The sequence below is a fragment of the Mastacembelus armatus genome, chromosome 17, assembly GCF_900324485.2.
Source record: "Mastacembelus armatus chromosome 17, fMasArm1.2, whole genome shotgun sequence".
Taxonomy (NCBI): Eukaryota; Metazoa; Chordata; class Actinopteri; order Synbranchiformes; family Mastacembelidae; genus Mastacembelus; species Mastacembelus armatus.
Window position 1 is genome coordinate 1614797 of NC_046649.1, and position 144179 is coordinate 1758975.

At 42.0% G+C, this 144179-nt stretch overlaps 2 protein-coding genes across 9 annotated transcripts; one reads left to right on the forward strand and one right to left on the reverse strand.

Annotated features, from left to right (window-relative positions):
• Positions 1-13936: 13936 nt before the first annotated feature.
• On the reverse strand, positions 13937-80488 carry LOC113133794 (junctophilin-1-like). 7 transcript variants are annotated; one of them, XR_003296016.2, is made up of 8 exons: positions 79864-80488; positions 50255-51014; positions 48400-48518; positions 47422-47697; positions 34212-34642; positions 30980-31076; positions 30783-30834; positions 13937-18922 (listed from the first exon to the last, which is right to left on the reverse strand). XR_003296016.2 is itself a non-coding variant. In XM_026312691.2 (7 exons), the coding sequence occupies exons 1-6, from the start codon at positions 80240-80242 to the stop codon at positions 30996-30998; spliced, it is 2046 nt and encodes a 681-aa protein (XP_026168476.1). In that variant the 5' UTR covers positions 80243-80488; the 3' UTR covers positions 13937-18922; positions 30980-30995. The 7 variants fall into 7 exon arrangements, 6 of the variants coding, with proteins under 6 accessions (XP_026168476.1, XP_026168479.1, XP_026168481.1 ...); XM_026312691.2 differs by lacking the exon at positions 30783-30834; XM_026312692.2 differs by lacking the exons at positions 13937-18922; positions 30783-30834 and adding an exon at positions 24433-24691.
• A 4914-nt stretch (positions 80489-85402) lies between these two features.
• LOC113133800 (uncharacterized) lies at positions 85403-98216 on the forward strand. Of its 2 annotated transcripts, none has more exons than XR_003296017.1 (4): positions 85403-85660; positions 86323-86366; positions 97397-97493; positions 97731-98216. XR_003296017.1 is itself a non-coding variant. In XM_026312705.1 (4 exons), the coding sequence occupies exons 1-4, from the start codon at positions 85563-85565 to the stop codon at positions 98124-98126; spliced, it is 714 nt and encodes a 237-aa protein (XP_026168490.1). In that variant the 5' UTR covers positions 85403-85562; the 3' UTR covers positions 98127-98216. The 2 variants fall into 2 exon arrangements, 1 of the variants encoding a protein (XP_026168490.1); XM_026312705.1 differs by having other exon boundaries at positions 97318-97493.
• Positions 98217-144179: the final 45963 nt, after the last annotated feature.

Sequence of the window (144179 nt, forward strand, 5' to 3'; positions counted from 1 at the left end):
CCTGCCATAAATTGATTTAGAATTGCTCCCCTTCAGGCAAGATCTGAAACCTATATGATCTACAAACTGGTCTTTATATCCTATTCTTATACATTTGTGCATTGATTGCTAAACATGTAATATATGTGACCAGCAGCACTTCCTGGACCAGTCACATCGTCACACAGCCACAGGACAAACCAGATGGATGAAGTCACAGAAAGACAGCCACTGACTTCGGTGCGGGTAGACCAAATGGTGGGGGTTCGAATCCCGACCAGGGCATCACCAGTGTCCTTACTAGCTACTAGCCTACCTCATCACAAATGAGCGATACAAATACTGGAGTCATACCGGCTCGGACGTCGCCCGGGTCAACAAGGTCCGCGTCAGGTGCTAGGGGACCAGGGCAACTTGATGAGAAATTGTCTTTCATCATACAAGCGTACAACTTCTTCTTCTTCTTCTTTTCCTTTCGGCTGCTCCCTTCAGGGGTCGCCACAGCGAATCATCTGCCTCCACTTAACCCTATCTCTGTATCCTCCTCACCCACACCAACTATCCTCATGTCCTCCTTCACCACATCCAAGAACCTCCTCTTTGGTCTTCCTCTAAGCCTCCTTCCTGGCAGCTCTAACCTCAGCATCCTTTTAGCAGTGTATTCACTGTCCCTCCTCTGAACATGTCCAAACCATCTCAATCTGGCTTCCCTGGCTTTTTCTCCAAAACATCTAACATGAGCTGTCCCTCTGATGTACTCATTCCTGATCCTATCCATGCTCGTCACTCCCAAAGAGAACCTCAACATCTTCAGCTCTGCTACCTCCAGCTTTGCCTCCTGTCTTTTTCTCAGTGCCACTGTCTCTAAACCATACAACATTGCTGGTCTCACCACTGTCTTGTACACCTTTCCTTTCATTCTTAATGACACTCTTTTGTCACACATCATGCCTGACACTTTCCTCCACCCATTCCAACCTGCTTGCATACGTCTCTTCACTTCTTTTCCACACTCTCCGTCGCTCTGGACTGTTGACCCTAGGTACTTAAAATCTTCCACCTTCTTCACCTCTACTCCCTGTAACCTCACTGTTCTACTTGTGTCCCTCTCATTTACACACGTACTCTGTTTTACTGCGGCTAACCTTCATTCCTCTCCTTTCCAGAGCAAACCTCCACCTCTCTAGATTTTCCTCCAACTGCTCCCTGCTCTCAATACAGATGACAATGTCATCATGGTCCACGGAGATTCCTGTCTAACCTCATCTGTCAGCCTATCCATCACCACAGCAAACAAGAAGGGACTCAAAGCCGATCCTTGGTGCAGTCCCACCTCCACCTTGAACTCCTCTGTCACCCCTACAACACACTTCACCACTGTCTTACAGCTCTCATACATGTCTTGCACCACTCAAACATACTTCTCTGCTACTCCAGACTTCCTCATACAAAACCACAGCTCCTCTCTTGGCACCCTGTCATACGCTATTTCCAAATCTACACAGACACAAGCATCTCCTTCTGGCCTTCTCTGTACTTCTCCATCAGCATTCTCAAAGCAAATATTGCATCTGTGGTACTCTTTCTTGGCATGAAACTATACTGCTGCTCACAAATGCTCACTTCTGACCTCAGCCTAGCCTCCACTACTCTTTCCCATAACTTCATTGTGTGACTCATCAGCTTTATTCCTCTGTAGTTTCCACAACTCTGCACGTCTCCCTTGTTCTTAAAGATGGGCACCAGTACACTTCTCCTCCATTCCTCAGGCATCCTTTCTCTCTTGTTAAGTAGCCCAGTAAAAACTCTACTGCCACCTCTCCTAAACACGTCCATACTTCCACAGGTATGTCATCAGGACCAACTGCCTTTCCACTCTTTATCCTCTTCAACGCCTTCCTCACTTCATCCTTACTGATCTTTGCTACTTTCTGCTTCACAACAGTCACCTCTTCTACTCTGTGCCCTCTAACATTTTCCTCATTCATCAACTCTTCAAAGTATTCCTTCCATCTTTCCATCACACTTGTGGCACCTGTCAACACATTTCCATCCCTGTCTTTGATTACCCTAACCTGCTGCACATCCTTCCCAGCTCTGTCTCTCTGCCTCACTGCCTCACCAACCTGTACAAATCCACCTCTTCCTCCTTAGTGTCCAACCTATCATACGCCCTTTGTTTGGCCTTTGCCACCTCTACCTTCACCTTACGCTGCATCTCCCTGTCTGTTCTCTTCTGTCCTCAGTGTCCCACTTCGTCTCAGCTAACCTTTTCCTCTTAACACACTCCAGAACTTCCTTATTCTCCTTATCTGCTTTCCTCTTTCCAGATGACACACCAAGTACCCTCCTACCTGTTTCCCTGATCACTTTAGCTGTAGCTGTCCAGTCATCTGGAAGAACCTCCTGACCTCCCAGAGCCTGTTTCAGCTCCTCCCTGAAAGCCACACAACACTCTTCCTTTTTCAACTTCCACCACTTGGTCCTCAAATCTGCACTTGTCCTCTCCATCTTCCTCACCACCAGAGTCATCCTACACACCACCATCCTATGCTGTCTGGCTACACTCTCCCCAGCCACTACTTTGCAGTCACTGATCTCTTTCAGGTTGAAACGTCTGCACAAGATGTAATCAACTCTTATATGTCACCTTTTGCCCCTCCCTTTTCTGGAAAAGTGTGTTCACTACAGCCATTTCCATCCTTTTTGCGAAGTCTCCCATCTGTCCTTCTGCATTCCTGTCCTGCATATCAAACTTACCCATCACTTCCTCGTCACCTCTGTTTTCCTAACCAACATGTCCATTGAAGTCTGTCCCAATCACCACTTCCTCACCACTAGGGATACCCTGAATCATCTCATTCATCTCCCTCTAGAATTTCTCCTTCTCTTCTAACTCACATCCTACCTGTGGGGCATAACCACTGACAACATTCAACATCATACCTTCAACTTCCAGCTTCAGACTCATCAGCCTATCTGACACTCTCTTCACCTCCAGAACATTCCTAGCAAAATCCTCCTTCAGTATAACTCCTACTCCATTCCTCTTTCCATCCACACCATGATAAAATAGCTTGAACACTGCTCCTAATCTATAGGCCTTGCTATCTTTCCACCTGGTCTCCTGAACACACAAGATATCCACCTTTCTTATCTCTATCATATCAGCCAACTCTCTAGTTTCCCTGACAAAGTCCCTACATTCAAAGTCCCTACTCTAAGTCCTACACTCCTGCCCTTCCTCTTCTCTCTTTGCCTACGAACACGCCTTCCTCCTCTCCTTCTTTGACCAACAGTAGTCCAATTTCCACTGACACCCTGTAGGTCAACAGCACCAGTGGCGATCGTTGTTTACCCGGGCGCGGCCGATTCGGTATGGAAGTCGTATTTGTGATTCGCATGTTTGATTTGGCTTAGATTTTATGTTGGATGCCCTTCCTGACACAACCCTCTGCATTTACCCGGACTTGGGACCGGCACATGAAGACACTGGATTGTGCCCCCTTGTGGTTTCAGTTGTCCTCTTGTGGTTGCATTGGAAAGTTTAAACAATGACGATTTTGGGAATCCACTGTAAAAAGCAGATCAAGATAGCGTCAATGCTCTACACCACACTCTAAAGTGTGTCCTCTATTTTGTTAAGAATTAACCTAACACCCTCTCAACAGTATAAAATAACAAGACAAACCAGTAGCCAGATCTTCTTTCAAACTAAGAATGCACTTAATGCTGATTTCTTCTGCTTCTTGCTTTCTAATTTTTTTTCCATTAATGTTTCTCTTGCTACTGCATAGTTTTGAGACTGACATAAAACAGGGTCTACTGACTCATTCGGTTATCAGCTTCAAAGCTTCAAAGGTGAGTACACCTCGGTTCCTTAGTCATTCCAGATGGAGCTTGCTGTGGCCGTTTGTCACTGTAGTTAAGGATTACTGTGATTGTGTTGTAGCTACTGCTGCTGTGGCTGTCAGGAAGTCTAGTCCAATGGTTTGCCTCCATCCCCTTTCTGGTTCCTTAGTCAACAAATCCTTGTTGTTGTAGTGGACCTAAAGCCGCAGAATATGTTCACATTCCAGATTGAGGTAGGAGTGATATCCAGTTTATGGCTGTTAAAGTCTAAAACACTAAGTGACCTACTAAGGTAACCAAAAGGGGATGGTACAGGCCCTCGCCAACTGCACTATCAAAACTCCATTTGATAAGAGCAGACCACTGAGAGAACCCTCTTGCCAAAGAACCCCCCACCTTGCTCTACAACCTGCCATAAATTGATTTAGAATTGCTCCCCTTCAGGCAAGATCTGAAACCTATATGATCTACAAACTGGTCTTTATATCCTATTCTTATACATTTGTGCATTGATTGCTAAACATGTAATATATGTGACCAGCAGCACTTCCTGGACCAGTCACATCGTCACACAGCCACAGGACAAACCAGATGGATGAAGTCACAGAAAGACAGCCACTGACTTCGGTGCGGGTAGACCAAATGGTGGGGGTTCGAATCCCGACCAGGGCATCACCAGTGTCCTTACTAGCTACTAGCCTACCTCATCACAAATGAGCGATACAAATACTGGAGTCATACCGGCTCGGACGTCGCCCGGGTCAACAAGGTCCGCGTCAGGTGCTAGGGGACCAGGGCAACTTGATGAGAAATTGTCTTTCATCATACAAGCGTACAACTTCTTCTTCTTCTTCTTTTCCTTTCGGCTGCTCCCTTCAGGGGTCGCCACAGCGAATCATCTGCCTCCACTTAACCCTATCTCTGTATCCTCCTCACCCACACCAACTATCCTCATGTCCTCCTTCACCACATCCAAGAACCTCCTCTTTGGTCTTCCTCTAAGCCTCCTTCCTGGCAGCTCTAACCTCAGCATCCTTTTAGCAGTGTATTCACTGTCCCTCCTCTGAACATGTCCAAACCATCTCAATCTGGCTTCCCTGGCTTTTTCTCCAAAACATCTAACATGAGCTGTCCCTCTGATGTACTCATTCCTGATCCTATCCATGCTCGTCACTCCCAAAGAGAACCTCAACATCTTCAGCTCTGCTACCTCCAGCTTTGCCTCCTGTCTTTTTCTCAGTGCCACTGTCTCTAAACCATACAACATTGCTGGTCTCACCACTGTCTTGTACACCTTTCCTTTCATTCTTAATGACACTCTTTTGTCACACATCATGCCTGACACTTTCCTCCACCCATTCCAACCTGCTTGCATACGTCTCTTCACTTCTTTTCCACACTCTCCGTCGCTCTGGACTGTTGACCCTAGGTACTTAAAATCTTCCACCTTCTTCACCTCTACTCCCTGTAACCTCACTGTTCTACTTGTGTCCCTCTCATTTACACACGTACTCTGTTTTACTGCGGCTAACCTTCATTCCTCTCCTTTCCAGAGCAAACCTCCACCTCTCTAGATTTTCCTCCAACTGCTCCCTGCTCTCAATACAGATGACAATGTCATCATGGTCCACGGAGATTCCTGTCTAACCTCATCTGTCAGCCTATCCATCACCACAGCAAACAAGAAGGGACTCAAAGCCGATCCTTGGTGCAGTCCCACCTCCACCTTGAACTCCTCTGTCACCCCTACAACACACTTCACCACTGTCTTACAGCTCTCATACATGTCTTGCACCACTCAAACATACTTCTCTGCTACTCCAGACTTCCTCATACAAAACCACAGCTCCTCTCTTGGCACCCTGTCATACGCTATTTCCAAATCTACACAGACACAAGCATCTCCTTCTGGCCTTCTCTGTACTTCTCCATCAGCATTCTCAAAGCAAATATTGCATCTGTGGTACTCTTTCTTGGCATGAAACTATACTGCTGCTCACAAATGCTCACTTCTGACCTCAGCCTAGCCTCCACTACTCTTTCCCATAACTTCATTGTGTGACTCATCAGCTTTATTCCTCTGTAGTTTCCACAACTCTGCACGTCTCCCTTGTTCTTAAAGATGGGCACCAGTACACTTCTCCTCCATTCCTCAGGCATCCTTTCTCTCTTGTTAAGTAGCCCAGTAAAAACTCTACTGCCACCTCTCCTAAACACGTCCATACTTCCACAGGTATGTCATCAGGACCAACTGCCTTTCCACTCTTTATCCTCTTCAACGCCTTCCTCACTTCATCCTTACTGATCTTTGCTACTTTCTGCTTCACAACAGTCACCTCTTCTACTCTGTGCCCTCTAACATTTTCCTCATTCATCAACTCTTCAAAGTATTCCTTCCATCTTTCCATCACACTTGTGGCACCTGTCAACACATTTCCATCCCTGTCTTTGATTACCCTAACCTGCTGCACATCCTTCCCAGCTCTGTCTCTCTGCCTCACTGCCTCACCAACCTGTACAAATCCACCTCTTCCTCCTTAGTGTCCAACCTATCATACGCCCTTTGTTTGGCCTTTGCCACCTCTACCTTCACCTTACGCTGCATCTCCCTGTCTGTTCTCTTCTGTCCTCAGTGTCCCACTTCGTCTCAGCTAACCTTTTCCTCTTAACACACTCCAGAACTTCCTTATTCTCCTTATCTGCTTTCCTCTTTCCAGATGACACACCAAGTACCCTCCTACCTGTTTCCCTGATCACTTTAGCTGTAGCTGTCCAGTCATCTGGAAGAACCTCCTGACCTCCCAGAGCCTGTTTCAGCTCCTCCCTGAAAGCCACACAACACTCTTCCTTTTTCAACTTCCACCACTTGGTCCTCAAATCTGCACTTGTCCTCTCCATCTTCCTCACCACCAGAGTCATCCTACACACCACCATCCTATGCTGTCTGGCTACACTCTCCCCAGCCACTACTTTGCAGTCACTGATCTCTTTCAGGTTGAAACGTCTGCACAAGATGTAATCAACTCTTATATGTCACCTTTTGCCCCTCCCTTTTCTGGAAAAGTGTGTTCACTACAGCCATTTCCATCCTTTTTGCGAAGTCTCCCATCTGTCCTTCTGCATTCCTGTCCTGCATATCAAACTTACCCATCACTTCCTCGTCACCTCTGTTTTCCTAACCAACATGTCCATTGAAGTCTGTCCCAATCACCACTTCCTCACCACTAGGGATACCCTGAATCATCTCATTCATCTCCCTCTAGAATTTCTCCTTCTCTTCTAACTCACATCCTACCTGTGGGGCATAACCACTGACAACATTCAACATCATACCTTCAACTTCCAGCTTCAGACTCATCAGCCTATCTGACACTCTCTTCACCTCCAGAACATTCCTAGCAAAATCCTCCTTCAGTATAACTCCTACTCCATTCCTCTTTCCATCCACACCATGATAAAATAGCTTGAACACTGCTCCTAATCTATAGGCCTTGCTATCTTTCCACCTGGTCTCCTGAACACACAAGATATCCACCTTTCTTATCTCTATCATATCAGCCAACTCTCTAGTTTCCCTGACAAAGTCCCTACATTCAAAGTCCCTACTCTAAGTCCTACACTCCTGCCCTTCCTCTTCTCTCTTTGCCTACGAACACGCCTTCCTCCTCTCCTTCTTTGACCAACAGTAGTCCAATTTCCACTGACACCCTGTAGGTCAACAGCACCAGTGGCGATCGTTGTTTACCCGGGCGCGGCCGATTCGGTATGGAAGTCGTATTTGTGATTCGCATGTTTGATTTGGCTTAGATTTTATGTTGGATGCCCTTCCTGACACAACCCTCTGCATTTACCCGGACTTGGGACCGGCACATGAAGACACTGGATTGTGCCCCCTTGTGGTTTCAGTTGTCCTCTTGTGGTTGCATTGGAAAGTTTAAACAATGACGATTTTGGGAATCCACTGTAAAAAGCAGATCAAGATAGCGTCAATGCTCTACACCACACTCTAAAGTGTGTCCTCTATTTTGTTAAGAATTAACCTAACACCCTCTCAACAGTATAAAATAACAAGACAAACCAGTAGCCAGATCTTCTTTCAAACTAAGAATGCACTTAATGCTGATTTCTTCTGCTTCTTGCTTTCTAATTTTTTTTCCATTAATGTTTCTCTTGCTACTGCATAGTTTTGAGACTGACATAAAACAGGGTCTACTGACTCATTCGGTTATCAGCTTCAAAGCTTCAAAGGTGAGTACACCTCGGTTCCTTAGTCATTCCAGATGGAGCTTGCTGTGGCCGTTTGTCACTGTAGTTAAGGATTACTGTGATTGTGTTGTAGCTACTGCTGCTGTGGCTGTCAGGAAGTCTAGTCCAATGGTTTGCCTCCATCCCCTTTCTGGTTCCTTAGTCAACAAATCCTTGTTGTTGTAGTGGACCTAAAGCCGCAGAATATGTTCACATTCCAGATTGAGGTAGGAGTGATATCCAGTTTATGGCTGTTAAAGTCTAAAACACTAAGTGACCTACTAAGGTAACCAAAAGGGGATGGTACAGGCCCTCGCCAACTGCACTATCAAAACTCCATTTGATAAGAGCAGACCACTGAGAGAACCCTCTTGCCAAAGAACCCCCCACCTTGCTCTACAACCTGCCATAAATTGATTTAGAATTGCTCCCCTTCAGGCAAGATCTGAAACCTATATGATCTACAAACTGGTCTTTATATCCTATTCTTATACATTTGTGCATTGATTGCTAAACATGTAATATATGTGACCAGCAGCACTTCCTGGACCAGTCACATCGTCACACAGCCACAGGACAAACCAGATGGATGAAGTCACAGAAAGACAGCCACTGACTTCGGTGCGGGTAGACCAAATGGTGGGGGTTCGAATCCCGACCAGGGCATCACCAGTGTCCTTACTAGCTACTAGCCTACCTCATCACAAATGAGCGATACAAATACTGGAGTCATACCGGCTCGGACGTCGCCCGGGTCAACAAGGTCCGCGTCAGGTGCTAGGGGACCAGGGCAACTTGATGAGAAATGGGCTACTGGAACAAGACACTCGTGGACGAGGGCTGATAACAGAGAACTGTTGGAATGCTACTATATGGGGAGCAAACCCCAGCGATAGGGGCTACATGAAGAAGATGTGGGACCTATGGAAACTCCGAAACCCACCATCCACACTAGGGCCAAAGCATCTAGTAGCTCAATGTTCCAACATCCGCAAACGGCAGCTGCTATCAAAACTAGAGATTGAAGAAATACAACTCAAATGCTACGGCAAGGGGGAGCCAGGACACCAGGTCAGGGGGGAAACAACACCACCCCCACCTGAGATTGGGTATCAAGCCCCAACGACAAGCCCCGACACGCCCAACACAAGAGCAGCTGACCTGAGAGTGAAGATCGTAGGCAAGATGGACACCTGGAACCTCCGCAGCCGGTTCCCAAGACTAAGTGAAGTACTCTCTGAAAGTCTACTAGGAGATGTGAATGCAGCATTACGAACAATCCCCACTGTGACCATCACCGAGAACAACAAGCTGATATACACCACGGCAGTAACACGAGAGCAGACCCACCAAGGCTGGAGACTGAACAATACTGGAAAAACATATGGGAGAGGGAGGCATCACATAACACCAATGCCCAGTGGCTGGCAGACCTGAGATCAGACCACAGCAACCTCCCTAAACAGGAACCAGTAACCATTGCAATGGCAGATATCCGAGAAAGGGTTTCAAACATGAAGAACTGGACAGCACCGGGACCTGACATGATCCACACCTACTGGCTAAAGAAGCTAATTGCCCTCCATGAGCGCTTGGCAGCTCAAATGAACCAGCTGCTAATGGATGGGACTCACCCAGAGTGGCTAACTGAAGGCAGGACAGTCCTGATCCTGAAGGACCCCCAAAAGGGAGCAGTCCCATCCAACTACCGTCCGATAACCTTCCTCTGTACAACATGGAAGCTCCTGTCGGGCATCATAGCGGCTAAGATGGGTAGGCACATGGCTCAATACATGAGCGGGGCCCAGAAAGGAATGGGTAAAGACACCAGGGGAGCAAAACATCAAATACTGGTGGATAAAGCGGTTGCTCGAGACTGTAAGACCAGGCAGACCAACCTGTGCACCGCCTGGATTGACTACAAGAAAGCCTACGACTCAATGCCTCACACATGGATCCTGGAATGCCTGGAGCTGTACAACATCAATACGACCCTAAGAACCTTCATAAGGAACTCAATGGGACTGTGGAAAACAACCCTAGTAGCCAACCTCAAGCCGATAGCACAAGTCTCCATCAAGTGCGGCATCTACCAAGGAGATGCTCTCTCCCCGCTGCTGTTCTGCATAGGCCTGAAACCCCTCAGCCAGATCATCACTAAGACTGGCTTCTGATACCGACTGCGAAATGGGGCAACCATCAGCCATCTCCTGTACATGGATGACATCAAGCTGTATGCCAGGACCGAGCGAGACATCAACTCACTGATCCACACCACCAGGATATACAGCAACGACATTGGAATGCCATTTGGACTGGACAAGTGTGGTCGAATGATAACAAAGAGAGGGAAGGTTGTCAGGACTGAAGGAGTTGAACTCCCAGAAGGCAGCATAGCAGATGTTGAGGGGAGCTACAAGTACCTTGGAATCCCACAGGCAAATGGGAACCAAGAAGAAGCCGCAAGGAAAGCAGCCACAGCCAAATACCTACAGAGAGTAAGGCAAGTCCTAAGAAGTCAGCTAAATGGGAAGAACAAGGTCCAAGCCATCAACACCTACGCTCTGCCGGTCATCAGATACCCCGCTGGCATAATAAGCTGGCCAAAAGAGGACATAGAAGCCACTGATGTCAAGACAAGGAAGCTCTGAGCAGCATCCTGAGACTGTACGCTAAGAGGAAGGAAGGAGGCCGGGGACTGGTGAGCATCAGAGCCACCATCCAAGATGAAACAGCCAAGATCCATGAGTACATCAGGAAGATGGCACCAAGCGATGGAATACTTCGTGAATATCTCAGGCAACAGAAGCCCGATGCAGAGGAAGAAAAGCAAGAACCATCATGGCAGGACAAACCCCTGCACGGCATGTACCACCGACAGATACAAGAAGTGGCTGATATCGAAAAGTCCTACCGGTGGCTGGAAAAAACTGGACTGAAAGACAGCACAGAGGCACTGATCGTAGCGGCACAAGAACAGGCCCTGAGCACACGATCGATAGAGGCCGGGGTCTACCACACCAGGCAGGACCCCAGGTGCAGGCTGTGCAAAGATGCTCCTGAGACAATCCAGCACATAACAGCAGGTTGTAAGATGCTAGCAGGCAGAGCGTACATGGAACGCTATAACCAAGTGGCCGGCATAGTGTACAGGAACATCTGTGCTGCATATGGGTTGGAGATCCCAAAGTCAAAATGGGACACACCTCCAAAGGTGAGGGAGAATGACCGAGCTAAGATCCTGTGGGACTTCCAGATACAGACTGACAAACAGGTGATGGCTAACCAACCGGACATAGTAGTGGTGGACAAACAACAGAAGAAAGCCGTAGTGGTAGATGTAGCGATCCCAAGTGACAACAACATCAGAAAGAAGGAACATTAGAAGCTGGAGAAATACCAAGGGCTTAAAGAAGAGCTAGAAAAGATGTGGAAGGTGAAGGCAACAGTGCTCCCCGTGGTAATCGGCACCCTCGGGGCTGTGACCCCCAAAACTGGGAGAGTGGCTCCAACAGATCCCAGGAACAACATCAGAGATCTCTGTCCAGAAGAGCGCAGTGCTAGGAACAGCTAAGATACTGCGAAGAACCCTCAAACTCCCAGGCCTCTGGTAGAGGACCCGAGATTGAGGAAGACACACACACACCACCCATAGGGGTGAGACGGGAATTTTTTTATATATGTATATATATATATATCTGTCGCCAGAGCCTCTCCAGAGCCAGAGCCTCTCCAGCTGCCAGAGCCAGAGCCTCTTCAGCCGCCAGAGCCTCTTCAGCCACCAGAGTCAGAGCCTCTCCAGCCACCAGAACCAGAGCCTCTCCAGCCGCCAGCGCCAGCGCCAGAGCCTCTCCAGCCGCCAGCGCCAGCGCCAGAGCCTCTCCAGCCGCAGCAGCAACTAGAACTTCCCAAGCCGCAGCAGCAACCAGAGCTTCCCGAGCCACAGCAGCAACCAGAGCTTCCCGAGCTGCAGCAGCAGACGCCGCCGCTGGAGCTTCCCGAGCTGCCTCTCCAGCCGCCAGCGCCAGAACTAGAACCAGAGTCAGAGCCGCCTTGCCTCCCTCAACAGCAGCCGTTGCAGCAGTCGGAGTCCTCGGGACCAGGGTCTCCGGGGTCGTCCGGGTCACAGCCGCAGCTCCTAACTCTCAGTGTCCTGAACCACAGCGGCCGCCGCCAGAGTTTCTGCTGCGCCGGCCACCAGAGAACCCTGGCCCGCCAGATTGGCTGGCGCCGTCGCAACTACCACAGTCCCCAGGGCCGCCACCACCACAACGACAGCCATCAGAGTTTTCTAGGCCGCCTTCCCGAGTCTTCCGAGTGGACCCAGCTACCGCCGGATCCTCCTGAGCCGCAGCAGCCGGACCTTCCCGAGGTTCCCGTGCGGACCCAGCCTCCCGGGCTACCACGGTCCCCAGAGCCGCGACAGCAGCCGCTACCACATTCCCCAGAGCCGCCGCCGCCACCGCAGCAGCAGCCGCTACCACATTCCCCAGAGCCGCCGCCGCAGCAGCCGCTACCACGTTCCCCAGAGCCGCTGCAGCAGCAGCAGCCGCTACCACGTTCCCCAGAGCCTCTGCCGCTGCAGCAGCAGCAGCCACTACATGTTCCCCAGAGCCGCCGCCGCAGCAGCAGCATCCCTGGTCTCCACCCTGCTTCAGAGGTTGTCCGCCCAAGCAGATCCGGACCTTGGATCGCCACGACGCCAGGGTCGGCCCTTGGGGGCGGGCCATGGAGAGGGGGTTCAGCCCTCAGGAGTGCGCCGTGGAGAAGGGGGGTACTGTCACGGTTCGGTCAGGCTCCCTCCTCAGACAATTACTCCAATCCGCTTCACCTGAGTCCTCACCGCGATCACCTGCTCCTTGTCCGATCTCGTAAACATGACGTGGACCTTACTCTTGTAAGCTAAATCTAAGTTACCATCTTCCTAGTTCTGTTTCCTACGTTTTCCTTTTGTACCTGTCCATGCATTTCTGTAAATAAACGCTGGGGTCACTTCACTTATCTCTGAGTCAGACTGCCTATGTTACAGTAGAAAGCAAGACCTGCATAGAATCTGGCCAAGAGAGCGTTGAATGACAGCGCAATGGCCATAAGAGCCAGTTCAGCCTCTTCCAGAAATTGTCACTAGACGGTGGAGTCCATTAGCTGAATGGATAATGGAGTCAGGTAAGCTATCGTTTAAATACAGGAATAACAGAGCACATTTTCAGACAATGCATTGCAATCTCAATTTCCATATTGCCATTATACAGAGCCCAGTGATGTTTTTCAGGTTATGAAAAAATCTCAGACAAATCAGATGCCAATCAATGAATGTTGCCAAAAATATGTATGGTTATAACAGTGGACCCAAAAACAAATTGGGTAACTTGGCTTAGTAATAAAGCCTACACTCCAAAGAAAGTATCAGATACTTGCATACTTCATTCTTTCAGAATGAAGGAAAAATATCATGAAATAATTTCAGGAAGAAGGAAACGAAACCGCCTTCTTCATCTGAATGAAGTCATGTCCTTTTTAAAAACTTCTATGTTGTGCCACTGTCTCCAGGCAGGCCAACAGTTCTTGGACAGCTCGTCTATTTTTGTCACAAGAGAGGTGAGCCAAGTTTTACACTTTAAAGTTAGAGCATCTCTAGTGGAATAGGATCCCACACGCTGTACGCCAAATCAACTTAAGCAATATGGAATACCCCTTTTTTCCTCCCTGTCATTGCCTTATCAGACTGTAATACTGTGATCTGTCTCACACGTGTCAAATGGAATGATATGTTTAATAGATTTTACCACAGTGATAGTGATTATATGTCATGATGCTTGTGGAAAGCAAGGGCAGAGGGCAAAGAATACACAAAAACAAGAAATGTAAACCCACTTTTATTTCCATAGAAGGACAGCCAAAAAAATAAACAAACACTGCCTTAAAATCCATACACAATGTACATTGATGGAAAGGAAACCAAATTATTGTCCTACTGGGTCAAAGCAATGATGGCAGATTAATTAGTAGAACGACACAGTACAATTGTTTGAGTATATTTTATACACAAACATTTAAGACAAACAAAGCTAACTCCACACTAACTGGTCTCATTACATGAATTTTAAATTCATGTACCAATCATAATTCAACCCATGGAAACATTCCAGACTCTCGTCTCCTTTTCCCTGTTAACTTCAAAAACATTTAATCAAAGAAATATTAACAAGTTCTATTCAAATCATTTCTTTCTGTTTCCTACTCAAATGACCTTTCTGTAACGACCTTGACTTGCATATATCTGAACTGCACCCACACTCCAGAAAAGGAACTGAAAGTTCATAATTACAGCTTACTGATGAGGAACATGTTCTGTGGCCACCATAGGCACAGGGCATGCTGCATATGATGACCTACACTGATGAAGGCCTGATGAGGTGAAAATAGCACTGCATGACAAATAAACACTAGTGTGAGCATATTGTTTCAATGAAAAACGTAAGTACTGTATCTAAATTTGAATGTTACTGCTAAAGGTTGGTAAGCACTTTATTTTCCATAGCAAGCAAAGACCCATTATACTTTATTTTTAATTTGTATTTAGCAAATTGAGTGATACCAAAATCAGATGCCAATTTGCTTTGAAAAATAGGGTTTGTAAAACACTGTCGACTTCTATAATGTAATCCTGTGTTGGTCTGTGTAAAATAATGTCTTTTCAACTCATATTTTAAATAATCAAAACTTAATACTGCTGCGCTGCTGCATTCTCTGCTTTAGCAGAGTTGTGTGCACACAACTAGACACTGGAGTGTGGATTACAGTGAGCCATTCAACACTTCATCATTGCTGTCCATTCTTTCAATTAAGTGGTAACAAATTCAAGTAAAAAGATTCTTGCACATAACCGATCTAGTTAACACAGCCTCTGTTTATAAAGTCTGTTGCTTTCATGTACCATGACTCTTACACAATTGCTGACATTAGCTTTAGCAAGTCTTGAAAGTGAAAAGTTGACATTGTACATGAACAGCATGATTTTTTCTGCAGTGGCAGTAAACAAAACAAAGCAGCCTGTAGTAAATTCAGAGCTTATTTAGGGCTGACAGTCAGTGGACTGACAATGAAAATATTTTTCTGTGTTAGAAGAATGAGCTACTTCCCTGCAGGCAGTAAACAGTACTACAAAATTTCCAGAAGTGTGCCAGTCATAGTGCTGTGGTGGGATCCTACAAACAATTGGAAATAGTCTTCCAATTATCTATTTTCGTAAATATGCATTGAAAGCCTTAAACCTTAATGAAAGAAATTTGCTAACTTTTACTTAACGTATTCTCATTTTCCAACAAATTTAAATATAAATATATATAAATTATATATAAATATATAAATAAAATATTTGATCCAAATATATATATATATTTGACATGGCATTATGCATGTTAGCAGTGGTTTATTTTAACAGGCTTTAATTTGAACCTAGCAATCACACACCAGCAACTTTCAATACATTAAAAACATTTTAAATATGTTCCTTGCAACATATATTATTGATTTTAATAAAAATGTTGTCCATAAAACCGCAACTCTTGACAAGCAGAGTTGTCAACCAGAAAGAAAATTAGTTTCTCTCTGCTTCCACAGGTCTAAGTGGGTTAGTCAGAAAATAGCATGGTCTCTGCACAGAGAGCACACTCAAACAACCAACAGTACTATTTAATCATATTTTATGGCTTACAATATTTAAATGAAAATTTTCTTGGTTTGGAACACAAGGCAGTAGCATTCCTGGTCTGAATTAGAATTACACTTTTGAAAATAATACCCAACCAATCAGAAGCCCAGTCTTTTCACCTGCCTGGCCAAATCAGAACAGAATACCACATACAACAGTAGAAAATGATCAACATCCAACTCATGCACAAATGAATCTATCTTGATCAATCAAAATGTAAATAATCAACTGCCTTATTAAGCTTAAAAAAAAATCCTAAATATATTAACCACAAAAATAATTTCAAATAAACTTAAGTAAAAAAAAAACACAATGGTATATTTGACTATACACTGTATGTAATTTAACTAAAGAGAGGTTTAGGTTAAAAGGTACATCATGTCACAGTACCGCTTAATTTTGCATGACCATAATTTCCTAATTATTTCCTGAAAGGTTTCCTGGAAAGAAATACAATTTCACGAAAAATTATTTCCACATGTAGAAACTTGTTGGCTTGTTATAATATTCAGAATATTGATCAACAAGCAATGAAAAATGAACACAGAATAGGTGTCATGCTGTCACGCCAAGCAACTATTAATATCTCTGACAAAATTGTTAATAATACATGGCATAGCAGACAGATCTACTATTAGTAGTCACATTAGTATTGTTCTGGTTAACATAAATAAATAACTAGAAATTGATAAATATTCAAAATCACAGCTCTTTGTTTTCTAGCATATAAATTGTAAAATCAAAATGCCCAAGCTCACAATTAAAATGAATTCTTCCAAGAACCTTTTGAGTAGGATTCCTTGGATGGGGTGTTTTACTAAAATCATAGGACAAGGCAGTAGTTCTGATTTTTAACACTGTACTTCTCTACCATAAAATCTGCTGAAAGCTGTATGTTGCATGAAAACACTGGTGAAGTCATCAAATCATAATCAGTAAATAATTACTGAAAAATGTACAATGCAATGGTCAGATTAATAACAAAACATAAAAATACAGACCACAAACTAAAGTGGTGAAATGAAACTTTTTAACATAACATAACATAATAGGCCTTAAACTAAAATGGTTCACGTCAGTCTGTCAGTAAAAGTCGCTGTCACTATTTCCGCTTTATGTCAGTAACACTGAATATTCATTTTACTATTGGAGTAGTAGTGAACTCACTGGTATTTCAGGTAATGTCAGCTACTGTGTAGAAAGAGAAGATATCAGTTATGGATTAACCCCAAGTTTTAGCTTTAACATGTCGCCTCCTGTTTTTGTCCCAGCTTTAAGCAATACCGCATTTCCTGCTTACTGCATAACAGCTTGTATTTTTTCATGCATAACTGCAAACCTACTCTGAACAAGAGCCATGCCTGTAATTGTCTGACATTGGTGTTTAGGAAACATAAAACAAATAATATAATGATATAATACAATGATACTCATGTTTTTGTTTCTTGATACAGGTAAATTATTATATCACAAACTCTCTCACACAGGGTACATGATACTGAATTAATCTTCGTATTAGTAATGAGGACTGTGGGGACATAAATATAAATATAGAAACATAAATTCATACAGTAGTTCATAGTACTAAGTATCACAGTATAAAGATACAAACAGTGAACAAAAAAGATTCATTCATTAAAAAGAGGAATCTAGTTCCACAATGGCAAATCTGACACCTACTCTTACAAAACAGACTGCAAGCAGGAAATATATTCCTGAATATCATTTGCAAAATTTAAATGAAGCTTAACTATGACATTGTAGTTACGTTTCCAAATGTAACTTTATCCACCTTTTTTGGAAAAAAAACCCCTCTGATTGTCTAATGTGCACCTGATGTGGTATAGAAAACAGCAGGTGGTGAGACCCACAAAATCAGATAAAAACAGATATGTACAGATCCATAGACAGACTGTGATAGAAATAGAGCCACTCTCCCAGGACCCAGCAGAGGGAGAATCAGCTAAGCGCTTCGCATTCCTGCCCTGGCCCCTCTCACCCACCACCACGTCACTCTGTAAAATGGTAAGGCAGCTGTTGGCTTCCATCAGCTTAAAGTGCATATCCAAACATATCCAGCCTACCACCCGCCCACCCACACAAACACACGCAGCTGAAGCAAATACACATGTGAAATACAAGCCTGGTTTCCATCCAAAAAGGTTTCTGTGGACTTTAATGTAACAGAAGCAGCAAAATTCAACAATAATTGCTCTGCCACTTTAAAAACATCTTCATGCTTACTTGAAGCAGAACATATTCTTAATCAACACATTATGCAACCCATGGAAGTAGAAGAGCATTGCTTGACTAAGTAATCGAGGCTTGGTGTGACTGGCCTGGTGTATAGTTCCACTCAAGTGCACTACAGTTCAAACATGGCTATCATAGATATGTTAGGTGACATATCTAATTGCCACAATCTGCAAATGTGGTGTAAATCCCACCCCTCCACAGTGTAATCTGGTGATATGTGGTGGCAGTGAAATTTAATGTAAGCAACATTAGTGAAACTGAAGGGCAATAATTACTTTTCCAGTACTCATCAATATTTAGTGCTCTCTATTCTTGTGGTGGACCATTTAGGAAACAAATTCTTTCAACTCAGCTGGGCAAGGCACAAACATTTTATTGTAGCATTTCACAACTGTCAGATTTGCTGAACATTTGGATGATGAGCACAGACATCATAGGCATTTATAGGCAGTATAGATGGCAGGCCTCACAGTCACTCATATTACTCATATTACATACTCTACTTCACATTCCTGCGAAGCCTTCTGTTATTTCTAAACCTGATAGAGAATTCATATTTGGGACTCATTTCCACATGCTCGTTTCAGTTTTCACCTCACTCTGAATGGAGTCACAAATCATCGCCAGTTCAATCAGGCTGGAGTTGGGCACCAAAGACAGCCATTCATTCCATCCAGATAGAGGGTTGTGTGGGGGGGTTGTTGTAGTTGTGGAGATTTCATCTTTCTCTCTCTATGCTTTTCATCCAAGCCCTCCATGTGTTTGCTTCTTCTTGTTTATTTTTGCCCGTGTCTGCCATTCTGACAGGCACCATTTTTTCATAAGGCTTGTTGGCTGTTGGAGAGTTAGCAGCTCAGGAGACTAGTTTGGTGTCCACTGCAGGATAAAAGAATACAGAATTATTTTGAATGATATTCAGGGCAGCTATACTGCAAGTATGCATATGTATTAACTTTTGAAACCAGAAACACAATCCTGTACATATAGAACGTGGAATTAAAAACTATAGTTATATTGAAGTGGTAAGAGGGTATAATACCTGAAAAATTATGAAATTACCACATAAAATACATTATGTGGAATAGAAATATTACTATAAATTCTATTTTAAGTGGCTTTATTATTTATATCAGTTGCAGTGAGAACCAGGCCTTTGTTTAGTTTTGGTTAAAGACAGTCAGTTAGTTAGTCGTTGACTGCTAAACCCCAAAACAGCACTTGTCCAATCATACATTAGCTACCATAACTACAGCAAACCTGTCAAATTTTAGATTTCTCTGCATGCCAAAGTGATGTGAGTGGGGCTAAAGTCAGAGCAATATTTAACATTTAAAATGCTTAGAGGGTGGTATCTTTTTCTGTCTTTTCCTATACTAAAAATACAAGAGTAAAAATGTAAGGAATGGATTTAACAAATATAGGAGTGTGTTAATCTGCTCAAAAAGGATCTGAAAGCACTGGCTAAATCACTTATTATTTACAGCACTACCAAAACATTATAGCAATGGCTGCAAGCTACTGTACCAACCCTTGTCAACATTACCTGAGAGTAACACATCAGTCAGCGGTGACCTAAAAACCGTTTCTCTTGTTACATTAAAAGCAAAACATAGTGTTTGAAAAGTATTGATAATAATAATAATGATAATAATACATCAAACTTGTATAGCGCTTTCCAGGACACTCAAAGACGCTTAACAATGAAATCAGATACGTATAAAAGGAATATTAAAGGCTATGGGAATGCCAGTTTGAACAGTTCAGTTTTAAGCTGTGATTTGAAAGTCAGGAAGTCGGAATTTCTGATGTGTTATGGAAAAGAATTACAGAGGGTTGGGGCAGCGGTGGCAAATGCAATGAGGGTCAGGAGGTTGGAGTCAGAATTGAAAAATCCTTCTCACATACAAATCCCTTCATGATCAAGCTCCTTCATACCTTAAAGACCTCATAGTACCATATTATCCCAATAGACCACTTCGCTCTCAGAGTGCAGGTCTACTTGTGGTTCCCAGAGTTTCCAAAAGCAGAATGGGAGGCAGAGCCTTTAGCTATCAAGCTCCTCTCCTGTGGAACCAGCTCCCAGCCTGGGTTCAGGACGCAGACACTTTGTACTTTTAAGGCTAGACTTAAAACCTTACTCTTTGACAAAGCGTATAGTTAGGGCTGGCTTCAGGCAACCCTGAACCATCCCTTAGTTATGCTGCTATAGGCCTAGACTGCCCGAGGACCATCGGTGCACTGAGCTCCCCTACCCTAACCCCCCCCCCCCCCCCCCCCCCCCCCGCCCCACACACACACACACACACCTTCCTTTCCCTTCCTCCCCTCTCTTCCTCTCCTCCCACCTCACATGTATATTCCACCATTGAATGTCACTAACCTTGTGCTCTCACCCTCTCTCTCTCTGTTCTCTCTCTCTGTACCTTCTGCAGGTGTCCCTGGTCCTGGAGCTGTATATTGCTGATGTGCACTTACTGGCCCCACCAACCTGCAGTGTCTAATTTGTTGTTTATTGTTGCTGTTCTTTTCTCTCTCCTCTATCCACTCACCCCAACCGGTCGAGGCAGATGGCCGCCCAAACTGAGCCCGGTTCTGCTGGAGGTTTTTTCTTCCGTTAAAGGGAGTTTTTCCTCTTCACTGTCGCCAAGTGCTTGCTCATAAGGGAATTGTTGGGTTTTTAGTTTTAGTTTTTGTAAAGTGCCTTGAGATGATTTGTATTGTGATTTGGAACTATACAAATAAAATTGAATTGAACTGAATTGAATTAGAAGAATGAGGGGGTATGGCTGGACAGGCTGGAGCATTTGCAGCATTGTCAAACCTGTTGATGGACTTGAGTTGATTGTGGCTCTGTCCACATCACCCACTGGTGCCTGGTTGTTCTTTATAGAATTAGAGAGTCTTATGGTCGTGGGCACAAAAGACTTCCTGAATCTCTTGGGCTTAGCTTTAGGAGGAATTAGTCTGACTGAATGAACTTCCCATTCGCCACAGTTCCTCAAAAAGTGGGTGGGCGGGATTATCCAGTATGGAATTGATTTTGTCCACCATCCTCCACTCTGCCACAGCCTCCAAACTGTCCAGTTCCAGTCCAACAACAGATTTTTTCCTTCCTGATCAACTTATTTAGTCTGCTGGCCTCACTAGCCTTGATGCCACCTCCCCAGCACACAACTGCAAAGAACACTGCACTCGCCACTACAGACTGATAGAATATCTTCAGTAGCTTGTAGCACACACCAAAAGAAGAGTCCTTTCTTGAAGAGTGCATCTATATTGTTTGACCAGTCCAGTTTGTTGTTAATGTAGACTCCAAGATATTTGTAGGAGTTCACAATCTCTACTTCCTCTCCAAGGATGGAGACAATGACTGGGGTCTTCCTGCTCCTCCTAAAGTCCACCACCAGTTCTCTGGTTTTCTTGATATTGAGCTTTAGGCAATTGTTGTTACACCAATCAACAAAGCTTTTTATCAAGTGTCTGTACTCCTTATTGTTATCATTATTGATGCATCCAACGACTGAGGGGTCATCAGAGAACTTCTGGAGGTGGCATTTTTCCTGAGTGGTAGCGGAAGTCTGAGGTGTAGAGTGTAAACAGGAATGATGCCAGTACACGTCCTTGGAGTGCACCAGTGCTGCTCATCACCACATCAGATACGCAGCCATCTAAGTGTTACACTTGACCGCCCAGTGAGGTAGTCTGTGAGCCACTCCACCATGTCTGCGGGAACTTCCATATCCTGTGTCTTTGCACTGAGCAGAGGGTGCTGAATAGTGAAAGCACTTGAAAAGTCAAAGAACATGATTCTTAGTGTTGCCCTGCCTCTCCAGATGTGAGTATGCTCTGTGCATGAAGAAGATGATGGCATCCTCCACTCTGACGTGTTCCTTTTATGCAAACTACAGGAGGTCCAGAAAGTCAGACACTTGAGACCTCAGTTACTGCATGACCAGTCTCTCAAACACTTTCATGACATGTAATGTTAGCGCTACTGCTCTGAAGTCACTAAAACACAGCCTCCTTTTGATAACGGGACAATACAGGAAGTTTTCCATAACTTAGGAAACTTTTTGAGCCTCAGACAGAGGTTGAAGAAGTGCTGAAAAACCTCTGCAAGCTGTCCAGCACACACCTTAAAATAGTCTGGGGCTGTGCAGACTGTTTCCGGGTAAGTGAATCACTTCCTATTGAAAGCGTGTCATGTTGTGTGTTGTATAGTTCGTCTACAGATTAGCAACAGACAAGCCTTAGTCTAACACACCTAAAAACTAACTAAATTTTCTAAACAATTCATTAACTGCTACATTCCGGTACTAGTCAAGTACCTTTCTATTTTGACCGGTATTTATTGTTATTCCCAGACTTAGCACTCGTTAGCCTACCAGTCATCTTAGCTAGCTAGTAACATGGCTTCTCCCTCTCTCTCTCTCTCCTGCTCGGTGGGCCACATGTTTAGTTATTACTCTGCCTCCTTTAGTGATAATGATACCTGTAATAAGTGTAAGGTTCTGGTAGCTTTGGAGGCGAGGATCAATGATTTGGAAGCGCAGCTCCGCACCTTTGAACAAAAGCCAGCTAGCCTAGCCCCATTAGCAGGCGTGGAGCCACCGAGTTCAGGCTCAGGGTCTGTTTGCGGTCCAAGGGCAGCTCCAGAGCAGCCTGGAAATTAGCCTGGGTGACGGTCCAACGGAAATATACTCCTAAGCAGAAGCCCATGGCTCATCACCTTCCTGTTCACGTTTCTAATAGATTTTCTCCGCTGAGCCACACACCCTCTGAGAATCCGACTCTGATAACTGGAGATTCCATAGTCAGAAACGTGAAGCTACAGACACCAGCAACCATAGTCAAATGTATTCCTGGGGCCAGAGCGGGCAACATCGAGTCAAATTTGAAGCTGCTGGCTAAGGCTAATCATAAATATGGAAAAATTGTTATTCACATCGGCAGCAATGACACCCAATTACAGCAATCAGAGGTCACTAAAATTAATGTTGAGTCGGTGTGTAACTTTGCCAAATTAATGTCGGACTCCGTAGTTTTCTCTGGACCCCTACCCAATCTGACCAGCGATGACGTATAGCCGCATGTCGTCGTTCCATCGCTGACTGTCTAGCTGGTCCAGGAAACGATGTGGGCTTCACAGAAAATTGGGCCACTTTATGGGGAAAACCCAGTCTGGTAGCGAGAGACGGCATCCATCCCACTTTGAATGGTGCGGCTCTCATCTCTAGAGGTCTGGCCGAGTTTATTAGCCAACCTAAAGCCTGACAATCCAGAGTGGGGACTGGGACGCAAAGACTCAGCCTAAAACGCCTCTCTGCAGTTTCCTTAGAGCTGTCGCCCCTCTCAAACGACATAAAGATTGTGTCTGCCCCTCGAACATATAAATCAAATAAATCAGATGTTAATGGAAGAGGAGTTATTCATAAAAACCTAATAAAAATTATTAAGACCATTCCTCTTATTGAACAGAAAAACAGAACAGTCAGATGTGGATTATTAAATATCAGGTCTCTTTCATCTAAATCTCTGTTAGTAAATGATTTGATAACTGATCACCAAATTGACTTACTCTGTCTTACTGAAACCTGGCTACAGCAGGATGAATATGTCAGTCTGAATGAATCAACCCCCCTCAGTCGTAAAAATTGTCATGTTCCTCGAAGCACAGGTCGAGGTGGAGGAGTAGCTGCAACCTTCCACACAAACTTATTAAACTTTCATCCTCAGAACAGTTATAACTCATTTGAGAGCCTCACTCTTGGTCTCTCACATCCAAACTGGAAAACACAAAAAACAGTTCTACTTGTCATTGTGTACCGTCCACCTGTCCCTTACTCAGAGTTTTTAACTGAATTTCCAGACTTCCTGTCTAATTTAGTGCTTAGTTCAGATAAAGTCATTATAGTGGGAGATTTTAACATTCATGTAGATGTTGAAAATAATAGTCTCAGCACTGCATTTAATTCTATATTACACTCAATTGTTTTCACTCAAAATGTTAACAAGCCCACCCACTGCTTCAATCACAGCCTTGATCTTGTTCTGACGTATGGCATCGAAATTGAACATTTAGTAGTTTCTCCCCAAAATCCTATTTTGTCAGATCATTCTTTAATAACTTTTGAATTTAAGATGCTGGATTATGCAGCATTTCGAAGAAAATTCCACTATGGCAGATGTTTATCTGACAATGCTGTTAATAAATTTAAGAAAATGATTCCATCTTTATTTCCATCTATGCCATGTGTATTCTTACCTTAAAGCAGGCATCACGAAGGCTGGAAAGGAAGTGGTGTTCCAAAAATTAGAGGAATTTTTTCCAGCCTGGAAAAACAGTCTATTAACATATAAAAAAGCTCTCCTTATTTTCTGTGGCAAAGGTTCTGTGGCAAAGGCTGGGCCTGTGTATTGTGTTGTTGAGGAGTCAGATGGTGAGGGCAGGGGAGGAGGTATTGGAGGTGAGGTATACTTCAATGTTGTATGGCTGCTGATAGAGGAGATGGCGATAGTGACATTGGCATCGGTGGGCAAAGGGGAGGCAGCATTGGCAGAGATGTTGGGTGGAGGGATTTGTGTGAAGAGACCCCAAGGCATCAGCTGAGGTGCTGGAGGGAGGAGGGATGGTGTGTGAGGACACTGGGTCAGAATAAGAAGGAGAGGTGGTGTCAAATCTATGGAAGAATAGTAGGTTAAGGTCATTAGCAAACTTTGAGTCTCCTTCCACAGTAGTGTGTGACTTCTTATAGCCAGTCATTATTTTCATGCCATTCCACACCTCTTTGATATTATTCTGTCTCAACTTATGCTCTACTCTGTCTCTATAGAGCTGCTTTGCCTCCCTCAGCTTCCTCTTGAGTTCCTTCTGCACAGCTTGGAGTTCCTCCTTGTCTCTTGCCATGAACGCCCTCTTCTTCTTGTTGAGGAGATCTTTAATGTCCTTATTTATCCATGGCTTATTATTGGGGAAACAACAAACTTTTTTGGATGGAACAACATTGTCCTCACAGAAGTGGATGTAATCTGTGATGCAATGAAAAATGCCTACAATGTCCTCACCATGAGCATCCATGAAAAGGTCCCAGTTTGTAACCCTGAAGCACTCCTCAATGGCTTCCTCAGCATCCTTTGATCAAACCTTCACATACCTCTTGGTAGCAGACTGCTGTCTTACTATGGACTTGTATGTTGGTACTAGCTATAGATATAGATAGTTGTGGTCTGATCCACCAAGCAGAGGGAGGGCTGAAGGGCTGTATGCCTCATTCACATTGGCATAAAGGAGATCAAGAATCTTATTTTAATGTGTTGCACAATCCACATACTGTTTGAAGTTGGTCAGAGTTCCTGAAATAGAGACATCGTTAAAATCCCCATTAATTACTATAAGGGCACTGGGGTGTTTGTTTTTGGAGACCAGGAACAACTGTGTGGATGATATCACATACACGCTGTGCTGCAACTGATGGAGGAATGCAAACAGTTATAACAATGGCGTGTGAAAACTCACGGGGTAGGTAGTATGGTCTCCGTCCAACCACCAACAGCTCAATGTCTGGAGTGCAGATGATATTTCAGTTTTTCTTTTTTAATAAATTTGCAAAAATTCCTACATTTCTGGTTTTTTCTGTCAAGATGGGGTGCTGAGTGTATATTAATGAGAAATAAAATGAACTTTTTTGATTTTGGCAAATGGCTGCAATGATACAAAGAGTGAAAAATTTAAAGGGGTCCGAATACTTTCCGTACCCACTGTACCTGGCTTCACAGCTGTACGAGCGGACAGATACCCGAAATGTGACTGTGAAAGAGAGGGTCTGATGTCCGGACATTGAACTGGTCTCAGTTGGTTTCTATCCATACTATGTGCCAAGGGAGTTTACATACATAGTCGCCATTGTTGTTTACATTCCACCGAAGGTGGCGCCTGCAACGGCGTGTGACGTCATACATGATGCTGTTGCTAGGATACAGACCCAGCACCCTGATGCATTTATTGCAATTACAGGGGATTTCAGTCATGTTTCTCTGTCTTCTGACTTTGTACAGTATTTGGACACGTGGAGAAAGTACATTAGATCTGTTCTATGCTAACATCAAAGAAGCCTACAGGGCTGTACCTCTTCCACCACTGGGTAGATCTGATCACAACATGGTCTGTCTTCAGCCCACATATAGACCATGTGTGCAGAAGCTTCCTGTTACCACCAGGTCTTACAGGAAATTGTCACTAGAGGCAAGGGATTCACTGAGAGAATGTTTTGAGTGCACAACCTGGGATGCACTGATGGAGGAGCAGGAACTGGACAGTGACTTGGACAGGAGAGTCAACATCATCACTAACTACATTAATTTCTGTAGAGACACTGTACTCCCAATTAGTACAGTACGGGTGCTATCCTAACAATAAACCATGGATCACCAATGACATTAAAGACCTCCTGAACCAGAAAAATTGGGCTTTCCAGGACAGGGATAAGGAGAAGCTGAAGAGTATACAACAGGAGCTCAAAAAGACACTGAGGCAAGCTAAGGTGGAGTACAAGAAAGAGTTGGAAAAACAGCTGGAGAACGATAATACCAGTGGGGTGTGAAGAGGGGTAAGGACCATCACTGGCTACAAACTGAACAAATCTCAGTCTTTAGATGGTGATGTGGAGAGAGCCAATACCTTCAACCAGTATCACATCAGGTTTGACAATGTGGCTACTTCAACCTACATCTCAAGAGCTCCTCCCTCCACCACCACCCCAGCGGTTGCTCCCTCCACCTCTGACCTCGTTTTGACGCATCTTTTCATGATAAGGCCGAAACAAACTGAAATTACTCCGTCAATTCTGATCGTACAGATAAAATAAATATATCATTCAAATCTGTAAAGGGTCTACTTTTAGTTGTATACCATCATGATAAAAACAAAACGTTGGGCTTTTTTAAAATAAAGAAAGCCGACAGGGTGCGCTCTCGGCCTTTTCTGTCTCTGCCATTTCTCTTCACAGACGCGTAAATAAAACAACCAGAATCTCAGCGAATACTTGCCTCATAAAAAGAAGAATTATATGGCTAGAAAGCTTGAAATGTTTTCTTTTAAATGAAACAATTCAAGTCGAAAACAAATCATCACTTTTTATTTTATCTGTATGAACGTAAGGAGAAGTTCGTGTCTGTGTCCTTGTACTCTGTTCACTGTTCACATGTAAATAATCTCAGGTGAACCAGGTAAATATGTGCACACCCCCGAGAAATGACATAAAACGTCAAACTTCATCATAGAATTTACTCGCGTTTGGATGATGGTGCGTCACGGACGTGAAGAAGCGCTTCTTATATTCCACACAGAGACAAATAGTTTAGTTTGTCCTCAGAGTAAAAACAAATGAGGATCGTTTGGCTCCTCATTGTTTTGTATTGTGCTGCACTAATCTCCTCCCATCTACATTGACTGAAAGGCTCATTATGAGCGTCTTTGTCTGGTCGTTCAGTGCGTCTTTTGTGTTCTCAGGTAAATCACATGACTATTCATCCTCAAACACACCCTCTCGCATATGGCCTTTCTGGACAAAAAGTGTCTTAGAAAATTTAAATCAGTGTATTGTTTACTGTGAATGTGTGAACAAGATGACCTTCACAGCACTCTGAAGTAAACACTTCAGCCTACAACATGCAGGTCTCCAAAGTCTTGTGAACCAATGTTCTGTTTGTGTTTTATGGTCTTATTTCAGTGAGTAAAAAATTGTAGTTTTTCACTAACCACGCATAAACACTTTTTTCTCAAAAACACAATAATGTATAAACTTGCTGCTCACATATTATTGTAGCCAATTTTGTGCTGATTACAGTGTTATCAGACTTTAGACATTAATATGTTTAAAAAACACTGAAAAAAGCACAAATGTCAGGACATGTCAAAATTTGTCCAGGCCCCCAAAACCCCGTCAGACCCCAGAGGGTTAAAATCTGAACAGCTGCTTATGTCTCTAACAACGGAAGAGGTTGGAGCTGAGCTCAGGAGACTTCGGCCAGGGAAGGCAGCTGGACCAGATGGAGTATGTCCAAGGCTTCTGAATTACTGTGCAGGACAACTAGCTGTTCCTCTTCAGAGGCTCTTTAATATGAGTCTTTGGCTAGAAAAAGTCCCAGTGCTGTGGAAGACTTCTTGTCTAATACCGGTGCCCAAAACAGGATGGCCGGTGGAGCTAAATGAGTATAGACTGGTGGCTTTGACATCCCATCCCCTGAAGACCTTGGAGTGGCTCCTTGTATGTCGCATGAAGCTGCAGGTTGAGGAGGATCTTGATGCCTTTCAGTTTGCCTGTCAGAAACACATGAGAGTGGAAGATGCGATGCTTTACATGCTGCACCGGGCATATACCTATCTGGATGTGCCTGTTCATATGTGAGGCTTATGTTCTTTGACTTCTGCAGTGCTTTCAATACTATACAGCCTCCCATACTGAGAGACAAGCTTCTATGTATGGGGGTGGCCCCCTCCTTGACGTCATGGGTTATGGACTATTTGACATCCAGACCTTGGTATGTCAGGCTGGGGAGATGTGTTTCTGGGAAACTGGTATGCAGCACTGGGGCTCCACAGGGGACTGTTCTTGCTCCTTTTCTGTTCACGGTCTATACATTGGACTTTAGGTATAACTGAGAGTCTTGCCACCTTTCAGAAGTATTCTGATGATACGGCTGTTGTGGCATGTGTGCGTGGTGGACGGGAGGGGGAGTACAGGGACCCAGTGGAGGCCTTCACTGACTGGAGCAAAAAGAACTATCTTCTCCTGAACACCACCAAGACTAAGGAACTGGTGGTGGATTTTAGGAGATCAAAAGCACCATGCCAGTCAGTCTGCATTGATGGACAGGAGATAGAGACTGTACAGACCTTCAAGTACCTGGGGGTGGTGCTGGACAAAAAAATGGAGTGGTCTGCCAATGCGGATGCAGTGTACAGAAAAGGGCAGAGCTGCCTCTTCTTCTTGAGACGGCTCAGTTCCGATAACATCTGCAGTGACATGCTGTGCATGTTCTACCACACTGTCATGGCAAGTACACTGTTCTATGCTGCTGTCTGTTGGGGGAGTGGAATTACGAACAGAGACTGTTGGCACCTGGACAAACTGTTGGAAAAGGCCAGTTCTGTGCTAGGCAGGGGGCTGGACCCTGTCAGAACTGTGGTGGAGCAGCAGATGTGGAAGAAGCTGCTTTCTATATTGAACAATAATAAACACCCCATCTACGATATACTGACTAAACAGAGTAGCAGCTTCAGTGGGAGGCTTATCTCTCTGTGCTGCAGAACTGAGAGGTTGAGGAGATCCTTTATCCCCACAGCCATTAGACTTTTTAATAGTAATTATTGTGTTATTTATGCTATTTATGTTATATGTTATTGACTGAGTGCCTTTATCTGTTAATTATATTTTATAGTGAAGTTTCTTTGTTAAAGTAAATATAAGAGCTGCAGGACAATCTGAATTTCCCTATGGGGGATCAATAAAGTATCTATCTATCTATCTATCTATCTATCTATCTATCTATCTATCTATCCATCCATCCACCCCCCTTCCATCCATCCATCCATCTATCTTTGTCTTGTCACTTGCCTCAGCATCTGTCCGCACATACGAGAGTGAAGTCATACAGATCCACACAGGAGTATTTAATCTTTTGATTCAACCAGATCTCAGTAAAACACATCAGACTACACGCACGATATACTCTCTAAGTCTCTAAGTCTTAACCAGTGCATCCAGCACTGTAGCACTATATTGTTCACTATAGAGCTGACATTCCCCATGATGATGGATGGTAGGGAACATTGGTATCTCCATCTCCAGCCTTTAATTTAGCACCAGCTTGGCATTAACAGAGAGACCTCTTCAGCTCAGCTGGAATAGGGTGATAAATGGATTTGCTCCATTGTAGTAAAAGGAGGTCATGTCTTGTATAGATTCGTCTCCCCACAGTAATATCCATAACTTATTAAGGAAAATAGAACAGTAGTTGTCAAAAAATATATCACAAAAGACTGAAAATTTCAAGAGCTACAAAACTTTACTGCCATCCGCTATATATGTATCTGCTAGCTATATCTAGGTGGCTAGTAGCTACATAGTAGTAGTACTTCAGCTCAGAGTCCAGTGTGAGAGTTGCTGCAACATAAGGTCTCATAAATCTGCTAACACAAAATATGTGGCAGTCTCAAAACCCTGTTAATTCTCAGGGTTTGTACTTGATCCTGCTTGTCATGTGACTGCTGTTGTGTACTTGCTCTAGGGGCCTGCCAAAACCATTGTAACATTATCAAGTTGGTTAAAAGCTAACTTCATACAGCCCAATTCTGTGGGCTAAAAAACAGGATAAAGACAGATTTATTTGCAGTTTGTTTAAAAAAATAAAAAGATTGTCACTGAAGAAAACAGAGGACACTGTAATTCTTTAATTCTTTTTCAGTGCCAATGTTTTTCTTTTCAGCACCCATGTTTTATTTTTCAGTTACAATTTTGTTTTCAGTGCCAAGTGTAAGTATTTTTCGGTGCCGAATTTGGCTCCCTACAGAGGAGAGTCACATATTCACCTTAAGATGAATGGCCTAGCCTGTGTCTCTGTGTGGTCTCAACATGGTATAAATTAATACCAACTCTGGGAATATTTACAAAGCTCCTGGCATGCATGCATTTAGCATAGTTGTATTTCCATAGTAGGTAGAAGTCTAGAACCAGACCTGTAGCCTCCATTTATGAGACAATAGTAGTCCGAGTACCATGGCAATGGCTCTGAATGAATGAACATTAGAACACATTTCAAATACAATTGATTTTGATGTGTTTTAAATAATCCATACAGCACTGTAATTTAAAAAATGCAGCCAGAACAGTTTCAGCAGATGTCTTTTAGAACTAAGTTCATATAAATTCTTACCTGAGTTGAGATTTGGTCAGGTGAGGAAATGCACAAAAATGATTGCTAGACCTACATTCAACAGCATCACTAGAACCACCAGAATAGAGTTAGGGCCCTGTCGAAAAACAAGAAAAATCTTATAGTCATATTATGTATTCTGAATGAAGTCATATTACAATACTTACATGAAGAGTAAAGTTGCTAAAAAAAAGTGTATAGGCACTTCTCAAGCTTCTATAAAACAATCAGAAAAGGCAGGTAGAGGTGACTAGGAAACAACAGCTAATAAATATGAGGTATTGAAAACTGAAAGCTTAGGAAATCTGCCACCATACATCTGTTCTTTTGTGAAATAAGTTATATTAGTGGACTTTCTGGTTTTTAGAACATATACAATTGTTCGCAGATGTTCGCTGGGCAAATTACATATGTTATTCATTTTTTTAAATGGAAAGAAGCAAATATGGCTTCTGCAGTAAAAGGACATTAAAATGAGACTTCCTTTAAATATTATTGCACTGTTACTTTTTATATCTCAAACTTTACATACTTAAAACAGTAATTGTGGCATGTGCAAAAATGTGGACACCCTTCTAGTTGTAAAAAAACCCAGAGCCTCAAGAAAGCCTTCAGATCACACTAGACATCTGCTAGGCAAAAGGACCAAGTTAAACCTCTGTGTGAGAGCACGGAAGCTGCAGAAAGGTGTAGATGACACAGGAGTGATGATGCTCTGTGCAGGACTGAAGCCCAAACAGGGTCTACAGTCTTTAGGAGGAAACGCTACCTGTGACCTCATCACACGATACCTGCAAAGCAACATCTGGATAAACCTGAGTACTGAAAACAAATGAAGTTCAGAAAAACAAATTGAAGATTTTTGAAATGATCCTCACAAATTCCCTGATGTGGACATCACTGAAAATCTGTGGGAAAAATTGAACATGCTCTGTAGAAGAGAGCTTGAAATATCTCCCAACTTGAAGTAATCTACAGGAGGAAGGGCTGTCAGGAACAGAAAGACTCTTAGCTACTACAAAAATGTTTGAGAGTGGGCTCTGGCAGATATCACTCTCACAAACATTACTAAGTACTGACATAGACAAGTGTCCAAACCTTTAGACATGCTCCAATTACTTAAATAAACTTTCAATTTTTTCCAATTTTTTTCAGTTTATGTTATTAAAAAAGTCTGATGTTTGCTATACATGTAATCCACTTGCATTTTATCATATACAACTAGGCAGCAACAAAGTTAAGCAACACCTCTGGTGTAGTGGTGTAACATTAACATTTGCTTGTTCACCTACACACTGTGCTCACTGTTGGTCAGCCTGTGTGTCACAGTTATCACACTGGAACAGAGCTCTATTTCTAACTGTTTTAATAAAATGATACACGACAATTTTAACTTAGCCAAACAAGCTCTGATTTGTCTGCATCTTCTGAGATGTATACAGTGATGTCATTATGTGGCTCCATGGTGGCTCTCTAGGCTGTGATAAACCAAACTGGTTTGTAGAAGGTTTGCAAGTTTATCCAGCTTTGAACTGGCTCTAGCACCAGCTACAAAACAGAGTATCATAGCCTCTCCTTCACATTTAAAGAAGAAGCTAGCATTAACATTACCAGGATTGCAAGTTTATGAACTCATTTGCTGTTAATTAGGCCCGAGCAAGGACCGAGGTCCCAGCGCAGGGACTATTATAATCGCTCAATGGGCAAGGGATGAAGAAGCGTTTACAGCCTTATTTGACCCCCTGAACGTGTGTGAAAACTCACCAAAATTTGCACCCCCCTCACAATCGCGTGAAAATTTGATATTTTATGGGTTTCATAAACGACCTCAAAAGAATGGCTCTGCGGCGCCCCCGACAGAGGTCGAGATACATTGGGCCTATGGGAGGTCATGTGACACTTTTTTCATCGTACAGTCGCAAAACCTGGCACACATCTTCTTCATGTCAGGCCAGGCAAAAAAGCTTATTGTGTCCCGGTCGTGTGACCGACAGGAAGTCCACCAGCTGGGGGTTTATCTCGAGGTCATTGAGTTCGTTGATTTTGCTCACCTCGTATTCTTTCGAACTCCTCCTTGGGCTTTTGACCGATCGAGCTCATTTTTGGCCAGCGTCACCTAGACCCATGGGGCTGCAAAAGTTATCCAAATTCTTTGAATAAGTATTACGGTTTTCCTTTGGCGGGCGCGGCAATTTGGCCTAGGCTTTTGGCTCGCCGCCGTTTCTTCAACTTGTAATAACTCTCACACGCATTGTCGGATTGGAATCGGACCAATTGATAAATTGTAGTCCCTGCCGCCCTGGACCCATCTGATTAAACTAAATCCAAATAGGCCATATAGCGCCCCCTGTATAACGATTTGAAAATTGCCATTCAAACCAAAGCATTTACTTTGTCAAAATTGTACCAGATTTGGCACACACATCCTTTAGGGCGTCCTGATCATAAAAGCCGATCGGACCCATGCCCTAATTTGCATGTGGTTGCCTTGGCGATGACCGGATCTTGCCATTCGTTTCCTATGGGAATTTTGCAAAATGTCCAGCTTTTGTCAGAACGGTACCAGATTTGGCACAGACCTCCGTGGGGGTCCAGTGAAGGACGTGGTCTACTTGGGGGGGTGTGGGGGGGGCGGATAGCGCCCCCTATGTACTTGCACTTACTTTGTCAGAACTGTATTAAATTTGGCACAGACCTCCGTGGCGGTCCACTGAATGACATGGTCTATTTGGGGGGGGTGTGGGGGGGTGCGGATGGCGCCCCCTATGTACTTGCATGTACTTTGCCGGAACTGTACCGAATTTGGCACAGACCTCTGTGGGGGTCCGCTGAATGACGTGGTCTACTTGGGGAGGTGCGGTCTCCTCGGGGGAGGGGTTTTGGGGGGTCCGCCGGTTTTTGGGGGACGGTCGATTTGGAGGGCGGGGGCGCTTGGGTAGGCGTTTCGTTCGGGGAGGCCGTTCGCTGGGGGAGGCAGTTCGTTCGTGGACGCGGTTCGCTCGCGGCGAGGGCTGATCATCGCCGCTTGCGGCTATATTTTTTATTCTTTTTAAAATCTATATTTTACTGTTTTTTTTATTGTAATTCTTGTCTATATATTTTTGACTTGTCTTTTACTTCTGTAAAGCACTTTAAATTACTCTGTGTATGAATTGTGCTATACAAATAAACTTGCCTTGCCTTGCAAGTTAGAGTTAAACTTAAACATGTATGAAGCGTTAATCTAACTCACCGACTCCTCCTCTACCATTTCAGGAGCTATTTCCACACTAGCTTTCTTCGTTTCTGCAAGGCTCTTTGGTTTGATTGTTTCTTGTCTTTTTGGCTTTGGGGGCTCCAATGCTTTGGTGCTCTCTTTCTGTGGAACTGGTGAAGGGTTAGGGGTTGATGGTGATTTTAGTGCTGGTGTCCATATTTGTTTGGCTTGTGGTGGCATCCGTGCAAGGCTTGATGGGTGAAGATCATCGTCTACACCAACTGGCTCATCAGGTGGTAGAATTTTGACATCTGCCTTGACATAGTAACCATGGTACTGGGAGTGAATCTGCCCATTGCTGGGGTAACGGGTGATTGATGTGGTAGCAGCAGGTTTGCCTGCTGTAGGAGTCTCCTGTTGCCTCATGTCCTGTTTGAGAGAAAGTTTTGATGCTACCTTTGTTATACCTGCCAAGTGGATGAAAGCAAAAGAGAACACAGTTAGCCAATGTATGTATATTGAATGTTAATAATATAATGCTATATTTTAAAATAATATTATAATCTATAATTCATATTATTCATTCATGTTAATGAACCTTCCATGCACAAAAAAGTTAATCATAGATTAACTTTCTACAGGATTCTACGCTAGGACCAATAGTTTTCATTTTCTACATTGAAGGCAGCCAACTACTGTATATTCATCTGTGAAACCAGACAAAATAAAGGCCTGGAAGGTGTATAATTTCTTCTCCTATTGTTGTTATTGTATTTAGTCCTAAAATTGTCAGAAATATCCTGTCTAACCATATAGTTACTCTAGATGGCAAAATGTAATCTCCAGGCCTATACCTGCATTAAGACTAATCTCTTGTGCAGTATTGCCAAAATTAGAAACAATGAATGAATTTGAATGCATTTTTTACTTCTAGACAAGATTATTGTAATTCCATATTAACAATTAACACAATGTCCCAGTAACTCAAAAAAAAAAATCCTTCAGTTAATCCAAAAAAAACACCTGGAGTTTTGACATGAACATGCATTTGGGAGAAAATACAGCAAACAACTGTACAACTGACAACATTGCTAATAAATTTAAGAAAATTATTCCATCTTTATTTACTTCTATGCCATGTGCCAAGACAGTGGAAGGCAGCTGCCTCAATCCTGCTCCCTATCAAGTTGATTATCTTGTTGACAGTGGTGTAGCCTCACTGTGTGAAACACTTGATACTGTGGCCCTACTGAAAAAGGAGTTAGTGAATCAAAGGAGACTAGCTCCTAGCTCACACATCTGCATCTTAAAGCAGGCATCCCCAGTGGTGGACAAAGTTCTCAACTTCATTACTAGAGTCAAAGTATAGATCCTCCTGGTCAAATATAAGAAGAAGAAGAAGAAGAAGAGTTCTTCATTAATCCCCAAGGGGAAATTCAATTGTTACAGCAGTTGTTTTTTTTTTGTTTTTTTTTTTTGGGGTGTGTGTGTGTGTGTGGTGTGTTTGTGTATTGTTTATATTATAGAGTCTTATGGCTGTGGACAGAAAAGACTTCCTGAATCTCTGAAGCTGAATGAACTTCCCACTCGCCACAGTTCCTCATGAAGTGGGTGGGAGGGATTGTCCAGTATGGGATTGATTTTGTCCACTATCCTCCACTCTGCCACAGCCTCCAAACTGTCCAGTTCCAGACCAACAACAGATTTTGCCTTCCTGATCAACTTGTTTAGTCTGCTGGCCTCACCAGCCTTGATACCACCTCCCCAGCACACAACTGCAAAGAACAGTGCACTCGCTACTACAGACTGATAGAACATCTTCAGTAGCTTGTTGCATAAACAAAAGGAACAGAGTCTCTTGAGGAATAACAGTCTGCTCTGTCCTTTCTTGAAGAGTGCATCTGTATTGTTTGACCAGTCCAGTTTGATGTTAATGTGGACTCCAAGATATTAGTAGGAGTCCACAATCTCTACTTCCTCTCCAAGGATGGAGACAGGGACTGGGGTCTTCTTGCTCCTCCTAAAGTCCACCACCAGTTCTCTGGTTTTCTTGATATTGAGCTTTAGACAGTTGTTGTTACACCAATCAACAAAGCTTTTTATCAAGTGTCTGTACTCCTCATAGTTATCATTATTGATGCATCCAATGATTGAGGAGTCATCAGAGAACTTCTGGAGGTGACATGTTCCTGAGTTGTAGCGGAAGTCTGAGGTGTAGAGTGTAAACAGGAATGGTGCCAGTACACTTGGGGTGCACCGGTGCTGTGGTGATGAGCAGCACCACATCAGATACACAGCCATCTAAGTGAACAAACTGTAACCGCCCAGTGAGGTAGTCTGTGATCCACTCCACCATGTCTGCGGGAACTTCCATATCCTGTGCATACTACTGTTGATATGCAAAATGAAGGGGGTCCAGAAATTCAGACACTTGAGACCAGGTGTTTCAGGACCAGTCTCTCAAACACTTTAATGACATGTGATGTTAGCGCTACTGGTCTGAAGTCACGAAGGGTACTGGGATGGCCTCTTTTTGGTAGTGGGACAATACAGGAAGTTTACCATAACTTAGGCACCTTTTTGAGCCTCAGAGTTGTTGCTGAAAAACCTCTGCAAGCTGTCCAGCACACACCTTAAGTACTTTGGGGTTGATCTCATCTGGTCCTTTTGCTTTGTTGGTCTTTGGTTTGTATAGTTCCATCCTCACTTTTTCTGTGGCAAAGGCTGGGCCTGTGTATTGTGTTGATGAGGAGTCAGATGATGAGGGCAGGGGAGGAGGTATTGGAGGTGAGATATACTTCAGTGTTATATGGGTGCTGATAGAGGAGATGGCATCAGTGGGCAAAGGGGAGGCAGCACTGGCAGAGATGTTGGGTGGAGGGATGTGAAGGGGCCCCAAAGCATCAGCTAAGGTGGTGGAGGGAGGAGAGATGGTGTGTGAGGACGAGGGGTCAGTAAGAAGCAGAGGAGGTGTCAAATCTATTGAAGAACAGGTTAAGGTCATTAGCAAACTTTGAGTCTCCTTCCACAGCAGTGTGTGACTTCTTATAGCCAGTCATTATTTTCATGCCATTCCACACCTCTTTGATATTATTCTGTCTCAACTTATGCTCTACTCTGTATCTATAGAGCTGCTTTGCCTCCCTCAACTTCCTCTTGAGTTCCTTCTGCACAGCTCGGAGTTCCTCCTTGTATTTTGCCATGAACGCCCTCTTCTTCTTGTTGAGGAGACCTTTAATGTCCTTATTTATCCATGGCTTATTATTGGGGAAACAAACTTTTTTGGATGGAACAACATTGTCCTCACAGAAGTGGATGTAGTCTGTGATGCAGTGATAGATGCCTTCGATGTCCTCATCATGAGCATCCATGAAAAGGTCCCAGTTTTTAACCCTGAAGCACTCCTCTATGGAGTCCTTTGACCAAACCTTCACATACCTCTTGGTAGCAGACTGCTATCTTACTATGGGCTTGTATGTTGGTACTAGATATATTAAGTTGTGGTCTGATCTACCAAGCGGAGGAAAGGCTGAAGAGCTGTATGTCTCGTTCACTTTGGCATAAAGGAGATCAAGAATTATTTTCTCGTGTTGCACAGTCCACATACTGTTTGAAGTTGGTCAGAGTTCCCGAAATAGTGACATGGTAAAATTCCCCATTAACTACTATGAGGGCGTTGGGGTGTTTTGTCTTTAGACAAGTGACAACTGTGGATGATGTCAAATGCACTCTGTGCTGCAACTGATGGAGGAATGTAAACCGTCGCAACAATGGTGTGTGAAAACTCACAGGGCAGGTAGTATGGCCTCAGTCCCACCACCAACAGCTCAATGTCTGGAGTGCAAATGCAGTCCATCACTGTTACATGTCCAGGGTTGCACCATTTGGAGTTAACAAAAACAGCGAGAAAACCTTCTCTTTTCTTGCCGCTCTGTTTCCCTCTGTCCACTCACACTAGTGAGAAGTAATCCAGTACTGAACTAAGTCTAATCCATCCATCCGTTTACTTCCGTTTATCCGCGGCTGCGGGGGCAGTAGTTTAAGCAGGGATGCCCAGACTTCCTTCTCCCTTCCTACTCCTCCAGCACTTCTGGCGTTCCAGTGTGCCCTGGGTCTTCCCTAGGGCCTACTCCTGGTGGGATATGCCCGAAACACCTCCCCATGGAGGCGTCCAGGAGACATCCTAAATAGATGCCCGAGCCACCTCAGCTGGCTCCTCTTGATTCTTGATGTGAAGGAGCAGCAGCTCTACTCCGAGTTCCTCCTGGGTGACTGAGCTCCTCACCCTATCTCTAAGGGAGTGCCCAGTGACCCTGCAGAGAAAGCTCATTTTTAATTGTATCTGAGATCTTGTCCTTTTAGTCATGACCCAAAGCTCATGACCATAGGTGAGAGTAGGAACATAGATTGACTGGTAAATTGAGAGCTTCGCCTTTCAGCTCAGCTCCTTCTTTACCACAACAGACCAGTACATCGACCGCATTGCTGCTGCTGATGCACCAATCCATCAGTCATTCTCATATTCCATCCTTCCCTCACTTGTGAACAAGATCTCAAGATACTTAAACTCCTCCACTTGAGGCAGGATCTCTCCCCTGACTCCTTAGGAAGATAACTAGGTCTAAGTCAAGTCTAAAAGTAGCAATGGAAATTTGTAAATGACTAAATAGCGAAATACCACCAGGATGCGCCTCTATACAGTATTTAATACAGTAAATAAACAAAAACACCAGTTTTATTTTACATCACTTTTCAGCAGAATTCACTAGGATTTAACTTAACACTATGTAACTTTTGCTCATGCCCCCCCCCCCCCAGTGGAGAAGCACAATTGTCTGTTTCAAGTGCCATTACAATACACTATAGCATTATATACTCAGTAATGTTGCTACTAATGTTAGCTGTTAGCTTATTTCAGCTGCTACTAAAGCAGCAAAAAGTCATTTAGAAGTTAATGTTAACAGATCCTTCTTCTTTCTGAATAAACAATGGCAGAGAGCACAGACACATTTGTGGTTTAGGAGCACTAGAACTTGTACGCGAATTTATGTCCATGGTGAGCAACACGCTCAGTCAGTGGAGTGCAACTTGAGCGCTTCTCCTTTGGTTAATCGGCAGACCGCGGTATGTAAATGATATGTAAATCATGGTCTCATAGCCCCTCCTTTAAAGCCCCCTGCCCTCCACGCCTAAATGGTGTTAAGAAAGTGGGAACTGTAAAAAGAATTGTCATTGAAAAAAAACAGGAAGTATCAAAAGATTATCACTGACAAACAGTGACAATCAATTAAAAATTATCACTGCAAAAAGATATAAAAATAAAATAATATATTTTTAATGCCCATTTTCAAAAAAGATGTTTTCCAATGCTTCTTTTTTCAATGCCAAATGCCAAAACTTTATTTTCAAAGCGAATGCTTCTATTTTCAATGCCAAACTTTATTTACAATGCCAAAACTTTGACAAGGCATCAAACTGGCTCCATAAAACTATCTTATCTGAGAGTGGTTTAAGCAGTACAGCAACATCAGCAGGACAAACCTTCTTTTAGTTCTTGGCAGGTTGCAACCAGCATGCATACCGCCACCTGCTGTACCGGAGTGTTTATCTTTAGGGTGTGTAGTGGGACAAATCACACACAAACAATGAACATGATCAATTACGGTTTTAAGACAATTTCTGCGCAAAAGTAACGAGTAACAGCACTTTTGTTTTTGCCCCCATTTTTCATGAGCTGAACTCAAAACTCAAATATTGTTCACAAATCTGTCTAAATCTGTGTTTACACGTGCTCTGCAGTTGGTTGTACTGCAAAATTCTCTGAAATGCCTTTGGAGACGGCTTATGGTAGAGAAATAAACACTCAATTCATGGGAAACAGCTCTGGTGGACATCCTGCAGTCAGCATGCCAATTGCACGCTCCCTCAAAACTTGCAACATTTGTGGCATTATGCTGCGTGATAAAACTGCACAATTTACAGTGCCCTTTTATTGTGGCCAGCCTAAGGCACACCTGAGCAATAATCATGCTTGTCTAATCAGTGAGATGGATGGATTATCTCGGCAAACTAGAAGTGCTTACTAACACAGATTTAGACAGATTTGTGAACAATATTTGAGAGAAATAGGCCTATTGTGTAGATAGAAATAGTCTTTGAGTTCTTTTGAGTTCAGCTCATGAAAGATGGGGGCAAAAACAAAAGTGTTGCGTTTATAATTTTGGTCAGTGTATATAAGACCTCATAGTATCATATTTTGTGCAGGTCTAGATAGATAGGGTAAGTGAATGCACTTCCTATTACAAGCGTGTTGTATAGTTCGTTTACAGATTAGCAACAGACTAGCTTTAGTCTAACACACCTAAAAACTAACTAAAATTTCTAAACAATTCATTAACCGCTACACATTCCGGTACTAGTCAAGTACTTTTCTGTTTTGACCGGTATTTATTGTTATTCCCAGACTTAGCACTCGTTAGCCTACCAGTCATCTTAGCTAGCTAGTAACATGGCTTCTCTCTCTCTCTCTCTCTCCTGCTCGGTGGGCCACATGTTTAGTTATTCGTCTGCCTCCTTTAGTGATAATGATACCTGTAATAAGTGTAAGGTTCTGGTAGCTTTGGAGGCGAGGATCACGGATTTGGAAGCGAGGCTCCGCACCTTTGAACCAAAGCCAGCTAGCCCAGCCCCGTTAGCAGGTGTGGAGCGACCGAGCTCAGGCTCAGGGTCTGTTTGCGGTCCGAGGGCAGCTCCAGAGCAGCCCGGAGAATTAGCCTGGGTGAATTAACGACACACCCGCTGAGAAACCGACTCTGATAATTGGCGATTCCATAGTCAGAAACGTGAAGCTAGAGACACCAGCAACCATGTCAAATGTATTCCTGGGGCCAGAGCGGGCGACATCGAGTCAAACTTGAAGCTGCTGGCTAAGGCTAATCATAAATATGGAAAAATTGTTATTCACGTTGGCAGGTATGACACCCGATTACGGCAATCGGGTGTCGTTGAACGGCACTAAAATTAATGTTGAGTCGGTGTGTAACTTTGCCAAATTAATGTCGGACTCCGTAGTTTTCTCTGGACCCCTCCCCAATCTGACCAGCGATGACATGCTTAACCGCATGTCGTCGTTCCGTCGCTGGCTGTCTAGCTGGTCCAGCAAACGATGTGGGCTTCATAGACAATTGGGCCACTTTCTGGGGAAAACCCGGTCCGCACTAACGAACATGGGACGGCATCCATCCCACTATAAATGGTGCAGCTCTCATCTCTAGAAATCTGGCTGAGTTTATTAGCCAACCTAAAGTTTGACAATCCCAAGCACGAGTGGGGATGCACAGACTCAGTCTAAAACGCCTCTCTGCAGTTTCCTTAGAGCCATCACCCCCCTCAAACCACACAGAGATTATGTCTGCCCCTCGAACATATAAATCAAATAAATCAGAAGTTAACAGAAGAGGAGTTATTCATAAAAACCTAATAAAAATTAAGACTACTCATCTTATTGAACAGAAAAACAGAACAGTCAGATGTGGTTTATTAAATATTAGGTCTCTTTCATCTAAATCTCTGTTAGTAAATGATTTGATAACTGATCACCAAATTGACCTACTTTATCTTACTGAAACCTGGTTACAGCAGGATGAATATGTCAGTCTGAATGAATCAATAATCAGTAATATAAAAATTGTCATGTTCCTCAAAGCACAGGTCGAGGTGAAGGAATAGTTGCAATCTTCCACTCAAACTTATTATTAAACTTTCATTCTCAGAACAATTATAACTCATTTGAGAGCCTCACTCTTAGTCTCTCACATCCAAACTGGAAAACACAAAAACCAGTTCTACTTGTCATTGTGTACCGTCCACCTGTTCCTTACTCAGAGTTTTTAACTGAATTTCCAGACTTCCTGTCTGATTTAGTGCTTAGTTCAGATAAAGTCATTATAGTGGGAGATTTTAACATTCATGTAGATGTTGAAAAAACAGTCTCAGCACTGCTTTTAATTCAATATTAGATTCAATTGGTTTCACTCAAAATGTTAATAAACCCACCCACTGTTTCAATCACACCCTTGATCTTGTTCTGACCTATGGCATCGAAATTGAACATTTAATAGTTTCTCCCCAAAATCCTATTTTGTCAGATCATTCTTTAATAATTTTTGAGTTTAAGATGATGGATCATGCAGCATTTGGAAGAAAATTCCACTACAGCAGATGTTTATCTGACAACGCTGTTAATAAATGTAAGAAAATGATTCCATCTTTATTTCCATCTATGCCATGTGCCAACACAGTGGAGGGCTGCTACCTCAATCCCACTCCCTACCAAATTGATCATGTTGTTGACAGTTCTATGGCATCACTGCGTGAAATGCTTGATGCTGTGGCCCCTCTGAAAAAGAAGTCAGTGAATCACAGGAGATTAGCTCCATGGTACAATTTACATATTCGTACCTTAAAGCAGGGCATCACGAAGGCTGCAAAGGAAGTGACTTTCCACACATTTAGAAAAAATTAAAAAAAAATAAAAAAATAAAAACTTAGAGGAAATTTTTCTAGCCTGGAAAAACAGTCAACTAACATATAAAAAAGCTCTCTGTACAGCCCGAACTGCATACTATTCATCACTAATAGAGGAAATAAGAAAAATCCCAGGTTTCTTTTCAGCACTGTAGCCAGGCTGACAAAAAGTCGCAGCTCTGTTGAGTCCAGTGTTCCCTTAGCTCTCAGCAGTGATGACTTTGAGTTTCTTTGCAAATAAAATCACAACTATTAGAGATAAAATTCATCAGATGCTTCCTATACCTGCCATAAATGAATCTTCTACTACACTACAGCTCATAAATCATATGTAAGACCTCAGTTATGTTTAGATTGCTTCTCTCCCATAGATCTCTCTGAATTCACATCAGTACTTCATCTAAATCATTAACGTTTCTTAGACCCCATCCCGACTAGACTGCTTAAAGACACCCTGCCATTAATAAACTCATCTTTATTAGACTTGGTAAATTTATCTCTAGTATCAGGCTACGTACCACGGGCCTTTAAGACTGCAGTAATCAAACCCTTACTCAAAAAGCCTAGTCTTGATCCAGGAGTCTTGGATCATTGTAGACCAATATCCAACCTACCATTTATTTCTAAAATCCTTGAAAAAGCTGTTGTTAAGCAGCTATCAGACCACTTACTCATAAATGAACTATTTGAAGATTTTCAATCAGAATGTAGAGTACGGGCAGCATGGTGGCTGAGTGGTTAGCACTGTTGCCTCACAGCAAGAAGGTCGTGGGTTCGCATCCCGGCCTTTCTGTGTGGAGTTTGCATGTTCTCCCTGTGCTTGCGTGGGTTTACTCCGGGTACTCCGGTTTCCTCAGTCCAAAAACGTGCATGTTAGGTTGATTGGACTCTAAATTGCCCGTAGGAGTGAGTGTGAGTGTGTGAGGTTGTCTGTCTTTGTGTGTCTATATGTGGCCCTGTGATGGACTGGTGACCTGTCCAGGGTGTACCCCTGCCTTCCACCCGAGAGAGAGCTGGGATAGGCTCCAGCAGATCCCCATGACCCTGAGCCAGGAAAAGCGGGTATAGAAGATGGATGGATTTAGAGCACATCATAGTATAGAAACAGCACTGTTAAAAGTCACCAATGATCTTCTCTTAGCCTCAGATAATGGACTTGTTTCTATACTTGCCCTGCTAGACCTTAGTGCTGCATCCCACACTATTGACCACAGCATCTTATGGATGCCCGAGCCACCTCCAGAGACTGGAGCATGTGACTGTTATCAGAGGAACAGCACTAAAATGGTTCCGATCCTATTTAGGTTCCCAGCCCTCCCTACCCGTGGTTGGGAAGAACCTGGATAAGCCCACATTAAAGCAGACACAGGAACAGACAGATTCAGGAGGCAGACCTTGGAGGTAAAACTGAAATCAGGGATCATTCTCAAGGGCAACTCCTGAGGCAGGTTTGAAGCTGAGTCCGTTCTAAAGGTAAGCCTCAGAGGTGGAGAGCTGGGGCCGTTATGGAGGGCGTTCACAAAGATTGGCAAGATTCTGCAGTTGTTCTGGATTAGGACACTCACGGATGAAGAGAAAACTGAGGTCATTCTGGAGGATGACCCTGACAACAAACAGGAACCTGAAGCCATTCAGGAGCATGACCTCGGAGATAGGCTAGAAGCTGGGACCATGCAAGAAGGTGTCCCTAAATTGACGAGGAACATGGGGCCATTCAGGAGGGTGGCTTCGAAGGTGAACAGGAAGCAGTGGATGTTCTAGGGCAGTCTCAAAAATGGACAGGAAGCTGTGGTCATTCTGGAGGGTGGCCTGGAGACAGACTAGAAGCTGTGGTCATTCTGCCACAACAAGATTTGGTATTGCTGGTGCTTTTCATTGGTCCACCAACATTGGCTGGAGGAATCCAAGGTGGCACTGGTGGCTCAAGCTATCGAACCACTTACTGGTATAGGAATAGAATACAAGCTGGTTTTTGCTGGCACAGGGACAGGAAGTTTGGAGGTGTGGAGACTCCAGCCCTCGACCCACTGGCAGGGGTAGGAGCAGTGTCAACAGTTCTGGCTGCTGACCCACTGACTGGAACAGCAACAGAGTCCGAAGTACTGTTTGCCAAACGTCATCATGTCTGAAGGACATGGCCTGGCCTGGAAAACCAGTAACTTTCTACTTTTAAATTCAGAAATTATTGTATTTGGGCCTAAAAACCTCAGAAATAGCTTAATCTATCAACATAGCTACTTTAGATGGCATAGCCCTGGCCTCCAGCACTACTGTGAAAAACATTGGAGTTATTTTTGACCATGATTTGTCCTTTAATTCACATATAAAACATATCTCTAGAACTGTTTTTGTCCACTTGCGCAATATTGCCAAAATTAGGAACATCCTGTCCCAAAATGAAGTTTTTCCTCTTCACTGTGGCCAAGTGCTTGCTCATAAAGGATTTGTTGGTTTCTGTGTAAACTGCCTTGAGATGATTGTATTCTGATTTTGCCCTATACATATATATAAACTTACTTAAACTGAATTGAATTGAATTGAACGGAAATGTTGATGGTTCCAGCCATCAACACACAGGAACAGACAGGAACTGTAACAGGAATGGTTTGGGCAGGGACAGCCAAACCATGGGCAAGAACCACAACTAGAGTGGTCTCTGTGGGGACAGATGAACCACGAACAGGAACCAGAACCAGGTGTGGTCTTGACAAGGACAGTGAAAGCACAAACAGTTCAAAGCAGAGGCACGGCAGAGGAAGACCCAGAGACTGATGAAGCAAGTTGTAGAGCTGGCTATGAAACTGGCAGTGGAGGTGGCAGACAAGCAGGTTGTGGTCCTGGAACTGGCAGAGTCTGGAGGTAAAAATGGGACTGAAGCTCAGCCTGCAGCTGCGACTGAGACTGAAACTGAGACTTAAGCTGACTGGAAAAAAGGAGCTAAAGTAAGTTGGGTGTCTGGGACTATAGCCAGCACAGGAGTGGACTGTGGCAGTGGAGCTAGCTGTGGAGTTAGCTAAGGGGTTAGCTGAGGAACAGGCCAGGGAACTGACAAAATGTTAAGACAAAAGGCTGTTTACTGTTAAAAGCAGAGCTCACTAAATAAAAAAACTGTCTAGCATAAGCAATAGGATCTTATTATCCCAATACACCACTTCACTCTCAGAGTGCAGGTCTACTTGTGGTTCCCAGAGTTTCCAAAAGCAGAATGGGAGGCAGAACCTTTAGCTATCAAGGTCCTCTCCTGTGGAACCAGTTCCCAGCCTGGGTTCAGGAGGCAGACACTCTCTGTACTTTTAAGGCTAGACTTAAAAACTTCCTTTTTGACAAAACATATAGTTAGGGCTGGCTTCAGGTAACCCTGAACAGTCCCTTAGTTATGAGCTCCCCTACCCTAACCCTCCCCTCCCCTCCCTTCCCATCCCCTCTCCTCCCTCCTCACATGTATATTCCACCATTGAATGTCACTAACCTTGTGCTCTCACCCTCTCTCTCTCTGTTCTCTCTCTCTGTACCTTCTGCAGGTGTCCCTGGTCCTGGAGCTGTATATTGCTGATGTGCAGTTACTGGCCCCACCAACCTGCAGTGTCTATTTGTTGTTTAATTGTTGCTGTTCTCTCCTCTATCCACTCACCCCAACCGGTCGAGGCAGATGGCTGCCCAAACTGAGCCTAGTTCTTCTGGAGGTTTTTTCTTCCGTTAAAGGAAGTTTTTCCTCTCCACTGTCACCAAGTGCTTGCTCATAAGGGATTTGTTGGGGTTTTTTTGTTTTTTATAAAGTGCCTTGAGATGATTGTATTGTGATTTTGTGCTATACTTATATATAAACTTAAATGAACTAAATTTAATTGAATTGAATGGTTCTGTGGGTTTTTTGTTTTTGTTTTTGTAAAGTGCCTTGAGATGATTTGTATTGTGAGTTGGCGCTATACAAATAAGTTGAATTGAATTGAATCTAAATGTTTTAAAACCAAATGCATGATGCAGGGAATTCGCAGTGCCCTGTCCATATCTATAAGTAAATTTCACTGTATATAATTTAATGTGAATGCATCCTCTAAGCATAAACAACACATTTTTAAAAACAGTTCATCACTGCTGATATAAGGGCAATAGGTCTGTAGTTACGGTTCTCGGCTAGATGACTTATCTTTGATATTGGAATAATCTTTTTTTTTTTTTTTTAATAGAGGGGTGATTTTTGAAAGATGGGGCACCAGGCCAAGGCAACTTCATTGGCACATGGTTTTTAATGTAAGGATAAATACGCTGTCATACACGTATAATACATGTCTTAGACATTTGCACATGCTACACTGCTAACACTGTAACCAGGGATGTCCCAATCAAGGTTTTCCACAACAGTCCCATTCCAAGTTATTTAACATTGACTATTTCCTGATACTCGATCTGATATGTGCATTTTCCTATATAATATTGCACAGTGCACACCAGTGTATTTGCTTCACAACTGAATAGCTCTGCATTGCATTGCAATGTTTCATTGCTCCAAGCTGCAAACTACATCAACAGAAAAAAAATAGCAGCCATATGTTTTATTTAATTACATTTATACTAGTAGAGTGTGATTGTTAGCAAACTGACAATTAACTGATAATGACTATTCGGTAGTTTTCTACTACATATAAATCACATATAAATAAATCGACATATAAATCATTTTTACATTATGCATGTGTCATGAGAGAAACATGTTGGTTACCTGCAGTCAAAGACTCAGCTTTTGGGGTTTTGTTTTGTTTCCCAGCAGGCTTTGCAGAAGGGATGGTGGTAGTAGTTTTACTGTTGAAAAACATTTTTTTAAGAGCAATGGGTGAAGGAGAGGGGCTTGAACCTGGGCTCTGGGATGGAGACTGATTGGGTGTTGTCCCTTTCCGGTAGAAATGAGGGCTCCCAGATGGAGATTTCTCCTTTTTCTCCTCTGGAACCTCCTTCACCTCTACTGGTTCATTATACTTCTGCCGTATGTAGTCGGGGCCTAGAAAAACAAGTAGAAAAACAAAAGTTTATACAGTATCAAAGAGGTAAATAATCCAGCATTAAATGATGGTTTATTTTTGAGAATGATCCAATTCAGCGATGACACATTTTTCAAATCAGTTTGGTTAACGTGAAGGATTATTCAGAACTATATCCTTATTATATTTATGACTATATCCTACTCATGTTTCTTGACCTGTTGGATTTTTTCATATCCTTGAAATTTGCAGCAAAACTCTGAAAAAAAGGCATTTTTTGTAATACACCTAAATTGTCCTTGAAGAACTGCTTATACATTGACTAAGCACAGGACAGTAATCATGGTATTATTCTGTGTATTGACTTTTCAAGTTGAAAATAGAGGAAGGAGGAAAGGATAGTGTAGAAGAAAGAAACGGCAAAACATACAAAAAAACTAAAAACTCACACTGCGTCTCTACAGGTTACACTTACACAACCCTAGTTGTGTCCTTATTTAAATGTAACCCTGCTTCTTTATTGTCCTCGGTGGGGTACCTTTGGCTTGCAGTCTTGTTACATCAGTTGTAAAAATCAACAATGAAAAACAAAAACAATAAAATGGTGAATTACAGACAAGATGAAAAAGAAAAGAAAAAGAAAAAAAGAAAATAAAACAACAACAAAAAACAAACAAACTTAAACAGTCTCACAAACAATGCTCTGTATGTTGTTACAGTACCTGGCTGATGGAAGCCTGGGGAGAGCTCTCTGGCCACAGCTCTGGCAATATCTGAGTCCTGAGTGGCTGATTGAGCAGCCTGGTCTGCAGCCTCTGCTTTGGCCCGAGCATGGGCCGTCCTGCAAAAATACACAAATATAGCTACCTAGTGGCTAGGCATCCAGCAAGTAACGTTACATACACACCATGGCAGGTGCCATTTTCATACATGCTGTTAATTTGGAAGTGTCTTTCACAAAAGTCCCAAATTAAATGAGATTATTACAGGGCACTACAGGGCTGCAGTATTTGCAAACTTACAGAGGCCTGTGTTTCATCTATGGCATAAAGCTACAGTATATACAGAACATATCAGTAGGTAGGTAGGCAACTGAAACAGTATTTTACCAAGTTTCCTAGTTTGTAGATCCAACATAAAGTTTAAAACCAAAACAACATATGTTCTACTAAACTGTTCAAAGGCTTACAAACAAGATTACCCACTTTCAGTGTTATTGGTTGTGATAGCTCAATTTACTAAATCAATCTAGAGTCACAACAGAGACAGGGAGCAACAAAGGTCAGCTGGGTCATACTGTTTAGACTCTTCTCCACACTGACTAAGGAAAATACCAGATAAAAGCACTAGTGACTGACTGACTGTGTATGGTTGTGTGTGTGTGTGTGTGCCTTACATTACTTACATTGTGGAAACTGAAACCTGCTTACATGTTCACATTGTGGGGACTCAGCCCTCCTTTTATGGTAATGACTAGGGTTGAGGTTAGGCAAGTAGTGGTTATGGTTAAGGTTAAGGCAAGTCTCCATGAAATTAATTTAAGTCAATGTAAAGTCCCCACAAGGAAGGAAAACACACCCACACACACACGTGTGTATATGTGTGTGTGTATTCAGAAGTAGTGCTTGCCTAAATAAGGCTGGGAAGGAGGATGCTTATGAACAGCTGATAGAAATACCTCCTCACACTGCCCCCGTAGCCCCATCCACACACAAATGTATACACACAGAAACACAAACACACACACACACACACACACACACGAAAGACATTTTTCTTGTTGTTCAGACTCCCGCACACAAACTTGCACAAACAGATACACAAACTGGCAATTTAGCAAAGAATGTGCCTACTTGTTCTCGCTCTCTCCAACCCACTCACCTACACTCTTGACCTCTCTCTGTTTTCTCACTTCATTCCCACTCTCTTTCTCCTTCTCTCCCTCATCAACGTTTGGCCAGAAGATGGGAAAAGTGATGCAGCCTGAAACCTTTCCACTGTTCCTGGGCTCTAACCAACATTAATCAGCTATGGCTGCAGTGGAGCCTTCAAAGAGTACATCTCGCATTTCCTAGATTCTACCACCAGAACCCACAGCTTTGGATTAGACTTTTTGAGCTTGTGCACCTGTTTTGAAGGATGTACATGTGTACCTCTGTGTTCTAACTTCGTTCTTTGTGCTCTGTGTCTCTGGCGTTCATGACCAGTGTGATGGTGGTTCTTCAGTAAAACAGAAATTCATAAAAGAAAGTTTGTATACATCATATGGACCAAGCTTTGGCCAAAATGAAAAGAAGAAAGACCAAGTAAGTCCCACTTCAGATCACTTAAAGGTAAATTCAGGTTTATACAAATACATGTAGTTTTGGTCATCATTTCCACCACTTATAAATACATTGAACTGACCAAGTTAGTTGCTGCAACACTAATTATCAAAATGTAACCATTTCCAGTTTAAGTCCAGGTGGGAACCTTTTCACTCTAATATAGCAAGTAGATGGCTCAAATTACTTAGTTAAATGAACAAAAAAGGGGCGACGAACATCTTACACATACAATATCTTAAGGACAGTTTACCTGGAGATGGCAATCTCCACTTTAGTTCTGGCAATGGCTGCTGCCCTCACTGCGCCCTCGATGGCTCGATCCACCTTCTGCTTGGTCTTGGTGTTCTTCAGTGGAATCAGCTGCTTCCTGATTCCCCGGGCCAGCACATTGTTCTTGTACTTCCCTTCTTCTTTGGTGCCATCAGGAAAGATGGTGCAGCCATAGCCATGACGTTTATTGTTCAACCACTCGCCTTCATACTTCATGCCATTGGAGCGTTCAGAAATACCAAAGCCGCTGCGCTTGTCATTCTTCCACTCGCCCATATAGGACTCAGTGGTGGTGGCATCCACATTGTCCTCCAAAGGCAGGTAGTCCTCACTTGGTTCTCCATCTCCAAAGCTAATGGTTGAGTTTGCGTCACTGGAACTTATGCGGCTCATGGTGGTGTCACTGTGTGCAGAGCTGCGCTTACTGGAAATTGAGGAGCGTGAATCTGATTTCCGCAGTCGCTGAAGACTGCCAAAAAAGGAGCCACGTCGGAAAAGACCCTTCTTTTTCTCTGATCCTTCTCCATCGGATTGAAAGTTGAGCACAAAGCCACCACGTGTACCAGCAGGGCTATCAGAAAGGCTGTCACGCAGAACTGTTCCATTACTCTGCTCACTGCGGAGGGACGCCAGTGAGGTTCGTAGAGGTGAGCGGATGACAGAGGCCATCCCATATGGGACACTCTGGCGTACACCATATCCATGACGCATACCACCGGTCCACTGACCCTGATATGTACCTACAGTAAGAACAGAGAGATCTACAATAAGCAAATTGTAAAATACAAAGAGAAGAACATGTAGATGAAAATGAATAATCTAATAACAGAATCACTAATACATTACAGGTGTTACAGAAGTCATTGAGCACAAGCAATACAGCAATGCATGGTTTTGTGTTCCTGGATAGATGACAGGCAAACTTTATCAGAAGAATTTCCCCAAAACCATTAAAATACCATTAAAATAAAATAAAGTTTAAGAAGAAGAAGAAGAAGTACTTTATTAATCCCCAAGGGGAAATTCAGTTGTTACAGCAGTTATTAAAGCAGTCCATTATTTAAATTATATTGATTAATAGTAATTCATAAAGTAATTAATAAAGTAATAAAGTAATTAACTATTTATTTGGGGGGGGTTGTGTGTGTGCGTACATGCGTGCGTGTGTGTGTGTGTGTGTGTGTTATTGTTTATATTGAGGAATTATAGTCTTATGGCCGTGGACACAAAAGACTTCCTGAATCTTTCAGTCTTTGCTTTAGGGGGAATTAGTCTGTGGCTGAATTAACTTCCCATTTGCCACAATTCCTCATGAAGTGGGTGGTCAGGATTGTCCAATATGGAGTTTATTTTGTCCACCATCCTCCTCTCTGCCACAGCCTCCAGACTGTCCAGTTCCAGTCCAACAACAGATTTTGCCTTCCTGATCAACTTATTTAGTCTGTTGGCCTCACCAGCCTTGATGCCACCTCCCCAGCACACAACTGCAAAGAACAGTGCACTCACTACTACAGACTGATAGAACATCTTCAGTAGCTTGTTGCACACACCAAAAGAAGAGTCCTTTCTTGAAGAGTGCATCTATATTGTTTGACCAGTCCAGTTTGTTGTTAATGTAGACTCTAAGATATTTGTAGGAGTTCACAATCTCTACTTCCTCTCCAAGGATGGAGACAATGACTGGGGTCTTCCTGCTCCTCCTAAAGTCCACCACCAGTTCTCTGGTTTTCTTGATATTGAGCTTTAGGCAATTGTTGTTACACCAATCAACAAAGCTTTTTATCAAGTGTCTGTATTCCTCATCGTTATTATTGTCGATGCATCCAATGATTGAAGAGTCATCAGAGAACTTTTGGAGGTGACAGGTTCCTGAGTTGTAGCGGAAGTCTGAGGTGTAGAGTGTAAACAGGAATGGTGCTAGTACAGTTCCTTGAGGTGCACCGGTGCTGCTCATCACCACATCAGATATGCAGCCATCTAAGCGAACAAACTGTGGCCGCCCAGTGAGGTAGTCTTTGATCCACTCCACCATATCTGCGGGAACTTCTATATCCTGCATCTTTGCACTTAGCAGGTGGGGCTGAATAGTGTTGAAAGCACTTGAAAAGTCAAAAAACATGACTCTCACAGTGTTGCCCTGCCTCTCCAGATGGGAGTATGCTCTGTGCATTAAGAAGATGATGGCATCTTCCACTCCGATGTGTTCTTGATATGCAAACTGCAGGGGGTCCAGAAATTCAGACACTTGGGACCTCAGGTGTTGCAGGAACAGTCTCTCAAACACTTTCATGACATGTGATGTTAGCGCTACTGGTCTGAAGTCACTAAGGGTACTGGGATGGGTTCTTTTTGGTAATGGGACAATACAGGAGGTTTTCCATAACTTAGGCACCTAGGTTGCCTAAGTTATGGAAGCTGATGATTAGGATAGGGTTTTGACTATTTGACTATACATTTTGGCTATACTTTTACTACAGCAGTCTAAATGAATCAACCCCCCTCAGTCATAAATCACTCCTCTGATCTTGCCATCTTTACGCAGCCCTGTGTACAGCTCATCATCAAGAAGCAAAACCTTGTCCAAATACGTTTGCCTAAGTATTGTTTAGCTGACAAACAGGATGTGGTCTGCTGTATAAGACTTATATCCTGTGCTTATCTGAATCATTAAAATAAAAATGACTCTAATGTAACTGCTGCTGCAACAATTTGTTAATTACTCAATGAACATAATATCAATCAGAAAAGATTTTAATGAGACAGGATGAAAAAGAGTTTACCTGGATGTAACTCTAGTTCTATAAATGTCTGTTACATATGCAGTATGTTTGTGGACATATAAATAAAGCATGATAAGGCCTAAAAAATGTGTACATCTCTCTGGTGCTGTGCTGGTGAACACAGCAAAACCTGTGCATACCTACATCAGGATAGCTGTTAACCACTTCTGTTAAGTGTGGATCCAGCTGTGTTAAAAAATTACGCACTTTACAGTGGGAAAGCACTTCGGAGGACTCACGACAAATTTATGAAGCCCAATTGAGCTTCATAGACAATTGGGCCACTTTCTGGGGAAAACCCGTTCTGATAGCGAGGGATGGCATCCATCACACTTTGAATGGTGCAGCTCTCATCTCTAGAAATCTGAGTTTATTAGCCAACCTACAGCCTGACAATCCAGAGTGGGGACCGGGACGCAGAGACTCAGTCTAAAATGTCTTTCTGCAGGTTCCTTAGAGCCGTCACCCCCCTCAAACCACATAGAGATTGTGTCTGCCCCTCGAACATATAAATCAAATAAATCAGACTTTAACAGAAGAGGAGTTATTCATAAAAAACTAATAAAAATTAAGACCACTGCTCTTATTGAACAGAAAAACAGAACAGTCATATGTGGATTATTAAATATCAGGTCTCTTTCATCTAAATCTCTGTTAGTAAATGATTTGATAACTGATCACCAAATTGACTTACTCTGTCTTACTGAAACCTGGCTACAGCAGTCTAAATGAATCAACCCCCCCAGTCATAAAAATTGTCATTTTCCTTGAAGCACAGGTCAAGGTGGAGTAGCTGCAATCTTCCACTCAAACTTATTATTAAACTTTCATCCTCAGAACAGTTATAACTCATTTGAGAGCCTCACTCTTAGTCTCTCGCATCCAAACTGGAAAACACAAAAACCAGTTCTACTTGTCATTGTGTACCGTCCACCTGTCCCTTACTCAGAGTTTTTAACTGAATTCCCTGACTTTCTGTCTGATTTAGTGCTTAGATCAGATAAAGTCATTATAGTGGGAGATTTTAACATTCATGTAGATGTTGAAAATAATAGCCTCAGCATTGCATTTAATTCTATATTAGATTCAATTGGTTTCATTCAAAATGTTAATAAACCCACCCACTGTTTCAATCACACCCTTGATCTTGTTCTGACCTATGGCATCGAAATTGAACATATAATAGTTTTTCCCCAAAATCCTATTTTGTCAGATCATTCTTTAATAACTTTTGAATTTAAAATGATGGATCATGCAGCATTTGGAAGAAAATTCCACTACAGCAGATGTCTATCCGACAACGCTGTTAATAAATTTAAGAAAATTATCCCATCTTTATTTACATCTATGCCAAGTATAAACATAGTAGAGGGCAGCTGCTTCAATCCCACTCCCTACCAAATTTATCATACTGTTGGCAGTGCTGTAGCCTCGCTGCATGAAACGCTTGATACTGTGGCCCCTCTGAAAAAGAAGTTAGGGAATCAGAAGAGATTAGCCCCATGATATAATTTACATATTCATACCTTAAAGCAGGCATTACGAAGGCTGGAAAGGAAGTGGTGTTCCACATATTTAGAGAAAATTTTTTCTAGCCTGGAAAAACAGTTTATTAACATATAAAAAAGCTCTCTGTAAAGCCAGAACTGCATACTATCCATCAGAGGAAAATAAGAACAATCCCAGGATTCTTTTCAGCACTGTACCCAGGCTGACAAAAAGTCACAGCTCTGTTGAGCCCAGTGTTCCCTTAGCTCTCAGCAGTGATGAATTTATGAGTGTCTTTACAAATAAAATCACAACTATTAGAGATAAAATTCAGCAGATGCTTCCTATACCTGCAATAAATAAATCTTCTACTACAGTAGTTCTTGAATCATCTGCAAGACCTCAGTTATGTTTAGATTGCTTCTCTCCCATAGATCTCTCTGAATTTACATCAGTGGTTGCGTCATCTAAATCATCAACGTATCTCTTAAGACCCCATTCCGACTAGATTGCTTAAAGACACCCTGCCATTAATAAACTCATCTTTATTAGACTATAAATTTATCTCTAGTATCAGTCGATGTACCGTGGGCCTTTAAGACTGCAGTAATCAAACCTTTACTCAAAAAGCTTAGTCTTGATCCAGGAGTCTTGGCTAATTATAGACCAATATCCAACCTACCATTTATTTCTAAAATCCTAGAAAAAGCAGTTGCTAAGCAGCTATCAGACCACTTACACAGAAATGAACTATTTGAAGATTTTCAATCAGGATTTAGAGCACATCATAGTACAGAAACAGCATTGTTAAAAGTCACCAACGATCTTCTCTTAGCATCAGATAATGGACTTATTTCTATACTTGTCCTCCTAGACCTTAGTGCTTAGTATTTATCGGACAGATTCCAGTTCGTTCATGTCCATGATGAACCTTGCACATGCACAAAAGTTAGTTATGGAGTTCCACAAGGCTCTGTGCTAGGACCGATTCTGTTCACCCTATACATGCTTCCTTTAGGATATGTCATTAGGAAGCACTCCATTAATTACCACTGCTATACAGATGACACGCAGTTGTATCTATCTATGAAACCTGTTAACACAAACCAGTTAACCAGACTTCAAGTGTGTCTAACTGACAAAGGCCTGGATGACCAGTAACTTTCTATTTTTAAATTCAGAGAAAACAGAAGTTATTGCATTTGGGCCTAAAAACCTCAGAAATAACCTTTCTAAAATTATAGCTACTTTAGATGGCATAGCCCTGGCCTCCAGCACTACTGTGAAAAACCTTGGAGTTATTTTTGACCAGGACAGGTCCATTAACTCATTCATAAAACAAATCTCTAGAACTGCCTTCTTTCACCTGCGCAACATTTCCAAAATTAGGAACATCCTGTCTCAAAATGATGCAGAAAAACTAGTCCATGCATTTGTTACCTCAAGGCTAGATTACTGTAACTCATTACTATCTGGATGTCCCAGTATCTTCATAAAAAGCCTCCAGTTAATCCAGAATGCTGCAGCCAGAGTTCTGACAGGAACTAGCAAGAGAGATCATATTTCTCCTATATTAACTTCTCTTCATTGGCTCCCTGTAAAATACAGAATAGAATTTAAAATCCTTCTTCTCACATACAAATCTCTTCATACCATAAAGACCTCATTGTACCATATTATCCCAATAGAGCACTTCGCTCTCAGAGTGCAAGTCTACTTGTGGTTCCCAGAGTTTCCAAAAGCAGAATGGGAGGCAGAGCCTTTAGCTATCAAGTTCCTGTCCTGTGGAACCAGCTCCCAGTCTGGGTTCAGGACGAAGACACTCTCTGTACTTTTAAGGCTAGTGTCATGATCCGCACTTTTTTGACTTCCTGTTCCTTTTAGTTTGAAAGGATCATGCAGGAACTGGTTTTGGTGGATTTTGTTTCACTTTACTTTGACCTGATTAGTTTGATTTGTGTCACCTGTCCCTTGTTTGGTTTTTCTGTTTATATACCTGTGTTCATCCCCAGTTTCCTTGCCAGGTTGTCTGTCTTGATCTGTTACGATTCTGTTAAGACCAGTTTAGCTCTGCTGAGAAAACCACATCCTGTGTTTTGATGTCTTGAGTTGTTTTTCTGCCATAAGTCTGTTTTGTTTTCAGTTCCTGGATTTTTGGACTACCTTTTCCCCGGTTTAAGTTAAGTTGTTCTGGTTTTCTTTGAGTGTTTGTCACTGTCTTGCATGTTTGTCTAGTTCCTCTTGTGTTCAGGTTTTTGTCTTGCTGCCCTGTTCTTGTAACTCATTTGTTCATGTCTTGTCACTCGGGAGTTTTGTTTGTTCTTGTTTCTGAGTAAGTCTGGTGAGTCCCAGTGTGTGTGACCCAGACCCCCATGCCTTAATCCCTTTATTTCTCATGTTCTTCTAAAGTCTGGTGTGTTCCTGTGGTGTCTGAATCCCCTGTCTTGTCCCTGAGCCTTGCAGGCCAGTGTGACCCCCAGTGTGTGTGAGTTCCAGGTCCCAGGCCTTGTCCCCTCTGTCTTATGTGATCACGCTTTCAGCTTTCTTGTTTCTGTTTTGATACCTCGTTCCCAGTTTTCCTATGTTCTTGATTCTGATTTCAAGTTCTGTTTTAAATAAAGCCTGATTTCTTTTGAACCTGGAGTACCAGAGTGGGCGTTATTATTGGTCCAAAGTAATTATAACCCTGATACGTGACAGCTAGACTTAAAACCTTCCTCTTTGACAAAGCGTATAGTTACGGCTGGCTTCAGGTAACCGTGAACCATCCCTTAGTTATGCTGTTATAGGCCTAGACTGCCCGAGGACCATCAGTGCACCGAGCTCCCCTACCCCTGCCCTCCCTTCCCTTTCCTTCTCTTCTTCTCCTCCCCCCTCACATGTGTATATATACCATTGAATGTCACTAACCTTGTGCTCTCACCCTCTATCTCTCTGTTCTCTCTCTCTGTACCTTCTGCAGGTGTCCCTGCACCTGGAGCTGTATATTGCTGATGTGCAGTTACTGGCCCCACCAACCTGCAGTGTCTATTTGTTGTTTATTGTTGCTGTTCTTTTATCTCTTCTCTATCCACTCATCCCAACCTGGCCGCCCAAACTGAGCCTAGTTCTTCTGGAGGTTTTTTTCTTCCATTAAAGGGAGTTTTTCCTCTCCATTGTCACCAAGTGATTGCTCATAAGGGATCTGTTGGGTTTTTTGTTTTTTATAAAGTGCCTTGAGATGATTGTATTGTGATTTGGCGCTATACAAATAAAAATTGAATTAAAACTTAAGTTGACCAAAGTGCCCTACAGTATTAAAAACAACTAAAAAAATTATCTATACAATAAAAAAGAAGTATAAAATACACAAAATGCTAATTAGCACCATAATGCTATGAGCCAAAAGCCATTCTGAATAAGTGAGTCTTAAGTTTAGCTTTAAACAGGGGCAGGTCAGTGATGGTATGTAACTCAATGGGCGGAGTATTTCAGAATTTAGGACCTGCCACTGCAAAGGAACAGATTGCACCTCGACTGTGGTACCGCTAGCAGATGTTGGCTAGCAGAAGGCAGAACTCTGCTGGGTTGCTTGGAGCTTAAAATCTCACATAAATATGAGTTTGTCAGGCCATTAATTGCACTAAAAGCAAACAACAGAAGCTTAAACAGAATTCTGTACTGGACAGGGAGCCAGTGAAGGGAGTACAGGACAGGGGTGATATGATTATGCTTTTTAGTGTTAGTAAGCTGGCTGCAGCATTCTGTACGAATTGCAAATGATACAGATAAGCTTAGCTAATGCCAACATAGAGAGTGTCGCAATTATTCAGCCGGGAACTAATAAAACCACGAATGGATTTCTCCAGGTCTTCATCTATAGAGAAAATATAACAGGGCCCAAAATGGAACCTTATGGCACACCAAAGGTCAGGGGAGCTGGCGAGGTGGAAAGGTCTCCAATCGTAACACAAAAAAGTTCTTTGTTAAATGGGACCTAAACCACTGTAGCACAGGTCCCTGAAGGCCAACTAGCTGTGATAAACGTGTCAGGAGGTTTGGAGTGGTCCACAGTATCTAATGCTGCAGTGAGATCCAGCATCACTAGCAGCACAGGTTTCTTAGAATCATGAGACAGGAGTGGATCATTCTGAACCTTCAGGAGAGCGGATTCAGTGCTGTGACGTGTTATAAAGCCAGATTGGACTTTTTCAAAAATATTACTTACCAAAAAGTATGCAAGGGGATGAAAACAACTTTTTCCAAAACCTTATATAGGAACGGTAGATGGGATACTGGTCTGAAAATTTGACAGAACTGCAGAATCAAGATAAGATTTCTTGAGAAGAGGCCTGACCACAGCATGCTTGAAAACACCTGGGATAGACCCTGAGCTGAGGCAGTAGTTAATGAACAAGAGGAGACATGGACCCACTATGAAAACCAGTTTAAGTACCCTGGATGGAATAACGTCCAGAAGGCAGTTGTTTGGGGACAACCGCTGGATCATCTCAGAGAGGAGAAATAGGGACACTGGCTCAAACGTAGTAAACACAGAGGAGGGCACAGGGGAAGACCCTCACTGTGGCTGGACACTTGTGGGGTACTCAGGAAGGAGTAGTCTGGAGGGAGGAGCTTAGAGAAGGTACTGTTATCACCTGGTCTCCGTGAGAAAGAAAAAATCCAATGGATCCGATGGATCAAAGCAAAACTTGAAAATTACTGAATGTCATGCTGCTATACCAATATCAGCAGGCTTATTGTATGTTGCTTCAATGTTCATACTGGCAGAGTGACTGAACAAGTATGTCAGAGGGGTCCCAGGTAAATGTAACAATACAGCAGAGAATGAATTTTCACCAAGTCAAAGCACAGCTTCCACAGCAAAGACTTAAAAATATGAGGCACATATCACCCTCTGCTTCACTAGTACAATGGTGGGTAACAAGAAGAGAGATCATAGTGTGTTGTGTATTGAAAAATACATGTAATTTTCTGACAGTTCAAATGTCAACATGCCGTTTTATTTATTGTTGCAGTTTTGTATGAATTACAATGTTTAAAATAAATTCCCATGAGTTTGGAAATTAAAGGTGTGTATGCATGTGTGTATATGCATTTCCTCTGAGGAGGCAGAGGCTCATTCATATTAGGACCTTTTTCAGTTCGTAAACATTATGATTTGTTTTATAGAAGGAGTAGAGCGGGAGGCAAAATAATTACAGACAGAAACATGGATGTGCCATGGGAGGAAAAACCTGGTCATTCCATATGTAACAGGTGTTTCTGAGAGGCTTAAACAGATTTCTGGGAAACATCAGATACCAGTTCACTTCAAACCCACTGAGACAGAGACTGGTTCATCCTAAAGACCGGACACCAAAACAAAAGAGGAGCAATGTAGTATATGCTGTCCAGTGATGTACACATTTTGGACAGAGAAGATAGGTGGTTTGAGAAAGGGGTCAGGAAAGCAAATGTATGTCCAAGTGGAAAAACCCTACCTTAACAGGGGTGGAGGGCTCAGACATAACCTGTCTTCAATTTACCAGGCTGCCCTTTCATCTATTCCCAGGAAATGAAGGAACAAATCAAATGTTTTCCAGGGAGGACACACGCTTGGTGAATCAGAGGGGTCACATGAGTCCACCATTAGATCCTAACGACACTCACCTAAGCTCACTCCTTTGTTCACCTAACGAGCGTATTCAGGCCAGGTGTGGCATGAAACCAACTCAGGAGTGTGGGTCTAACAACTCTCACCTGATTTACCTAGCTCACCTAATGAGCCTATGGGACTAGGGGTGGAGTGAAACCAATCTGGAAGATAAGTTGGAGGTTCTAGACCAGCTTTTTCCTCAGACTGAAGAAGCCACTTGGATGGCTGGTGAAACATTTTGACTTAAAAACTGAAAGTCCAGTTGCCATGACTCAACCTTTAGATGCCTTCCTGTGGATGACTGAGAATCTTCACAGACTGTCTCAATCTTCATTCTGCCTTCTAACCATTTTAGTCTATCTCACATGACATTCTTCCTTCAACATGCAGTATGCCTTCTAGTCAGCTTGGAACATAATTGTGATAATTCAGTTGGTAGACTGGGCCCTGGCCGGGCATTTATTTTTCTCTTAAGATCCAGTACTAAACCCATACTTTGACAGCCATTTTTGACTATAGTGAAGAAATCTTTGTTCTTATCAACTCCTCGCTCTCTCCGCTTCTGGGTCCACAACACCAATCATAACAGAATCTTCTGACCAGAACATGGACAATATTAAGCATGCATTATCTACGAAAAGTGCATTGATAGGCCAATTCTTCGGGAAACAAGAGACTCTTTACTTGAGATCTTAACCAGTATGGGATGTCTCCATGACCGCATGGAACAAGTAACTTCTCAGCAGACTCCCACAGAATAAAAAATCTGTTTGTAACTTCTTCATCCATCCTCCCACCTACTCATAACCTTTTAGCCTAGTCTTGTCATGAGCCCCATACAGTATTCCTCTCCCAGCTCGAGGTATTTGGGTGAATTAGGGACATTTTTTCAACAGTGCATCCTAGTATTTGATCAACGGCCACTCACTTATAATTCAGATAAATTAAGTTAAATTAAACAAATCTAAGATTGCTTTTGTTTTTGAGTCTTCTGACTGAGAAAGCTGTATTAATGGCCTGCTGTATTAATTAAGACTAATGCACCTATTAGTGAATGTTACGATTTATTTTCAGTTGACAGTGAAGAAATTAGTAGCCTGTTATATAGCTGAATACACTATGAACTTCTGTATTTTGCCCGCTGAGAGCATTGACAAAGCATTGAGGGGAGTTCACAGTCAGGCAGAATTGTAGTTCCCTTGAACAGTTAATTTCTTTGACTACATGTTTAGACAAGCAGATTAAGATTAAGTTACCCTTGTTAGTCCCACAAATGGGGAAATTCCATTACCACCCAAAGTGCACACACACAGCAGTGAACACACACCCGGAGCAGTGGGCAGCCAGTGCAGTTGGGGGTCCGGTGCCTTGCTAAAGGGTCTCACCTCAGTCGTGGTATTGAAGGTGGATAGGGAGCTGGCTATTCACTCCATCCCACCGACAATTCCTGAGACCTGAGACTTGAACCTCAAACAAGTCCGACTCCCTATCCATTAGGCCACAACTGCCCCTAATTGGGATTGTGGAGAAACACAGAAAGTTAGGGGATCAAAGAAGAGATTCTACTCTGTGAGGGAGACGTGTGCTAACTACTCTTCCAGCGCCTGAGTCACTAACATTGGCTCCTTCTCTGCCTGTGACAGATGAGGCAATGCAGCTGAGGAGTACGCATCTATCACCTGGGGAGTAGTGACAATGATGCGAGACGTGGCTGTACTTAGCTCCGAGTGCACTCAAGACTTCTGGCTTAATTCGGAAGACATGAAAGGTGGAATAGATCATGTGTGCTCTGGGCAGGTGTAGTCTGACTGCCACAGCATTGATGACCTTGGATATGGGGAATGGACCAATAAACCGGGGTGAGAGCTTTTTGCATACTGCATGAAGGGGAATGTCAGAGGATGATAGCCATACACCTTGACCTGGGCGATAAGTGGGGGCCACAGACAATCTTTTATTAGCCCACATCTCGTAGGCAGAGACTGTTTTGAGGAGAGTTGCTTTGACCCTCTGCCATTAGAGGTGGCATCTTCTGAATGAGGCTTGGGTGGATGGAAAAGATTGTTTCTCCTGGGTTTCAAACAGAGGTGTCTGGTATCCATAGATGATCTGGAAGGGAGATAACACTGTGGCAGATGATGGTAATGAGTTGTGTGCATACTCTACCCAGACCACATTCCTTGCCCATGATGCTGGTTCACGGGAGCACAGATGTCAAACGTCAGTCTCTAACTCTTGGTTAAGACATTAATTTGAGAAGTGGGACAAAGTGGACCATTTTCATAAATCGATCCACCATAGTCAGGGTGACTGAATTTCCCAGTGAGGTTGGGAGGCCTGTGACGAAATCATCAATACAGGTAAGGCCAAGGCGACCAGTAGAGGGCAGGATGGAGTCAGGTTCTGGTTCGTTATCACCCAAGTGAAAAATAAATATATTGTTTCATACGTTATACTTTTAGCATATAAAGTGTGCTAAAATTTTTACGAAGCGTATTTCACGAAGTGTTTTTGTACTAGTAAAAGTACATTTTTGGTAAGTCTCCAAAGATTACTAAAATGATACTGATACAAAAAAAAGCATATTGAAAGTAAATTTTGCAAAGTATATTGAAACGATATCAATAGTTAATTAGCAATATAGCATATTTCTTAAACGTTCACTTTAAAAATATTTGTAAGTATATTTAGTTTTGTTTTCCAAAAGTGTGTTAATGTTTTTTTTGTGTAAATTGTGTAACTTTTTTCAAAATATTATACTATGCCTACATTTAGCTTTATAGACAGACAGATAGATAGATACTTTATTCATATATTTCAGTACACAATATATGTGTTCCTGGGTGTGGGTATGACAGGTTTTCATTTTTTCAAAATTAATAATTAATCTCCAGCCAACGAGAGACTGCTTCTACCCTGTCTGGGTCCATAATGATGTTGCCCTTGGCCAGGATGAAACCCTGGGGTGAGTGGAACTCACGGCTTTAACATAGAACTGGTTTTGGCATAGTCTTTGTAGCACCACATAGACATGTTGGACATGCTCAGTCTCAGAGCGGGAGAAAATGAATTTCGTCTAGATAGACAAATACAAACTTATTTTAGCCTGTCTGCCAAAAACATCATTGACCAAGTTTTGAAATGTGGCAGGTGCTTTACAGAATGGCATAACTAAATACTCATGGTGTTTTGTGTGAGTACAGAAAGCCATCTTCCCTTCATCTCCCTCTTTGATTCTAACCAAATGGTACACATTTGTCAGGTCTAGTTTTGTGAGTATAGTTGCATTTGAAACAATTTCAAAGGCTGATGAGGTAAGAGGGAGATGGTACTGGTTCTTCATTATAATTTGGTTTAAACATTTATGGTCTATGCAGGGGCGCAAGCTACCATTTTTTTCCCCACGAAGAAAAAACCTACACCCACAGGAGAGAAGGATGGGTGTATGAGGCCAGCAGACAGAACATCATCCAGGTACTGTTACATGGTCTCTCTCTCTGGTGCAGATAACAAAAATAGTCGATCTCGAGGAGTGGTAATGCCAGGTGGCACAGATCTTACTGAAAACCATTTTAAGGTCCATGTAGGCTTCGGGCACATTTGACAGATCTGGAAAATCCTCGTGGGGCTCATGATCTGCAGAAAGACGAGGCACAGAATGCAGACAGGTAGGTAAACAATTCACCCCCAACCCCAAATCCACCCTGTGCTCCAGTCAATGTGGGGGTTATGTGCTCATACCCAGGTGGTGCCCAAAACCAAAGGTAATTGGGGTGAATTTATTATTCTAAAAAAGGTGTTTTCTGATCTTGTGGTACTGCTTGTTGATAACGTCAGCAAGAAAAGCAGTGTACTCTTCTTGAAAGTCCTGGTTGCAACTGAACTTCCTTTTCAAGGTCTTTAAACATTGTTCTGCAAGGCACCTATTATTAGGCATGATGACATCATTCGTTCTGATGGGTAGGTCAATACAATAGTGACCATTTTCAATGCTAATTGACTGCTCCATTATCTCCATAAACCTCTGATCTTCTCTAGACATTTTGAAATCATCCTCTGAAGATTTCTCATCGAAATCATGATCGTACTGAGCAGCCAATAGTTTTTCCAGCTTGGTAACAAAAATCAGAAATTAGTAGTGACTGACTGAAAGCCAATCTGTCATCTGTTTCTTTCACAAAACCGTTTATGACCCACCCCAATTGGGTCTTGACGGCATAGTATCCTTTACCTTCACTACTGATGATCTCCCATGATTCCAAGAGCTTTGGAGCATTTGTGCCAATTAACAATTCAAATTCAGCATCCAGTTTGGGAATTTTTATATTATCCAAATAGTTCAATTTCCTTAAATCTTCTGGATTAAGCACATTGTCTTTACTTACAGGCATTGTCTTCTGAACAAAGATTTCTGGCATATCCATGAATTTACCCTCAGATAATCTCCAGCCCAGTGAGCACAGACGTGTTTACTACATTTTCGTGCCCCATTGTTCAAAGCAATATGCACTTCTTTGTCCAAGTCATCTTCATCTTCCGCATAAGGCCTTCAGTACAAAAAGTGGCAGTGCTCCCTGGATTCAAGAAGTTGTTATTGTAAGCTTAGATTTTATCTGCACTTGTACAATGGACAAAGAACAATCCTGTTCTCCGGCCCCAATATGAGCAAAGTAACGAGCATTACTCACTTGTTTCTCCTCAATGGGTTTACCCTTAGCTTAGATATGCAGCATAGTAGGATGCTTCTGACTACACATACTACAAGTCTGATGATTCGTACAGTCTTTGCTAAGGTGTCCAAATTTCAAACAAGCAAAGCAAATTCCATGATTCTTCAAGAATGCAATCTTTTGTCTGTGAGTCATTTTCTGAATCTCAGGGCACTTTTCCAAAACATTAATTTCTTTGCATGCATAGCAACAGGATGAAAAACTGTGCTATGATGGGTGGACTTTAGATTGAAACCCTTCAACAGTGTTGACTGCAGCCACTGTAGCTGAATTTCACCCCCTACCACCATAAGGTACAGATTTGAATTTGGCTTTGTGGGATATAGGTGCTTGTGTGTCTTTAATATCTCCAAAGAGAGGATCAGTGAGAATGTTAACCTGATGTTCAATGAAGTCCACCATATCTGTAAACTTGAGCCTACAACCATTCAGTTCTTGTAAGTCACAACCTGTGGTTCTCCATTTCTCCCTGAGTCGGTAAGGTACTTTCATCATGACATTCCTAAGGTTTGATGAAACATTAACCTCATCCATATACTGTAAGTTTACCATTACATTGCAGTACCCTCTCAGAAACAAAGCAAATGCTAGCAAAAGCACTGATGTTATCAAGTTTTATTTGCAGACCAGTTCAAAGCCTTTTCCATGTAGGCTGCGGTGATTTTCAACTCGTTACTGAAGTGTTCTTTCAACAAATTCTTGGCTTTACGGAATCCTTGTTCTGCTGACATATGATGGCAACTTCTGACCAACTCTCTTGGTTGTTCTCTAGTGTACTGTTCTAAGTAATACAAGCAATCTTGTTCATTTGTAGTCTTTCTTTCAATTCCATGCTCAAAAGCTTGAATGAAGGCAGCAAACTGTAAGGGATCTCCATCAAAGATTGGAATTACTCTAGGAAGTAATGAAGTCACATCCCCCCTATGCACAAGTTGAGCTGTTATGTTAGCTTGTTGCTCCATGATGTTATACAAAATACTTTGTCCTGTATCAGTTTGCGGATGAACATGAGATTGCAAAGAATGGTCTTGTACTTGGGAATGAGAGACTGGATTATTTTGAACAGCAGCTGTGCCATCCTGTATGCCTGCAGCTTGGTGTGTAGTTGTACAGTGCATTGCAACTTAAGTCGAATTACCAGGAAGATGTACTTGTGAATCAGAATTCAATTAATGTGGTTTTTTACGCTTTGAGTCATTAGATGATGCCTTTTTACTGCTTCCAACATCACTGATTTTTAAAACTTTGCATCGATGGCTGCTATTTTTGCATTCATCATAATGTTCCTTTTGTCTGTTGAGTCTTTCACTTTGAATGCAAAGTTTTTCTTCTTCCTCCTCTAAAGTATGTCTCTTCTCCATGGCAGCAGCATGTTGTAATAATGCAGCCCTTTCTGCCATCGCCTTTATCCGTGCAGAAGAAGTTGAACTTGAAGTACTTGCTGAACGTTTTGACACTTTGCTCCATTGGGAGTGTTTTATAGACACGTTTGAAATACTGTCATCAGGTCCTATTTCACTGCTTACTGCAGATGAAGTATCACAGGGGTTTTATCCACACTCAAGGATTTTCTCATCCTGGGGTATTGGCATTTGAACAATTGAATTATGCAAATCTTTGGCTTCTTCACAATACTTGACAAACTTCTTCATTTGCTTTTCCACATTTGGTACAGTTTCACATGATTTTAAGAGAATCATTCACCTTTTGTTTGATTTTGTTTACTTGATTCAACTTCAGTTTTCTAGACTTTTGCAAATTTCAAAGAGCAGAGCAAACCCCTTTGTCATTTTTCTCTCTTTTTTGCGACACATTTTCATCAACAGCACCATCATCGTTTGCAACGTTTCCCGTAACAACCTTTCCAACATCGACATCAGTAGCCACTTCACAACCAGATTCTTCCTTTCCATCCATGAACAACAACAAAGCCAGCACAAACTATTAGCGCAGCCTGTCTCTGTTTGATCCAAAACTTCACATTCCATTACATGAAGCCTTTAAACAGCACCCATCGATTTTCCTTGTTGTCCGCTGCGTCTCCGCTTTGCAAACAGCAAACAGGTTCCTTTAATCCTCATTCACTTTCCTCGTTTGGCATTTATACGGAAATCCACTCCAATAGTGATCCACATATAAACCATTCAACGCCGCTCAGCTATCCACCGGGAACAGAGTTTCTACTATTGTATCAGCAGCAAACTGCCAAAGGCTTGGAATAGCAATGCACGTTTTTTACGTACACATCCAATGTCCAGTCTTCAGGTCGATTCCAGTTTGGAGTTACTTTATTGAACATAATGAAAAATACATACTGCAATGATGAATGGTGGACACCTTAGCTTCCTGAAGTGTGGTAAAAACTGTGTGCGTTCCCTCCACCAAGCCTGCTCTTTCTACGTGAATAAAACACTGACTTAAAAACCCTATGTGCCCAAAATACATTAACAACACATTGGCTCCTACAGCCATCAAATTGTGAGTCTGGTCTGTAACGTGTAACATGATGTCAGTCAGTTGCTGGAGATGAACAGAACCAGTGTGGCCAGGCTCAACAGCGATGCTCTCCTGGCTGCTCAGCCTTTCCTTTTGTTGAACAGGATGACCCACGATGGCCCGACTCTCCACAGTACAACACAGGTTTTCTTTGTGGCGTCAGTTACACTCTCTGGGGTTAGGTGTGTACGGCCAATCTACAGTAGTTCCAGTGCCAAGGCTGGATTCGAAGGAGGTCAGGAGCGGAACGGTGTGGATGGAGTCAGAGACCTTCTCAAAGGGGGATGGTGATCAATACTCCGTTCCAGAGGATGATGAGGTAAGTAACAATGGGAGTACACTACCCATTCTCATTGATGTTTTCTAATCCTCTGGTAAATGCTCACCACCATGTCCACCAGTCTGTCAAACTGCTCCAGAAGCTCCCTGGTGGTGAGCTCGTCCTTAATGCGGTCTGACAGTCCTGCGTAGAACGTGTCACACCAAGCTGCCTTTTCCAGTCACAGGTAACTGCCAGGGTTTGGAACTCCACTGCATATACTGCTACTTATCGGCTGCCTTGCCCCAGTCTTGAGAGTCGAATTGCGGCTTCCTTCATTTAACTCGGTCAAAAATTAGTTCCTTAGAGAATTCCTTAAAAATATCACAGATCCTGAATTCCAACTCAGCGGTTCCCCACTCCCGGGCCGGGAAAGGAAATGTTGAATGCTACTTTTGACCGTTCTGTTGGAACTGCTGATGGTTGATGCTTAAAATCAAGTGCACATTGCATTAAGAATGATCTAGAGTTGTGCTCACCAGAATATCTTTCGGGTAAGCACATTGGGGTTTCTCTGAATATGAGAAATAACGTTGATGAAGGGACAGAAGCAAATTCTCAGTATGTGTGAGTGCTAGCTTTTCAAATTGTTTAGTGAGTCTTTCCATGACTGCAGTAATGTATGAAACTGAGTGTCACTAGAAGACCCCTCTACCCAAGCCTTCCAGTTCTTCTGCCAGCAGAGCTCATTTTCTGGCCAAATTGTGCTAAAAGGTTTTAGTTTTTGGGTGCAGCTCAAAAGAGAGGCTGACTGTAAAAGTGTTTTAATTACAATACAATCATGGTATGTGATTGTAAGTGATTGAAAACTAACAAACTAATATCGAGGTATATAACTTACTGGAGATTTGAGAATAACAGAGAGGAGTAAGTAGAGCCCAGAAGTGAGAATCAAAGCAAGTTTCCAGACAGAAAGCAAAGGCAGAGCACTAAGATGGCTGCGGTAGTCCACAGAGATTGAGTTGAACAGCCAGTAGTTTCAGCAGTGGCGTACACACATTCCAATACTCCTGCGAATGTAATCAGTTAGGATTCAGTTTAATGGTCCACTAGAGATTACTTACTTTGAGGACAGGCAAAAGGCAGGGTCAAAAAACAATCTGTGTCTCGTACCAGGGGCTAACAGGAATCAGGTCTGAAAGGAAAAACAGGGTCCAAAGCTGGTCCAGGCCGAGCAACAGGTTACAAGCAGGAATCATTCAGATAGGCAGAAACGCAGTCAAAAAGTCAGTTTGGGTCAGGCAACAGGTAACAAGCAGGTATCAGGTCAGGCAAGCGGCTAGATAGTGATCACGTTGGGACAAACCACAATCTGACAAGGGATGTGTGGCTGCAGACCTGCTTAAATAGAGGGAGTGACAGGTGAAAGACATATTGGTAACTTCAGAGCACAGACAGAGAGGCAGACCAGGTTTTCAAATATGGTTATGACCAGAATCAAAGCCAGGGTACTGTGGAAAGACTGGCAACTACAAGCAAATGGCACTCTTCACGGAAAGACGGAGCTCACAAATTAAGAAAGGGGTATTAGTAAGTCATGCTGCAGTGGACCCCTCAACTTTGAAACATGTTGAGATGGAAGGTACCATATCTCTGGCCCTTACTAGCTTGAATATAAGGGTGCTCATTAACTGTTGGGCAGATGACAATTTTATCAATTCAGATTTGGGGAGAAAAATAAGCTCCCTGTTGAAGCTACACCCACTAAGAGAGAAGTTTTTGTCTTAGATGTAAGCCAAGTCACACACAGAACAGTATCCATTTCTCTCATCTGGCAACCATCATGAGATGATAGCTCCATTTGTAATCAATTCTCCTTTATCACTAGTAGTTTTAGGTCTTCCTTGGCTCCAATCACAAAATCCTAAATAAATTGGTCAACAACTTCTATTAATACTTGGGGTGTTTTCTGCACATTGCTTAAGATCATCTAAGCATTCAGCAGTTACTAAATCCATCTCACCTCCTGCGAAAATTGTTTTGTCTACAGCCCATTCAGAGTATCACATTTACAACAGGTCTTCAGCAAGGACACAGCAGGTCTTAAAATCACAGACCTTATGATTGTGTGATTGAGTTGGGAGACTCAGAGACTGGGAGAGAACAGATTGTTTGCCCATCCATCCATCCATCCATTATCTTTACCTGCTTGGTCCTAATTAGGGTCACTGGAATCTTCTCTCATCAGTTACCCCGGCAGAGACAAACTATGATGTGGGTAACAGAGAGCTGTTGACGATTGTTCCAACCACCTAAAGGAGGTATATTATCCATTTATTATTTGGACAGATCATAAAACCTTTCCTATCTCCACTCTCTAGAAGAGAAGGTACTGGAAGCTGTACGAACTTAAGAAATGCCTTGGCGATGCCCATCTCAAGAGACTATTTGTGCCCCCAACTCGCTCTAACATTCTTTAGCTGAGCCTGACTCCAGGTTGACATGTCATCTAGAAGTCTGGCGAACTTTACTGTTCCTGCAGCAACGTTTTTGGTGCTACAGACGTGAAGAGGTATGCCTGTTCGGTGTGTGCATGCAGCAAGACAACTCACCAGGCCCCTGACGGTCTTCTGCAGCTACTTCTTATTCTTCATCGCCCTTGCTTGCACATAGTGGTGGATTTTGTTAATGGACTGCTTCCTTTTGAAGGTAACACTGTTACGCTTACCATAATTGATTGTCCTTTTTGTTCTTGTTCCTCGGTAAATTTGACCTTCAGACATCATCCTCAGTCTAGTGGGCAGATTAAGAGAGCGCGAACCAGGACGTTGAGGCTGCTCCACACTGTGTCACTGCCTGGCACCCTGCTTCCTGATTGATACATCTTCCTTGGATTTAGTTCTGCACAACTCACTGTTGAGCTCTGCCACAGGCAGCTAATGGCTGTAAGATTTAATCTTAGTCTTCTGAGTTGTTTTTGACTTACAGTGGCAAAACATGTAGTTAGAGCCATTAGCATATGATTTTAGCCACCTACAGTACAGAAATATGGCATTTTCATTCACAAATTTGTGCTTGTCTGCCTCCAGTCTCCTTTGGCTCCAGCTAACACTGATATAATCATGACATAGGCACTAAAGGGTCTATACTTGAGCTATTGCAGTGAAATCTGTGAAGCAAGCCTTAAAACTAAATCCTTAACTAACAAGAGGGCACACTCAAAGCCTGAAATCTATATGTTCATTTGGTCTTAAAAGAGCTGTGAATAACCAGGTGATAAAACAATTTTGTGGCCTGGTTTGGTGAGCTGAGGCTTTGTCCCTGATGGTTTTAGCTGGAGAATGTGAGAATGTGCTATTTTAAAAGACTGGAGTAACTTGAGACACTGGGAGGTCTGTTGGTTGGCCGAGCACAAACTATGTGAAATAAGCCACCTCCACAACAGCAGAATGAAGATACTGAACTAGGCTCTAGAAAGATTCAAGAAGAAAGTAACTGGTCTGTATTCTTGCTTAACAGCATTTTGAATTGAATCAATTTTTATTTTTCATTGCTAAATATAGCAGTAATATCTGCTTCCATGTTTACTTGCCATGATTCTTCCACTTAGGTAGCAAATACATGTGGAGGCCCAATTTACTAAAGCTCAGTTTATATAACATTATATACACTCCCCTCCAAAAGTATTGGAACAGTCCTTTATTTTCGCTGTAGACTAAAAACATTTGGGTTGATAAGATAAGATATCAACATTTCAGCTTTATTTCCAGGTATTTCCATCTAGATCTGATACACAATTTAGAAGACTGCATTATTATGTAAACGTCGCTATGTTCTACCCCGATGTAAAACTAATCACTATTCAAAACCCTTTATTCTCTCTGCAATTTGCCTCTTAAATTCTGTGTTTCAGTTTTTTCTGGGGACCCTGAGTGCTTTTTTATGTTTTTTATATATTTATCTCATCTTATTTGTTCGTTATTCCTTGTGTTCTTGGCATTTTGTTGCTTTTTAAAAATTGTCTATATTCTTGTTTTCTATGTAAGGATGGCACTTACATGTCTGTGTGCGAACCTCACACAAGCTGTTCAAACCAAATGCCCTGCTGGTGGATTAATAAAGTTGTCTGAATCTGAATTATTTGTAACACCAAATTTTTAGGTGAGCAACAGTATTGGAAAAGATAGACTTAAAATAGATTAAAGAGAATAAGATTTAATATTTAGTTGCAAATCCTTTACTTGCAACAACTGCATCAAGCCTGTGACCCATTGACATCACTAAACTTTTGTATTCTTCTTTTGTGGTGCTTTTCCAGATTTTCACTGCAGCCTATTTCAGCTGTTTGTTTTGGTTGGTTACTCCCTTCAGTCTCCTCTTTAGCAGGTAAAATACATGCAAAATACATAAAATATTTATGTAGATTTCTGAGTTAATTTTGCTGTTGCCATCATGTGTTACATCATCAATGAAGATTGAGCCTGACCCAGAAGAAGCCATGCAAGTCCAAGCCATGACATTACCTCCACTGTGTCTCACAGATGAGCATGTATGTTTGGGATCATGAGCAGATCCTTTCTTTCTCTAAACTTTAGCCTATAAATGATTTTAGTAAAGGTTAATCTTTGTCTCATCAGTTCATAAAACTTCTCAGAATTTTTGAGGCTTGTCTCTTTACTTTTTGGCAATGTCCAGCCTGGCCTTCCTATTCTTCTTGCTAATGAGTGATTTGCATCTTCTGGTGTAGCTACTGTACATTTGTTCATGAAGTTTTCTGCAAACAGTAGATTGTGATACCTTCACCTCCTGCACTCTGGAGGTCACTAACAATTGTTTTAGGGTCTTTACAACTCTCACAATGTTTCTGTTGTCAACTGCTGCTGTTTTCCTTGGTCTACCCGTTCGAAGTCTATTACTTAGTACAGTTTCTTCTTCAGGACATTCCAAATGGTTGTACTGGCTATGGCCAATGTTTGTGCAATGGCTCTGATTGATTTTCCATCTTCTTTCAGCTTCACAATTGTGTGTTTTTCACCCAAAAAAGCTCTGTGGTTTTCATGTTGGTTACACCTCATGTTGGTTACACCTCTAACTATAAATGCAGTCTGCACAGGCAAAACCCAAATCTGAAACTGAGCATAGACATTCGGCACTATTTATTGTTTGAATAGTCAATGTAATAGGACATGCCTGGGCAATAAAACACATCTGTCAGTCACATGTTCCAATACTTTTGCTCACATGAAAAATGGGTGGGTTCAAACAAAAGGTACAATCTACTAAGTTGTGTATCAGATCCAGATGTACTGGAAATAAAAGCTGAAATGTTGATCTGTTGTCTCATTCATCTTTTGATGTGAAACCCAAATGTTTTCAGTCTGCAGCAAAAATAAAGGAATTGGCCTCACTGTGCCAATACTTTTGAAGGTGAGTGTGTGGGTGAGCAATTTTTAATAATTGAAGGGTCTCATATTGAAGGAAACACTTGTGAGATTTGTTTAGATATGTAAATATCAGTGTATGTGTTACTGGTAAGGAATAAATGAGGATGGCACACAGCAAAAATTAAAAAATTTGAGCCTCACCTAAAAAAAGCTATTTCATGATAAATAGCTCTTGAGAATAATGCTGCAATAGCCCTAAAACCTTATGAAAACATAATAAAACATTTTCTCTGCAATAGTTTAATCTGATAAAGTGAAGCAGAACAAAATTTGAGTGGCTTTAGTACAGTAAAGTCCAGACATTATTGCACAGTTAGACACCATGTGTGCCATTTGTATTTTATCATGTAAAAACCTATATATTTTATTTCTATATCACTAATGGTATTTAATACTTTCAAAAACAATAATTAAGTGGGAAATTGGTGAATGACCCCAAAATTCAGCTTTTGTGTGTGTGTGTGTGTGTGTGTGTGCGCAATGCTCTGATTCTACTTTATGCTTTATGCAGAGAGGGTGTGTTAACTGATTTTTTTTTTCATGCTTCTCTCTGTAGGCAGCTTCCACTGTAAAAAAAAAAAAAAAAAAAAAAAAAAAAAGATGCATGGCTGCAATTACAAGCGCGCTTTCCGACCGGGAATGGGCAATAAACAAATCAGACTCACAAAGTGAAATATGGCATTATTTTGCTTATGCAGTCGACAGTCATTGCAGCGCCCATGTGTAAAAGAGATTTCAAATCTATACAATCTGTAGGAACATTCAACTTGGCAAAGTCAAATGAGTGTGATTTTTTTGACATTACATTTTTTTGACATATTTGTTCTTTGGTTTGTGTTTATTAAGTTCCAATTCGCCCCGATCAGGGGCATCAGCAGCAGTAATGCGGTCGGTGTAATGGTCCGTTGTGGTGAAGAAGGAGCTAAGCCGGAAGGCGAAGCGCTCGATTTACCGGTCAATCTATGTTCCTACTATGGTCTACTATGGTACCTATGGTCATGAGCTCTGGGTCATGACCGAAAGGACAAGATCGCGGATACAAGCGGCTGAAATGAGCTTCCTCCGCAGAGTGGCCGGGCGCTCCCTTAGAGATAGGGTGAGGAGCTCAGTCACACGGGAGGAGCTCGGAGTAGAGCCGCTGCTCCTCCACATCGAGAGGAGTCAGTTGAGGTGGCTCGGGCATCTGTTTCGGATGCCTCCTGGGCGCCTCCCTGGGGAGGTGTTCCGGGCATGTCCCAGCGGGAGGAGGCCCCGGGGAAGACCCAGGACACGCTGGAGGGACTATGTCTCCCGGCTGTCCTGGGAACGCCTCGGTGTCCCCCCAGAAGAGCTGGAGGAATAGTCCAGGGAGAAAGAAGTCTGGGTATCCCTGATTCGGCTATTCGTTTTTTTTCTGTTGTACTGTTTCAGTGTCAGTATTGAGATATTTATGTAGGTATTGTTTTCAGAGTCATAATTTTAGTATCGTGAACACTATCCATCAATTGTTTACTTCTTGAGTTGGTGCAGTTGCAGCCAGGCCAGTATATAATCCTGCCAGCATGTTCTGGGTCTTCCCTGGCATCTCCTACTAGTTGAGCGGCCTGAAAACTTCCAATGGCAAGCACTTCAGTAATGATAAAGACCATGGTAACAACACCAAATTATGTTTTGACCTCCTGCTGAGGCTACAGACTACCCTCCAGTTACAGTATACAAGGGCTGGATGGCTTGTAGAACAAGTTACCCCAGCACCTCCTGCAAGACACCCGAAGCAACGCAGTTCTAACCCTTCCCCAAGTACACAAAAAAGATGTAGACTGCTTGAACAAACTTCCATAACACTTCCGGCAACATTGCAGGGGCAAAGATTTGAGCCACTGTTTCATGACAAGAATAAACATGGCAGATCTGAGGTTTCAACAATTGGTTGAAGCATCCTTTTTAAGCACCCTGCCAAAAGCTTTCTCAGGAAGAGTGAGCAGTGTGATACTACATTGTGCCACTTATCAGAATAACTGGAGAATACTCTAATGTTTCCCTTTTTAAATATGGGCATCATATTTCAACCTAAAGCTGCTACTGCCTCCAGCATCCATGCAACACTGAAGGGATCTGCCAACCAGGCATTCCAACAATGCCCAAATCCCTGTGTCTCAGGGCAAATTTCTTCCACACATTTTGCCTTGCCACTGACTTCTTGCAGAGACTTCCACAACAGATATGAGTAAGCCACTGCCTACACAAATTAAAATGTTGATCTGGACCCAGAGTCCTTATAGCGTTGTTTCCACTGCCTGACCTGTCTGACCAATCTGACCACTTGTCTTGCTGCCCAGTCAAAGGAAGCAACTCTTCCCAGTGGTTCCCAAACATGTAGCCCTTTTTAGACCCCCCCCCAAAAAAAAAAAAAAATTCTAACATTTACTAACTGAAAAGGGGTCTAATATAATGACCATGCTAAGTCTATAATAATACATTTTCAGATATTACATACCATATGAAACTTAGAGCTGCAAAATAGCCCAAACCCTGCTTTTACACTTCACCGGAATTTCCTTAAGTCCATCAGTAAGTCCTGCTACATAGTCTCCCCACACGCCTCTGCCTGATACAGCCACAAAATTGATCAGCAATCTTAGGCTTATGGTGCTCTGTATCCACCAAGGGTCTGAGAGTAATGAAATTTCAATTCTCTGTATGTGCTCAACATGTGGCAGAACTGACAATAAAGCAGCCTTTGACTTGAAGTACAATATGAACCACTCTAACCTGAACATTGTGTATGTTATAGCCAATCTATGACTAGTATAGTCCAAAAACAAAGCACCAGTTGTGTTCAGATCAGGCAGGGCTTTTGTTAGTCACAATTGGTAATCTGTTTCATGTTAATGTGGCATGAAACACACATGTAGGTGGTGACTCCTTACACAGTATTTGGTCTCCATGTCATGCATGGAAGTATGAGTATAAAAAAATTAAAAATAAGAGTTTTCTGTAGACTCATTGGAAATATATTGGAAAAAATATACTCTCTATCAGGTTATTGCTGATGCAAACACAACAGTTCCTTTATCTGTTTCACAAAAGAATGCTTCCAGAAAGTTCAGGGTACATAATGTCTTAACGTCCATGGACATAAGGGAAAAATTTGTTTCATCAATAGCTAAGTGGACACAAAACAAAAGGCAATGGAGACCTTATAGAAAATAAATTTGAAAGTGACTGGAAACAATGTTTCTGTTTAAGTGGTGAGTAAGACATGACATATTGAACTAATGGAAATGATTTGAAATATAAATCATGTTCAATTAACCATGTATGCTACTATAGTGCTGGTAATTTGGTTTCATTATTCCCACCCAGATTTACGTGAATACAGGCTTTGCTATGAGAAATAAAGTAAGACAGATTAATTCTTGACATGTCAAGTTGCAGGGTAGTGCTAAAGATAGAGAGAGTAAGAGAGAGAGGCACCCCTTGGCTGGGAAGTAGAAATGGTTTCATGTAACCAGTAGTGGGTAAAAGTAGCTCCACAAACCCTTTAGTGCTTCACAAGGGAAAATATACTAACACCATGTATGGGAATAAAAGCATTTTATACCTGAAAATAATGAAAAAATATAGATTGAGAAGTGAGTTGCATTTCTACTTGATGTTCTGATATTATAGTGACAATTTAGTCTGGTTAACTTTTTAATAAAAAAACATGAACAAACAATTTCTAATTTAGAGGGTAAAACAGCAATTTAGAATTGCACTTCCATGAAGTGAGGTACACGTAAGAGACACATTTTTTTAAAAAGTTCTGAAAATCAAAGCAGTAAAGGTATACTGGACATCAGGCTTTCTGTTTAGAAGGTGTAGTCTGGAAGCCCAAGCTGACAGTGAGCAATGTTCCTCCAAAGATCCACTGTTTTCACAGGCTGAGAAGTAAGGCCGGACAATTCTGGTAAAATGTGGTTCACAATTTTTTTTTTCCACTCATAACTGAGGTCACAATTTACAATTCTTTGCCAAAGTAATTTATTTAATTTATTTTATTCTTACTGTTCTTTGTATTACATGTTGTTTAAATGATGACAGAATCAACAATATGATATTGAAATAGGTCTTTACTATGCTAAATATAAATGAAAACCTCTTGTCTGTTCTTCACCTTAGAAAAGTTTTTCTGACTTCTTGATGGGGAGCAATGACTTTCTCATCATACATTTTAAATGTTAGTATAGCCAGTCTCAGCACAGAGTCAGCCATTGGTCTATGTTTTGGTTCATTGTATCAGGCAATGCAGTGAAAAATTTGTTTGAACAGAAAAAACATATAAATCACATTGGTGTTTAAGTTGCAATTGTAATTAAACTAATTATAGTCTAAATTAGGCTATGAAGAACGTAGGCTAGGCATAACAACAAACAGAAGTGTATTATGAAATTCATTCATCTGTGTCAAGTAATGTTAAACAACTCCACCAATGTCAGAAAGAAGGTGAGGTGGTGTGGCCCCCTGCTTTCTCAGATTTTCTGAATGCTGATACTCACTCCAAACTTTGTTTCAGCTAACACAATCATGACATTTGTTGATACATCTTAGGGATAAAAGGGATCACTTGATTTGATGCATTTCCCTGCTAATACATTAATGCATGAATCACGTCATATCAGAATGAGACAAATCTAAAAATGACTTTTCGTGCAGCCCTATCATAATTGAACCGGTGTTCATGTGTCTGTTAAGTGACTTTTTTAAATTTGCACAAGCTGTGCCTTATGCAAAATATATTGGGAATTTTTTACAGGAATTTTAAATCGTCAAAGCACTATTTCCAAGGTTAAGGAAGTTCTTTCACTTTAAGTATAATAATATTAGCAAAAGAGTTAAGAGTACCTGATAACAAGTACCTCATCTCATAGTTAAAAACACTGTACTCATGGCATTGCTGACATCAAGAAGACAAGAGCAACAGAGAAAAGTCTTCCTGACTGAGCACATTTTTGTAATTTTACTCTATAAGTCAGACTTCCCTGTCAATGCACTGTTACTTTTTACAAAAAGCCAAATTGGTCTAAATAAAATAAAGTATTAGAATTTAAATCTAGCTGTGTCTAACTAAATAAATAAAGAGGTAAAGAAACAAAAATTATCTAAGCAGAAATCTAAAATTTATTGGTGAACACATTCTATACTTTGCAGGAGACACAAGTTTAGTATGCTGTGTATAAATTTTCTACTGAGAATTGATTCAACCTCAAGGAGCTTAATAAATGAAGACTAGAAAGGATTGGTTCCAAGGTTTACAAGACCATGACATTGAACCTGCAGACAGAATGTAATACTGAAAACTTATTGAATCATTTTCAATACCGCTGCCTTTGCTTCAGCTAAGTGTATAATGATTAAAATTTTTCTTTTTACTTAAACTCTTCCTAGTACTACAACTACTATAACTAGTGACTTTTATTAGTACTTCTGGTGTAAGGGGAAGATTTGGTACTAAGAAAAACCATCTGCAGCATAAAGCAGTGAGAAAAAGAATGAGGAAAAAAGAAAACTAAACAGCCACTGTCCCCTTTTCAAAACTGACATTTCATTTTTATTCATTGAATGCTTCGTAAATGAACTGTGCCAGGCTAGATTTTGTCGGGATGAAAACTACATGAACAAAAATGTATAATACAAGTGAAATGCAATAAATGCCCTACTAGTTCTGTTTAATTAGAGTTTCTGGGCAGACTGAACCTTTTGGATAACCACTATATGTTTAGGTAATTAATGTATTTAAATTTGCAATATTTGTTTATGTAGGGATGTAAATCATTCATTAAGTTAGTTTTTTACTCAGTTTGAACTGCTGTTTAGCTCTAGTAAAGATGAAGCACTGCCAAGCTGAGACATACACTGTGTTGTGCATAGCAAAGTTGCAAACTGTCAAAAACTAATCAAACAAAATCAAACAAGTATGAGAGATAATATGGATAACACTATGTGGCAGGAATTACACTAAAGTCATTCACAGAGAATTACACCACTGCTGCTTACTAGCATAAATGCAGTACACAGACATCATCTCTAGTGAAAACTGACCAGACTCACTCGTATTCTGTTCTGGCTAACTGTCCAATTTTATGCTGGGCCTACAATCATTCAATATTTACTGTATACTACATGCACATAAAGTAATGCACAAACTATGATCACTAACTGAGAATCTGCCCCAATTTATGCTTCTCATGTATTTACATATATTCATGTCACAGAAAGAAGTATCAGTTACTCTTACAGATAATTACCCAGCCATGTTTGAAAAACACTGGAGATCATTTAAAAACAGAAATCTGAAGGTAACTCCCTAGAGATTCTTCTATTTTTTATCTATAAGTATTTCATCCACTGATTGAAATATTTTTAAAAATTGCTCTAGGCAGGTTTCAATCGCTTTCAATCAGATCAGAAGGTAAGTTAAAATTAAATTTTGATCAAAATCAGGTTCCACAGCAGGTGTTTTCAGGTGGATCTGCGCTATTTTGTAGTAAATCCAGGCACCTGTTGTATGGTAGCACAAAAACTGTGACCTTCTATTCATGTGGGAAATAAAGACAAATGAAAATGAAAATGACAACTACATTATAAAACTGAATATTAGTATAAATCTACGTTTAGAAACTTAAATGTTCCACTTCTGTGCGTCTGTGTGTTAGCTTATTTTCTACACTGACAAGAATAAAAGCGTATGAACCGCATTGAATCCGCATTGAATCGCAGCATCCCCCTTTACCTCCATCACCGTACGTCTCGACGCCATACCCGTCCTGCAGTCCGTTACTCCAGGTGCCCTCGTACCTGGCCGGTGTGTTCAGGCTTTGCCGGACTCCGTAACGACCCTTGAACCCATGAGTCCACTCTCCCCGGTAAATCCATCTTCCCTTGGTTTCTACGCCGAGTCCGTGGCGTTTGCCTTGCGCCCAGTAGCCTTGGTACACGTTCCCGCTGGGCCAGGTATAAACGCCGACCACCTCGAAACCGTTGGACCACGAGCCAGAATACTCGCCCTGGCCCTTGGGTCCGGTGCACACACCGTGGCCGTGGGCTTTGCCATCCTCCCAGCCTCCGCAGTAAGTGCCACCATCATCAAAGTCAAACCGACCGCCCGTCATTCAGAAACGGTACTTGATGTCTTATTATGAAGCACAAAGTATGCAAATGTTTTGTTTTTTCTTTGTTGTTTATTCTCAAAAGCGAGGTAATGTTGACAGGGAAGACGGTGGAGGTGTGAGGGAGCGGGGAGTGATGGCGGCTGGGAGCATCGGCAGTGCAGTGTCAGCTGCTGAAATTGGGACGTGGGAGGATGAGAGACGGCCGGCAGAGCTGCCAGAGTGGCTCCACTCCTGACTACTGGAACACTCCCCTCTCTCAAGTGAAGACTGCTAAGATATCCGAGATGACACGATACGTCGCTTCCTCCATGATTTTTCACAATAAAAGCTAGCCATTTAACCAATATCATAGCAGCGCTCAGATCTGGCTGCTTTTGCGAATACAATATTGCGCTGTATATAGGCAGAAAATCTCCATTACAGTACGCTGCTATGATATAAACATTTTTTTTCAAAACATGTTCCCTCTCATATACCCTGTTCTTAGATAATCAAATTAATTACATACATGACAAGCTAATGAATGCTTGCTTTGAGCTCACACAACCATAATTATTAAAGGCATGCACTTCTAAATAAAAAGTAAAGCAACTTCTCTTTCAGTTGAAAAGCTTTTTGTGGTAGGCTACTCTATTCAGAAAGCTAAATTGAAGGATTTTGTACTGTGGCATAGGCCTATGGCACAAGAGTAAAAATGACATTTTTTCCTGGATCAGTGGACTTATTTCTTTTTTATATTAGGCACATAATAACAATAAATCAAAAATAAATGCTTAACATCAACAGCCTCTTAAAGGGGTGGTGTGAGGGTTTCTGCCTTATTATTTATTTCTTAATCTTAAAATATGCCAAATATTCTCTGCTCTGTGGTTTTCTTTGTGTAGACATAAAAACAGCAATTCAGAACGGTTATCATGACTGATTTCTAAATTTAGAAATGGCACAAACTGTTCTCTCTGTTGCTCCAACTGCACATGGCACATGTAATACCAGCACCAAAGACCTGTAGTAGAAATAAATAATCTTTTTTAAAAAAATATCATAAATTACACTGTTGTTGAGTTATCCTAATGACAGCAGTACATATAACAACAGACTTCCACCAAAGGATTAACAAACGTGCTTTTATTTTGATGAAATCTCCACTGGGGTTTTAATTTTCCTGCTAACTACTACTTTCATGGCTACAGGCCTGCCATGCAGGCACAAAACAGGATGATAAACAGTTTTCATACAAAATAAGTCATAATCTGCATAAAACAGCTTACACATTTCAGCTATATAAAGTTCATTGATTCTGACAGGACAATACAGATTTTACTATAGATTTTACTATTTTGATGCCACTAAAACAAATTAAAATGCACACATAAACATGATAAAGGTGGATATTTTTAAATCTTCCAATATCAAAATAAGGTGAGTGAAACTACAGCTTTGACACATATTTATAAGCTAAAACCTTCTGGAAATATAGTGGCGTTCACGTCAACAAAGATATATTTTCATTTTTAGAATATGAGTGCTGTGGCATTTATCAGATACAAAGCATGAATGATGATATTTAAAGTTATGTGTTAAGATATCAGTAATGAGAATAATTATTGTTGTTTCATGTCACAATTTGGGATTCAGTGCAAATATGTATTATAATTTTTGTACTGTATTACTGCAAAGGAATGCAACTCTGGTTTTAAAAGTAACAGATCACTAAAAATGTCTTTATTCATGTTATTACAAGTTAAAGGAGTCATTCATGACTTCTAAATTTAGACAAGCACACCAATGTTGGCAGCAACAATCCACCTCATGTACCTCATTTCAGCTGTTGTATTTTAGGTACAAGGAAATCTCACAGGTGTGGCATTTTCATGCATTGTCAAACACTGCCATCTTCTGGAAAGTTTTCCCATGATGCAGCAGCTCAGCTGCTAGAGGGCTGAGTTCACTGGGGGGCTGAAATCAATCCCAGCTGAACAATAAGTGGGGTACACCCTGGACAGAGGACTAGTTTATCACAGGGCTGACACATAGAGAGAGTTAAATAATCACATTCATACATATAGGCAATTTAAAGTCCATCCATCCATCCATTTTCTATACCTGCTTATTCCTTAACCAGGGTCACAGGGATCTGCTGGAGCCTATCCCAGCTATCTTTGAGTGGAAGGCAGGGGTACACCCTGGACAGGTCACCAGTCCATCACAGGGCCAGAGAGAGACAAACACAAACACACACTCACACTCATTCCTATGGGCAATTTAGAGTCACCGAGAGCATGCAAACTCCACACAGAAAGGCCGGGCCACGACCTTCTTGCTGTGAGGCAACAGTGCTCAGCCACCGTGCTGGCCCCAATTTAAAGTCATCAACCTAACTCTAAAATGTGTTTGGACAGTGGGAAACTATAGTTTATTAGGGATTTATTAGGGATTTCTTCAGGGATTTATTAATCCCTGAAGAGAAATTCAGGAACATATTACTAGTACAAGAATTAGTTTAAATTAATTAAATGAATGCCTGCAGTTCAGTTGAAAAACCTCACAATATGGTAAAAGTTTAAATTTGTCAAAGTCAGACCCTCTCTTGCCATGTGGAAGTTGTTTTTCTTGGCCATGTACGGCTAAAATAATTAAACAGCAATGGTCATTTATATTATTACCCTTAAGGTCAGTATGACCTCCCCTCATTTTAGTTCTACCAACCCCTGAGAAAAAACACACACACACCCATGTGGGTAGAGCCACCATACAAAGTGTTGGCCTGACTAAGTGGAACATGGGGTTCAGTGCCTTGCCCAACGATACTGGAGTGTATTGACTGAAAGAGCTTGGGGATCAAACCACCAACACTGGGATTAGTGGACCGCTTGCTTGCCCCACTGAGTCACAGCTGCCCAGTGACTGCAAAGTTACAGTGCTAATTTATTGACTTCCTCTAGCTCTTTCACTATTGCTGCATTTTTTAAATTAGATAAATGTGGTGTAATGTCATATGTTTATATTGCAATGGATTTAAGATTTAGCTCTGCGCTTTAGTTTTCTGTTGCCATGGTGACTGTTTATTATCTGAGCTCTACTAATGATTTTTTTATAGTCATCATACAAACATGCTTAGTTTGCTTAGATAAACACACTGTTGAATATGCTGGCTTCAATCAGGTGTTCTGAAAGCAAAAACTCAGAGTTTCTAAGGTGGCCGACAAGGGCATTAGTCACTGTAACTACTTTCTGGCCGACAAGGACAGTCACTGTAACTACTTTCTGGTGAGACCAACTGTTGTGTGAAAAGGATAGCAGAGCAGGTATGTAAAAAGAAATGTAACAGGGAGAGGTCAAAAATAGGAAAAATAGAGATTGAAGAACATGGCTGATATGTAACTAAATGTGAGTCCAACTTTGAATGAATCTTTGTTTCAAACAGCCAAAACAATAAAATATCACAACTTTCACAGAACAAGTTTCAAAATCAAGGTAGCAACTGCCTTAAAAAACCAACATTAGAATTTGTGTTTTCTGATAATATATTTGAACTTTATAGTGTCATGGAATGATGAGTTCCGGTTTTGGACTTTTATTTTGGTGCCTGAGTTTCCTGTTGTCCTTTATGTTGATCACAGTTAGCTTTATGTTTGATTATGGCATTTAGTTTCACCTGCGTTTTATTAGTCCTTTGTGTTGCAGTTTATTTATAGTTCCTCGGTTCTTTTGCCTGGGTTGGAGCATTAATTTAAGGAGGCCATTATGCGAAGTGTGTTTTTGTTTGTCTGTGAGTTTTGTTTTGTATGCCGAGCGGCATGTTTTTGTCCTGACGCCGAGTGGCGAGTATTTAGTGTTGCCTGTCCTGCCCGGCGAGTGGCAGAGATTATGTTGCCTGTGCCTGGTGAGTCCAGGCCAATAAATAACTGCGTCCTGCACTTGGGTCCTATGCTTCCTCTACTTTGCCATTGCACCCCACACATCGTAACATAATGCTCCAGCCACAACTGGACCTAGCAGACAATGAGAGGGCACGAGAGGAAATCCTCCTGATTTCTGAGGATTACCCGGAGGCGCTAGTCTCGTGCGCTCAACAGGCGCGGGTGCTTCGGCGCCCCCTCCTGCTATGCGTCGGGGGAAGTAGTAAAAAGACTTTTGGACCTTTTTTCCTCCCTCCACACCATGCTTAGAGGAGGGACTTGCTATTCCCCTTCTCCGAGGCAATACTGTGTCTTGCCCAGCTCCAGCCATTAGCACCCGAACCCCTGACCAGAGTGCCCGAATCCACGGCGAGAGAGCCAGAAGGCCAGAGCTCGAACCCGAACCCACAACAAGAAAGCCAGAGTCCCTCATCGCTGCCCAGCGTTCAGAACCTCAGTGTGACGACGAGGCCATCCTCGCTGATGTTCCACCCCAGCAGTCAGAACCTCAGTGCACCGACGTGGGATGAGACAATAAGTAACACAAAGAACAGAGGAAGTGAGTGAAGGCAGTGAATAATTTGAGTTGGGGGCTCTGAGAAGGTTTGTATTTGACAGGGACGGAGGCAATGCAAAGTAAATAGTAAAACAGTAATCCCAGGTTATAATTATTACATAACATTACACATTTAAAAGGGGAGACCAATATCAATATCAAAATCAAATAATAAATAAATAAAATATTAAATAAATTAAAATGGGAGACCAATGGCCTGAAAAACAGTACCAACTAAAGGATTGGATGATTTCGAAGGTCATTCAACACCTCACGAGTGGCTGCTGATGGCCAGATGCCTGGCCTGCCCAGGGATCTTCCGGGGGTCCGTGGGCTAGATTTCTGGCAGATTGACTGTGATGAGTACATGAGAAGGTGATCGGCTGCAACCTTCCATCTATTGATGACCTGTACCTCTCCAGAATTCTGCGGCATGCAGGCAGAATCACAGCTGATTCCTCCCACCCTGGACATGGACTCTTTGTGCCACTTCCCTCACACTGTTAGACCAAACAGTAAAACATGGTTAAAGAAACTGTGTTTTGTGAACTCAAAAAATAAAACAGTTGATTGACCTCTAATATTCTGAGTCATTTGTGCTCATTTTTAGTTTTAAGTTTAGAGCTCAGCTCTTCTAAGTCGTTTTTGTCCTTGTACTCAGAAATGTTGATACGCAGGGTCTGACGTCACGCAGTTCGTCCGCGAGTCGGTGGAAACTTTCGCCATGTTTGCTCTGCTCGCATGGGAAGAAAAATGCGGAGAAAAGTTTGCAGCCTGTGAATAACTTGGATATTTTTCGCAACTGAAGCTGGAAATAGGCAGTGGAATTATCAGTGAGAACATTTGCGGCGAAACGTGTTGTGGCATGCAGCCGTTATCTCAGCCTGATGAGCTAACTGTCTCCATTGTGCTAACTGCGTTTACTGCAATTACACTGATTTTCTCTTTGAGCGCGCTAATCTGGTGAGTAAACCAGCACTGTGTTGGTATTTAACTTTTGTGTTTTATTATTTTCTACATCAAGTGTCTCAGCAATATGCATGATTGGTGAAGTGGATGAGATTTGAGGTTCGGTATAAATGTAAACGGGAAAATTGAAAGACGGTGTATCTAGCTAGTTTTTTTTTTTTTTCAGGACTTAAAGTGGAAATTTGGTGGTATTGAATCAACTGCTTATAATGTCTTAGATTTTTGTGAACTCTGGACTTAAAATTGTGCCTGTCTGACAGATGTTTAATGTTAATGCATGTTTTGACATGTTTTTGTAATGTTAGAACTTAATTTAAAGGTTTAATTTGATGAAAAAACATATTGTGCTATGGCATGTTAGTTAACCTTTGGTCTTAGTAATCAGTGCTGTCTAATTTATATAACCTGTCACAGTAAGTAACTTAAGTTTTACTAGAAAAAAATGGTTGTTGCTTAAAAAAAATGATGGACCTCTTCTGACTATCTCAGTTCAAATTCAAATAGGGTAGATTTGACCTTTTCTTTTTTATTGTTTTCTTTACTGATATATGGAGTGTGTTATTTGTTGCTACACATTCATAGCAAATAAATTGTATTAAAAAGTCTTAAACAGCTCAACATTTAAGTCATCCTGACATTCCGGTCTCTCTTTTCAGGCTGAAGCTGAAGCAACTGGCTGATGTACAGAGCTTTCAATCTGGTATGTTCATGTTGAGCAATTAACATACATTTCTTATTGTTAATAAAATGTCAATTAAGATTTAGTGCACTACATTGAAATTAATCTGAAAGTTGTCTCACAATTAGTTTTAACTCTGCATGCTTACATTGTGGGTAAATATTGTACAGTTTTTAGATGGCTTGGAGGTGCAAACTTTGTACTGCTGCCTTTGATCAAAGGGCACAGTTGCTTGATCATTATCGTTTGTATCATAGCAATTTTTCTACAGTCAGTCCGTTGCCTTGTCTCTATGACTGTCTGCACATTTCAGTCAGTAAATGCTTTGAAAATTCACTTAACAAGGTTGCATTCTGAAGCAGTTTTGCAGAGCAAAATCAGGTGGAATGTTTGTCATTGATCTGTGCAGTGTGTGGATTCAAGCAACCATTTAATGAAAAACCCTTTTCATTCATTTAAGAACACATTTAAAACAACATCAGATGGTCAACTGTCCATTTAAAAATTGTCACTACAGCACTAAGGTTTATTCTTCTTTTAATGCCCACAAAATTCGGAATCGTTCAGATTGTAATGTCTCAGATTATAAGAATGAGATTTTGATAGAAACCGACATCGACCCAATGCAGAGTCAAGGTGAATGTGATGACGCTGGTCCCTCTCAGAATTCTCCTGAGCCGAGTGCTCCTGAGTGTAGTCCTTTAGAATCTAAATATGACTCTGGTGAATTGCATGCTCATTTGAGAAAAAACATGTCTTCTTTGTTCTTGAAAATGCATAGCGTGTTTCATGTATCAGAGTTGGCCATACAAGAGAGTTGAAAATTTGACACAAATATTTTCATTGTCCAAACCTCTTGTCAGAGACTCTATTTTTAGGGTTCTGCAAGACCATGGTCAGTCCATCAGTGATGCCTGCCTTAATGATTTAGTGGAAGCTGTGATGAAAAGTAATGTCTTTGTTAATGCTACTTTGGAAGGTGCAGAGCTGTCCACTGCTAAGAGGAGGAAAACATTTGTGAGGAGTAACTACCCTCTGTTAATGCCAGTGCAATTTACTGTAGATTCCAGGGGACATACAGCAGTGTATGTTTCAGCACTACAGATGCTTCAAACAATGTTCAGAAATACAGATGTTGTTGACAAAATTCAAGAAGTCAAACCATCACCACCTGGGATGTACATGCCCCATGAAGATGGAACTTACTTCAAAGAAAATCAGTTATTATCAGCAGCTGGTGAGCTGAAATTGTCAATGATTTTGTATGTTGATGACATTGAACTAGCTAATCCTTTAGGCACAGCTAGAAAGATCCATAATCTTTGTGCAGTGTATTGGTTGCTTGCCAATATACCCAGTCAGTATAGGTCCAGCCTTCACGTCATACACCTAGCACTGCTATGCAAAGTCCCTGACCTGCAGAATTGTGGTTATGAAAGTGTTCTGTCACCTATGTTGAAAGACTTGCAGACTCTTGAGCAAGATGGTGTTTTCATTGAAGCTCTCGGCCAGTGTGTCAGAGGAACTGTTTTGTGTGTTGCAGCCGATAATTTGGCTGCAGATGGTCTGGCAGATTTCGTGCAGTGTTTCCGTGGACAGTACGTCTGCAGATTCTGTTGCTGTTCTGCAGACCAGATAATTCAATTAAATTAAATTCAATTCAATTTTATTTGTATAGCGCCAAATCACAATACAAATCATCTCAAGGCACTTTACAAAAACTAAAACTAAAAACCCAACAATTCCCTTATGAGCAAGCACTTGGCGACAGTGGAGAGGAAAAACTCCCTTTAACGGAAGAAAAAACCTCCAGCAGAACCGGGCTCAGTTTGGGCGGCCATCTGCCTCGACCGGTTGGGGTGAGTGGATAGAGCAGAGAGAAAAGAACAGAATCAATAAACAACAAATACAGGGTGGGCCATTTATATGGATACACCTTAATAAAATGGGAATGGTTGGTGATATTAACGTCCTGTTTGTGGCACATTAGTATATGTGAGGGGGCAAACTTTTCAAGATGGGTGGTGACCATGGTGGCCATTTGGAAGTCGGCCATCTTGGATCCAACTTTTGTTTTTTCAATAGGAAGAGGGTCATGTGACACATCAAACTTATTGGGAATTTCACAAGAAAAACAATGGTGTGCTTGGTTTTAACGTAACTTTATTCTTTCATGAGTTGTGTAACCCTCTTCTCCCACTCTTCACACACTGATAGCAACACCACCGGAGAAATGCCAGCACAGGCTTCCAGTATCCGTAGTTTCAGGTGCTGCACATCTCATATCTTCACACCATAGACAATTGCCTTCAGATGACCCCAAAGATAAAAGTCTAAGGGGGTCAGATCGGGAGACCTTGGGGGCCATTCAACTGGCCCACGACGACCAATCCACTTTTCAGGAAACTGTTCATCTAGGAATGCTCGGACCTGACACCCATAATGTGGTGGTGCACCATCTTGCTGGAAAAACTCAGGGAACGTGCCAGCTTCAGTGCATAAAGAGGGAAACGCATCATCATGTAGCAATTTCAAATATCCAGTGGCCTTGAGGTTTCCATTGATGAAGAATGGCCCCACTATCTTTGTACCCCATATACCACACCATACCATCACTTTTTTTGTTCCAACAGTCTTGGAGGGATCTATCCAATGTGGGTTAGTGTCAGACCAATAGTGGTGGTTTTGTTTGTTAACTTCACCATTCACATAAAAGTTTGCCTCATCACTGAACAAAATCTTCTGCGTGAACTGAGGGTCCTGTTCCAATTTTTGTTTTGCCCATTCTGCAAATTGTGTGCGCCGATCTGGGTCATCCTCGTTGAGATGCTGCAGTAGCTGGAGTTTGTAAGGGTGCCATTTGTGAGTAGCTAATATCTGCCGAAGGGATGTTCGACTAATGCCACTCTCCAGTGACATGCGGCGAGTGCTACGCTGTGGGCTCTTGCTGAATGAAGCTAGGACAGCCACTGATGTTTGTTCACTAGTGACAGTTTTCATCCGTCCACATTTTGGCAAATCCAACACTGAACCAGTTTCACGAAACTTAGCAAGCAGTTTGCTAACTGTAGCATGGGAGATGGGTGGTCTCGTAGGGTGTCTTGCATTGAAATCTGCTGCAATGACCCGGTTACTGCGTTCACCAGATATCAACACAATTTCGATCCGCTCATCACGTGTTAACCTCTTCGACATGTCAATGGCTGTGAACAAAGAGAAACTTGTAAATAACTCATGAAAGAATAAAGTTACGTTAAAACCAAGCACACCATTGTTTTTCTTGTGAAATTCCCAATAAGTTTGATGTGTCACATGACCCTCTTCCTATTGAAAAAAACAAAAGTTGGATCCAAGATGGCCGACTTCCAAATGGCCACCATGGTCACCACCCATCTTGAAAAGTTTGCCCCCTCACATATACTAATGTGCCACAAACAGGACGTTAATATCACCAACCATTCCCATTTTATTAAGGTGTATCCATATAAATGGCCCACCCTGTAGATACTGCAGGTTGGTGGGACCAGTAACTGCACATCAGCGATATACAGCCCCAGGACCAGGGACACCTGCAGAAGGTACAGAGAGAACAGAGAGAGAGGGAGAGAGCACAAACTAGGGGAGAGAGAGAGCACAAGGTTAGTGACATTCAATGGTGGAATATACAAGAGGTGGGAGGAGAGGAAGAGAGGGGAGGGGAGGGGAAGGGAAGGGAAGGGGGGGGGTTAGGGTAGGGGAACTCAGTGCACCGATGGTCCTCGGGCAGTCTAGGCCTATAGCAGCATAACTAAGGGATGGTTAAGGGTTGCCTGAAGCCAGCCCTAACTATATGCTTTGTCAAAGAGGAAGGTTTTAAGTCTAGCCTTAAAAGTACAGAGAGTGTCTGCCTCTTGAACCCAGGCTGGGAGCTGGTTCCACAGGAGAGGAGCTTGATAACTAAAGGCTCTGCCTCCCAGTCTGCTTTTGGAAACTCTGGGAACCACAAGTAGACCTGCACTCTGAGAGCGAAGTGGTCTATTGAGATAATATGGTACTATGAGGTCTTTAAGGTATGAAGGAGCTTGATTATGAAGGGATTTGTATGTGAGAAGAAGGATTTTAAATTCTATTCTATATTTTACAGGGAGCCAATGAAGAGAAGACAATATAGGAGAAATATGATCTCTCTTACTAGTTCCTGTCAGGACTCTGGCTGCGGCATTCTGGATTAATTGGAGGCTTTTTATGGAGATATTGGGACATCCAGATAGTAATGAGTTACAGTAATCTAGCCTTGAGGTAACAAATGCATGGACTAGTTTTTCTGCATCATTTTGAGACAGGATGTTCCTAATTTTGGAAATGTTGCGCAGGTGAAAGAATGCAGTTCTAGAGATTTGTTTTATGTGTGCGTTAAAGAACTTGTCCTGGTCAAAAATAACTCCAAGGTTTTTTACAGTAGTGCTGGAGGCCAGGGCTATGCCATCTAGAGTAGCTATAATTTTAGAAAAATTATTTCTGAGATTTTTTGGCCCAAATATAATGACATAACTTCTGTTTTCTCTGAGTTTAAAAGTAAAAAGTTACTGGTCATCCAGGCCTTGATGTCAGTTAGACAGGCTTGAAGTCTGGTTAACTGGTTTGTGTTAACAGGTTTAATAGATAGATATAACTGAGTGTCATCTGCATAGCAGTGGTAATTAATAGAGTGCTTCCTAATGACATATCCTAAAGGAAGCATGTACAGGGTGAACAGAATCGGTCCTAGCACGGAGCCTTGTGGAACTCTATAACTAACTTTTGTTCGTGTGGAAGGTTCATCATGGACATGAACAAACTGGAATCTGTCCGATAAATAGGATTGGAACCACTTTAACACTGTTCCTCTGATACCAATCACATGCTCCAGTCTCTGTAATAAGATGTTGTGGTCAATGGTGTCGAATGCTGCACTAAGGTCTAGGAGGACAAGTATAGAAACAAGTCCATTATCTGAGGCTAAGAGAAGATCGTTGGTAACTTTCAACAGTGCTGTTTCTGTACTATGATGTGCTCTAAATCCTGATTGAAAATCTCCAAATAGTTCATTCCTGTGTAAGTGGTCTGATAGCTGCTTAGCAACAGCTTTTTCTAGGATTTTAGAAATAAATGGCAGGTTGGATATTGGTCTATAATTAGCCAAGACTCCTGGATCAAGACTAGGCTTTTTGAGTAAAGGTTTGATTACTGCAGTCTTAAAGGCCTGTGGTACGTAGCCTGATACTAGAGATAAATTTACCAAGTCTAATAAAGATGAGTTAATTAATGGCAGGGTGTCTTTAAGCAATCTAGTCGGGATGGGGTCTAAGAGACACGTTGATGATTTCGATGAAGCAACTACTGATGTAAATTCAGAGAGATCTATGGGAGAGAAGCAGTCTAAACATAACTGAGGTCCTACAGATGATTCAAGAGCTACTGTAGTAGAAGATTCATTTATTGCAGGTATAGGAAGCATCTGCTGAATTTTATCTCTAATAGTTGTGATTTTATTTGTAAAGAAACTCATAAATTCATCACTGCTGAGAGCTAAGGGAACACTGGGCTCAACAGAGCTGTGACTTTTTGTCAGCCTGGCTACAGTGCTGAAAAGAAACCTGGGATTGTTCTTATTTTCCTCTATTAGTGATGAATAGTATGCAGTTCTGGCTTTAGAGAGAGCTCTTTTATATGTTAGTAGACTGTTTTTCCAGGCTAGAAAAATTTCCTCTAAGTTTGTGGAACACCACTTCCTTTCCAGCCTTCGTGATGCCTGCTTTAACCCTCTGGGGTCTAAGGGGGTTTTTGGGGCCTGGACAAATTTTGACATGTCCTGACATTTGTGCTTTTTTCAGTGTTTTTTTAAACATATTAATGTCTAAAGTCTGATAACACTGTAATCAGCACAAAATTGGCTACAATAATATGTGAGCAGCAAGTTTATACATGATTGTGTTTTTGAGAAAAAAGTGGTTATGCATGGTTAGTGCAAAACTAAAATTTTTTACTCACTGAAATAAGACCATAAAACACAAACAGAACATTGGTTCACAAGACTTTGGAGACCAGCATGTTGTAGGCTAAAGTGTTTACTTCAGAGTGCTCTGAATGTCATCTTGTTCACACATTCACAGTAAACAATACACTGATTTAAATTTTCTAAGACACTTTTTGTCCAGAAAGGCCATATGCAAGAGGGTGTGACTGAGGATGAATAGTCATGTGATTTACCTGAGAACACAAAAGACGCACTGAACGACCAGACAAAGAGGCGCATAATGAGCCTTTCAGTCAATGTAGCTGAGAGGGGATAAGTGCAGCACAATACAAAACAATGAGGAGCCAAACGTTCGTCATTTGAGTTAAAAGCAGTGTTTTTACTCTGAGGACAAGCTAAACTATTTGTCTCTGTGTGGAATGTAAGGAGTGCCGCTTCACGTCCGTAACGCACCATCATCCAAACGTGCCGAAAAAGTGAGTAAATTCTATGATGAAGTTTGATATTTTGTGTCATTTCTCGGGGGCGTGCACATATTTACTTGGTTCACCTGAGATTATTTACATGTGAACAGTGAACAGAGTACAAGGCGGGACTGCATTACCTGTAATGAGGTGAGACAGGAAAAAACGGACTTGTCCTTACGTTCATATGGATTAAATAAAAAGTGATGATTTGTTTTTGACTTGAATTGTTTCACTCAAAAGAAAACATTTCAAGCTTTCTAGCCATATAATTCTTATTTTTATGAGGCAAGTATTCGCTGAGATTTTGGTTGTTTTATTTACGCGTCTGTGAAGAGAAATGACAGAGACAGAAAAGTCCGAGAGCGCACCCTGTCGGCTTTCTTTATTTAAAAAAAGCACAACGTTTTGTTGTTATTATGATGGTATACCACTAAAACTAGACCCTTTACAGATTTGAATGATATACTTATTTTATCTGTACGATCAGAATTGACGGAGTAATTTAAGTTTGTTTCGGCCTTATCAGAAAAAGATGCGTCAAAACGCGCCGGCGCGTTCGTCGACCCCAGAGGGTTAAGGTACGAATATGTAAATTATACCATGGGGCTAGTCTTCTCTGATTCACTAACTTCTTTTTCAGAGGGGCCACAGAATCAAGCGTTTCACGCAGTGAGGTTACAGCGCTGTCAACAACATGATCAATTTGGTAGGGAGTGGGATTGAAGCAGCTGCCCTCCGCTATGTTTATACTTGGCATAGATGTAAATAAAGATGGGATAATTTTCTTAAATTTATTAACAGCGTTGTTGGATAAACATCTGCTGTAGTGGAATTTTCTTCCAAATGCTGCATGATCCATCATTTTAAATTCAAAAGTTATTAAAGAATGATCTGACAAAACAGGATTTGGGGGAAAAACTACTAGATGTTCAATTTCGATGCCATAGGTCAGAACAAGATCAAGGCTGTGATTGAAACAGTGGGTGGGTTTATTAACATTTTGAATGAAACCAATTGAATCTGATATAGAATTAAATGCAATGCTGAGGCTGTTATCTTCAACATCTACATGAATGTTAATCTCCCACTATAATGACTTTATCTGATCTAAGCACTAAATCAGACAGGAAGTCAGGGAATTCAGTTAAAAACTCTGAGTAAGGGACAGGTGGACGGTACACAATGACAAGTAGAACTGGTTTTTGTGTTTTCCAGTTTGGATGTGAGAGACTAAGAGTGAGGCTCTCAAATGAGTTATAACTGTTCTGAGGATGAAAGTTTAAGAATAAGTTTGAGTGGAAGATTGCAGCTACTCCTCCACCTCGACCTGTGCTTCGAGGAACATGATAATTTTTGACTGAGGGGGGTTGATTCATTCAGACTGACATATTCATCCTGCTGTAGCCAGGTTTCAGTAAGATAAAGTAGGTCAATTTGGTGATCAGTTATCAAATCATTTACTAACAGAGATTTAGATGAAAGAGACCTGATATTTATTAATCCACATTCGACAGTTCTGTTTTTCTGTTCAATAAGATTCTGCTGGAGGTTTTTTTCTACCGTTAAAGGGAGTTTTTTCCTCTCCACTGTCGCCAAGTGCTTGCTCATAAGGGAATTGTTGGGTTTTTAGTTTTAGTTTTTGTAAAGTGCCTTGAGATGATTTGTATTGTGATTTGGCGCTATACAAATAAAATTGAATTGAATTGAATTAAGAGGAGTGGTCTTAATTTTTATTAGGTTTTTATGAATAACTCCTCTTCTGTTAACTTCTGATTTATTTGATTTATATGTTCGAGGGGCAGACACAGTCTCTATGTGGTTTGAGGGGGGCGGCGGCTCTAAGGAAACTGCAGAGAGGCGTTTTAGACTGAGTCTCTGCGTCCCGGTCCCCACTCTGGATTGTCAGGCTTTAGGTAGGCTAATAAACTCGGCCAAATTTCTAGAGATGAGAGCTGCACCATTCAAAGTGGGATGGATGCCGTCTCTCGCTACCAGACCGGGTTTTCCCCAGAAAGTGGCCCAATTGTCTATGAAGCCCACATCGTTTGCTGGACACCACCTAGACAGCCAGCGACGGAACGACGACATGCGGCTAAACATGTCATCGCTGGTCAGATTGGGGAGGGGTCCAGAGAAAACTACGGAATCTGACATTAATTTAGCAAAATTACACACCCACTCAACATTAATTTTAGTGACCTCTGATTGGCGTAATCGGGTGTCATTGCTGCCGACGTGAATAACAATTTTTCCATATTTACGATTAGCCTTAGCCAGCAGCTTCAGATTTGACTCGATGTCGCCTGCTCTGGCCCCAGGAATACATTTGACTATGGTCACTCGTGTCTCTATTTTCACGTTCCTGACTATGGAATCGCCAATTATCAGAGTCGGTTTCTCAGCGGGTGTGTCGCTGAGCGGGGAAAATCTATTAGAAACATGAACAGGCAGGTGATGAGCCGTGGGCTTCTGCTTAGGAGTATGTTTCCGTCGGACCGTCATCCAGGCTAATTCTCCGGGCTGCTCCGGAGCTGCCCTTGGACCACTAACAGACCCTGAGCTCGGTGGCTCCACACCAGCTAACGGGGCTGGGCTAGCTGGCTTTTGTTCGAAGGTGCGGAGCCGCGCTTCCAAATCAGTGATCCTCGCCTCCAAGGCTAACAGAACCTTACACTTATTACAGGAATCATTATCGCTAAAGGAGGCAGAGGAATAACTAAACATGTGGCACACCGAGCAAGAAAGAGAGAGAGAGGGAGAGGCCATGTTAGCTAAGCTAACTAGCTAGCTAAGCTAACTAGCTAGCTAAGCTAACCGGTAGGCTAACGAGCGCTAAGTCAGAAAATAGCAATAAACACCGGTCAAAATACAGGGTGTCCGCGGATCCTTAAAAAGTCTTAAATTCCATATTGTAAAACTAAGGCCTTAATTAGCATTAAAATGTCTTAAATTCGCGTTTCAAAGGTCTTAAAATGAAATCCAACCGACCCCATAAAGAAGATTTTATTTTCACCTTGAAATCAATTTGAAAGCCTTTCGTGTATTTGTTACGCAGAACGAAATAGGCGGAACCAACTAAAATACGCGTTTGAGGGGAGTTTATTTAACACATGCTTTCCGGCAGCTGCGTGAACTGCGGGAAAGTTTCAGCATTAGTCTTTTGCCATGGGTAAATGTAAATTTAATGACAATTGGTTACAAAACCCTAATTTTGCGCCGTGGTTAAGTCCAGTTAGTGGAAACGTGTTCGAGGTCCGGTGCAGGCTGTGCAAAAAATGTAAAACTCGGAACAATGGGTATGAAAGCTTTGGAGACCCACATGCGGCGTGAATAAGACAAAGCGGCTGCGGAAACCTGTCGGAAAACACCTGGCATTTTATTTTTGTTTTACTCAATAAATCAAACGGTGTGTAAACAGTTTATATTAATAAACAGTGTATTATGGTAATTGGTTGTATTGTGTGATGTTTTATTTTATTTCTAAAAAAAAATGGTCTTAAATTTCATTCAGCGTGGTATTAAAAAGGTCTTAAAAAGTCTTAAATCTAGCTCTTAGAAACCTGCAGATACCCTGAAATAGAAAGGTACTTGACTAATACCGGAATGTAGCAGTTAATGAATTGTTTAGAGTTTAGTTGGTTTTTAGGTCTGTTAAACTATAGCTAGTCTGTTGCTAGTCTGTAGACGAACTATACAACACACACAACACGTCACGCTTGCAAGACAAAAGTGATTCGCTTACCCGGAGAGCAACACCAACCAATTAGAAACCAGTGATAGATACAGACCAGTGAAGTTTCTGAAGGTGATTTTGGCATGAGAACAAGAGCCTGTCATGATCTTCATGTTCAGAGTGTTAACCTGAAACCACAACAAATCCCAAAGAACTTTTCAGCCGAACTAAGTATTGGTGGAAATGGGCATGAAAATTTCACTTCGCTGAGGTTATTACCACTCATGGTAGGAAGTAAAGTTCCTGAAGGTGATCAAGCATGGGCTGTACTAATGGATCTGAAAGAAATTGTGCAGCTGGTGTTGTCTCCATCTTTCACAGAAGAATCTATCCAGTACATGCAGACTAAAATAAGTGAACATAGGCAGGGCCTCCAAACTGTGTTTCCTGACTTTAGGCTCAGACCCAAACATCATTATATTGAGCACTACCCAGAACTAACAAAGTGTTTTGGGCCTTTGGTTCACCTGTGGATCATGCGGTTTGAAGGAAAACATCACTTTTTCAAAAGGGTCATACATGACACACAAAATTTCAAGAATATCTTGAAAACTCTTGCTACCAGACATCAGCACATGATGGCGTATCATCTTAGTGCTCCATTATTTTTTAGATCCCACACACAGGCCTCAAGTTTCACTTCTGTCCAAGTTTCCACTTTGCCGGAAGTAGCGAAAAACTTCATAGAGACAAAGACAGATAGCCGAAACATATATAGTACGTCGAAGGTCATCATAAATGGTACAGACTATACTAATGGAATGTTTGTTTCTGCAGGTCAGGCGGGAGGACTTCCAAACTTCAGCAGGATTGAAAATATACTGCTTGTGAACAACTCAGCATTTTTTCTTTGCAGGAACCACGAGTGCTGGTACATTGACCATCTAAGGTCATTTGAGTTAACATCATCAGACAACTTCTCTGTACATCAGCTGTCAGAGCTAAATGATACAGTAAGTCTCACAGCCTACAGTATTGATGGACATTTGATATTAACACAGAAACGATATGTGTTGATCAGAGACTTGCAAAATTAAAATGTTTCTTGAAGTGTGGATCTATACAGTCTCTTGGATCATTATGTAGAAAGAAATTTCTCAGAAATTTTACTGTATCACTGTCCACCACTGATTGTATGTTGCCAGTATACATGTTACTTATTCACAGTCTCTCTTTTCTTCTTTTAATAGAAAATGGCAGCTCAAAACTTCCTTCTTCATGTCCATACCTCCACAGACATTGTCAGGAAGATGACTTTATCTTCACAACCAGCATCTGTGGATGAGCTAAAAACAATGATAAAAGAAAGATTTAAGCTAGATTTTGACTTTAGCTTATCATACCAAGATCCCGACTTTGACGGGCAGCTGTGTTCCCTTGTAGACATTGAGGAGCTTCCACAGAAAGCTGTACTAAAAGTTATAAAATCTGAGAGTGATGCCAGTTCAATAGCGTCAGACGACACAATAATATTGCCCCATGCCATGACTCCAGACAGAACTGAGAGATGGCCTGATGTTTTTCCAGTCCCCACATTTTCCTATGAAGTAGAACTCATACTAGGTGAGGGAAATGTTACATATTAGAGACTGGGGAAAACTCTTAACCCTCTGGGGTCTGAGGGGGTTTTTGGGGCCTGGACAAATTGTGACATGTCCTGACATTTGTGCTTTTTTCAGTGTTTTTTAAACATATTAATGTCTAAAGTCTAATAACACTGTAATCAGCACAAAATTGGCTACAATAATATGTGAGCAGCAAGTTTATACATGATTGTGTTTTTGAGAAAAAAGTGGTTATGCATGGTTAGTGAAAAACTACAATTTTTTACTCACTGAAATAAGACCATAAAACACAAACAGAACATTGGTTCACAAGACTTTGGAGACCAGCATGTTGTAGGCTAAAGTGTTTACTTCAGAGTGCTGTGAATGTCATCTTGTTCACACATTCACAGTAAACAATACACTGATTTAAATTTTCTAAGACACTTTTTGTCCAGAAAGGCCATATGCAAGAGGGTGTGTCTGAGGATGAATAGTCATGTGATTTACCTGAGAACACAAAAGACGCACTGAACGACCAGACAAAGAGGCGCATAATGAGCCTTTCAGTCAATGTAGCTGAGAGGGGATAAGTGCAGCACAATACAAAACAATGAGGAGCCAAACGTTCGTCATTTGAGTTAAAAGCAGTGTTTTTACTCTGAGGACAAGCTAAACTATTTGTCTCTGTGTGGAATACAAGAAGCGCTTCATCACATGCGTAACGCGCCATCATCCAAACGCGCAGAAAAAGTGAGTAAATTCTATGATGAAGTTTGATATTTTGTGTCATTTCTCGGGGGTGTGCACATATTTACCTGGTTCACCTGAGATTATTTACATGTGAACAGTGAACAGAGTACAAGGTGGGACCGCATTACCTGTAATGAGGTGAGACAGGTACGTTCATATGGATTAAATAAAAAGTCTGTGAAGAGAAATGGCAGAGACAGAAAAGGCCAAGAGCGCACCCTATCGGCTTTCTTTATTTAAAAAAAGCACAACGTTTTGTTGTTATTATGATGGTATACCACTAAAACTAGACCCTTTACAGATTTGAATGATATACTTCTTTTATCTGTACGATCAGAATTGACGGAGTAATTTCAGTTTGTTTCGGCCTTATCAGAAAAAGATGCGTCAAAACGCGCCGGCGCGTGCGTCGACCCCAGAGGGTTAAATTATCTAGGGGACAAAAACATGACATTCTTGAGACCCTTGCAGCCAAAATGCACTGCTTCAAAGCATTCAGACGGGATGGTATGGTTGGAAAAATAGTCTGAGGTTTAAGATGGGAAACTACCGTGCAAAGTTAAGTCGGGCTGGATTTCACGAGGTAGCTGTCAATTCTGGGAAGAGGAGTAGAAACAACCCAGACGAACAAGCTCCCCAGACTAACATAAAAGACCAAAGAAGGCAGAAGTGAATTTTCTCCCTAATTTCCCAAGAGGTCAAGATGCTGCAAGCCTTGAACAATTCAGAGTACAAATTGCAGATGAAGTTAAGATGACTGAGAAAAATCTTCCATTGATCACAAAGTTAATGCAGATGACGTTTGCCCTGCGGCGGAAAGAGATCGTCAGTGATGACCTACCTGTTGAGGAGATTCTTGAACGCTGGCCTGCCCTAAAATTGGAGTCACAGGTGAAAATATTTTTCTTAGTACATGTGCATGCCCTGAGACTTTGTTTTTTCATTAACACTGGTGTTACACCATTTGTAGATATTAGATTTTAGTTTTTCTACAGGGCCACACTTACATATACTTTGTTTGTGCAGATCTGTGCTGAATTTCACAGAATCACAAACATGAATCTGAAGAACCACTTCTATGCTGTGTTGGATCAACATTCCCCTCGCCTTCAGAGCTTGTTCAGGAAGAAAGCTGCTCGCTCAGGGAAAGTAGCTGAAGCTTTGAATCATCTGATCATCTGTTTGGGATTTATGACCTCCAGGTACTGTAAGTTAGTTACACTTATTGGTGTATGACCAAGATGTTTGTGTTTTAGTTTACCATCTCTGAAGACATGGAAGGGCTCTTTCTTGTGATACATATTATTGTAAACCGATCAGTCACAACATTATGGCCACTTGTACAATCTAATGCAGAAATCATGACAGAGCTATTGTATTGCATTAGATTGTACAGGTGGTCATAATGTTGTGGCTGATCAGTGTATGGTTGTGGTTTTCAGCATCTGTACTGAAGCTAAAATATTTTTTGAGACGTGCTGCTGTCCTCCGTGCTCTGCCTGCATATCTGCATGAGGATGACTCGAGATTTCTGAGGCTGTAGGATGTAAGTCAGCACATTTATCGTTGCAAATTTGTTTGCCATTCATCAGTTTTTTTGTGTTCTTCGTGTGATCCACCTGTGGATCCTAGGGTTAGGGTTACAGTTACTGATTTTATAATAGTGTTACTGTCTACAGTGTCAGTTATTAAAAGTCTCCATAGCATTACACAGGATGTACAGGATTGGAATAATATGATGCATATCTGGACAAGATCAGTAATTGTAATTTTTATAATTAGTTCTCTCCACTGCAATCATTGCTGTAGAGGCCAAGGATTTGACCTCTACAGCTACACCTGTTTTTCCTTGAATTTGTCACCTGTCTGTCACAGGTGCATCTTTTTAGCAAAAAGCTTTGGTTATAGCTTAGTCAAGCTGGACTAAGAGTTGTGCTTGTTGAGGGTAACACGGTTATTGAATGCACCACTCTTGCTGATGCATTTGTCACACCTTTTGCTCTCATTTATGCTCTCCATCTAAGTTACCCAAAAGACCTGGCCAACACGTTTGACTTCATCCAGAAAGTTGTGAGGGCCTGGATGATGGGAAGTTGAGACCCAGGGTGTTGAGTCTTAAAAATGAACTATTGGCAGTGGAGTAATCTCACTGTAAGTTGCTGCTTTACTTGAAGACATTACATGCACAAGAGTACTGTCACTTTTGTCGTACTATAGAGCAATGAATGTTGCACTTTTCTACATTTCATGTGCTGTTGTTGTATGTATTGTTCAGTTAAGAGTTTGAAAGTGTTACTGTTACTTGGCAGTAAACAGTTTTTGTACTGGATGTGTACTGAATGTGTAAAATAGTATGGCAAAATTAGTCATACTGTAGATACTTCAGTAGCTATTTCTTTGATCTCTGCACGTTAATTAGGTCCATGTGGTTCATCATTTAGCTAGACTGTTTATGGTATTATTGTATTGTACCATAGAACTGTGGTTTTGTAAAATAATGTTTGTTAAATTGACCAAGCACAGACTTTACAATTGTTATCAAATCCATAAACAGTTTGTTAAATGATTTTCTACAAAAATGACTATAGGATGAATCATGCATTGATAAACATATAGAAATATAAACTGTGACACATTCATACACATATCAGAGCGATAACTTTCTTCAGGCAAATGTCCTTAAGCCCTTGTGATTGGTGAAACACTTATTTCAGTTTCTGATGTTACTGTTTAATGTAAGTTTTGATTAATGCATCTATCCAAAAGAAGTTTGGGTGAAATAATGTATAACCTACTCTTTTCAGATATTTTGCCATGCTACCTAAGGTGAGACGGATGCTTTTAAATTGCTGCATTTATTAGGCAATTTTTGTTAAGTTTGATAAAGCAATGAACAGAATGGCTTTTGGGAATATTGAGTTTTATTTTTTTTATTTTGAAGTGCCTAATAAACGACAAAATTATACCAAGTGAAGAGTTACATATTATCTGATTGAGGATTTTATTAATATTGTCAATTTATAGAAGTGAATGTTCAAAAAATGACAAGGCAAATTTTACTTTTTGTAAATAATGTATTTCCATTAGCCAAACATAGTTTATAGTTTGTTTGGTTAATGCTTTGTGGTTAATTAAAGAGTAACTTTCATGGAAATGGTCTGTGTTAGCCTTTTAATGGTGAGCCATAATGTGTGTATTTAGAGATTTTGAGTTTAAACTACTTAAAACAATTTATGTAATCAGTTTCAAAAGAAATTTTAAGTACTCTAATTTGCAATTATGAGTTAGAAGTAAGCAACGTTTTAAGTTACAGCAAAGTTTGTACAGCTTTCAAACTTTAAGTAAACATGACGCCAACAATTTATTACTAGGCAACTAAATATTTTTGTTAGATGTAATAAATATTTACAAGCTACATATCCTTAATTTTGATTTGTACTGCAGAAACAAAATAACTAGTAAAAAGTACTTAATACAGAAAGCTTCTGTAACTTACAAAGTCTAGTTACTGTCAATTAAAAATACCCAGTAAAACCTACCTCATAAGGAGTGTTTTTATAACTTACAAAACTGAGTTATCATCACTTAAAGATTTTTATGTAATCAGTTTCACCAATTTTTTTTGAGTTAAATTAACTTATCGGGTTTTAGAGTGCAGGCAGGAGATTACGGTCCACTCGGACTAGAACCTCATGCCATAAAAACAGCTTCTTCCCATCTGCCATCAGACTCATTAACTCCAAACAGCACTGCTCTGCTCTGTCACTTTAGCACAGTCACCATACCTTGTTCCAGTCATCCACCTGATGACTTTTGCACTGTTTATCCCACTGCACTACTTAGTTATATTGTGTTGCTCTTTCTGTAAATTCACCTTGTAAATAAGAAAAGTATACATACAGTATTTTTTATTTCACTGCACCTTACTTATTTTATCTATGCTGCTTATTCAAGACTTATTATATGTTATATGTAACTCGTCATGTCTATGCTCTATGTATGCACCATCTCAACAAAACAAATTCCTTATAATGTGAACCCCTCACTTATTTGGCAATAAACCTGTTTCTGATTCTGATGAAAGCACTAAGGAGACCAGGAGGCAACTCCAGAACCAATTCCAGCAATACAGGTAGGGGACTGGGTACAGGTGAAAGTCCACAAACAAAAGTGGACTGAGCCCAGGTGGACTGGACCATTCGAAGTGGTTGAGTGTACCTCCCACTTGGTTCAGGTAAACTGAAAAGCTGGAGCAAATTGACACCACCTAACACATTGTGTACCTGCCCCACCGCCTTCCAGTGCTTTAAGGGAAGTTAGAGATGATTTGGAAAAGGTGGCTGAGTCAAAAAGTTTCGAAACTGATCAGAAACAAAAGAAGAATGGAAGGGATTCTCAATAAGAGACCCCTTCAGCCTAGCGCTAAGACAAGGGAAAAAAGGTGACCCTGGACCCAATTTAATAGACTGGGCTGTAGTCTCAGAACAGCTCTGATCAACCTGGCAGGACTCACCGTCCTGGCAGTGTTTCTTGTGCTTGGTACAAGGGGCAGAAGGGAAAGGAAAAGGGTTTCATTGACAACTTAAACAGCAGACTGCGTCATCGTTGCAGGATACGGCAGCAGGGCGGCAGCATCATTGGGTATGGTCAGATAAGTATATGTGCACAACCACAGCAAAGTGAAACATTTAAAAATATGTGGGCTGTTATGGGGAATGTGGGGAATTACTAAAAGCACATATTCAATTCAATTTTATTTGTATAGCGCCAAATCACAATACAAATCATCTCAAGGCACTTTACAAAAACTAAAAACCCAACAATTCCCTTATGAGCAAGCACGTGGTGACAGTGGAGAGGAAAAACTCCCTTTAATGGAAGAAAAAACTTACAGCAGAACATCTGCCTCGACCGGTTGGGGTGAGTGGATAGAGGAGAGAGAAAAGAACAGCAACAATAAACAACAAATAGACACTGCAGGTTGGTGGGGCCAGTAACTGCACATCAGCGATATACAGCTCCAGGACCGGGGACACCTGCAGAAGGTACAGAGAGAGGGGGAGAGAGCACAAACTAGGGGAGAGAGAGAGCACAAGGTTAGTGACATTCAATGGTGGAATGTCAAAGAGGAAGGTTTTAAGTCTAGCCTTAAAAGTACAGCGAGTGTCTGCCTCCTGAACCCAGGCTGGAAGCTGGTTCCACAGGAGGGGAGCTTGATAGCTAAAGGCTCTGCCTCTGAGAACCACAAGTAGACCTGCACTCTGAGAGTGAGAAGTGCTCTATTGGGATAATATGGTACTATGAGGTCTTTAAGGTATGAAGGAGCTTGATCATGAAGGGATTTGTATTTGAGAAGAAGGATTTTAAATTCTATTCTGGATTTTACAGGGAGCCAATTGAATAGAAGCTAATAAAGGAGAAATATGATCTCTCTTGCTAGTGTAGCAGATATGTTAATTTGATTTATATTTCACCAAGACCCCATGCCTTTTTGTTAGAACTATACGTTTTGTTTGTGTAATCTAAATATGTATTTTATTTTCGATGGATTTTGACAATTTTACTTTTGTGACCTTCGACTTATGTCACTTCCGGTTCATCTCACACGACTTTCCTCAGTTGCCCGCGGGCTTTGCTGAAGAGAGTGAGCTATCTGGGCACTCTCCTTGGTGAAATGTTAAAACGTTAAACTGTGGGGAAGAACCAGCTAAATATCTGCTCGTGTTATTTTGTCAGAGTCACAGACCATGTTGTATTTGTTTTGGAGTTAATTTTGGTTTGTATGTACTAGCTCGAGTACTAGCTAATACGGCATGAAACGTAGCCGTTCCATGTGCTAGGTTGCTGTAGCATACGTATCGCTTCTCATTCTCAATTCGCAAATTTGCAATAATTACATTATTTATGCTGTAGTTCATTGTATATGTGTTCAACATAAAACTGCCACCAGTGGGTAACCTTTTCTTTTTAATGTGGAATTGTATTTATACAGACAATACTGTTTTATTTTAATTTATCAAAATTGGATTGTATGGCACTCAATATAGCAGTTGGCCGTGGGCTTTGCTGAGGAGAGAGACGTGCATGGAGTAGCCGAGTTACCAGAAATCTGTGTACTTTTTTTTTTGTTTTATTCGAACAGAAATAATGTTGTAATAATGTTTTATTCCCCTTTGACTGAAGCACAACACAGAATTCCAGCTGGTTCGCCAGTAGTAGGACAGACCGGCTACACTAGTTCCTGTCAGGACTCTGGCTGCAGCATTCTGGATTAACTGGAGGGTTTTTATGGAGATACTGGGACATCCAGATAGTAATGATTTACAGTAATTTAGCCTTGAGGTAACAAATGCATGGACTAGTTTTTCTGCATCATTTTGAGACAGGATTTTCCTAATTTTGGCAATGTTGCGCAGGTTAAAGAATGCAGTTTTAGAGATTTGTTTTATGTGTGAGTTAAAGGACATGTCCTGGTCAAAAATAACTCCAAGGTTTTTCACAGTAGTGCTGGAGGCCGGGGCTATGCCATCTAGAGTAGCTATAATTTGAGAAAAGTTATTTCTGAGATTTTTTTGGCCCAAATATAATGACTTCTGTTTTCTCCGAGTTTAAAAGTAAAAAGTTACTGGTCATCCAGGCCTTTATGTCAGTTAGACAGGCTTGAAGTCTGGTTAACTGGTTTGTGTTAACAGGTTTAATAGATAGATATAACTGAGTGTCATCTGCATAGCAGTGGTAATTAATAGAGTGCTTCCTAATGACATATCCTAAAGGAAGCATGTACAGGGTGAACAGAATCGGTCCTAGCAAAACCTCTGGGACCGCCTTCGGGAGGTCCATGAACTGGCACGCCACTGCTTAACAGATGCTGGGGTCCGCCAGAAGCGGGCCTACGATACACGCTGCAGAGGGGAGCCTCTGGAGATTGGTGCGCAGGTGTGGGTGTACTGCCCAACCCGCAAGAAAGGACTGTCGCCCAAGCTCATGAGCCATTGGGTTGGGCCATGTATGGTGCTGGACAGACTGACTGAAGTGACATATCGGGTGAAGCTGGTGGGGCGCAACCGGGCTGTCGTGCTTCATAGAGACAGACTGGCACCCTACCAGCCTCTAGCACCCCAAGCGGAAGGGACTGATGAGCAACCAGATCGTCTTTCCCCAGAGGGGGAACCTCAGAGGTCAAAGAGGCAGCAACGGCGGCTGCCCTCACATCTTCAGGACTTTGTGGTGGACTAAGGGCGCTGGGGACAGTTAGCCCTCTTAGAGGGGGGCTATGTAGTGTGCACTAGGGCACTAGTGGTTGATTCTAGATTGCTGCACACCACAATATTGTATATTTCAGTTAGATTTTACTTAAAAATATTGTTTATTGTTTATTAGGGCCAAGAATAATTTTTTTCACAGTACATGATAACAGTAATGGCAACAAAGGTTGTAACAGTCCAACCATAACATGCAAGATCTTCAAAACAGGCTGTAAAGGCAGTAATTTCAATCAGTAATTTGAGTTTCCAAATATGTTATTGTACTGATTCTTACATATATTACTATCTTCCCTTTATGCCTTTATATGTCAACAATATGTCTAACATGAATTAACCTCAGGTAATGCCAAACAAATTATTACTTTGGTGCTATTATTAACATAACAATTCCTTAGCTAAATATAAGAACAAAAATTAAAATAACATTGTCTATTTTGTAAACAAAATTCTTTGATTAAAAGTGCCAACTAAAGTGTTTTAAATGTACCTCTTTGATCACAATTATGATGATGCTATTATGTCCTACGGTCTTATCCTTAACAACTGATCTAGGTAACCACCAGTAATATGCTTTCATTAATGTGTAGAGCTATTTGGTGAAGTACTTCATTCCCATGCAATATTTTACGTGAGTATGCTGGTCACTAACATTACACAACAAAATAACAAAATTTACATGGAAATTATGTAACTATATAAACACACACACTCCATGGACCTGATTAGATTATGTCCATTATCCACACATTAATTCTTCTTGGTCAACACTGAAAAAATCTGATTGCCATGATTCAAATACTATACGCTCAGAATCAGGCATGTATTTGAGAAAATTCTCCACTACATCGCTCTTCACATATCCCAAGGAGGCTTGTTCTAATATCACAGAAGCTCCAACCCGATCAGAAGCAGTAAAATAATCGTGTTGACACCACACACTTGAGGATTCTTTAGCAAATCAAAACAAAACCCACGCCAAGAGGCACGCTGCATTACCTTCGTCTAATGCTAATTTCGTTTTCAGGTGCTCAAAAAGCTTTGTTCAAAAACATTGATTTGTAGCTGTTTTCGTCCTCCTACAAAATCCTAACACTGCTAGGTGGTCACCATATAATGGCAAATAAGTCGTCATCTGTCATCAGTGGTATGTGCTGGCATCAATCTACACATGGACAATGAAACAGTTTTAAAATATTTATAGACAATGATTAGATACCCTAATCATTAACAGGTTTGTTTGAAATTTTGTGCTTTTCCATTTAAGTACCTTCTCGTGATACAGGGTATCATGGTTTACTCAGGAACATTTCTGTGTCTCAAGAAGTCATTTAGGTCATCCACACTGTGATCATCCATTACAAGGGAAGTTGTCATAGACTATCATTGTGTATTGTGTATGGTGACGCTTTGACACTGCAACTGTTTCCGGGTAAGTGAATCACTTTCTATTGCAAGCGTGTTGTGTTGTGTGTGTTGTATAGTTCGTCTACAGATTAGCAACAGACTAGCTATAGTCTAACACACCTAAAAACCAACTAAACTCTCTAAACAATTCATTAACTGCTACATTCCGGTACTAGTCAAGTCAGCTCGTCAGCTCTCATCTTTAGGAATTTGGCTGAGTTTATTAGCCAACCTAAAGCCTGACAATCCAGAGTGGGGACCGGGACGCAGAAACTCAGTCTAAAACGCCTCTATGCAGTTTCTTTAGAGCCGTCGCCCCCTCATACCACATAGAGATTGTGTCTGCCCCTCGAACATATGAATCAAATAAATCAGAAGTTAACACAAGAGGAGTTATTCATAAAAACCTAATAAAAATTAAGACCACTCCAGTAGTATAGGAATGGTTTGTGGGAGGGGTCACTTTTTATGATCGTGTTTATGACAGTCATAAAAACAATAAAACCATAAAATCGTTGTCACGCTCTCCTCCCACCGGGCGGCGCTATTTTCCTATTGGTCATGACGTTGTTTGTGGGATGCGGCGTGCTGACGCGAATGCCATTGCGGGTGTGTGTGTATCACGTGTAGCGGGCTGTTTAAATACCTGCAGAAGGCGCCTGGCAGCCTTTTCTATCGCTTGTTTATTAGCGAGAACTGTCGGGAACAACCATGATGATCTTTCCATCAGGTACGTGCGTCGTTTGTTCCACTATTTAATAGCGTGTATACCAGACCGTCTGCATTGAATACAATGTATTTCAAAATAGCGTGACTCCATCAGGTACCGCAACCATTTCGTTGTTGGATAAGGATTCTCCACATTCAGCAACAGCTGCTGGAGGTATGTATCCTTCTTTTATAATTTTATAATCTCGGTCTGTGGCTGTTACTGAGGTGATTCTAACGGAAATACGGTACGCTCAACAGGCTCCAGCGCTGATTCGGATAAACGTAGCAGTGCGTACCTGCATGATGAAGGTGAGAGTTATTCTGATGTGTATTCGTGTTTAAAGTAGGATCAATGCTTAACAGAAACTAGTGATTTTACAAATTGTTGGTGTGCTTTAGTGACGGTATGAGATTGCTATAAAGTGCATTTCAACACGTTTAAATAAAGGGGTTGTTTATAACACTGTTTTAAATACTTTTCAAACGGTTTGTCTGTGTTTATATCTAGACGATTTTCATCCGGCCAAGAGACTGAGAGCCGCCCCTGCAAGATCTGAAAAGAAGAAGGAGGAGCAGAAGAAGAAGAAGAAGACCGATACATGTGTTGCAGCGACACCGCTGCTCGATAAGGAGACCGAGCTGTGGGTGTCAGAGTGGGCAGCGGAGACTGCAGCCGCCACACACTTTCTGGAGCAGCAGCAGGGGGAGCTACAGTTCACCCGTCCTCAGGTGGAGGATGACACTACAGCATGGCCACTGCATCTTCAGGAGGATTCCGCACCATCTGATTCAACTCGAGGCGTGCAGGAGGATGCGGCTGTTTCATCTCAAGGTGATGATGTGGCTGTATGTTTTCCTACCATAAACTTGATGATTTGTTGCTGTACAGTCAGGACACCACACCGCCGGCTGAGGCGGTGCGCGAGAGGTCGCTGTTGTATACGCCCAATGTCACTCCTCCTACACCTCCTCCTGGTGATACGGTTCGGAAGGGTGGCAAGCAGTTGTCTATGCTTCAGTTGCTAGCTGGAGCTGCATACATGAGTGACTGTGAGACTTGTTCCTCATCAGATAGCGAGTCAGACAGTGATGAATGTTATTCTCTGGCTTCAGAGATTAGCGTTGTGTCACCTCTAGATATTTATTCTGCTGATGTAGCACCTGCTGTTGCATCAGATGCTAGCACACCGACCGATGGTGATAACACGGCCCTGGTAAACCATGCTGTGTTAGAACTATTGTCATACCTCTGTGCAGCAGTGAAGCACCATGACACAAAATACACACGTCTAGAAACGTATGTATCGCATGCAGTACCTGTGTTAGCCAGTGTTGAGTTCGCATATAACTTACCCAGGTCCATTTGATTAGGAAGTACACAAAGACGTCTGGAGTGGTTCAGCTGATTATAGGTTTTATTTAAAACTATACAGAGCGCTCTGGAGATCAACCCTCATGGGACACACGGAGAGATCTGAGCTATGGAGGAAACTATAGGATAGATGTGGCCACCGCCCTACATACCAGTACTTTTCCACAAAAGGAATTCGGACTATTACCATATATGGAGTTGTTATTCCCTTTGCCTTCCCTCATGGTAAAGACAGTGAAGAGCGGTGACCCTGTCACGTGTCTAAACATATAGGATTACACTATACTGCAATACTAGTCACAGAGTGTGCCTGCATTCCCACAGAAGCCAATGCCTGGCCAGGGTCTAGTCTACCAACTTATTTGTCACTGTTAAATGAAGAAATTAGAAAAAAGTACAACACAAGTTGTAAGCAACTGGTGGGAGCTGGGTTTTCCTGTGGAGTTTAGTCTGAGTAGTTGACAGTTAACTTTGTTTAAAAGATAAACTTAAAAAGAAGAAAAGGAAAGAAAGAGTGCAGAGCAACACAAGTCTTTGTCCAAGAGAGAAAGGAACAAACACAAGGTGTTCCAAGCTGATTGGAAAGCGTATTGCATGTGGAAAGAAGAATGTCATGTTAGGGAAAGCAAGGTGAAGAGAAGGCAGTATGAAGATAGAGAGAAAAGGTCTAAACAGAAACAAACAGAACCAGAACATATATAGACCAAAAAATTGTTCTGACACTAAATCTCTGTATCCTGTTCTGTCTGAGTTACACAAGGTTGATCCAGGCCTGGACTCTGCTCCCCCTCCTCCTCCATATTACAACCAAAGGCAATACACAAGAAGAGAGACTCCAGCCAGCAGTCAATTCGGCATAGTGTTACACTCAACACCTAATGGAATAAAGGTCCTGAAACAAGGAGATGAGGATTATCCAACTCAGCTCACTCAGATGGTTAACGTCCTTTCACAATTTGCATATAAATGGCAGGTTGTAGGTGAGACTCCTGTTACACAACAACTCATAGACTTTGCACACTCACACTGTACACAAGCAGGTACCCTGATACAACACAAATCATTGCACTGCACAGCACATGTAGATGTAGGACTGGAAGAGGAGTATGAAAAGCAGTGGTAAGTAGAAAATAAGGAAGTGGAAATGATAAAGTTGGCACACGTCTATTGGACAAAGACTGCTGCTGTTGCCTCTGTTCTGCTCTCCCCTACCCAGAAAGAACTTTTTACAGGAAACACTCCACACATCCCACTGGCAAAACCTGTTGACTGGAGTTGGAAAGACCTAAACCGCTGGTTGCAGAGCTTGCTGTTCCTCGAGGAGTTTCAACCAACAGCATCAGATCCTAGGACAGAGTACAGTAAGAAGGGTGATGTACATCGTACACTATTTACATCAGTTGTACAAGTTTGTAGAACAGTTGAGCTCATTAATAGCCACAACACCGCTAACTCTGCAGCCTTTACCATCATAGAAACTAGTTTACCACCAGAGCTTTCCAAAATCTCTCTGGGCAGCCCATAAATTTGATATAGGCAAGATTTACAGGCGGTGAATGCAGCCATCCACCCCCAAGCGCCAGAAGTAAGTAATCCTCAAACCATCTTGTCTGTGGTACCACCAAATTCGACCCATTTTTCAGTAGTAGATTTGGCCAATACTTTCTTTTCTGTCCCTGTACACAGGAACAGCCAGTACTGGTTTGCCTTTTCATTTGAAAGAAAGATTTACACCTGGACCAGATGTCCTCAAGGTTACTCTGAAAATACGAGTTACTTTCTACTCTCAGTAGAAGCCTTCAAGGCCTTTATTTACCTGCCGGCTCAGCATTACTACAGTATATACTGTAGATGATTTGCTGATTTGTAGTCCATCTGAAGAAGCATGCAAAATAGATACAGTGCACCTGCTAAAACATCTTGCAGAAAATGGCCATAAAGTAAGTCTTTCCAAACTGCAGTTTGTACAAAAACAAAAAACACACAAAAAAAAGAAAAATAACAAAAAAAAAAGAAAAAGATGAGTTTTCTTGGCATGACATCATTTTGCAGGCAGTGGATCCCGAATTATTCGCTGCGTGAAGCTCCCCTGTCTGCTATGGTGCATGGTAAACAACTCTCTGCACATGTGGACCTCTGCACATCCTAACTTAAACTTCACTCAGTTTGTCGACCAGAAGGTCAGTTACATGACTTCTGTGACAGCAGAAAACTACGACCTGTTGCTTATTTCTCATCAAGCTGGATCCAGTAGCAACAGGGCTTCCTCTGTGAGAGCCGTCGCTGCAGCAGAGAAAGCCGTTCTAGCGTCACGCGATTTTGATTTAACATTGATGGTTCCACACGCTGTTGCACACATACTACACACACAGCGTTGGTTAAGATATCACACTATTTTGCTTGAAATGCCTAACATCACTGTCAAAAGGTGTAATGTGCTAAACCCTAGAACACTTAGAAGGAGAGGAGTGCAGCGTAAACGCTATTATCAAGCCAAGTCTGATACTTCAGAGTTACTTCGAGCTAACAGAGAGCTGCAACAAGCAGTAGGACAGTTGAAGTATGCCAATGGATTCTTGCTCAGATACTGTGCCAGCAGGCTGCAACTTCTTGCACCTCCATCCAATCAAATGGGACCAGGAGTGGGACCTCCTGGAGGAGAAAAATAACTATCCACTACCAAGAAATGAACAGTCGGGTCCTCAGAACATGAATCAACAGAGATTCTAGATGTGAGACGGACTAATTGTCATGAGTCCCTCTGGGGACTTCCTGCCAGAGGACTCTTATTTTGTGTGGCATTCCTGTTTCCCCTGTTCTGGTCTCTGGCAGCTTTATGTTGGTAATTTGTGTTCATGAGTTTCACCTGTCCCCGTTATGTTCACCTGTGTTCTATCACCTTTTGTGTTCTCCCTATTTATACCTCCTTTGTTCCTTTGTTTAGTTGCCGAAGCATTCGTTGTAATTAGTCTGTGTTATGAAGTGAAAGTGTGTTTTTTATGACGACTGTCCCACCCGGTCTTTCTTCAGTTTCGACCATCTTATGTGGTGTAGTGAATTTACCGTCTCACCCAGTTCTCTTATTTGCCCTGGAAGTCCCAGGAGAATAAAGCCTTGTGTTACCTGCATTTGGGTCCTGCTTCTCCTCCTTCCACCCAGCGTCTCTACGCAACTCGTGACACTAATAGACTGTACAAACTTGTAAGATATGGACAATATGAACTATGATATACAGCACCGGATAGAGAAGAAGAAACATGGAGCAGCATGTCTCTTAATGTAGTCACAGTTAATGTAGTCAAAGTATAATGTAGCCTAAGTATGATCCATAGTGATGAGATGTGTAATATGTTTGATGCAATGATATGTATATACAAATATTCACAGTAGTACAATCCCTTGCTACAACTCGGTATGATAAAAGATACATTATAGTATAAGTTTTTCAAGTTACCTATGTGATCATGATCTGTGTGTTATTCTAAAAAGTATTAATCAACACATGAATATATCTTCATGCAATGTCACGTAACTAGTATGTTATGCATGATCACCAATTCCACCGTGTCACTCAACACAGTTATGAGTTGTGTTATACTATGTAGTAGTTTGAAGTAAAAAACGGATGGGGCCACAGGATGGGGGTTTTACCTCTTGCAGGAAAGAAAAAGAGTGTAAGAGGATGTTTCCCCTGTCACGTCACCTCATCCATACTTTCCCATCAGTGATGGCAATCTGGATGATCCCTGCTTTAGGGACATGAGCCCTTTGATCATTTGGGAAGAACCTGGCACCTGCACAGTAGCAGGATGGGTAACTTCCTGGAGGACAACCCTCACTGTGGGAATAGTAGAAAAAGTGTAATTAAACTGTGTGCCTCCATTTATAAAATGACTATGTGATGGCTTGGTTTCACTGAATAGACTGATGGATGGTCCTTTTAGGACCAAAGGGGGGAATGTTGTGTATAAAATCTGGGAAGCTAAGGCTGCACCTAGGCAAACTATGTAGCTTGTGAAGAATCCTGAAAAGTCATATTTCACATAAAGAAAAAACATTAAAGCACAGAGAGGTATTACAATACCTTAAAAGGACATGTGTGAGTAAAAACAGTGTACATCATAGTGTGTGTCATATATCATTGTATGTATCCAAGAATCTAACAAAGGAATGGGAAGAGAGGGTGGGGGGAATCACACCAAGCCCTAACAGAAGAGTTGGGCGGGGTGTGGGTCCCCCAGCATCTTAAAAAAAGAAATTGAGAAGGAGCTATACACCAATATGACCAAAAAAGGGAATTTAATAGTGGTAAATGGACATAGCTTTGAAATGAAAAGAGGTGGGTCAAGGGGCGTATATGAAACCCTTGACCATAGGTCATAAAGCAGGGAGCTTCAGAAGCATTGTCAGTCTACCCCAGGGTAACTCACCTTGTCTGTACTGTGTGTTGTGTGAATAAACACCTGTGCACTTGGATTCAGTGGTCTCTCTCGCGTTTGTGATCCTGATGAAGAGGATTGCCAGCCACACTTAGTAAATTTGAGTCAGTTATAGTTTAGTCAGATTGATGATTTCCCAAAAGTGAGAAGGACATCAGGACACGACAAGTCCCTCTCATTTACAGTGGGTACGGAAAGTATTCAGACCCCTTTACAATTTTCACTCTTTGCGTCATTGCAGCCATTTGCCAAAATCAAAAAAGTTCATTTTATTTCTCAGTACACTCAGCACCTCATCTTGACAGAAAAAAACAAATGTAGAAATGTTTGCAAATTTATTAAAAAAGAAAAACTGAAATATCACATGGTCATAAGTATTCAGACCCTGTGCTCAGTATTGAGTAGAAGCACCCTTTTGAGCTAGTACAGCCATGAGTCTTCTTGGGAATGATGCATCAAGTTTTTCACACCTGGATTTGGGGATCCTCTGCCATTCTTCCTTGCAGATCCTCTCCAGTTCTGTCAGGTTGGATGGTGTATGTTGGTGGACAGCCATTTTCAGGTCTCTCCAGAGATGCTCAATTGGGTTTAGGTCAGGGCTCTGGCTGGGCCAGTCAAGAACGGTCACTCTGCCATAAAGCCCCGACTGGTGGAGGGCTGCAGTGATAGTTGACTTTGTGGAACTTTCTCCCATCTCCCTACTGCATCTCTGGAGCTCAGCCACAGTGATCTTTGGGTTCTTCTTTAGCTCTCTCACCAAGGCTCTTCTCCCACGATTGCTCAGTTTGGCTGGACGGCCAGGTCTAGGAAGAGCTCTGGTTGTCCCAAACTTTTTCCATTTGAGGATTATGGAGGCCACTGTGCTCTTAGGAACCTTGAGAGCTGCAGAAATTCTTTTGTAACCTTAGCCAGATCTGTGCCATGCCACAATTCTGTCTCTGAGCTCCTTGGGAAGTTCCTTCGACCTCATGATTCTCATTTGCTCTGACATGCACTGTGAGCTGTACGGTCTTATATAGACAGGTGTGTGCCTTTCCTAATCAAGTCCAATCAGTTTAATTAAACACAGCTGGACTCCAATGAAGGAGCAGGACCATCTCAAGGAGGATCAGAAGAAATGGACAGCATGTGAGTTAAATATTATATTAATGAGAAATAAAATGAACTTTTTTGATTTTGGCAAATGGATGCAATGACACAAAGAGTGAAAAATTTAAAGGGGTCTGAATACTTTCCGTACCCACTGTACACACATGTGCTAATTGCTGTCCAGTTTCCATTAGCTTCGCTTGTTGGTTGCTAGGTTACCAACACCTCTTTCGTAAATTACCACACCTGATGGAAATCAAATTCGCATTGATTATATTTTCTTCTATTTCAAATTTTGAAAAGATCCGCTTCATGTCTGAGTGGAAACACAGCTTATGATACTAATTTAAGATTTGCTTTACATGGATGTTACAACAAAACACTGCTTCAAACTTCCTAGCCAACATACATCCAGTGCATACATTCTCCTTGTAAAGTAAAATAAAATCAGTGTAGGTAAGAAAACTCAGATTGGCTGATCTATCACACTGGATCGATCTTTGACGCTATCGTCACCTCGGTGTCGGCCAGAACACCACTTAAAGCCCAGATATCCCCAAGGATAAATAAGAGTCGCTGAGTTGCAGTTAAGGCGCTTTAATAATCCAATGACATAGTCTGTCAGGACAGGTAGATTTGTGGTTTTCCTAAGAACAAAGGAAATACAACTACAGTGAATACTAATAATGAGACATACGTAGCAATATGTACATTGTAAAGTAACAACCAGTATACATAAGTGGTGAATATAAAATAACATGTTAATGAATGAATAAAGGGACACAAATGGCATGGTTGCATGTAAACTGGTTCGAAGTTAAGTTGCCATACAAAGCCATGATCACTTCCTGTAACTTATACAAATTAAACGAAATGCTCTTATTTTGAAGGGCCACCTCCGGTGGAAACAAACTCTAGCTTAGCAGTATGTACCGATTAACTTGTACTAACATCGTCAATCATGTAATATGTCCCCAAAAACACCACACACTCCGCAGAAAGCCCCAACAACTCGACCAGGGAAGCTTTAAGCATGTTATGAGCCGTGCACAATGGAAAGGAAACTTAAATCTAGTGATGGGCAAATGATACCGAGGCTTTGGAGCTTGTGTCACTTTTCCTGAAGCGGAGTGATTTGAAACACTGTGTCGGAGCTTGTATCAAAACACCAGTGTCACGTGATTGATGACGTCATCGTTGTTTCGCTTCGCTTCTTGCTCGGTGTGCCACATGTTTAGTTATTCCTCTGCCTCCTTTAGCGATAATGATAGCCCCGTTAGCTGGTGTGGAGCCACCGAGCTCAGGGTCTGTTAGCAGTCCAAGGGAAGCTCCGGAGCAGCCCGGAGAATTAGCCTGGGTGACGGTCCGAAGGAAACATACTCCTAAGCAGAAGCCCACGGCTCATCACCTGCCTGTTCACGTTTCTAATAGATTTTCCCCGCTCAGCGACGCACCCGCTGAGAAACCGAGTCTGATAATTGGCAATTCCATAGTCAGGAACGTGAAAATAGAGACACCAGCGACCATAGTCAAATGTATTCCTGGACCTATTGTCGAAGAGAGACACTTTGGTGGAGTTTTTTTGTATTTCCCGACCAGGCTCTGTTCCAGCCTTGATTTTGTTTAAGAACTTTTTGAGATCCCTATCACGGGAATTTTTGATTTCCGAGTGACAGTTTTGATCTACGAGCTGCCTGATCTTTTGGTTTCTTCTTTTCCCTTAAAACTGACTGTGAAGCAAACTGGATCCTTTGACCCAGGAAAAACAGTCAGATGTTGCTCTGCGGGCAAAGGCCAGTTTCTCCCAGACCCATCAGCTGATACCAGCGCGTTCATACCGAGTTTTGGCCCGGCTGAAATCACTCCACTTCCATAAGACCCACCCAGCTCATTACCACCATCTACTGGTCACTGCCTATCATTGTTGTTATGTACCAATAAACGATCTCTTTATTCTAACTCAGAACTTCGTGTGGGTGATACTGTGTTCCTGATTACCTCCCTGGTTCATGACAACAGGTCGTTTGTGTTACATCATGCATACGTGGTCCTAATGGATTATTGTACATGGTCTTGTTTTTACTTTTGGTTCTCAGTTTTCGTTTTTTTTTTTTGATTATTTGATGTTATGTATATGTTGTTTAAATCTAATCAAATATATAACACTTCATGAGTAATTCCTTGATAGGAAATAATTTTCCTTTAGCTGTAGTAAATCCTTAACACTAGATGGCGTCAACAAGCCATCTTGTGATAAGCAAGATGAGACAAGGTGGACAGAAAGGCCTGAAAATGAGTTTAAGAAAGAAAAAATGAGACCAAGAAATGTAAAACATTTAAAATAAGACAACACTCTCACTTGTATGTACACTCTGTATTATTACTGCATACTGTGAAGAAATAATTTTACATGTAGCAAAGCATGAGTACTGTAAATTGAACTTCCCAAAAAAGGGTGTTTTTCTTCTCTCTGTGGCATACACACCGCAAGGGGAAAAAGCGTCTACAGATGACAAGAACCTTGTAGGGATAGCAATATGTATGTTCCACTTATAGCAGTTATGAATGATTCATTGTAAATACACAGCATTACAGATCTTGAAGCTTTGTCATTCTCTGGTCTGTTTTGAGCTCACCTAGTAGAGGAACTGGAGGAGGCCCCTTAGTATTGATTTGTTGTTCATGAGGAGTGATGCTGTGAAACAGCTTCATATCTATCAATCAGACATGGAAGTAGCATTAATCTCCTCATGCAGGCAACCTCAGGAAAGAACCACTCCATTAAGAGATTTTTTTTTAAATTTAAGTAGTAAACCATTTTTTTTAACTTAACCTTCCTCTTGCGTTAGGGTCGGCACCGACCCGTTTTAGGTTTTAAATGCAAAAAAGAGGCTTTTTGACTTTGTCAGGAACCTCTATTTCAACAAAATAAAAATAAAAAAAAGATTTCACTAAATCTTATAGTGCTCTGGTTGAAATAATGACATTTGTGTCGTTAAGGTTGTTTCCAACCCAGTTATAAAAATAAGATTATTAAGCAATAATTAAAGCCAAAACTGAAATCATAAGTGTTCTGTCAGCCAACACACTGACAGCCAGCTCCTTTCTCAATCATGTGAGTTTTAGTGGATTCTCATTTTGTCTTGTTTTCCAGTACACCTGCAAAAAAACAAAACAAACAAAGATGGGCATGTCCAGACATGTGAAGTTAATTCATTATAGAGTTGGTGACTTGCAAGGTACACATCTCCAATTTGCAGCATCCAAAATGAGAAGAAGATTTACAGTGAGCCAAGTTCTTGATCATATTTTTGGTGAAAATGAGGAAGAGGACACAGAGCGCCATATCGATACAGATGAGCCAGTTTCTGAGGAGGAAGACAATGTGGGGTATCATACAGATGAGTCTGATGAGGAGTTCACCAGTGGTGAAGCTGCTCCTGCTGACAGATTCAAGTCCAAAAATGATAAGATCTGTTGGAGCTCAGTACCCCATTGACGTTCATGGCAGGGCAGCTGCTGCAAATGTCATCAAAATGACCCCTGGAATCACAAGGTTTGCTGTAATGAGAGTCAGTGACCTCAAAACATGTTTTGAGCTATTTATGCCATTGTCACTAAAAAGAATCATCATTGTTATGACAAACATTGAAGGAAAAAAAGTCCATGGTGACTCGTGGAAAGTTATTGATGAGGGATACCTGGATTCTTGTATTGGTCTTCTTCTTGCTGGAGTGTATAGATCCTGTAATGAAGCCACTGATAGTCTCTGGGAAGCTTCAACAGGCAGAAATATTTTCCAGGCAACAATGTCACTTCGGACTTTGGTCTCTGGTCCTCAGATTTGACAACAGAGATACCAGATCAAGATCTGACAAGCTCACCCCCATCAGGAATGTCTGGGAGAAATGGGTCCAGCTCTTTCCACTGATGTTCAACCCAGGGTTGTTAGGTAAATTCTTTAACAAATAGACTCAGAGGACGAACTTCGGTAAGATTATATAGAAGTTTTACTTGCAAGGAGTAACAGTCACACAGCACCTTAGTACAGCATGAAGGTCACTGGCTGCTTGCAGCCCAACACATCAGTTTTCATGGTAACAGAAAAGGGAGGTGATTTCTCACAGAAAGACATCTGGGCCCTTATTAAATAGTCAATGTTAGAGCAAACTGTGCTCACTGAGAGCAACAACTATATTTCCACAATACACAATAGGTCCTATTCAGAAGTGTTTCAGTTATACTAAAGTAAGGTGGATCAGGTCACAGGAGGGTAAACATTTTAATTTCTCTAACACATCCCTCCTGTTTATGCTTAGCATAACTACTATGTGAAAATGTTTAGCAGATCATTAATGATAATTATTCTGGTAAAACACTCACAGAAAGATCAGAATTATTACTATTATGGGAAAAACAGTAAAATCATAAATCATAACTATGATTAAACAAACAAGATCACAATGACAAATCTAAAATGATTAGCATGCTAAAATATAACTTGTAGAAGTGAGAAATAAATGTCATAACTTTCTGTCTTTATGGGAAAACAGTCATCACAACATCACTTTCTGTAGGAATTTTCAATGTTGGAGTTATTCATGCCTTACAGTTCAGCAGTTAAGACAAATTTATCATAGTTGGTAAAAGACACAGTCATGTCTTCCTTCATTGGCTCTGGAGGAGTTTCAGGGTCCTGGTCATCCTGTGAAATAGACTGATACGTTTGTTTGTTAATTACTGTATCAATAAGGCGTTGACAAAGGCCTCTAATACATGGAATGCAACAGCAACCACAGGTAACCAAAATAGCAGTCATCACAGCCATTGAGATGAATATGGACTGGATCAGACCGCTCCATTTACCAAACATTCCCTCCAGCCAAGAAGTGAAGGGGTTGTCAATACCAGCATTCTCAGCGAGCTCCTCAGATAAGGCTTGTAATCCTTGTAAAGCTCGAGTGACAGATCCATCTGGGGAAGTGTTGTTAGGAATAAAGGTACAACATGTAGATCCAAACATTTTACAAACACCTCCCTCCTTAGCCAGCAACATGTCTAATGTCATCTGGTTCTGCCAGGTCATAAGACTAGTTTTACCTACCTGCTCTGCTAAGCCTCTGACAGCATCTTTAGTGTAGTTAATGAATCTCTGCAAATAATCTATCCAATCAACATTTTTGTTAATGGTTGACCACCAAAACAGGAAAGATTCAAACCCTGTTGCAACTTGGTTTCTAGCTTTATACTCGTTGGGGACTCCCCTGGGCTCTGATGACGTCAGTGTACACTCTGTTATCAAAACTGCCAGCTGCTGCAGTGTCTCTTTTCACACGGTGTGGGCTCTCTAGGGAAGAACCAGACAGAGGTAACACATAAAACGGCATCACCAATTGTATAAGAGCAAAGGTTCCCTGCCAGTCAGGTGGAAGCACTGGTCTCAATTGGTTTCCCCCACAATACCACCACAGTTCAGCATGTGCAGTGACATGGTCAGTGAACCAGGAAGGATCATAGCCTGCCCCAGGATTGGTTACAGTGGTAGTAGAGCTGCACCAGTGGAGATCACCGACCTTTCTCCCTGAAGTGGAATTTCTCAAAAACAGGTATAATTAGTAGGTATAAGGTAGAAAGGTAGAGTAAAAGCAGGAATAGGTGGCATCAAATAATGCAAAGACATTGTTTACTGGCTGGAGGGCACGTGGAAGTAAACAGCTGCAGTGTGCAGTTCAGGCCTGTTGGATCATTGTGTGGATTAAGTCTTCTCAGTGTAACCTACATATTTCAGTGACATAAATATACTTGTTTGTCCATGTTAGCTGTTCCTGTCACACATTACGACAGTTAACTACTTTACAAAAATCAAACTGGACAGTTTGAGTTTCATTGGCCCAAAAGATAAAAGTGGGCACATCATTAGCTCTCTTTGTCCTAGGTTTTGTTTTGGTGTTGTCCATGGCATTCTTGACTGTAGCAATTCCTTCTCAAGGGAGGAAAAGATACCAGGTCTTATCTCAGTGGAGTTAGTAGCATTCTCCGGCTGTTGCAAATCCTTCTCCAAGAGAAACAAAATCGACATAACTGTGGTCAGCGATATGACAGTCAGTTTCACCCCACAAAATAGTCTAAAGGGGTCTCAGGGTCGATATATTGGACCCTTCATGGCAAAATGTACTTCTGAGCAGTCTTCGCCCCAGGTCACTCTACTCCTCACTCACCTAATTCCCCTGGGCGTGGTTGGTTACTTCACTGGTTTGAGATGAGTGGTCCCTATTGGTTCCACTGCCCTTTGTAGCCAGACTTCACCACAGGTTAGTTGGAGTTTAGAGTGAGTCCCTGCTGGTTTGACAGAATTACTCAGACAGTACTTTTACCTCTTTACAGTGTGTTAAATGAATCCAGGAAGGTCTTTCAACAATTCTCACAACCATGGATGTGGACAGCAGTACTTGGTAAGGTCCTTCCCAGCAAAGAGAATACCAATACTTCCTCTTGATCATTTTTACAAGACCCAGTCTCCTGGTTTCACTCTACAGTCATGTTCAGGCTCAGGACCCTCCTGTTGTGCATTAATCACAGATACATTTTTATTATTCAACATTTTTGCCATGTAATCAGCAATGGTCTCAGTCATGTGAGCATGCTCCTCAATGAATGGTTTTAGCTCAGGAAGATGATAACACTGCAGTAAGATGTTTAATTACCTGGTTTTCAAAATATTTACCATTATCTTAGATTTTCTCAGAAATTCCAAATCTGGGAATAATAGTAGTTGTCAGTGTTTTAGCTGCTGTTAGTGCATCAGGATGCTTTGCTGGAAACACTTCAATCCATTTAGTTAACACATCAATGATCACTAAACAGTATTTCTTTCCCTCACAGCTATTTTATTTCATCCATGCAAATGTGTTGAAAGGATATTCAGGTAGTGGAAACTTTCCACTAATTCTTGTCACAATCTGTCCCTGTGGATGTCATGATCTGCAACCTTGCACTTCCTGTTGTGTTATTTTGAAAGGATCATGGCAGGATCTTGTTTTAGTTTTTTGTTTGTCTCTTTACTTTGACCTGATTAGTTCATTGTTTTCACCCGTGCCATGTTTTCTCCCTCACCTTAAATACCTTGTTTCAGTCACTGCTCCTTGCCAGGTTGTCTGTTATCTTACCTTGTCTGTTGCCTTACCCTGTCTGTTGAGAAACTTGTGTCCCAATTCTTGATGCCTGTGTTCCTGTTTCCACGTACTACTCTGCTGGTTTTTCTCGGTTTCCTTTTGGATCATGGATGTCCCTTTGTTTCTCCAAGTTTAAGTTAAGTTGTTCTGGTTTATTTTTTGCTACTGTGTTGTCGCTGTCTTGTGTGTTTTGTCTCATTCGTTTCATGTTTAGGTTTCAGTCTTATCGCCCTGTCCTGGTGACTCCCCTGTTCATGCCTTGTCTTCCGTGATTCTCATGTTCTTTCCCATGTCCTCTGTTCATGTGTCTTTGTCCTGTTCAATGTTTTATGCCCTTGTCTTTTCATGCTTTGTCTTCCCTGATTTTCATGTTCTTGTTCCCTGTTTGGTCTGGTGCGTCTCCCTAAGTGTGTGACCCAGACCCTCATGCCTTGTTCCCCTTGAGTCCCTGTCTTTGTCTTCATGTTCATGTTTCATGTACTTCTGCTTTGTGTGTTAGTTCTTATTTTACCTTGTTTTTGGTTCAATAAAGCCCCTTTTTTCCTTCATTCCTGTGTCTTGTGGATGAAGTTTGCTCCTGAGCACGCCCTTAGTTTATGACAGTGGATTATTTTTTGCACAAATTTCACATTGTTGACCGAATTTTTTAGAGTAGTTTGTAAAGCCATATGTTGTAAACACTTTGTTTACTAATCTACCATCCCTCCTGCTGACGTATGCACATTAGCATCTGTCAGTACAGCTGCATATCTAAATAAACTTTTAGGTAACACTACTTTTCATCTTTACATCTTCAAATGTTGTCATTTAATTTACTCTTTTTGTTTTTGTTTGTTACCCATGAGTCTTTTCATTTCTAAGGTAAACTGTTCTGCATGTCTTTAAATATCTGCTCATCAAGATGTTCAACTGTAACTGTAGCTTGTAAAGGCAGTGGTTTCTGTGCTACTGATTTAGCAACTTCATCAGCTTTACAGTTAGCAAAAGAAATCATATCTAGTCTTCACATTTGTGTCGCACTTACAAATAGCAACCTTTTTAAGCAGCTACACAGCATCTAACAGCTGTAAAATAATATCTTTGTTTATGATGGGCTTACCAGATGATGTGATCATTCCTCTGTTCTTCCACTGCTGAACAAACACATGTACAGTTGAAATCCATAATTGCTATCAGTGTAGATATTAACTACTTTTCCTTCTCATAATTTACAAGTTTCTGTTAAGGTAATAAGTCTCACTGCCTGCGATGGTAGTGATTCAGCTATAAAAACATCTTTAAGGGTTTACAACAGTATATCCTGTAGAATTAGATTTCTGATTTTTTTTTTTTTTTTTTTTTACAAGATCCATCTACAAACATTGTCATTTCAGCATTTTTATAAGGTGTGTCAGTTTGGTCAACCCTGGGCAACACTCTATTCTCAGTTTCAGCAATACAATTAATAATAATACATTTTATTTCATGGCGCCTTTCAAACTCTCAAGGTCACCTTACAGAGAGAAAAAGGAAGCATACAGCATGAAATACATAGAGTGCATTAAAACAACAACAAAATCAACAATGCATTAACAGAGGGCCAGAATGTAAAGGCAAAAGTGCGGAGCATCCAGGAAGTGGGCGATGTACAGCAAGAGCAAATTGAAACACAGAAACCCAGATAACAGAACAACAAATATGAAACAATATGAGACAATATGAAATAGGCGGAGGGTGGTAGAACATCACGGGCTGCTTTGAGAAGTTAAGACAGTTAGGTGGAAAACGCTATACGGAACAGATACGTTTTGAGTGATGATGTTGATAAGTCCGGAGACGACCGGATGCGATGAGGGAGAATGTTCCAAAGGCGGGGCGCAGTGTGGCTGAAGGATCTAGCGCCCATGGTGGCCAGGCGCACTGTAGGGGTGCAGAGGAGAGTGGAACTGGAGGAACGGAGAGTACGAGGCGGAGAATAGATGTGAAGTAGATCAGTGATGTATGGTGGGGCAATAGAGTGGAGGGCTTTGCAGGTGAGAAGGAGGATTTTATAGTTTATACGTAAGGACACAGGGAGCCAGTGAAGTTGTTTAAGGACAGGGGTAATATGATGTGAGAATGGAGTTCTGGTGATGATTCGGGCAGCAGAGTTCTGGACAAGTTGAAGTTTATGAAGTGATTTGAGAGGTAGACCAGTGAGGAGTGAGTTACAGTAATCCAAACGAGAGGTGACAAAGGCATTAACGAGTATGGCCGTGCTATCGATGGTGAGTGAAGAACGGATGCGGTTTATGTTACGGAGATGGGAGTAGGCCGACCGGGTAGTGGTATTGATATGCTGAGTGAAGGAGAGAGTACCGTCTAGGATGACACCCAGGCTTTTAACTTGGGGGGAGGGGAGGACAGTATTGTTGTCAATTAAAATGGAGAAGGTGCTGGTTTTAGAAAGGGTGGATTTGGTGCCCACGAGGAGAATTTCAGTTTTGTCGGGGTTGAGTTTCAAAAAGTTATGGGTGAACCAGGATTTGATATTATGTAAGCAGATAGGGAGGGAGGGAGGGGGGAGGGTAGAAGATGGAGCAGCAGAGAGGTAGAGCTGGGTGTCGTCTGCATAACAGTGGAAATTGATGTTATGTTGCCTAAAGATATGTCTGAGAGGAAGGAGATAAATAATGAAGAGGAGGGGCCCCAGGACAGAGCCCTGGGGCACGCCGGAACTGACAGTAGAGGGCTGGGAGTGGAAGTTCTGGAGATGGACGGACTGGGTGCGGTCAGAGAGGTAGGAGGTGAACCATGAGAGGACCGAGCCGGCTATGCCGATGGAAGCAAGGCGATGGAGGAGAATATTGTGCGAGATGGTGTCAAAAGCTGCAGTTAGGTCAAGGAGGATGAGGATGGAGACAAGGCCAGAGTCTGCGGCTCCTAGGAGGTCGTTGGTGATTTTGACCAGGGCAGTTTCAGTGCTGTGAAGATGGCGGAAACCAGATTGAAAGTGTTCGTATAAGCTATTGGCGGCAAGGTGGGTATGGACCTGGTGGTGGACAACTTTTTCAAGAATTTTAGAGAGGAACGGGAGATTGGAGATAGGGCGGAAGTTGTTAAGGTTCGCAGGATCGAGGCCAGGTTTTTTTAGGATTGGTGTGATGATGGCTGTCTTGAGTGATGGGGGTACGATACCAGAACTGAGGGAAGTGTGAATAATGTGGGTAAGATGAGGAAGGAGAGAGGGGAGACAGAGCTTGACGAGGTTGGTTGGTAGGGGGTCAAGTTTGCAGGTTGAGGGTTTGGATTTGAGGATCAGTGAAGAGATAACCGTGGTGGGTGGAATGATAAAACTCGAAAGCGGGGAGGATACTGATAGACAGGGTAGGGTACAGTGGAGGCAGTTCGCAGTGTCACAGATGGGGGGAAATTGCTGGTGTATATTTTCGATTTTTGATGAGAATTAATCCAGGAAGTTATTGCACAAGGTGGTGGAGAGTGAGGGGAAGAGAGGAGTATCGGGAGGGCCCAATAAATTTTTGACAGTGGAGAAGAGGGAACGCGTGGAGCCAGAGGCGGATACAATAAGAGAGGCATAGAAGTCAGATTTTGTTTGGGTAATGGTTTGCTTGTACTTCAGTATGTGGTTTAGGTATAAGTCCTTGTGGGTGGATGAACCGGTTTTTTTGAAGAGACGTTCAAGGCGACGGGCTTGGGTTTTGAGGAGGCGGAGTTCGGGGGTGTACCATGGTGCAGAGTGCGTAAAGGATACAGATCTAGTTTTGAGTGGGGCGAAGGTGTCGAGTAGATTTCGTAGCTCACGGTTGAAATTGGATAACATGTTGGAGAGGGACGGTGTATAATTAGTACATGAAAGGTTGTTGAGAGCAGCAGTGAAGGAGGGGAGGTCGATGTTCTTTAAGTTACGGAAGGTGATGGTGCGGGAGAGGTGGGTTTTGAAGATAGGTAGTTTGGAGTTAAAGCAGACTAGTTTGTGGTTGGAGAAGGAGGTGTCGAGGGTAGAACATGACTGAGCTGTGACGCCAGAGCAGCAGACTAAGTCGAGGGTGTGGCCTAGAGAATGTGTTGGGGAGGTGATGTATTGTTGGAGCCCAAAGCTGTCCAGACAGGAAATGAAGTCTTTTGTTGTGGTGTTGTTGGGATTGTCGAAGTGGATGTTAAAATCACCAAGAAGAATTATGTTGGCTGACAGAGAGATGAGGTCAGCTAAGAGGTCAGACAGTTCATCCAGGAAGGTCGGGTTAGGTTTTGGTGGGCGGTAGATAGTGGCCAAGAAGGTTGGTGTGTGACCGTGAATACGTGCTATGAGAGCTTCAAAGGACTGAAAGGTGACAGTGGGGTGGATGGATATTTTGTATTTAAGGTTGAACAGTATGGCGAGGCCGCCACCGCGTCCCGAGAGGCGTGGATGGGTGAGATATGTGAAACCAGGAGGAATAGATTGATTAAGTTCAGTGAAGTCGTTGGGCTGCTGCCAGGTTTCAGTTAAGCACAGGATGTCGAGATTGTGTTTTAGAATAATGTCAAAGATGAGGGATGCTTTTTGAGAGAGGGAGCGAACGTTAAGTAGCCCAAAATGAGTGTTATGGAAAGGTGTAGAGTCCATGTGTCTGGGGATGTTAGCTAGAACAGAGTGGTTGATCAGGCGTATACCAGGTTTCCTCGGCTGAGGTCGGGAGGATGACCAGATGGAGGGGATTGGTAGTATGGAGTCAGATAGTCAGGCTTGTGGGACAGAATGGACAGGTTGTCCAGTGTTAGCGTGTGGGGTACAGTGAACTGCATGTTGAATGTTGGTGGAAAGTATATGGGAGCCCTGGCGGTTTGGATGCAGACCATCTCCTGCAAAGAAGGCAGGTCGGTTCCAGAAGAGGTTGAAGTTGTCGATGAATTAGAGATTGTAGGACAGGGAGACAGACTTGAGCCAGGTGTTGAGACTGAGGATTCTGCTGAAGCGGCCAGAGCCTCTTCCAAACGTGGGGATGGGACCAGACATGAAAATAGTCTTACCACAGTTGCTTAGGAGGTGGAGGAGAGAGAGAAAATCCTTTTTAGTTAGTTCAGACTGGTGGAGTGACGTGTCACAAGTTCCGATATGAACAATCATTCTAATGATGGAAGACGGAAGTGTTGGCAGTAATCCAGGAAGCATGGCCAAGATGTCTGAGGTCGTAGCTCCAGGGAAACAGTGAGTAGTGGCGTTGAAAAAGCGTACATTCCTTATAATTGAGTCTCCGATGATTAACGTGGTTGGAGGGAAAAGAGGGCGTGGAGAAGACGCCAGTAGTTGGCCGTTTGAGTCGTGTCGTCTTGCTGACTGGTGGGGAGGCGGGGCGGTGACATCAGGTGCTGAGGTGGAAGATGGAGGCGGCAGTTCGGTTGGTCCGTAGCTAGGGAGCCCGTGAGTGTGCCTGAGCACGGCCTCGCGAAGCATCCTACGGCGCACGGATGTAGTAGCTGAGCGGGATGGAGACTGTTTTCCGCCGGGGCAACGGGCTTCGCGAGGAGCACTTGGACTAAGGCGGGGGCGGCGGGTGTCGTCAGAGGGGAGCGAGAGCAGGTGATGGCGCCGAACGACATTGGCGGGTGACGGGTGTTGTTGGGATACCGGAGCGGAACGATCCGGTACGTGATTGGCAGATGAGACAGTATGTAGGTCCGGAGTGGCAGAAGACAGAGGTGCAAATCGATTGGAGAGGTCGAGGGAGGGACGCGGAGACCCGTGGTGATATTTGTTCCGCCCACGAACCGCAACCTCGGTCCAGGAGGACCGGAGACATGGTGTAGAAGAGGAGGAGGGTCGTGGACAGGTTGACGGGTCCCATGGGGCAGTGTCCTGGAGAGTGAAGGTAAGTGTGGAGATCTTCCTCGACTGCTCGAGGGCGATGTCCCTGAAGCTAGTCAGTATGGAGTCTTTCTGTTGGAGATCGTGAGAGAGGCGGCGTATTTCCTGCTTTAATTTGGTGATTTCATTGTTTGCTAGGCGAAGTAGTAGATTGGCATTGTCCGAGTTGGTATTGTCAGGTAGTGTTGGCGTTGTTGTTGTTGTTCTTGGTGTTGATGGCGTTGTAGGTGCCTCACTGATTGTGTCGGTCGCCATCTTGTCGGTCGCCATCAATTGTGGCCCACCATCCTCAGCTATAGGCATTAATGTAGCAGGATTAAAGGTTGTACATCGTTCAATTGTGAGATGTGGCTGTGAAAGCAATGTAGTCATGCAGGACAGATGTCTAGCTGGTGACATGTATGCTATCTTGTTTTGTAACAACAGGTCAGAGACTGCACGTAGAACCTTTAGTGTCAGAGGAACAACATGATGCTTGCTGAAGCTTGGACTGCCATGGAGGCTACAATAACAGCTTGAATACATACAGGCATTGCTCTTGTTATTGGATCCAATTGGGTAGAATAATAAGCAATAGGCCTGTTTTTGTTCCCATAAGGCTGAGTCAGCACTGAAGTCATGTGACCATTCTTACAATGAACAGTTTGCATAAAACATTTTTCAGAGTTAGGCAGTCCTAAAACAGAGGTGCTGGTCAGGGTCTTTTTAAGATCATTAAAGACTTGTTCTGTAATTTCAGCCCATTTTATTTTGTCATGAGCTACCATAGGTGTGTCATAAATCAATTTCAACAATGGACTAGACAGCTCTGAATTGTTTGGTATCCATGCTCTGCAGAAGTTTGTCATACCAAGGAAAGACATCATCTGTCTTTTAGTTTGTGGTTTTGGTGCTTTAAGTATAGCTTTTTTTCTGTGTGAGTCTCCCTTGCTGTGAAAGGTCGTGACCTAGGTATCTAACTTTTTTTTTTACAACTGTAGTTTGTTTTTGCTCACTTTGTGTCCCTGTTCTGCTAGAAGCCTAAGCAGAGCTATGGTGTCTGTTTTGCATTGTTCTTGTGTTTCAGAGCATATCAAAACATCATCTACATACAAAAGTATTTGACTTCCTGCAGGAGGTGAAAACTTAGTTAGCAGTTAGCAGACATTACTTGGGAAAAAGATGGTAGGAGACTCACAATAACCCTGCGGGATCCGCGTCCAAGTCCATCTTTTGCCCAAAAACTCGAATGCAAACCAAAACTGTCATTGTTTGTCAACTTCAATAGAGAAAAATGCATTTGCCACATCATTGACTGTAAACCACTTTCTGCTGACATCTGTGGGTCTGGTACTAGTGGAGCTCTAGGTGTCACTGATCTATTTACAGCTTGTAAGTCCTGCACCATCCTCCAGCTGGTGGATGGGGCAGCCTTTTTAACAGGAAACAATGGTGTGTTGCATGGTGAATCTGGACACTCTTATAATGCCTGCTTTTAGTAATGAGTCAAATACTGGTTTAATTCCTTCAACAGCTTCAGATTTTAGTGGATATTGTCTTTGAAAGGGCCTGAAGGTACCTTTTGGTGTTATTTTAACTGGTTCTACTCCTTTGATTTTCCCTACATCTGCTGCTATTGTAGACCATAAATATGAGAGAATTTCCTTTAATTGATCTTAAACACTTCTACTCATTATTTTACACTTACATGTTTAGCTTTTGTTGTGATTGTACACCAGTTCAATCTTTTGCTATATGTGTCTATAGTGTGGTTGTAGAAAGCATGAGGGTTACCTGGGACTGGCTCCCAGGCGGTCCGCACGTCCTTCAGCCCTGGTTACAAATGCTCTTAAATCTTTCCACTCAGCTGTTGAAGGTTTAGCAAGTGAAATGTGTGGGCTCACCCACAATTTGAACAGTTTCTCTTCCTCAGGTTGTAGTCTGTATGCTGCTCCTACATATCCTGCTTTGTTCCAATAAAGGTTGGTTAGTCTAATCCTAACAGTTTTGTTCTTGAAAAACTGTTTTTCACACACCTCATCTGACCCTGGTTTGTGTCTGAAGTACATGGTACAGTGCATGTTGTCTGGTGTCTGTCTAATGGCCTGTGCAGCAGCTACCTCGCCTGTCATTTTCTCCAAATCTGTGGTTACTGAACTGGGTCCCTCTGTGACTAAGTCTAAGATGTATTAATGTTTTGGTAGCTGAACACTTTCAATTAAGAAAAGATCACTTTCTAGCCTGACAGCTCTCATCCCCTGTAGGATGTGTCCCTATGTTTAAAGCAGTGAATAAATCTCTTCATAACAGATAAACTGGACACCTGTCTGATAGTACAAACTGATGTTGTGTGCTGTGTCCTGATTCTGGATCGTGTACTTCAAATGGCATTATCAGTGGGTTAACATGTAGTCCTCCATTTGTTGCTTTTACTGAAATATGTTTTTTTGTAGTCAGTTTGAGTTTGTCTGGTGGATTACTAAGAACTGACCTACAAGCTCCTGTGACACACAGGAATTTTATTTTAACTCCTTGCACCAGCAATGTTACTCTTGGTTTTTCTTCATACAGCGAGTTCAGTTACTCCTTCTAAGCTCAAAATGTTAGCTTCAGTCAGATGTGTCTCGTATCTCTTTGTGCTGTTCAGTGTGTGTATTTTGCATCTGACCTTTTTTGCTGTCTAGTCATGCGGAGTAGCCTGCTCCTCCCTCCTGGTGCTCAGGGCGTGTCTTTCTCTGTGGGCAGCTCTTGGCCCATTGTCCTGCTTTTCCACAGATGTAGCAGTAGTCATGATCAGCTATCTGCTGTCTGCCATGTCTCCAACCACGACCTCGTCCCCGCCCCCTGCCCCGGCCATCAAGCCATAACTTGTCCACCTGAAAATAACACTCAGAAACCATTTCATTATCATAGTCAGTGAAAAATTTTTCAGCTGTTTTTCAAACTTTATTTTATGCTTTTGCTCTTCGTTGGAGAACAGTGGCCCCATGCACAGCATTTTTTTTTTTTTTTTTGTATCTGTTAGTGCACAGGTTTGCCAACCAATCTTTCGAATAAATCCTGAAATTTCAGGTTTGGAGCCATTAAAGGAGGCATTTATTAACTGCTGTGCATAAGGTCCATCCCCATTCTGTGCAGCATCTTCAGGTACTGGTATTCCACTGTGAGTGTTAAACACCTCTTTCAGTCTGTTAAAATAAGCCAGCACTCCCTCACTATCTTCTAAGGATAAGGAGAGGCATAAGGCATAAGGAGATTGAGGCTGAGGCACAGGATCAGAAAGAGCTGTGGGAGGTAATATTGCTCCACCGACAGCACCCTCCTCTCCCTGGGCGTACCGAGGAAGCTGAGCCGGTGGTGGATTGTTAGGATGAGGAGGTGGTCTACAGCATGACATTGTTTATCTGTAAATTCAACAGTTTGCCCTAAATGTTCGTGAAGAGGCTTTTAACTGTTTTTCTATTTGCTTCTGTCTCTCTTCTCCTTCCTTTCTCTCTTTCCCTCTCTGTCTACTCTCTGCCTCCTTTAACCATTCCTGTGCTGCAAACAGCCTTTCTTTTCTCTGATTCTTCTGATTTCCCTTAGTCTTTCTTTTTATGTCCTTTACTAAGTTTCTACAGTCCTCACAGTTTAACTTCCCCAAAAAAACACATTTATTTTTCCGTTTTTCTAATTTTTCTATGTTTCTAGTATCCTTTTGATCATCAATTTTGTGTCACCGGTGACTAGTTCTTCTAATTTAGTATTCTTATTACCCATTTTGTTTCCTTATATTCAGTTACTATTTATTTTACTCACTGCTATTCATGTATTTTATTTATTTATTTATTTATTATAATTATTATAGGCCCACACTTATTATTATAACAGGCTCAGCCCCCCCTTTTTTGTTTTTTAAATTAATTTAATTACTGTTATTGTCTAGTTACTGATCTGATTGGAGGTGATGGAGCAGTTGATTAATTCGCTTTATGTCACATTAATTATTTCTATGCTTTTATATCCTTCCCATGGTACCAATACTCTCTCTTGGCCTTATGCTCAAAAGCACTATTGACGCTGCACCGGGGTTCTTTTTGTTTCGGGTTTCCCACAGACCGCGGGGTTAGTTTACTTTGGGTCTCCCACAGACCACTTTATGGGTTCATCCCAAGTTTCTGATTTCCTGAAAGCCCTGCTCGGTTTTACCCGAATACGTTTGAGCCAGTGTCCCCAAGGCCACACAAATTTCGGTTTTCTTTGAATTTCAGAACTCAAGTCAAGTCAATGATATTTTTAGTCACTGATCCGTTTTGAAGCCACTAACCTCTCAGCCTGATAAAAGACAGCAACTCACTGAGACTCTACTCAGCTTGCATGACCTGAAGGACCCAGGACCACCTGGGGCTCCCAGAGAGCCAGAAACTCCCAGGGACTCCCTTCACACCAAATTCAATACTGCCTTATAAAACTTATAAAATTCCACTTACCTTACAGGAGTCCGTCTCTGGTCTCTCTTTTCAAAATTCAATCACGTCACTCCTCTCCCCTCACAGCAGATCCTAGCCTCTCAATGATCCAAACCGTTCCCTTATGGGACTGGGGCGGAGGGCTTTCAGAGTCTTAGACTACCCCGTGCACGATTTTTAGGTCCAAACCTGGAAGGAACAGGAGATATTGCGATCCATGGACAAGCCCCCAAGTTGTTAGGTAAATTCTTTAAGAAATAGACTCAGAAGACGAACTTCGGTCAGATTACTTGCAAGGAGTAACAGTCACACAGCACCTTGATACAGCATGAGGGTCACTGGCTGCTTGCCGCCTAACACATCAGTTTTCATGGTATCACAAAAGGGAGGTGATTTCTCATAGAAAGACATCTGGGCCCTTATCAAATAGTCAATGTTAGAGCAAACTGCGCTCACTGAGAGCAACAATTATATTTCCACAATACACAATAGGCCCTATTCAGAAAGTGTTTCAGTTATACTAAAGTAAGGTGAATCAGGTCACAGGAGGGTAAACATTTTATTTTCTCTAACACAAAGATACAATGATTCACCATGGCAACGGAGAAGAAGACGTTCTGCACATTTTTCTCCAGTGGAACTGGGAGTTTTAATCGCTTTGCATAGATAGATAGATAGATACTTTATTCATCCCCTATGGGGGAAATTCAGAATGCATGCAGAACAGGAGCATATATTTTCATTTTTTAAGAAAAAGCAATACCAACGCCACAGTAAAAGAATGTGAGCTGGCGTGGTAGAAAACTGCTGACATTTTTCATTTAAACTTTTAAAAATTTTTTTTAAAACCTCTCATGTTCCAACATTAATGTGCTCCCCTGAGCGTGTTCAATGTCCATGCAGGTACAACCCTACAGGAGCCACACCAATGTGGCAGCAAATTAAAATTAAATATAAAAACCTTCTTCAAACAGATAGATGTTATTATTATTGAATTATTTATCATTACATATCACAGAGCAGTGCTGAATGTAGTAATGTAGAGGAGCCATCCATCCATCCATCTACATCCACATCCACTGCCCAACTAGCCACAGTAAGATTGTGTCTCCTGCTGAATAATAAGTTGCAATAATACTAAGTGGCTATGGCACTATGAACATCATTCTTTTTATGTTCTTCTAGCTCCCAGTGAAACAACTGTACAAAGTATAGTTGGATAAGCAAATACACAAAACAAACCTAGAGAGGGATCATTTAAAACTGAAAATTACTAAGACCCAACTAGAAATCCAGCTGCTGGAACACAAGTTAACAGTGGGTAAGGTGATATGGTGTTACTATGTATGATGGTTTTAGCATAAAATGACCATTTGTTGCAGGAAATAAAGAAAACTTAATACATATATGTTCTTTGTTTTATTATGCAAAATGATTCAAACAAATTGTGTCCCTAAATATTCTGCCATCTGGCACATCTTGAGGGCAGTCAAGATTGACTGTTTCACTTCCTGTTGGTGCAGGACATTGCTCTGTTTGCATTGTCGCTATGTTGTGGAGAACCACACACGCCACAATAATGTCACATGCACTGTGTGGTGTGACCCTGAGCCTGCAAAGGCACTGAAACCAGGCCTTCAGTATGCTAATGGTCATTTCAATTGTAGCCCATGTCCTGCTGTGTGCTGAATTGAAATTTTGCTGTGGGTCAGGTGCAGGATCAGGATAAGGTATTAAAAGATGTGGCTGGCAGGGGTATCCTCTGTTACCAAGGAGGTAACCATCAAACTCTCCTATAAAAAGGACAGCATGCAGTTTAACATTTTAATATACATATAGCGATACATGGATAATGGAACATAGGGAGGTGTATATTAGTACTCATCACAGGCAAATTTGTGGCTTAGTGCATGACTCACAAATTTTTCATCTGTTCTGAAGTCTTTTGTCATATTTTTTAAAAATGTCAACTTTTTCTGTTATGCTGTCAAATGCATCAAAAGGTAAAAATTAAATTGAATTAAAGTTGAAATCTGAAAATTTAAAAACCTGTTCCTTATGCAGTTGTAGCAGGATACAGCCTAAAAAAGCAGGCAGAGGGCGTATGTAGGACACACGGGTGCCTTCTGCCTGCTTTTGTTTGTTGGAGCCTGAGGCATGTTACATCCTGGCATCCTCACTCCATTTCCACTTGCGCTTTGTGTCAGGTAGGCTGCAGCCTGTGCTACAGTTCCTTGCACGTTGGTCATCCAGTGTTGCTCACTCTGGTCCTTTTTATAGACTCTGGTGCCGCTACTGCCCACACGCTGCCGGTCATTTACATCTGCTCTACGCTGTAGTGTGCTGACTGAGGCAGTCTGATTGGTATGTGGCCAGGTAGCAATGTAAACCACTTATGTTTTTGTGTATGTATGTATATACAGATTTAGTGGCGCAGCACAAGCTAACCCCTTGTGGAAGGAAGCCATTGTTGCTTTGTAACAATTATTTGCACTGCAACCTGACATGTTGAGTTGGATAATTCATTAGGTTTACTTATTGCTTTGCTCCAGAGGATGTTTTTTTAAAAAATTTTTTTAATGTAAATTTTGTTACTTCAAGTTGATTTGTATATTGTTTGTTAGGTTGATGTCTGGCGTCATGGTGCAGCACTAAAAATCTGGGGCTCAACTCTCTCAAGTGGAGATAATGGATTTTAGACCTCGGCCCCCACTCCACCCTGTCATCCTCTGTGACACTCCTGTGACCTCTGTCAAGTCCTTCCGCTTTCTGGGCACCACCATCACCCAGGAGCTCAAGTGGGAGCAGAACATCAGCTCCCTCACCAAGAAGGCTCAGCAGAGGATGTACTTCCTGCAGCAGCTGAAGAAGGTTCACCTCCCTTTAAAGCTGTTGGTGAACTTCTACACTGCAATCATCGACTCTATCCTCACATCCTCCATCATGGTCTGGATTGCAGCCACAGCCAAGACAAGGCCAAGCTGCAGCGTGTCATCCACTCTGCCTAGAAGGTGATCGGCTGCAGTCTCCCATCTCTCCAGGAGCTATACATCTCTAGGACCTGAAGACATACAGCCAAGATCACAGCTGACCCCTCTCATCCCGGACAAGAACTATTTCACTCCCTCCCCTTTCGCAAGAGGCTCCAATCCACAGGACCAGGACCTCACGCCACAAGAACTATTTCTTTCTCATAGCCTGCTGTTACCCCAGTTACCCCAAATGACCCCCCCTAAATGTGTGTGTGTGTGTGTAATCCAATTCCAATATTACAAAATGAGACTAATTTTGTCAAAACAGAACACAAATGTTGTATTAAGTATTTGTGTTGATTCTTATTCAGACTGGTTTGTTTTTTGTTTTTTTTTTGCTTATCAGTAGCTTTGTCTTAAGCAATTATACATGGAAAGAGGAGTTCCTTGTCTGTCATCTTGCATCCTAATGATCATTGTTTCTTATGTAATTTTTAATACGTCACGACTGAGTCACCGTCATCTCTTCATTCATTTTATTTTATCACAGTCAGTTTGACTATTTTCCAACCATCTGCCACCCACACACTCATTCTTCTGACTCTTTCCTAATTCTGTTTAGCACTGGTTTCATTACATTCATTCAGAACAGAGCTTGAACACCTTAAGCACCCATGTGTCAATGGGACTACCTAGCAGCTGGACTACGGAAACAGATTCAGTGAACCCCAAATATTTTTGGTCCTGACACAGGAAATTATGGAACAAAGATTACAGTCTGGCTTTGCTAGTATCATTGGAGGGACAGGGGAGTAAGCTTTTCGGTGCATATAACTGAGGATGAAAAAAGGCATTTCCATGATAGCAGACATGGAAGCAGGGATGCAGACAAGAAAAGTTCTGTACGAAAAACAATTTAATCTTTTTGGCTTTTCCAAGCAGAAAACCTAAGGTGAATATTTGATTCTGCTTATATAGAGATGCCATGTTGATATTCAGAATGACACTGTGTTGACACTCATAAAATGAAGTTCTTTTTAGAAACAACAAACTGTATATCTCTGTCTATCTCAGGAGTCTATAGACATGTCAAGAAACAGAAATTATTGCTGTGACAGTGCAGGCTGTGTTCTGTCTACACTGTTGCTCCCTTACATGTGGCCACCAAAACTCCTTAAAAACACTGTCTGCAGATATGTAAATATTTACACAGAAATTAAATAAAGAGCAGTGCAAAATGAAGTAAACGAGTTTGTGCTCTCTGTACCTTCTGCAGGTGTCCCTGGTCCTGGAGCTGTATATTGCTGATGTGCAGTTACTGGCTCCACCAACCTGCAGTGTCTATTTGTTGTTTATTGTTGCTGTTCTTTTCTCTCTTCTCTATCCACTCACCCCAACCGGTCAAGGCAGATGGCCACCCAAATTGAGCCTGGTTCTGCTGGAGGTTTTTTCTTCTGTTAAAGGGAGTTTTTCCTCTCCACTGTGGCCATGTGCTTGCTCATAAGGGATTTGCTGGGGTTTTTTTGTTCTTTGTAAAGTGCCTTGAGATGATTTGTATTGTGATTTGGTGCTATACAAATACAATTGAATTGCATTGAATTGAATTGAATTGAATTGAATGGAATGGAATAGAATGTAATGAGTGGCTATGAAAACCACACTTTCTTGCTCCCTGACTGTTGGAAGACTCTGCCTGCATGATGCATTTTCCTCCTTCAGTGTCAGAAATTCCAGCTTATATACCTTAGTTTTGCAAGTTATTAGTAACTCAGATTCATAAATCTTTAGTTGCATTCCTCAGTTTCATTAAATGACTGTAAATAAATAATTTACTTAAATCATTTACTTAATCTTTAGTTGTATTCCTCAGTTTCATTAAATGACTGTAAATAAATCATTTACTTTCTATCTCGAGAGTTTGTCATCTCTGCCAGCTACTAAATCTCACAAACAATTTGCTTAGGAAATGATGATTTTAGGACCTTTTGTACTGAGACTGTACTTTTTTGTTGACCGAAGTGTTAAATGAGTCTGAATTAGGATATATTAGACAAATCAATAGTAAATAGTAATAGTTTTACAAAGCATGATAACCTAAAATAGAAATAGTGTTTAATGTAGCTGCACTCCTTTCAGTTAACCAATATGTACCTCCTCCTAAACATGCTGAAATATTTCTTTTCTGGATGGAGTTACTTTGCAGTCTCCTCTGGTTGCTTGGCAACCACTCTGTAGGTTGACATTAATTTTTGTTGGCAAAACAAGCCTATTCAAATGTAGTTACAGAATAAAGCATTTAAATACTAATATAATTCAATTCAATTCAATTCAATTTTATTTGTATAGCGCCAAATCACACTACAAATCATCACAAGGCACTTTACAAAAACTAAAACTAAAAACCCAACAATTCCCTTATGAGCAAGCACTTGGCGACAGTGGAGAGGAAAAACTCCCTTTAACGGAAGAAAAAACCTCCAGCAGAACCGGGCTCAGTTTGGGCGGCCATCTGCCTCGACCGGTTGGGGTGAGTGGATAGAGCAGAGAGAAAAGAACAGCAACAATAAACAACAAATAGACACTGCAGGTTGGTGGGACCAGTAACTGCACATCAGCGATATACAGCTCCAGGACCAGGGACACCTGCAGAAGGTACAGAGAGAACAGAGAGAGAGGGAGAGAGCACAAACTAGGGGAGAAAGAGAGCACAAGGTTAGTGACATTCAATGGTGGAATATACATGTGAGGTGGGAGGAGAGGAAGAGAGGGGAGGGGAAGGGAAAGGGGGGGCGGGGGGGTTAGGGTAGGGGAGCTCAGTGCACTGATGGTCCTCGGGCAGTCTAGGCCTATAGCAGCATAACTAAGAGATGATTAAGGGTTGCCTGAAGCCAGCCCTAACTATATGCTTTGTCAAAGAGGAAGGTTTTAAGTCTAGCCTTAAAAGTACAGAGCGTGTCTGCCTCCTGAACCCAGGCTGGGAGCTGGTTCCACAGAAGAGGAGCTTGATAACTAAAGGCTCTGCCTCCCAGTCTGCTTTTGGAAACTCTGGGAACCACAAGTAGACCTGCACTCTGAGAGCGAACTGCTCGATTGGGATAATATGGTACTATGAAGTCTTTAAGGTATGAAGGAGCTTGATTATGAAGGGATTTGTATGTGAGAAGAAGGATTTTAAATTCTATTCTATATTTTACAGGGAGCCAATGAAGAGAAGCCAATACAGGAGAAATATGATCTCTCTTGCTAGTTCCTGTCAGGACTCTGGCTGCGGCATTCTGGATTAATTGGAGGCGTTTTATGGAGATATTGGGACATCCAGATAGTAATGAGTTACAGTAATCTAGCCTTGAGGTAACAAATGCATGGACTAGTTTTTCTGCATCATTTTGAGACAGGAAGCTCCTAATTTTGGAAATGAGATGAATGCAACAGTTGCCTCTTCGGTGGCCTTACTTTTCTTCATACACACTGACAGCTTTATTTGAGCAGCTTGTGTTTTGCTGGCCACAATGTGCAGAATAGCTAAACCTTCAATTGTCAGATACAGCCTTGATGGGGCAGGACCCAGATGTCATTTAGTTCTATTCATTACTTCACTTTCCAACACACTTTTTGTTTTTACTATAATAAGAAGGTTTATTACAACTTTTGATCTAATAATAATCTTTCTGAAAATAAAAATCAGATTTAATATATGTTCACATTTAGATTTGAGATAACATATGTTACTTTATGCATTTAAATTAAACATAGAATTCACGGCTGAACAGTGTCTCTTCAACAATAATAGTTTTTTCCAGTCAGATTGATTTTTGAGAGTTCTATTACAGCCCAGCTGGAAGAAACGAGAGATTGTCACAAATGAGATTTGATTGTCTGCCATCTAAGCAGCACCATGGGACGTGAGGTAATAAAACCAATTGAAAAGATTGGCCAGCTGATATAAAGACATACTACCTGCTCTGCTGCAAACTGACTGCCTCTCTTTCAGTCTATCAGGTTACATCTTCCCTCATGACCAGCTTGTTCAGTCTCTTCCAGTCCTGGTCAGTGCTGCCCACTCGTCAGCAGACAACAGTGTAACAGAGAGATAAGGCAACCACAGAATCGCTGAATGTCCTTAGCAGAGGCCCTGCACACTCCAAAAGCCCTCAGTCTCAGAAGGTGGAGGTGACTTTACCCTTCTTGTACAGGGCATCAATGTTGTGCCACCAGTCCAGTTTATAGTTGAGATGAACACCCAGGTACTTAAAACTGTCTGAGCTTTGGAGGTTCACCAGTGTGTGAAGTAATGTCCTTCTCCAGAGGTCAGTCACCATCTCCTTCATCTTACTGGCGTTTAAGCACAGGTGGCTGCACTCACAACAGTCTACAAAGTCCATGTAGACTGCTCCAGCTCGTTCCCTTGAGACACACAGCCAACAATGAGTACTAATCAGAGAACTTCTGGAGATGACAACTGCTGGTGTTGTATGTAAAATCTGAAGTATAAAGGGTGAAGAGGAATGGTGAGAGCACCATTCCCTGAGGGGTGCAATACTGCAGACTACCACCAGACACACGCAGCCTCACATATTATGGCCTATTGGTGAGGTAGTCGATCATCCATGCAGTCAGTTGTTCATCCACTCCTGCCCTCTCCAGCTTCCTCTCCAGCAGGTAGATGCCAGTGTCATCCATCTGGATGTTTCACCTGTAGGCAAACTGCAGCAGGTACTGTGCTCACCACGGCGTGAAGGTGGCTGAGGATGAGCTTCCCCATGATGTTCATTAAGGTTGGAGGCAAAGGCAACAGGTCTGTAGTGGTTTGGCTCCTTGGGGTATGCATTCTTAGGAAGTGGAACCACACAGGAGGTGTTCCACAGGATAGGGACCTTCTCCAGACTCAGCCTCATGTTGAAGATGTACACGACCACCTCACAGAACTGATCAACACATTCCCTGAGCAGTCTGGAGCTGATGCTGATGCTAGTCTTGCAGCTTTCCTGTTTTTCAGCCACCTCATTTCTCTACTCACCTGGTACTGATTTTAGGGAGAGAGGGGAAAGTGAGGGGGGAGAGAGGGGTGGGCGGTTGAAGGGAGGTGAAGGTGAAAATGATCGGGGGATGGTGGTGGTGTCTGCTGGACTGGAGATGTGTGAAGAGGGGGAAGGAGGGGTGGCGGAGGAAGTGGGATTAAAATCAAATATGTTGAAAAACAGATTCAATTCGTTGGCCTAGCGCTGGTCTCCTTCAGCTGTTCCTCTCACTCTGCTCTCTCCATGTCAAAGATGGTCTTCAGGCCTCTCCACACATCTTGTATGTTATTCTGCTCCAGCCGCTCCTCCAGCTTCTTCTTCTAGGGAAGGACAGCCCTTGCCTGATCTTATATTTCAGTTCATATTGAACTCTCCTCTGCATCTCTCTGTCCCCTGAAATGAGGGGAAGAGGTGTATGCGTCTTTGATAAAAGCATACAGCAAGTCCAGCATCTTGTGTTCTCTGGTGTGGCACTTCACGTACTGGGTGAATGTAGGGAGAGTGGAACACAGTGAGGGGTGACTGAAGTCCCTGCTGATGAGCAGGAGGGACTACAGGTTCCAAGTCTGCATGCGAGTCACTGCACTGTGTAGTACCGCACACTCAGTACATTTTAAATATAATAACCTGCAAAAACTTCCTTAGGATATGATAAAGCTGTATGTGGACAGTGAGTAACTCAATGTCCTTGGAACAGAGTTGTTCCTTATCATGTTCCTCGAAGCACAGGTCGAGGTGGAGGAGTAGCTGCAATCTTCCTCTCAAACTTATTATTAAACCTTCATCCTCAGAACAATTATAACTCATTTGAGAGCCTCACTCTTAGTCTCTCGCATCCAAACTGGAAAACACAAAAAACAGTTCTACTTGTCGTTGTGTACCGTCCACCTGTCCCTTACTCAGAGTTTTTAACTGAATTTCCAGACTTCCTGTCTGATTTAGTGCTTAGTTCAGATAAAGTCATTATAGTGGGAGATTTTAACATTCATGTAGATGTTGAAAATAACAGCATCAGCATTGCATTTAATTCTATATTAGATTCAATTGGTTTCATTCAAAACGTTAATAAACCCACCCACTGTTTCAGTCACACCAGTAGTATATAAATGATTTGTCTTGTGGGCATAAGCGGGAGGGGTCACTTTTTATGACAGTCATAAAAACAATAAAACCATAAAATCGTCGTCACGCTCTCCTCCCACCGGGCGGCGCTATTTTCCTATTGGTCATGACGTTGTTTATGGGATGTGTCTGTTATGGTGTATAAATGTTGATGTATGTACCTCATTCAGTATGATTTTATCTAAGGACGACTTCAAGCAACCATGGGCAGCGGCGGAATCTCTAGCGACATCGTTATCAGGGGCGGATGTGGCGGCAACAATGGCGGCAGGCATGTGTCGTGTGACCTAGGTACGTGTAGTGCTGCTGTTCCTGTTGCGCCGCGTAAGCGGCGTAGAAGGCATGTGTCTGGCGGTGCTACAGGTCCCTGCGAGTGGCTGTATGAGGGTGCAACAGGGTACGTTTACAAGTTTAAATATAGTGAGGGGCGGGTAGTGTTGTAAGTGGAAAATCTTTGCAGCGGTGATCAGTGGGGTCAGGGTGGGACACGTAGCATGGGTGTAGAGGATTGGTCGATATTTCGCAATGAGATATGCACCGATCTCAACCAGCATGGTGATAAGAACGATGCTTATGTCATACAGTGGGCCAGTCCTGACAGTCTGCAGTTGTTCAGGGTATTCGCCAATCGTTTTGATGCGTATGCTTCAGATTTTATTCTGATAAGAGCGTGTGATGACAGAGAGCAAATCCTAGCGCGGCCTAACCATACAGCCTGGAACATACACCCCTATCCGGTGTGGTACAGCGACTGTGTCTCATGGTTTAAGGATTTTTATTTCATCCAGTGGGCAGACTGGTACGGACTGCAACATTTGTTTTCCAAGATTGACAAAGCGATCAAAGAGGACAAGGGTATCTCAGATCCTGATGGGGTTAGGAGATGCTTGCTTTATGATGACATTGGAAATTGCTGAGGAAATGTGTCACTTGTCTGCTGACCAAGCTGCAACTCAGAGCCTGTGAGACAGGATGGTAAGAATCTGCAGTCCTATGCCGGTGCTAAGTATGATGGTTAGGTGTGTGTGTGTGTGTGTGTGTGTGTGTGTGTGTGTGTGTGTTTTAACAGTGTTAACGTTGTATTTCATATTTCTAAAATAGAGATTGACGGGCCCCTGACACCTCCAGAGTCAGGAATTGTTCGCGGGATTTACCCAACACCATCGCTGCATTCCGGAGATGAAGAGCAGTCAGTGGTCTTTGTGGAGACGATGGAACAGGCCGTGGAACACCTGTTGTGCAGTGCGCTTGCTCAATGCTGGATCGACCAGGAGAAATGGTGCCAAGCTTGCGAGATCGACTGTTTGTCCCAAGAAAATCACGAGTGTCTTTGGGGGTTCCCTGCAGACTTCATGGCACGTCGTTTTGACTTCGTTATGGAGACACTGTGGACAGCCCGATTCATTCCGGCTCTCTCAGCATACCTGCTCAAGAATGGCATGGTTGTTGAAAATCCGAGGATTGCAGGAGCTGCCGAAGTTATTCTGCAAAACCTGAAGACTTCCAAAAAACACATCAACGCCGATGAGGTCTGGGGCTTCAAGAATTTTGCGGATTGCAAATCTGTCAGTCCTTGTGGACACCTGGGCAGCAGGGCTAGTGTGAAAACAGCATTGTTCCATGCTTTTTCGTTGTTATCATTAAATACTTTTGTATTTGTTATGGTATTGATATTGTGTCTTTTTTTTCATTAAATATTTCTGTATTTGTGAAGCTTTCCATCATTATCTGTCTTCACTAAACGTCTCTGTATTCATTAAATATTTGTGAAGCTCTCCATCTTTATCTGATTTTTCATTAAAAGTTTCTGTATTCATTCATTCATTAAACATCATGGCATGTATGCTTTATCGTATAACACTGTCTGGGCACCATGCTGATGATTGTGAATAAAAAACATGAGTTTTCAAAAGAAACTAGTCATTATTTTCCACCATGGAGGGGGTCATGCACAGAATTTATCATGATCCATCCCACCCCGGCGGTCTATCTGGTATTAACAAGCTGCACAATGCAGTTAGAGCAGCCGTAGGGGCTAATCCTGCATTATTTGATGTCAAAAAATATTTATGGTCAGAAGACGCATACATCTTACATGCACCCAGCAGGAAAAATTTCCCCAGGCGACGAGTGTTGGTGGGAGGGATCGACCGCCAGCATCAGTGTGATCTTGTGGACATGAGCGAATACGCTGCAGAGAATGATAAAGTGCGCTATCTATTAATGTGTATCGATGTATTTTCAAAATGTGCATGGGTTTGGTGTCTAACATAAAAGAGTGGACCTGTTGTAGCAGACGCATATAAGACCATACTGGATGAGGGTCGAGTGCCGCTCAGGCTTCAGACTGACTATGGTACAGAGTTTCATAACAGTCACTTTAAACAGTTGTTGAAAAAGCACAACATTGTGCTTTTCTCTACATATAACGAAACTAAAGCCAGCGTCGTGGAGAGGTTTAACAGAACGTTTAAAGGACAGATGTGGCGCTATTTAACAGATGTTAATTCGCGAAGATATATTG

Coding starts and splice junctions, on each gene's coding strand:
- LOC113133794 (XM_026312691.2), bottom strand. CDS start 80,242: ATGACGGGCGGTCGGTTTGACTTTGATGATGGTGGCACTTACTGCGGA. Junction 48,519..50,254: donor GTGGAGATTGCCATCTCCAG/GTAAACTGTCCT, acceptor GTATTTTTGCAG/GACGGCCCATGCTCGGGCCA. Junction 34,643..47,421: donor AGCTGAGTCTTTGACTGCAG/GTAACCAACATG, acceptor TCCACTTGGCAG/GTATAACAAAGGTAGCATCA.
- LOC113133800 (XM_026312705.1), top strand. CDS start 85,563: ATGCAGCCGTTATCTCAGCCTGATGAGCTAACTGTCTCCATTGTGCTA. Junction 86,367..97,317: donor TGTACAGAGCTTTCAATCTG/GTATGTTCATGT, acceptor TTGTTTCTGCAG/GTCAGGCGGGAGGACTTCCA. Junction 97,494..97,730: donor TGTCAGAGCTAAATGATACA/GTAAGTCTCACA, acceptor TTCTTTTAATAG/AAAATGGCAGCTCAAAACTT.